The sequence below is a fragment of the Tasmannia lanceolata genome, unplaced genomic scaffold (assembly GCF_043159265.1).
Source record: "Tasmannia lanceolata isolate RefF3 unplaced genomic scaffold, GAP_Taslan_0.1 ptg000025l, whole genome shotgun sequence".
Taxonomy (NCBI): Eukaryota; Viridiplantae; Streptophyta; class Magnoliopsida; order Canellales; family Winteraceae; genus Tasmannia; species Tasmannia lanceolata.
Window position 1 is genome coordinate 4,868,692 of NW_027518702.1, and position 143,851 is coordinate 5,012,542.

Here is a 143,851-nt window from a genome sequence, read left to right on the forward strand (position 1 = left end):
GTTTTGGTATTTGACGTAACGCATAAAATCGCACGCATATACGTAAAAATGGGTTTTGGTGAGGGCAAACACGTAAAAACCTACAGCAAAATAACTCTGTTCAAAACGGCGTTTCAAACGGCGGTTGCGCACCCAAACACTCCCAAACGGTCGTTTGGCCCCAAAACGGTGTTTCAAACTCCAAACGGTGTTTTAAACGGTACGCCAAACACACACTTAATTTGATAATTCCTTACTCAAAAGCCATACGGCATCTACATTATATAGAAATTAGGGAAAGCAAAATATGGAAGTAGAAATCAGCAGAATAGAAAACAGGAAATAAGGAAAGCTAATATAAGATAGCAACAACATAAATAAGGAAAACATCTAAATAAGAAAATTTATTCCTAACATCTTTATCAGGTTTTGGATATTAATTTTCATATAAATGGTTCACTATGGACTAGGCCTCAATGAGCAAAAGTAAGCCTCAACAGGCAAGTCCTCATGGATCGGTTTAATGATCAATCCTGGTGGAAGTCGAAAAACCCTATGGCCATTTGAAATCCAAGGTAGGGCTTTAGATGATTTATCTCTGATGGATATCAATTCTGGACAATGTTAAATTCATGTTGGGGACATCATGTGAAATCCATGGTTGGGCCAACAGATGATTTATCTCCAATGGCTACCTACTTGTGAGCAAAAGTGAAATCCGAGGTGGGCCCATTAGATGATCTATCTACAATGGCTATCAAGAGATCTAAGGAAGGGCCCCACCTTGGATCTTATGTTGTCTAAGATTAGAGTTGATAGCCATTGGAGATAGATCATAACCATTAAAAAGTGTTAAGGGATGAAACACTATAGAAAACTCTTCAGATCGAAGGTCAGGATCATCACATGGGGATTATTTTTTAGCACATCCTATTAGAGGTCCCAACATATGAATGGTTTGGATCTACTTCAGATAGTATCCACCCATGTCTTGGACTACTGGCAACGATCCATTCAGATTACTTATCCATCGGATCCTTTTCGGAGTTCTTTTGAATGCTACTTTCTGAGTGTCGGTGACGATCCTTTTCGGATCCATTTCCAATTGGACCGTCCTATTGAGTGTCCCAGGTCCTGTTTAGGTTGTACAGTTAGAGATTAGTGTTAAGAAAGAGGAGGGACGAATATGGATCCAAATGGATCCAATGGACACATTCAGATCACATTATACCCATAATTTTAACCCTTTGTTTGTCTTTTGCTAAAAGTGCAGCATTTCCACATCTTTTTTTGTTCTTTCCTGAAAATAGTCGTTTTCAGAACTAAGATAGAAATGAGAAGAAAGGGGTGGCAATATCATTTCCCTCTAATTTTTAATATCAGAATTTTTTTATTAATGGGGTTGGAATGGTTAGATGATCAACCCTGGTCCAGGTTTTGGAACATTGGTCAACAATCAAAATGTCGTTTTGCAGACTTTCTTCCACAGGTGAAGGCTTTGGCCCCTTTCTTTGAATGATCTGAGGGGCTTACCTGAATTTTCTATTACTCTAATTTCTTCTCTCCTTTGAAAGATCTGAGGGCTCACCTGAATTTTCTATTACTCCAATTGCTTGTTTCCTTTCTTTGAAATATCTGAGGGCTTACCTGAATTTTCTATTACTCAAAATTTCTAGCCTCCTTTCTTTGAAAGATTTGGGCTGACCTGAATTTGCCACTGCTCAATCTCTACTAATTACAGAGAACTCAATACCAATTTTGTTTGATTGCTCAGCTTAGGCAAACATCTTTCCAAAATACCATCTTTTTTTGGAGTGACACCCCAACAATTACACTATAGGACTGTATCAATCCTACCAACAAGGAATGGATGGCCATTTGAGGAGGTCCTCCATTGGATTGAAACAGGCCCATTTGAAAGAATCTTAATCCAACCAAGACTCTGACCCAACCCTACTTATGTACTTACTAAAAATATTGAGTTTCCTAAAACAGTAAATTCTACATTCTAAAAATAGTAAATCTCAACTCCATAAAAACTCATTAAAAATCATTAATTAAGGCCACGTTTGGATACCTACAAGATTTAGATTGGATTTCTCACATTTGCAGTTGAAATTTGGAACTGGATTGGATCCTTCTATTACCAAATCAGCTACAACAGTGAAAAAAATCTGATATTCAAATCTTTTCTGCGAGACGTTATTTGGAAATCCATATTTGTGGCAATTACCGTCACCCTTGTTGCTCCTCGACCCTGCTGGAGCAACAGCAAGATGTCTCTCTCTCTCTCTCTCTCTCTCTCTCTCTCTCTCTCTCTCTCTCTCTCTCTCAGACACACACACAACATGAGCATGAGGATGATTGATGTATTCTGTGTCCAAAACTCAAATACAAAAACATGAGGTCTCCAAAGGCTAATGGGGCGCTCAGGACGCTCCAAAATGACCTAAAAGTGAAAGACTAAAACTTACTAAAACAGCAATTTTTTACTTCAAACTAAAATTTGACTATAAAAAAAGCCTCTTTCTACTACGCCAAGGGTTGAATCTATAGGAGAGCCCCACCAATGCAATACAACAGGTATGATTGACATGGGCCTTTACTTCCAAAAGGGGGTCTGTAGAAGCTATTCCAAGTAAGCCTCCTGTTTCTGAGAGAAGCATAGAATGATGCTAGCCTGCCATATCATGTAGCCATCCAAGAGTGTCATGCATCCTGTTTGAGCTCCAAAAAATCTTAATTTCTGAGGACCAGTTCCTCTGATCATACTGTGAGGGCTGGGCCATTGACATAATTGATCCACAGTTAAATATAAACCTTTTTGCTAGCAGATGCAGCAAGCGTTAAGTGATTTAGGAATCATAGTCATGTGGAAGCCAGATTAAGAGGAGTCCTGCATACTTTGAACCTTTAGTGACTCCATGACCATCACTAAGACGACTTACCACAGCTACACCTAAATGCATGATTACCCAATGAATAAAATATATACACCAGGAACCTGCTAGACATGTTATTTGAGAATTAAAATGGAGTATTTGCGATGGAAATGTCACTACGGCATTTAGAACCCTGAGACATAAGATGAATACGACATTTTTTTATGTCACGGAAAAATATACCTCAATTTTATCCTGTGGTAGGCTTAAACTCGAATTTTGACTCCAGTAGCATTAAATTTTTCCTGTAAGTTGCCTCCTTGTAGCACTAGAAATATTGTAAATCCATCACTCAGGACTTGGTAGTTCTTATCACCAACAGTAGATTTTACTCGGTTTTTTTATGTTTTAAATGATATGCCAAAATTGATTATATCCACCAACATAGCTGAGAATCCTAACCTTCAAAATTCTAATATTTCTTTCATGCAAAGAACCCAGCAAATGTGTGATGCTCCAAGAGTATCTAAACTCTATTTCCTTGAGGGAACAAAACACACACGCCCCACTTTAAGTCCCCAATTCGGGAGGAACACCCACAACATGCTGGAGCACTCCGAAAAAAATGCCACAAACATTAGGCACCACTTCTTCTTTTTTCCCCGAATAGCACCCCTAGCCACCACCTTAAAATAAATGAATATATGAATCTACTGATTCTTTGGCACCTCGTATGAAACACATTAGCTTCATACATATTGGCGAGATCATCTTTTCTCCTCTAAAGCCTATCAGGACTATTGATACTGTGAACAAAATCCCTATGAAAAGCCAATATGCATGAGGTGGCAAGAACCACTACATAAGCCAAGAGATGGAGAAAGGAGCAAACTTTAAGGTACCATTACCATTAGGATTCCAATTTCGATCCTCCCATCATTCCGATGAGATACATGGAAAAAATCAGGACTAATCAACTCGTGATAATAAATGCCACCCTATCTTCTTCTTTTTTGGGTGAGCAGATAACACTTTATGTATCAAAAGAAAGGATCAAGATTTAAGAAAAATGAAAAACAACAGAAAGCAGCAAATACGACATCACAGTCGCAGTCGCAGAATATTTCCATTTACAAATGATTCAGGCCAACTCCGTCGTTTAAGAGGGAGTCAGCCTCTTCATTTAACTCCAGCAGAACATGAGAGAAACGAATGTCCATCTCGCTGCTAACCTGAAAATTGTTCAGCAGGTGGCCAACTCTCCACAGACCAATACTACACCGCATTGCCCACCTCATCCACAAAATTTCTCCTAAATACCCGCTCTCCCAGTCCACCTCCTCTCCCATCCTCCTATAACAGTCTCAATGATCCTATCCTCCCACCACGATTTTAAATTTCGGTTCCGGCATCCATTTCGGCCTTGGCCGAAACCAAAATTTCAGCCGAAATCCCAAAATTTCGGCTGAAATCCGGTAATAATAAAAAATTTATTAGTTAATTATTTACCAAATTTCTTTGGCTGAAATCTGGTAATAATAAAAAATTATTAGTTAATTACTTACGAAATTTCGGAATATTTCTATATTTAAAAAAAAAAATCAATTTCTCAAAATTTTGGCCGAAATGTAGGAAATTACCGAAATTCGAAATTTCGAAATGTGGTGAAACCCGCTATTTTGGATTTCGGTCTCAACCGCCGGATTTCGTACAAAAATTAAAACCATGCCCCCAACTCACTAATACATATAAATATATAAAATATATATAAAACCTTGGATAGGCGAGGCATACTGGGACTGCTCATAACCAAACATCCTACGAAAATATAATCCTGTCCTTCCTTCCCACACAAAACACAATCCCCTACATGAACACAGGCCTACAAGACTCCAAACCAATAGCTCTCCAAATATATCTGACCTCCATCCAATCCCATGTTTGCCCCAAATAACTTCAATCCATATAACATCTCTCTTAACCTCCGTAACTGTATACCCGAAAGAGCCCACTGTTTCCATTATATGTGTCCAACTCTCAAGCCATCCAACCTCATTAGTTTACACATCTTCTTCCTCTTAATGATACGAATCATCCTCTTCTCTTTATCCCTTCCTTCCCAAAGAAAATCATACGCTGCTTGTCAAGTCTCATGGCAATGGAACATGAAATCGTGAATAAACATAAGTAGATCGAAAGGTATGCAAGCACAATTGTAACAAGCCCTATAACTTCTTGGTGCAAAGCCTCTCTCTCTTCCACAAACATCCATAACCAATTATCCAAAGAGCCCAGATTTCCACTTTATATTTCCAATTCCCAACTTTGATTTACACACCTTCCTCATAATGATATGCATCACTTTCTTAGCTATATCTATGCTTCCCAAACAAACTAATTATGTAGCTTCTTAAAGCCAAGGAATCTTACATAACAACATAAAGTAGAGAAGAAAGTCTAGAAGCAAACATTTGACAAAGAAAGTTGCTAGCCACCTTTCTATCACCAATGGCCAATGTTTTAAATTTCAGTTTCGGTTTTGATTTCGGTCGGCACGGTCCGCACGGAAACGGAAACATTTCAGTTTCGGTTAGAAATTTCAGTAAAATCTTGTAAAGTTAAAGAAACGTATGGTAATATATGCAAATGATGAAATTTTAAGATGGAACTTTGGGAAATGCTAAAATAAGCACAAATTCATACTTGGAAACTATCACATAAACAAGAAAGTGATCCATAATAGCTTTTAATCACATCGAACAACTAGTGACATGAGTTGTTGCACATGTCTGAACAGTGAAGTCAATAAAGAAGTAACGCAGAAGAAAGTACAATCACCAATCTCTCCTTCACGGACTCCAACTCTATATCACTACCACATAGAGTTGTGAGGTATTATTGGCAAGGTTTCAAATTATGGTTTTGGTCGGCATGGAAATGGAAACATTTCAGTTTCTGTGGAAACATTGTAAAATCACGAAAACGTATGGAAACATATGCAAATAATGAACTTGTCATTTAAAAAAAATGCAAATGATGAATTTTTTAAATCTATAAAAAAAACGTATGCAAATGATGAAATTTTAAGATGAAACCTTGGAAAATGCTAGAATAAGCACAAATACATACTTAGAAACCATCACATAAGCAAGAAATCCTTTCATAATGGTTTCATCACATCGAACACCTTGTGACATGCATTGTGACGCATGTCTGGAACAGTAAAGTAAATATAGAAGTACAATATAATGAAGCATAAGAAGTACAAGGACGAGTCTCCACTCTAAGGACCCCAAATATATGTCAACACCACATAGAGTTGTGAGGTATTATTGGTCCATGCCGATCTGACATCTCATGCATAAGATATGGTTACTTTGCTGTGTAGTTCAATGATGTTGCCTACCAAAAATCATTCTCTACATTAATGAAATGCAAATAATAACATCTTCTCATTTTTTGTTGTTCCAACCATTTCGGTTGGGATTTCGGTGGGATTTCAATCGAATTCCGATCAAAATTTTGGGGAAATAATGACGTAAAAGGAAATCATGCAAATTTCATTTTGATGGGGATGGAAATGAAAAAAATTAGGTCATTTCAAGAAAATTTCGAAGAAATTTAAAACCATGCACCAAACCATTTTGGCATCTAGGTGATCACCTAGGCACCTATGCGGTCACCAATGACATAAAGAAGAATTGTAAGCACAATGTTGCATCAGAATTTTTTTTCATAGAATTATTTTACAACAAACAAGCATACATATGTAAATGCTTATTGGGCTAATCATTACACATAAATCTCAAACTAGCATCAACAAATGTTTAAAAGGTTCATTAATATCAATGGCACTGACATTTGGCACGTTCTTCATGACTCATGATTGCTTTTCATAGAAAAAAAAAACTAAAGAGTAATTAAGACTCAGTTTTACTAATTACTCTGCTATAATTTTTTTAACCTAATATTGACTAATCAGAACAATAAAAAAAATTAGTAAGTATATAACTAAAAAATTCGAATTGACGTGTAAATTTGTAAATGAACAGAGATTATTCTAAATACCAGACTGACCAGCTTGGCAATAGAAAATAGGGCAATAGCAAGTTGATGGCCTAAACCCATAGCCAACCATAAAAAACCTAGCAGCTAAACAATAGGTGATGAACCCAGACACAATCACCAATGGAATCGTTTAGGTGACTAGGTGAATCACATCGACTGAAGTGATCATCATGTCTCGAGCCAGAGCCTACACTTGGAAGAAAAACTAGAAAGCACCTTCTCCAATGCATACACCGCCGACACTACAAATGGCATTCTGCTACCAAATAATATGGAATATACATTTGATAGTTCCTAGTCTTCAAGCATGCTAGAATATGCAAAGGACCAAAATATCATTCAAACAGCAAAAAATTACATTGATACACCGTCTCTTGACAAAGTTCAGCTTCAAAATAAAGAGAACATACTGCATTCCAATTAGGAATGCATTCAATCGACATCATATTCTAATGATCCACAAATGACACAGCCCAAAAACTATAGATAAAGCAATCTCTGAACAATTTATTGACAATACTTAAAACTAAACCTATGAATGCAGTTTATGAAATTCACAAACATATTAAAGATACCCATTGTCTGAGTTTCAAAGACCATATTTACCTACCAAGAAAGAACGGCAACAATCGCAAACATACCAATCAAAAACAACAGCAATGTCAAAGAAGAATCACTTTGTCGTCCTTGAGTCGGAGGCTGCATAAACCTATGACCATGGCCACCATAAAATGAATTCGAATACCATGCAGGAAACCCAGCAGCGGGAGGACCATATGCATTAGTGTACGCAGAGCCATGTACACCCAAGCTAAGGAGAGATGGCAGCAGACCACCAAAACCAGCAGATAACGTGAAGTTTCCAACCCTCGTGGTTGCCATTGGCCCAAACCCACCCATGAATCCAAAGCCATGCTGAGGAAAATGGTTGTGCTGAGGAAAATGATTGTGCTGAGGGAAATGATTCGGGTCCGGGGAAGGGGCAGTTTCAGGTCTTTGACCAGAGGGGCGGTTAGGGATATGAACGCCGGGTAACGACTTAGACCTTGGATCCATGGGTGCTTTTCCTCTGCCAAAAAGAGGGACCAATTTCTCCTCTTGTATGATGGCCTTACAGACCGGACATTCCTGTGAATTTGAGTGAAGATGGAGCCATTTGTAAAGACAAGGCCAACAGAAGAGGTGGCCGCAGAGGGTTACAATTGGGTCTTGGGCCAATTCAAAGCAGATATTGCATTCAAAACTAGCTGAATCATTACCACCACTGCCTGAGAAAGACGGGCTTTGGGGCGGTTCAAACTCACTGGCCATCTCCAAATTCGGGATCTCCCAAAGCCTGAAAAACACATAAAACCCTAATTTATAAGGACATCCGACTCGTAACCCTACTGAACAACCAACACATTATGCATCAAATTTCAAAACCCTAATCAGCAAACAAGAGAATCAATTCATAAACAAAAACCAACATATTCAGCATCAAATTTGAGAGTTTTTATACGGTCCCCAACTGTCGAGTCCTGTGTGGGCGGTACTGCCCTTGATAATTGATCTAACAGCAGACCACTTTTTAAGAGGCTGCTGTTGGATCAAATATCAAGGGCGGTACTTTTGACGTACCACCCACATGGGACTTGCAGGTCAGGCACCATATAATTTCTCCAAAATTTCAAAGTGCTAATCAACAAACAAGAAAATCAATACATCAAAACCCTAATCAACCAACAAGAAAATAAATTCATAAAAAAAACCAACACATTCAGCATCAAATTTCAAAAACCTAATCAACAAACAAGAAAGTCAATTCATAAACAAAAACCAAAATGCCAAATTTCAAAATTCATAAAAAAAACCAACGCATTCAACATCAAATTTCAGTAACTTAATCAACAAACAAGAAAGTCAATGCATAAACAAAAACCAAAACGCAAAATTTCAAAACTCTAATCAACAAACAAGAAAGTTAATTCATAAACAAAAACCAACACATTCTGCATCAAATTTCAAAACCCCCTAATCAAAAAACAAGAAAGTCGATTCATAAACAAAAGACAACACATTACCATTAAAAAAAAAAACACGTTCAGCATCAAATTTCAAAACCCTATTCAACAAACAAAAAAATCAATTCATAAACAGAAAAACCAACACATACATCATCAAATTTCAAAACCCTAACCAACAAACAAGAAAATCAATTAGCAAAGGCCAACACATACAGCATCAAATTTCAAAACCCTAACCAACAAACAAGAAAATCATTTTATAAACAGAAAAACCCAACACATTCAGCATCAGATTTCAAAACCCTAACTAACAAAAAAGAAAATCAATTCATAAACAAAAACCCAACACATTCAGCATCAGATTTCAAAACCCTAACCAACAAACAAGAAAATCAATTCATAAACAAAACCCAATTCTTTCAGATCAGATTTCAAGACTGAGGATCCATATCAGCCAACAATCAAAGGAGCCTAATCTCAAGGGAAAACAAGAAATCAGAGAAACACCAACACCACCAGTTTTCGAAACCCAATTTGAATTGAAACTATGACAACAACAAAAAACCCTAATTTGAATTGTAACGATGACCGAAAAAAAAACCCATCTAACACACGCATCGTATCATTTGAGAAAGAACAAGAAAGTCAAAATAGAAAAAAATCAATACAGTTTTTTACCTTCGAACGGTATAAAGCAATCCGCCCAAAAATCAATCTAAGAAATCTAGGGTTTTGCATTAAGAACGGATCCAATCCATAGAACGCAAAAAATCAGAGAAAAATTATATAAAAAAACAATAAAAGAAAAAAAAAACGACTGACCTAGGGTAGAACGGAAATGTATTGAAGAAGAGCAACAAGGCGACGATTTTCTTCAAAAGAGGGGAAAAATCACAGGTAAAATAAGGAAAATTGAACGGAAGGTTCCTGACGGTTTCCGCATGGTTTCCTATGGGCAACACTTTTTTTAGTTTCTAACTTTTAAGTCAATGTTTTTAATTGGCTGCTGATATTTTAACTACTATGTTTTGATAGTGACACGAATTCAACTTGTCTTTTCTTTATTAATTTGCTGCTGAGAGTTTTTTGGGAATTATAGGTGAGTTCGCATCATTATCAAAACAAGGTAGTAGGAATATCAGTGAGAGGGGTGTCAATGGATCCAGGCAATCTAGGGGTGCAACTCGGGTCGGGTTTAGGCCAACCCTAACCCAACCTGAGATAGCATTCCCTCAACCCTAACCCGACCCAACCCAAGCGTCGGGTTGAGAATGGTCAACCCTAACCTAACTCGCCTCCAAATCGTGTCAGGTTGGGTTCGGAATGAATCGGGTTGGATTTGGGTTCATATAGGGCCAAATAGGAAAATACAAGAAAAAAACATAATCCTAAGAAAAAGAGGAGAGAGAAAGACACATGGGGTCGATTTAAGATATTTGGGAGTCGATTTATCACTGCCCTAAGAAAAACATGATAAAATTAGAGGACGGAGGTCAGGTTCGGATCGGGTCGGGTTGCCAAGGCATCAACCCTAACCAATCTGAAATTAACCGGAATGGCTTTTCCCAACCCTAACACAACCCAACCCAAGAAAATGCCAACCCAACCCAAGCCAAAATTGGGTTGAACCCATCGGGTTCGAGTTGAGCCTGACCCAAGTTGCACCCCTAGGCAATCTGATGGACTATCCGAAACCGAAGTTTAGTGGACAGGACCTGGACACACTACTAGGATGCATTAAATGAAAAGGACATAATATGAAGGGACTTACACATAATATGACAAGTGGGGACTTGTTAACCACCTTCCCAAAAAGCAGTTTCGTGGCCATCTAAATGTGATGACAGCCACACATGTTGACCTCCGGCCTAATTCATTTAATAATTCATTTGACATGGCCACAAAGTCTTTCTGCTAAGGTAGCTAGCAAATCCCATCAAGTGCGTGTTTGGCGTACCGTTTAAAACACCGTTTTGAGGCCAAACGGCCGTTTGGGAGTGTTTGGGTGCGCAACCACCGTTTGAAACACCGTTTTGAACCCTCAAAACGGTGTTTTGTAATTGGAGAGGGGAGGTCCATTTGCAAAACGCCGCTTTGAACAGAGTTTTTGGGCTATGAGTTTTTACGTGTTTGCCCTCATCAAAACCCATTTTTACACCTTTTTTTTTGCCCTAACTCTCTCTCTCTCTCTCTCTCTCTCTCTCTCTCTCTCTGCAACTTCCCTAAAACAATGACCTTTTTGGTCATTTTACCACTAAAACTCCATGTTGGGTCATTTGCAACCAAACACACAATACCTCCGTTTGCCGTTTAAAATGCCATTTTGATCTGGCCAACCAAACATGAAAACGTCGTTTTGCAAAACAGCGTTTCAAATGCTATTTCAAACGGTACGCCAAACACAACCAAAAGTGAGCAGCAAAATGGCTTATAAGTAGGGCTGCAACTCGAGCCGGGTTTTACCCGACCCGCATCGACCCGACCCGAAAATAACCTGGGTCGGGTTCAGGTTTCATGGGTTTCGGGTCGAGCCGGGTTGAGCATTCAAAAGCCCGCATGAATCTCGGGTTGAGCCGGGTTTGAAGGGGCCCGACCCGACCCGACCCGAGTTACATAAGTTATAGTATGTACATTTTTTTCTATTGTTAGTTACAAGTTAAAAGTGAAAACCCACGCACCCACTGTTATTGTATGTGAGTGTAATTTTTGCTTCTATGAGTTGAGCTGATTCAAGCGTTTGATTCAGCATTGTTTGATTGTAATTACAACATTGTTTGATTACGGCATTGTTTGATTCAAGTGTAATGTGAGTGTAATTACATCATTGTTTGATTCAAGTGTAATGTGAGTGTAATTTCTACTTCTATGAGTTGAGTTGCCTTGCCAAACAAGAATTTTCCTTAAAAAATTGCGTCAACGTGAAAAAACCCGACCCGACCCGACCCGAGATTTATCATGGGTAGGGCCGGATTTGAGAATCGTGGGTTTTCCGAAAAAAACCCCGACCCGACCCGACCCGACCTGAGATATTTCTCGGGTAGGGTTGGGTTCTCCAAAACTCGACCCGAGTTGCAGCCCTACTTATAAGTAACAGTTGCTCGCTTTTTAACATATTTTGTCTTAATCATTTAAGTCATCTAAGGAGGCTTTTAAAGTGAGGGGCTAAATCGTAGGGGTGCAACTCGGGTCAGGTTGAGGCCAACCCTAACTCAACCCGAGATAGCATTCTCTCAACCCTAACCCAACTTGAGCCTCAGGTTGAGGTTGATCAACACTAACCCAACCCATCTCCAAATCGGGTCAGCTTTAGTCGGGTTGGGTTCGGGTTCACTTAAGGCCAAATAAAAAATACAAGAAAAAATAGCATAATCGTAGAAAATCATGAGAAAATTAGAAAACGGAGGTCGGGTTCGGGTTGGGTCGGGTTGCCAAGGCCTCAACCAGAACTTAACCCGAAATTAAATCGGGTTGGCTTTTCCCAATCCTGACCCAATCCAACCCAAGAAAATGCCAACCTAACCCAAGCCAAGCCAAAATCGGGTTGAGCCGGACCCAAGTTGCACCCTAGCTAAATCTTTCTGCCATATTACCGAGCAAAGCAACTTCGCATAAAGCTATTTCGCCGCTCACTTTTTAAATATAGAAGATGACAATAGAAAAAGGGCGATGATATTGTCACCCCCCCTGCGTACGCATTCGCCCCCCTTATTAATGCTTTTTGACGTCAAATCAAGCCAAAAGGGGAGCGAATGCGTAATTTAGGGGGGGTGACAATATCATCGCCCTAGAAAAACAGCAAATCCATTGCTTCCTTTTTAAACAAAAGCGACCAAAAAGGGGAATAAGAAAACAAGTTTCCATTGAATTCCTCCTGCTCTGCTCTACAGCTGTTGCATTCCCTATTTACTGCCTCAAATAGAAACTTGTCTTTAGAAAATGGTATTTCTTGGGGCATCCCATTCATTTAACTGGATTGTAAAATCTTGAAAAATTTTATGATTTTAATAGAGATGACTGATGAAGTTGATGCTTCTAAGTTATTTTACTGACAAAGTGTGGGGGTGTTCTTATAACAAGGGTGGGTGCTTAAATTAGCATTCACTTAACCGTTAAGGCAACTGGAATGGAAATTGAGATCCATCTCAATTTTTGAAATTTTAATTTTTTAACACTATTATTTTTCTCATATTTTCTTATCTCTACTTTACTCACAAAGTTTAGATCTTCCATTATTCAATAAACTCGGGACTAATAGCCGTGAAAAGCTTAATTTTAAGTGTAAAAAACTAATAGCCGTGAATAGCTATTTTTAAGTGTAAAACAAAGTGGATGTGCCATTATCAAAATATGAGAATTAAGCGAATGAGAGAGAGAGAGATTTGAAAAATTTTGGATCTAATTCAAAAGTATTCAAGGGTATTTCCGTAACTTTACCCAAAAAGAAAGAAATAAAAAAACGAGGAAAAAAAGTGAAAACAAGTAATATCAAGGGACGAGGCCAAAATTCCTGTATCATTTACAACTCCAAAAAATAAAATAAATTCCAGCTGTTATTTTCTATTCCTGAATTGCACTCAACTTTGCCTTACAATTACGCCCATTGCGATTCCTCACTCTATCCCTCCTCTCCTCCTCTAATCCATCACTAATACCACTATGGCCCACATCTCGCCGGACCCCAGCTTCCCTCCGGCCACCCATCGCCGGAAAAACCACCCTATTCCGGCGACACCCACCAAAAAACTCTATACCACTCTCTCTCAAAGCCCTATTCGCTTTCACAGCCAATGAGGCAATCTCTTCTGCTTGGACCGGATACTTTAATCTACTCAATGGTAATACAAAATATAACTGACCCAGTTGTAACTCGTCCGAGTCATTGATCGCAGTTACGAAGCTTTCAAATTCTAACTCGTCCGAGTTACAAATAAAGCAACTCGGATTCTTTTCTAAAATGTATGAGACCTTGACTGGATACGAGAACTCTTCTAACTTTCCATCTTGTAGTATGACCTTTGCTGTTGGGACTGAGGCCACGTCAGACGAGTGGCAGACACCCATTTGGGAAAACTCGTCCGAGTCGAATCGGTTGGAATGAAGGAAATGACTCGGTGATTCTTTTTTCATTTTTTCTTTGAAGGGGGCGACATGGGTATTTATATGAGGTGGGTTTTCTCGTGGTCATTAGTTTTTGTCGCTCATAGGACTTAGAGAGGAGGCCAACCTGTACAACATTGGTGACAGGCTGTATAGACGGTGGTGAGAGGAAGGTTAGTGTTGGGAAATGGGGCCCTTATTTTGGGAGAAATTACAAGGAGGGGTTAGGGTTAGGGTTAGGGTTGGGCTTAGGCTTAGGCTTAGGGTTAGGGTTAGGGTTAGGGTGTTTAATGGAGATTGTGGCCACCATATAGTAGATAATTAAGTGGGTGAATAAATTTTGAAGTGAAAGAGGATTAATTAGTGAAGCATTTGTGCCATAATACTTGCTAAGTGAAACTCCCAAAATCATATTATAACTAGGGGTATTTTTTTGTCAAAATTTAAAGGGGTAATTTCGTAAGTATCTTGATGATCAATCTGAACCGTTTCTTTCTCAGCATTAGCTAGCATGAGTTATTAAGGAACGGACAGGGAGAAACAGACAAACGTATAGATAGATGACGGTCAGATAATTGTGATCGATAATTGATCGCTCTCTAGTAAGGGTGCACCTTGGGCCGGTCTGGTTGGGTCGGGTTCAGGCCAACCCAAACCCAACTCGGGTTACCAATTGTCTAACCCTAACCTGTCCCGTACCCACTCGAGCTATCCCGAATATAACTATCGCAACCCGAACCTAACATAAGAAGAGGAAAACCCTAATGACCTATCTTGGAAAGGTGGGCACTGACCAAAATAGATAGAGATCAAACCCAAAAAACAAAAAAAAAACAAAAAAAAGAAAGGAAAAAGATGTTTGTTTTGCTTATTACTAGTCATTCTTACCATACTATCACTATAGGGTCTCTATCCGAGTGACCGAGATAAAGTCACCCTACTACATGTGTAGAAGCAAGACTGGATGACGATGTTCGAATCCCACCGAGGCGTTGGCTCTTCGGCCTAAAGTCACGGGTTTGCTCCATGTTGATGAGTGTTCGAATCCTGCCCCCGACTTACTTGATACACATGGTGAGTGGGTCGTTGCGTGTATCTGTAGGGATTAGTCCTACTCCCGAAGGGGGTGGGGACATCCTACGTCATAAAAAAAAAAAAAAAAGAGACTTGATGACGATGTGTACATAAAGATCTGAAAATCCATGGGCATGATATTCCTGCACTGTTATCTAGGGAAGACATTTGTTCAATAGAAATAAGCTTCGATATACTTTCCTTTTAGTTACTTAACATTAGTCATGAAATCAATATATGATAAAACTTTTATTGCAAAACACTGGCTTTTTGGGCATATACTCAAACATGAGTTTGAATAGAACTCTTGAGGTCGAAAAGGGTGAGCTCCGGTCCTTCATACTATTATAAGGTGTAAAATAGTGGGGGCCATACTAGGTGGAGATGGCGGCCCCACTACATCAAAATATGAGGCATAAATTGGTTTGCCCCACTAATGCTATGCTTGGGTATAAAATGGTGGGCCCCTCTCCATCAAAACATGAGAGGTAGCGTCTTTACCCATATGCTATGCATAAGGTGTAAAAAAATTCATTGAAAATAACATTACTTAGAAAAAAAATCCAAGGTCTAGTATAGGTTTTCAATTGTCCTTTAAAATAGGGAAAATTTTGTATTTTGGGAAATAAATTTCATGGAAAGTGAGTTTAGAAAATGCTAAAAGGTTATTTTCCATGAAAAATTTTCATTAGAAAAACACGAGCTGTAAAGTGATGGGCCCCACCCAATGCACAGGGTTTGGTTGGACATGGAGCACCTCGCCCCAAATGTGTGTTTTTGCCCTCCCCATCAAACCATGAGCTGTAATATGGTGGATCCCACCTTATGCATGGGTTAGGTGGATATGGTGCACCTCGTGCCATCAAAAGATTCAAAACACGAGGTGTAGAATGGTGGCCCCACACCATCAATATAGTCAAATGTCGCCATCTAGATGGTGTGAAACTAGTGCAATGACAATTATTAATCACTAGAAACGAGTTTTCTAGAAAAGTTTGGCAAAGAAAAGACTTTTCCAAAATTTCATTCTTTTCCATTGTTTGATTACAAATTAAAAAACTGACTTGAACTGCAACAGTTGAAGTTCAAGTGAGTTTAATTAATGATATACGGAATTTGCTAGAGTCCATCGCAAAAGTAATTTCGCGGATGGTCCGTTGCATGTGAGAGCAGCCACCTAATTGAAGGTCCTGCATCATCGTGAGATCCTTCTGAATAGATCTATGTCATTACGTGCAACCGAATTCGGTTTCTCAACTACTTTAAAAATGGCGTGGATCTATTCAAGGGCCCTTCTCCGGCCCTTGTATAAAGAGGCCCTTGCATCTGTTATTTCTCAAAAATAAGAAAAAAAAAGAGAATATAAACTAGCTAATAAATGATAGATTCATCCCTTTTCTTCCCTTGGCCACACCCTTGTAGTAGTGTACAAAGAGCAAATCCCATAAATATAAAGCTACTAAAATGCCTTATAAATTGAATTTTCTTTGTACCTATTAAATATAGGGAGCTGATATACACCCCCCCAGTTGTAAAGTAGTTCATTTTACTACACACCTTACATTTTTAAGCTCAAGCTTTACTTTTACTGCATAAAATTTTAGTCATAACAAATGTATATTCCAAATGTGCAGTGTTCTTATATATATTACAAACAAATAAGAAATAACGCCAATGTAAACGCTGAGAAAGTTGCCTTATTCCCCACAACTCTTGGTGAGAAGGCAGAAACAAAATAGAAGGTTGCTTTTAATTGGGTATTAGGGAAACCTAGGTATCTATAGCAGTACGTGTTCATCATACGATCACATTATGGGAGGCTCTTTGTGTGTGTCTGTAGACACCCGTCGGCTACACAAAGGTGGGCGGTAAGAGGTGTGTCGGCTACCTGTTTGGTGGGTGAGAGAGAAGTTTCTTCTTGGGTCTTTTCTCGGGGTTCCTCTTGGGTTTTTTCTCGGATTAGTCTCTTGTATGATCTTAGGTGAGAGGGCAAGGAAAGGGTTGTGAGTTTTGAGTTAATTCATTGTAATCCTTGTATATTGTTTTTCACATAGTGGAAGATGGTATTCTCACCCGTGGATGTAGGCTTGGCCGAACCACATAAATCTTGGTGTTCATCTTGTGACTTGTGTTCTTTTTACTTTTCCGTTTATCTGTGCACGATCAGATCGGATTTGGCCAGTGGATTTCTCAACAATAAAGGGGAAAGAAGCAAACGTATCAGGAGACTACCTTTCAAAAGTAGATTGCCCATGTGAAGGGGAAACTATTCCTCTTCCCATTGTACCTCCCGCCCTTCTCAATACTGTATTAATGGATAGCTCAAGGAGAAGCTATGAAAGATTGTAATTCTTATTCTTATTACTGAACTGGTAGGGGTCCACAGTCCACTAGTGTTGAAATTAGTTTACCTACTAAAAAAAGAAATAGAAGAAAATAAATAGTCTAACCTAGCTAGTGTTGAAATTTGTTAGACCTAACATGACTCACATGTAGCATATATACACGATGAAAATAGCAAACAAACTATAACCCATACACAATGGGCCGGGGACACATGTTTACGTGGGCCAGCAAGATTTCCTACTTATACGTGCGAGTTGAAGAGAAATCCACTATAAGCAAGAATAAAATATTATTGTAATTTTTTTTTTTTTTTGATGGGGACCCCTACCGATTTATTAGATAAAGAAAAAGATAGAACAATAAGATCACAAACCAACCCTAAGTCGGAACAAGCGAGAAGGGGGAACCAAGGCTCTACAAATAAGAGCGACAAGCACTAAGCCTAAGAGAACAAAATGATCAATACTTCTGAATTACATAATCATCTAATTTTGAGGGGGTGAGATGGGCTCTTTGTGAGCGCTTTGGCCAGGTTCTCTTGGGAACTTCCTGCCAGTTTGATTGTCCAACATCCAGGGTCTCCTCTTCACCGTTATCCTCATGATCGGCTTGAATCAAGTGGACTTTATTGAGTTCTTCCGCCCAGGATACATTCTTTTTTGGAGAGACTCCAGGGCTTTTTATGCTTGTTTGAAGTGAGGGAGTCTCTTCAGGTTCCTCTGATCCAGAGTCGTCTTCACACTCTTCGTCTTCACTCTCTTCGTCTGAACTAGAGTATTCGTTAAAGCTTTTGGGTTGGCCCTCTTCTTCTTCATGCTCTTCTAACAAGTTGAAACTATTGTGGGTCTGATTGCTATTCTCTGTAATCCCTTTTGCTTTGAGTGCTCCTTTTAATGATGAAGAAGATTCTCCCACAAGGACAATCTCCAGACAAGGGACCAAGATTGGCTCTTCATTCAAGTCTTTTTTGTCAGAATTCTTCACAGGCTCAATGGGCATTTCTTTCCATTCCTGATTTGGTTTTTTTGTTTGCTGAGTGTTGCTTTTCGGACAGTTTGCATTTGTATGGCTGAAATCTCTACAGCACAAACAAGCTGAAGGGCTCCAATCATACTCAATCTGCTAATTGTTTTAATTTAGCCAAGTGCAACGATGGGCATTGGTTTGGTATGCTTTCTCTATTATTCTTTTGCTTCTTTACATACTACCCTGTCCCTTGTTGGGGAAAAAATAAAGTCTGAATTTTCCACAGAAGCCGCCTCAAAGTATTTGATCTTAGGTGCATTTTACTATGGGGCGATGATATTTTCACGCCATACCTCAGCAGAACGCATTCGCCCCCCTTTTAACGTGAGTTGCCCACTATTCACGTTATAAGGGGGGCGAATGCGTACTGCAGACGGGGTGAAAATATCATCTCCCTTACTCTGGAATCATATTATAGACTCCATTCTCCCCTTTAAATCATGGAAATTACCCACATATGGAGAGAAGCCAATACCGACACGGATTGCATATCCAAAGTCGACTGCCCTTGTAAAAAGATAAGACATTCATGTTCCCACATCTCCTCTCCCTCTCCTAAATTTTGTATTTGTGGAAATTCGGGTCGGGTCAAACCCGAAAAATCACAGGTCGGGTTATATTTGAGTCGGGTCCGGGTTTGGGTTTAGGTTGAGGTTTCGGGTTGACTCGACCCGCATCAAAACCCGACATTTAAAAAAATTACCATTTTTCTATTTTGTTTTTTAGAACATAAAAACCTAAAGGGGAAAGATATCACCATAATCGGGTCAACCCGACGCAACCCGAATTGAGAAATCAGGTCGGGTTCGGGTTGAAATATATATTTTTCTTGTCGGGTCGGGTTCGGGTTGACAGTTTAGAGCTTTGGGTTGGCTTCAACCCGACCCAACCCGACCTAAGTTGCACCGCTAGTGAAACTCAATTTGTCCGATTGTAACTTGAATCTACGTGCCTATGATCTCGTTTCCCGAGAAATCCGTGCAACGGAAGATCCTGAATTTGAGACTTGATTTGGTAGGAGTCTGCTAAACCCCAGATTTGCCTACAAAAAAAAAAGAAGGGAAAATTACATTTACACCCTTCTAGTTTTTGACACATACACTTCTACCCCTGTGGTTCTAAACGTGACAACTACACCCCCAAGGTTTCAAAACGTGACAAGTACACCCCCTCCATCAACGGTCCGTTGGATTAACCTGCCGGAAAGGCTGAAACTAACTATGCTTAATATTTTGATGACAGAAATACCCTCATTTGCAGAGGGATTAGGGTTACGCCATTTCCCACCGCCGCCGTCGCACCTCCAGCCACCGCCACCGTCGCCACTTTGGCCATTTCTCCACCTTTTCTTTGGAAGAGAAGAAAACAAAACATGAGTAGAAGCTGCTCTCTGCGGATTAGATAGTGATGGCCTCTGATAAAATCCACTTCGACGTGCTCTCTGATGCCCGAAACTCCTGCTACAAGGTATCCATCCCTCTCTTCTCTCCCTTTCTCCACCTTTTCTTTGGAAATAATAATTCATCATTTTTCTCCCGAGAAAGAGAGAAATGTTTTTGCCCTAATGACTAACCATATTCCATTTCATTAGGCACGAGACTCTTTTTATGCTTGTATGGAAAAAGAAGCCTGAAAGAAACCCACAGAAATTGCTACCATGGGTCTTCTCTACCCTGCCGAATGCAAGCAATTTCGGGATGAATTTGTGAAACAGTGCCGACCCACATGGGTAATTTAATTCTTTCATCACTCTAAATTCATCTATAAAGAAAAGAAGAAAAGGGTGTTTCATTTTTCTTGATTGGGATTGTGAGTTTGGAATTCTGTGTTTGTTCAATCTAGGTCAAGCATTTCGATCGTTAGTATTGTGCTAAGAATCGAGGAGAGGACCAATATCTCTCCCACAGCCTTATACTTTCAAGCCCTAGATGCTGGAATTTCAAATTTGTGTCCTTCTATTCATGTGGTAATTTTTTGTTCGTGGTAGTATGTGGTTGAAATGTGGAACTATAACCTTAATCTTTAGTTTTCAGGTTTGAAAACCCTAATTTTCAGTTGGGGAAGACGAGGGCATTTTGGTCATTTCCACCTCGCTATCCGGTCCATCCAGTTAAAAAAACCCAATGAAACCACAGGGGGTGTAGTTGTCACATTTAGAACCACAGGGTAGAAGTGTACGTGTCAGAAACTAGAGGGGGTGTAAATGTAATTTTTCCAAAAGACTGCCCTACATAGATAAATAGATACTAGTATTGAGGCGCAATGCTAAGAATGGATGTAAAATAGTGGCCAGACCTTATCAAAACATGAGCTGCAAAATGGTGGGCCCAATCCAAATACATAGGTCCCCATCCCGTTCTCAGAAATCAACAATGAAAAGGGAAAACCCAAACCCAAACCCAAACCGAATTGAGGTTGAGAAGAAATCTAGTATGACTATTATATTCTTGTATTATTATTTTGAGGTAGCACTCTCTCAAGCACCCCTTGCTGCGTACTTCAGATACGATCCAGAAACCAACAACCACCAATGCAGGCAGAACACCATGACTCTTACGGATTATACCTTGCTACTTGTTTAGGAAAATTTCCCAGCTGCCTTTGCCGAAGCACATGCAGGCAGAACACCATGACCAAGCAAGAAAACTTGTAAATCTCAAAGAATATATCAATTAAAAAAGTGGGTGTCAAAGAGAACTTAAATGGCATTTCAGAAAGAATATATCAATTAAAAAGAATTCATTGAAAAAATACAAATTAAGTCAAATTAATTCTATGTCATTTAAGTATTTCATGGAACACATTAATTCAAAAAGAATATATTGGAAAAATACAAATTAATTCCAAAGCAACATAATATGACATAAGTAATGAAGTAATATACAAAACCAAGTTCAGATCCACCAATAAATGAGAAATAAAAATACACACTCAATCTTGGAGGCAAACTTGTATATTTCCACGTTCGGGAGGTCCATTTGTGCAGCTCCTCTGTGCCAGATCTTTAATATGGTTCTTATTCATGTGATGCAGGAGGGAAGTGTAACAGGAAGATTTGGGAGGATACAACCAAATGGAATGGACGATATTAAGAAAGGGGTTGAAGAATATTAAGAGGGGAAACGAATTTGTTGCTAAAGTTTTGGGAAAACAATTGTTTTTAATGGATTTTGATTGCGAAACGGAGGGTTTTCTTTAGAAATAAATTCATTAGTCATTTTTACTTGATATAGGGATATTTCAGTAATTTTCCATAATCTTGGGGTATTTTAGTCATTTTACTCTATATGAGGTTATTTTGATCATTTTTATGTCATAAGGGTATTTTAGTCATTTTGCACGACTTGGGGTATTTTTTCCATTTTTACTTGGTATAGGGGTATTTCGGTCATTTTGCCTGACCCAGGGGTTTTGTAGTCATTTTACCTAATACGACGTATTTTGATCATTTTTAATGTCATGTGGGTACTTTAGTCATTTAACACTTCTTTAGTATATTTTGGTCATTTTAACCCCTTACGGGTCACATTTAGGTTTATAAATAACCTCTCGTAGAAAGGATTTATAAATCCAAAAAATTACACTAAAATGAGGAATTTGTAAATCTTGTGGATTTCATTCAAATCCAAATCCAGATGTCATAAAGGCTTGCCAAACGCCGAATTTGGATTAAAAATCCAAATTCACCTCCAAATCCAAATCCAAGGGGTATCCAAACGGGCCCTAATGGTGCCGAATTTGGAATTTACCAAGTTTCTATTCATATGTTGAAGGGATTTTAGGTAGTATTTGACGTGATCCTTATTGGCAACCATATTCAATTTTAAAATTACAACCACCAATTTAGTAGGTTATCTCGATTATCCAACAACTGATTTAGCAGAAAATTGAATTTTGAAAGTGAAATTTGATTAAGTGGGATCTAAACTAATAGTGGCAAGGTGGCAAATTCAATTTTATAGATGACAGTAAACTCAAATTAACTGAGGGAATCTTGATTTCTTTGCGGAAAAACTTTTCCAAAAAAATTTTCCTGGAAAAAAGACGAATGAGAACATAAAAAAACATGCATAATTAGGGGGGAAAAACATGCTTACGGGGATAATTTTTTATACCTATAAGAATTTTACAGTGATAAATAGGATAAAAATACTCATGTTTTTACATAGATAGTTTTAAAAAACTTACTTTTTTTACATCAATAGGAATTTTATGCAATTAGATTTTTACTTCAATAGGATTAAAAACTCATAGGGGAAAACATACTAGAAGAGAATTAAAATACTAGAAGAGAAAAAATAAAAAATAAAAAATAAAGGAGCACAAGTGGAAGAAAATTAAGAAACATAGGGGAAAACATAAAACACAAGATAGATGATGATGGTGAAGAAGAAAATAAATAAAACTGAAAAGGGTTAAATACAGAATTGCCCCTAAAATTAGGGCAAGATAAAGTAGAAGTAGAAGACTATGATTAAAACAAAACAAAAATCCTGAAATATTTGCAAAGAGAATAAACCCTTCGATTTGAGGAGTTTTCATTAAAGTGATGTTCAAACTGAGGCCACAAATCAAAGGATTATTTTGATAACGACACTACTCACTTTGTTTTACACACTTAAGCCCTCTTTTTGGATTGCAAGAATTTTTTTGAAAAGTTCGTAAAAGAAAAATATTTCTAAAATTTCCTACTTTTTTTCACTCACAAAAAAAAGATAAATTGAGCCAACCCTATTCAATTTTTATTTAGAGTGACCTTTAATTTAGGGAAGTGATGTATCTGGCCCTTTTGATTACTTGGGACACCCGGTAGCAGTGAACGTAGCAATCAGCCCTATTGAATCCTTCTGACATGAAGTACGTCAGCCCCTCTGCAGTCATTGATACACTGTTGCCCTGTCTTTCATTACAAATGAAACTAGAAATATAAGTGTCACCGTAATTGTCGCTACTACTTGAAATATAACTCTCAATAGTGATTTCAGAATGAATATAAGCATCAATGCAACTATTAATGTGATTATTCCAACTATATTTAATATCATACATGTAACGATCATAATAGCGATCGTCTCTCTTAGATCCGTTATTCGGATAATTAGAAAAAGAACCTTCTAGTTCACTTAGAAAAGAACTATCATTGTTAATCTCAAAAATCTAATTTTCAATATCAAAATAAACGGAATAAATGTCATTTCCCAAAAAGGGGCGGATATATCACTTCCCTTAATTTATGATGATTTCTGTTGGGGATAAAATCCGACCTCCAATGGGAAACTGACACATGGCGCTAAGAGGTTTAAAGGTTGTCCGATCACAGAATACTCCAAGAAAGGCAGGTTTCCATAACCGCCTAGGACTTCAGTCTATAAAGGGGAGACTAAACTTTGAGCCTTCGAGGTATGCATTTCATCTCACAATCAGCTCTCACTTCCTCTCTAGCTCAGTTTCTATTATTGTTGCCCGATTTAACCTAAGCATGAGTGTACCTTTGGAGTCCAACTTCAACCCTCCTTTCCGCCGTGTTTTCTCTTACCACAAGTCGTCTTCGAGAGCTAGCTTGGAAGACCACGTACTTCCGAGATTTAGTTCGGATTCCAGCGGAAACAATATCCCTCTAAATTAACTAGAATTATATCATTTAGCTCTGAATCGTGGAAAGAAAAAATTTTCCATCAAAAATGTTTTTCTTGCGAATCAAATAAGGCCTTATTTAATTAGCTTTCCAACGTCAACATCCTATTAAAAAAATACACAATAAAGTTCCATTATTAGTAGTGTGAATATCTGTCCCCTTGACGAATTGTGTGATTTTTGGGCCAAGATCAAAGCAAGGAACATGGGACCCACTGTTGGTAGACCCATCTCAGTGTGGTAAAATATCCAAGAGCAAAGCTAATAACGTGGGTCGAGAAAAGAAACAGCAGTAATTATGGGAGACCCACAAAAACATAAATCCCAGTTTGAAAGTTTTCTTCTCAATCCCAAATCAGACAAGATGATACAAATTACAGACGACCTTATACTCCATGTATCATATTCATGCAAATAACATATCTTGTGTCCTCATCTTGGGATGAACGATCCGATGACGCCGGCGATTATAGCCGTTGGATCTCCGAGAACGGCCGAGATGATGATCTGAACAGCCATCCCTGCAATCTCACAACACTTCTTAACTCTCCCTCTACGACGATGGTGATTAGCAAGTGTTCCTCTCAGACTAGGAATTCTAGTCTCTAGCTTCCTATTGCTAGTACCACCCGCCTTCTTTATATATATCTCATGCCAACTATCCACCAACATCTCCCTAGCACAAGCAACATGTAAATTATACTTCTTACATTCAGACCTATAACTCCAACTCCTCCCCTTCCTTCCACACTTATGACAAGAAGCACAAACCTTCCTATATAGAAAGAGCTTCATCTCGCCGTCTTCGAGCACACGTGGGAGGTTGGCACAACACGGGTGCAAATCGAACCCGCACGACTTACAATGGTAGACGAACCCGTTCACGTCCTTCTCGCATGCGTTGCAAAAACGAGGGATTTCGCCTGGAGGGCGGGCGAGGAATTGGAAGGAGCACTTGGTGTAGAAAGGGTGGTAGATTACGGGGGAGGGGATGGCACAGTGGCGGTGGAGGTCAAAATCGCAGAAGTCACACTTGTACCTAGAGCCTATTCCCACTTCTTTGCACCCATCACACTTGAAGGGTGCTTCTATGTACTCAAACTTGAGCTTATGTTGAGGGTGGCTAAAATGTGTAATCTCCCCATATTTCCCCATGCAAGTACAGAGGTATGTGGATATGAACAGCAATGCTATTTATAGGGGAAAGAGCGAAGGATTTGATACAAGGTTTTTTTTAAGTTAATCTTTTTTGCAAATGGGAGATTATATCTATTTGGAAGCCATTAATTATGTCATTTCTAAAGCACGTGTGGGCTGGACTTTTGGTCGTCGGTGGGATCAACAGACCAGATCATTTCCATGTTGCACATGTGGGCCCAACAAGTGACTGTTAGGAAAGAGCCTAACAGTCGCTATCTTTTTAACATTTCTCTAAAACTATTACAATCACTATTTGCAGATTATCTACCTTCAATACCATTTGCTTGTAAAATTATAAGCAAATAAGTTTTAGTGCTCTCTCTCTTACAAGGATAAGGGTATAGAAGGGTAGATGGCTTGAGGCTGAAGGATATTTGGCATTTATGCTTGTGGATGGTGGCACTATATGAGATGGATTTTGTCCTTGTATATGGTAGCATCCAAGTCCACAAACAAAATAAGGGGAGACAAACAGAATCGAATTAGTTCATGTCCCACATGAGAATTCGAATTTTTCACTTTCCTTGAGATGATAATGTGTTAAACTGACTACAGATATAGGTCCCACATATATAAAATTGATATCAACACTCAGCGCACGTGTGCAAGCGCACACAGAGTTGATAAATTATATTGTATTTGGCACCCTTGCAACCTCTTATATTTCACCAAAAGGAAAAATCATTTCAAAATATATATTTGATTGTTGGGAGAAGACCAACAAAATCCACTTAAAATAATATATCTAGAAAATTTTATTGTAGAATGTGAATATTATTATCAAAGATATTATTGAACAAGTTTTCTGTCCAATCTTGAACAAATTCTAACTCAAGAATCTAACAACTTGATTCTCCAGGATCTACAAAATTGATATACACTGTCACCACACATGTGCGGGTGCGGGTGCGTGCGCGGGCACACACGAAGTCGATAAACTAAGTGTGTTCGCATGCTCACCCATTCAAACGTGCAACCACTGGCTTCCTTTCTGACCTAGCATGAGGGTAAAACAAAATTTAATCCCATTTTTAATTAAGACAAAATATGGGCATAAAATTTGTTTTTTGCCCATTTTACATCAAAAGAAACAGAGCCGAAACGGAGCCTATTAGGAAAAGGAAAATGATACGGGAACCGAGAATAAGACCGAGGAAGAAATCAACAATCAGCATACACCACATAGTTCGGTGAAATCAGCTTCCTGATTTTAAATCCGAATTCAAAAAAAAAAAAAAAAACGAGGCACTTTTGTAAAGTATAAAAGATTAAATTACGCTTTCTCCAACAGCTGAGTAACTGGTAGTTTCACATGGTATCAGAGCAAAGGTCCTGGGTTCAAACCTTCTTGATGTCAAAAATCCACATGCAATGGTCAACCCAAAAGTGGGGCCACATGTGCCCCGTGTAGGCCAACCCAGAGAAAGAGGGGTCACATGTAAGGGGGAGAGTATTAAAGTATAAAAGATTAAATAACGTCTTTTCCAACAACTTAAACTTTTGGAGTAACTGGTTGTTTTACAGGTTTTACATGGCCAGGTGGTGAATGGGGATTGTAGGGTTCTCAACTTGGTCATAATCTCAGTTTCCCTAGCAGAACTTGTATGGAAAATTATTTTTAAAAAATATATCTGGTTCTTGGGAGAATACCCACAAAATTCACTTGATAAAAAATAATATCTAGAAAATTCATTCATGGAATGCGAATATTATATCTTACTGGAAAGTGATTTAAGAGATAGGAGATGATTAGATTGATAAATACTTCTTAGCTTTAATACTCTCTCAATAATCTTACTAGTTTCTGTCCTTGAAACAAATTCTCTCTTTCTTTGTTCTCCTTTTCATTTAATTTCCCCTTAAGGCAGTCAAACCTTCCTATAAGCATGTGTTGGGTGACATTGCAAGGAGATGAATATCAATAGAAGATCCACCAAACAAGTGAGTCGTCCACCACCCATAGATTTTATTTTCTAGCAAAAGTAGAAATGATGGGGAGGAACAAATTCCTATAGATATGTACTTATTTTAGTACAGATTTCGATCTTCAAGAAACCAAAAGAAGAGTACGTATCTATTGAGAATACATTATAGAAGTTGGCATAGACATGACATGGAGGTGTTATTCTTTTTGTACAAAAATACAGGACAAGGAAAGCTTAATGGAATATGATTCCCGCATGTGGTTTCCTATAATATAATCTGGTCTAAGTAAAGGGGCATGGAATTTATTACTAAAAGGCATTTTCAATGTATGAGAGACCAAATTGGAGGCAAAATCTCATCTAACCATATATTTTATTTTATTTTGGCTTCTGTTTAGAAGACAATGAGATGGGCAAAATCTAAGAATTTCAGTCCTAAATTTTGGAATTTCTGGAATTTCGGTTAATTGTAATTTAAAAAAAAAATATATATATATATATATATATATATATATATATGAGAGAAGTGTTTCTGCGCAGCTGCGTAGAGAGATATCTGCGCACTATCCATCGCTTGTAATTGTCATATGTCAGTAGTATTTTCTTTGTAATTGTCATACTTTGTCACCCTTTTTCAGTAATTTTTCATTTAAAACTTACCATCTTTATCACAAATCTAATACACCGTAATGATTACTATTTTTTTTTTCTACTTTTGCTAGCAACATTTGCACCCATTTACTTCTTCCAATCTTTGCATCCGGACGGGCCACAAGCCGAGCAAGTGGAATCGGCGAAGGTGGCTAGCAAATTCCTGTAAAAGAAAAAAGGGAAATGTTATCAGCACTACTTATTTTGATGAGGGCACTCTTACTTTATTAAAAGTACGGTATGGACCGCAACATTGGATGATCCAAACCGTCCATTAGATGGGGCACAACCTTTTATTAAAAGTACGGTATGGACCGCAACATAGGATGATCCAAACCGTCCATTAGATGGGCCACAACCCATATAGGTTGTGCCCCAAAAATCATTTCCGTAAGTTAATCCTAACCCTCCGATCTGAATGTTAGAGGGTTGATCCAACCACCTAACAATATTGAGGGTACCACCTTTCACTGTGAGATTGTCCATTTCTCTTCTTCTTGGCAGTTATATAGATGACTCAAAAAGTTAGCTATATATTGAACTCATATCTAAAGGTTTGAGTTGTGATAGGAGACAAAAAACTCTGATAGGAGACAAAAAAATTATTTCGCTGCTCTCTCAAAACTCTCCCTTAAATTGGAATATTGATGAAATCTTGCCCGGCTTTCATAACAACTTGTAGTTCAATAAGTGACCGCCTAGCAGCTACACCAAGTTCAACATTACAGACTTCGCCTTCATTTCATTTTGTTCACTAAGAACTAGTACATACAAGCAGTTCTTTTCAGTTCATACAACTCAAGATAGAAGTTCAAAAATTTCACATCAGTTCAATTGATTTCTTCAACTTGAAAGTGCTTCAAATAGGCATTGCTTCAAAAAACACTTGTCGCGATCCCTGGACATATAATACAAGCAAAGGTAAGACCGGGAATGGAATAGGTAGAAAACTCACCTTCTAAAGGAAGAAAATAAAAATAGATGGAAGTATAAGATGAAATAAGGATAAAACATAGTCATGCTCTGCTACATAGCAAGCTTTCGGTCACAAAAGAGATATATAATCGCTCAAAAGTCCCATGCGAATCACCCAGTTTAATTAGATTCAGGTATATTTTTCTCCCCCATTTCTCATGAATTTTTTTAGCTGGTGTAAGTGGGTATTTTCAAGCAAAGATCCTGGGAAGTATTAAGCTTCCTTGATGAATTTACATAGGTTTATTGCCTTGTAAAGTGTTGTGCATCATACAAATTGAGTGGTACAGTAACTACAAAATCCTATAATTCATGAGGGGAAAAAAACTATTGCGAGAGTAGAGAAAAAAGTCCTTGTATCCATTTGAGCCTCACAATCCTATAATTCATGAGGAAAAAAAAAAAAAAAAAAAAAACTATTGCGAGAGTAGAGAAAAAAGTCCAGTCAGCAATAACTAATAAAAAAAAATAGCTAACTCTGCTTAAAATAAGCTTTTCAGTCACAAAACACCATGAAAATCAAAACACCATCTTCCAATGTATCCAAAATATCAATGTACAAAACAAAACATTCACAAAGATACTACCACATACTTAGTGAAAGGAGCAACATCACGAAGCGATATCTTCCGCTTCCTCTTCCTCTTCCTCCTCCCCCTCGTGCAGTGTACCCATCTATTAGAACCAATAAAAATTTAGTAATAATCGGAGAGAAAATTGCAACATAGAAAGAACTCAAAGTCAAACCTTGGCTTTCTTTTTACATGTTCTCAGATTATGTCCCAACTCCCCACAACCACTACACTTCCGTTTTCCCATCTTAGATTGGGAGAGCTCTAATGAAGATTTCAAGCGTGATGCTTCCCTCGGCCGGCCCTTGGTTTTCACAACTTCAGGGTTTCGAATACATATCCCAGGTGCTTGAGTGAGAAGAGAGTTAGACTGCACTTGGCTGGTAAATACTGGTACGTGAACTTGCCTGTCTTTCTTTCTCTGCTCAATCTCAACCACCAATCCAGAGTAAAATTCATCCAACTTCTTTAAAATAAAGTCGTCATTATCGAGTTCCTCATCCACTATTCGTCGTTTTGTCATTACGGACCACCTTCTAAATGGGGTTGTGCCTTCGTTACCTACTTGACTTGTAGGAACTCCACCTAACAACTGATATCTAGCGTCAATTGTCCATCTCCTTAGAATGTAACGCTCGGAAATGAAAGTTAATTGCTTATGGTCAAATACGGCCAGAATATGCCTGCATAATATACCTGAAGTCTCAAACATGACGCAATCACAAGTCGCAGTAACACCATCGAAATCGTTGTACACAACCATACGCCCTTTTGACATTTCATTATCCCCACGTTTCCTTCTTACATTGAAGGTAGTCTCGTCGCCAATTTTACTATGTTTCTTGCCCCAATATAATCTACTACCATTAAGCTCAGCCAGAAAAAGGCCAAAAATTGTCCTTGTATAGTATTTCCCAGGATCATCTTCCAATGGACTACCTGTAGTCATTGTCGCCTTTGAATTTTTTGACTTGAAATCCTCTTGTGTTTCTTTCCTACGACGGTCAGCAAGCGCTTTCTCATATTGATCAACAAAATCACGCAGAGAAGTCTTCTGGTTAACAAAACCATCGAAGAAAGCATTCATGCTTTCACTGCGCTGACTAGAAGTCATGCCTGCAGTGAAAGTACCTTTCCAATAGGCCGGGACCCAGTGAATCCTTAGCTCCCACATCTTACTTAGCCAATCATTCTCATCAATTTTATACTTCAAACATAATCTTCCCCATTCCATCTCACATTCATCTATATCACCCGTGTTATACCAACGGTAGTAATCCTTTGGAAAGTCACCATCTGCCTCTCTCATTGCAGGAACATGCTCAACTAGGTGCTTTGTTATGTGCCAGGAACAAAACCGATGACGTGTATTGGGGAAGACATTCTTAATTGCATTTCGCATTGCCACATCCATATCGGTAATAATAGTTCCTGGAACTTTTCCATGCATACATTGCAGCCACTGCTTAAACAACCAAGTGAAGGTCTCCTCAGTCTCATCGGCGAGGAGTTCACATCCAAACAATATAGACTGCCTGTGATGGTTGACCCCTGTAAATGGTGCAAAGGGCATCAAATACATATTGGTCCTATAAGTCACATCGAAGACAATCACATCGCTGAAGGTCATATAAGACTCTCTTGCCCTCGAATCAGCCCAGAACATAGATCTCAATGTGCACTCTGAGTCCAACTCAATAGAAAAAAAGAAGTCCTGCTCTTCAGCTCATTTTCGTTGGAGACGCTCGGCCACTATCCCAGCGTCTAACCCCATATTGTTCTTCTTCTTCAATCTCAAATGGGACTGCACTTGCTGTGGTGAGAGAACACCATCTGCGCCATCGGATTGGACATTAATGACTTTTGCAATTCCAGCAGGCTGCAACCCAATTCCATGGTAACTATCCATCAAATTTTTAACACTCTCCTTCTTATATAGTCGGTTATGTGAACGATGCATGCGTCTTCTAAGTGGAGATGTGAGTTCATGCGAATGTTCGTCTTCAATGACTGACACTATCCACTTCTTGTCTTTCAAGTTAATCGCCATCTTCGCCTGACAATCAAGCCTAGCAGTGCGACGCGGAATCACTTCCCTACCAGCCTGTCTCTTATCATTAGGGTCTTTCTTCCCCTCCTTGTCGCACACATACTTTCTGAATATTACTTGATTTGTCTTGGTCGACTTGTTTGTACTAGATTTGCGCACTCCAAAACCTTTACTCAGGGCATAGGTATTATAATATACGTAGGCACGGTCAAAGGTATCAAACACCTGGCCAACAAACGGCTTCTTCGCTACACTCTCCTCGCCATTCCCATCATCAACATCTTCTACTTGATTACCTTCATTTAATTCTTCCCCTTGATCACCAGAAATTAAGGCGTGTTCATCAATATCATTTATCGATAAGTCGCATGCTTGCGACACAGCGTCCTCAACAAACCTTGAGGATGTGCCACATACTTCGTCGACAGGAAACACAGGAGCGGGAGACAAAGAATCATCCATCAAAGGTTACTCTATAACAACCAGCCATAACCCAACAAACCACCAACCATAAACTAGCAAACAACCACCCAGAAACAACCAAACCACCAGCAATAAACCAACAAACCACCAGCCATTAACCACCAAACCACCACCCATCAACCACCAAACAAATACCCAAGAAACAACCAAACCACCAGCCATAAACCACCAAACCACCACCCATAAACAAACAAACCACCAACAACAAACCACAAATAAAAAAAGATCAAAACAGCATATTTGAAGTAACAAATACCATGCATTTAAAGAACTGATATGATACAATTGATACCCTCAATCAATTTTTACATTTAATTTTGGGTCCAATAATCAGTATTGAACTCAGCTTTGGACTCAGATGAAAAAATGCAAAGAGTGACTTGGCAGAGAGAAAACCCCAACTTACTTAGAGAGTACACAAAATGGAGCCTTATGAATTTTGAGAACCAATTGGGAGTCCATAACTGATTATTGGACTCAAGACTCAGAACCGGTTCTCAAAATCCAAAACCAACAGACCCTTAATTGAAATCATCCTAATTGATTGTGTCGATAAAAAGATATGTAGAACTAGAGATGACTAGAGGGTGTTAAAAGGATTGAAAAACATTCAAAGAGATGACTAGAGGGTTTTAAAAGGATTGCAGGAATCCATACACATAAATCCATAAAAACATCAACCAATGCAAGACTTAGAAATAAGCGATTTCCATTCAAAAGGAATTGCAATTTAAAATTCCATCAAATAGCCATATAGAACCAATTGGGAGTCCATAACTGATTATTGGACTCAAGACTCAGAACCGGTTCTCAAAATCCAAAACCAACCAAAATACATCCTCAACTAAAACCCCTAAAGAACTCACAAAAATTAGAGTTTTGAAGGAAAACAAAAACAAATAGATTAGAAACCCAAGTGAAGAAGAAATATAGATTAAAAGGAAAAATAGATTTAGGAAAAAAATGAAAAAACAATAAATAGCTGAGCTTACCTGGTTTGGATCCTCGTCAGTGGAGAAGACGATTGACGAAGGGAAAGAACCGTGGACGAAGAGGGAAGAGGGAAGCCCAAAGTTGGGTCTCGGCCAAAGCTTTCGTGGTGGAGGAAGATCTTTCCGCCGCGGTGGAGATAGAAATTTCCGTCGAGGGTTATGGGAAACCCTAGTTTTTTGTCCTCTTTGTTTATGTACGATTGAAGAGGAAAGAGGGAAAACGCAGAAACATACAGAAAAAAAAAACCCTAGCTTTTTCTGGTTCGTTTTGGGAGTGGGAGAGAGAGAGAGAGTTACGAATGAAAGGTTTTCTTGTTTATAAAAGAGCATTTACGATACTTTTCTTGTTTATAAAAGAGCATTTACGAATGAAAGGTTTATAAAAGAGCATTTACGAATGACAGGCATTTACGACATAAGGCAAAGCAAATTCGAAATAAGCTGCGCAGATAGATATATGCGCAGCTGCGCAGAAACACTTTTATATATATATATGAGGAAACTGTTAACCTCACCAAACTTATGGTGAGCTAGCTTGCCCAATCACATGGGGGCCCACTTTGTTAGGATGATCCAAACCATTCATTTGAAAGTCCCTTACATAGATGGGGGGTGTACCAAAAATCAGCTCCATAGGATCATCCTAACCCCTCCATTTGTGGAGGACCATTTTTGTCCTCCACAAATGGAGGGGTTAGGATGATCCTATGGAGCTGATTTTTGGTACACACCCTATCTATGATAAGGCCTTGCAAATGAATGGTTTGGATCACTCCCCAAAATGTGGTGAGCTAGCTTGCCCAATCACATGGGGGGCCACTTTGTTAGGATGATCCAAACCATTCATTTGAAAGTCCCTTACATAGATGGGGGGGTGTACCAAAAATTAGCTCCATAGGATCATCCTAACCCCTCCATTTGTGGAGGACAAAAATGGACAGACTTGTGTCTGTCCATTTTTGTCCTCCACAAATGGAGGGGTTAGGATGATCCTATGGAGCTGATTTTTGGTACACACCCTATCTATGATAAGGCCTTGCAAATGAATGGTTTGGATCACTCCCCAAAATGTGGGACCCATGTGATTGGGCAAGCTAGCGCACCAACAGTTTCCTCCATATATATATATATATATATATATATATATATATATATATATATATATATATGTTACAAAATTTTGAAATGAATTAAATATACCAAATTTCGACCGAAATATCAGTTTTCCAAAGGTCCAAAACGGTTACCGAAACCAAAATTTTAAACCATGTTAAGAAGTTTATGAAATTTTGGTGATAAGTTTCTAAATTTTAGGAGTAGATTGATTTCTTTGTATTGGACGCTCAAGGCTATTTTGAAAGCCTTCCTATTTTGGACGTTTTATCTCAGAAGGAACCCATTAAATTTGGGAGCTTATATTGAATTTAGGGGCAATGATAGATAAAACTCATATAAGGGAGCCTTTGCATAAAGAGCTGCAAAAGGGCTTTTCATTGGATCCACGTTAGTTACATTTAAAAATCGGTTGAAAAAGTAAAATCAGTTACATTTGATGATGTGGATCCAATCAAGAGCCCTTTTTTGGATCTTTATGCAAGGGCTCCCTTCTATCTATCATTTCTCTTTTAGAAGTATGTTTACTCTTTTATTAGGATAGTATCTTAGTAATTTTTGGAATTCTATTCACAATAGAAGAGAGAGGGGGTTGGACAGTTTTGCTAGTAAGATAGAAAGGGCTGTTTGGATACGCAAATTTTAGAATCTAGGTTTTAGCTTGAAAATAGTGTAAAAGAGGATTCATGATCAAGCTGTTGTTGTCCTGACAGCATTTCTTGGATTTTAAGTAAGAAATCCATGTTTTAGAAATCTCTCCATATCTTGAGATTCCTAAAACCTGGAAACATGGGACGATCTCCTGCTCTCTTGTAGTCGGAAAGAAGGGCGAGAAATCTGAAAACGGCGGGTCTCTTTCTTCTCTCGGCTCCCATCTACAATTTTGAGGAAATCCAAGATTTTAATATCCGTGTATCCAAACGGCCCCGAAGTGTGTCTGAGAGAGAGAGAGAGAGAGAGAGAGAGAGAGAGAGAGAGAGAGGAATGATGGATTTTTCGACGACAACCTTGTCCAGGTCCTTCTTTTGTTGCCTTTCTCATTTCTTTTGTTCTTCTTATTTTCTCTCCTTTTTTCATTTTTTTTTTTTTTCGCCATATAAGCCTTCTCAACGGTGCTCTCGTTGAACTCTTCACTCAGCTTCTTCAAACATGGGGTTCTTCAATCATCATGCCAAGCGACAATACCATCTTATTAAACTTTGCATTCATAAAACCTAGATGCCTTTATATGTCTCTCACTGTCTCCTCCCAATGATCCATTGTTCCTCCGATTGGCTTCTACTTGAAGCTGCAGGATCGTGTTGCTCTCAAGGTTTAAAATTTCGGTTTCGGTGCTGGTTTCGGACCCTGAAATTTTGAAATTTCGGTCGAAATCTGGTACAAAACCCGAAACCAATATTTTATTTAATATTAAATTTTGGCCGAAATTAATTTTGGTCGAAATTTCGGGGAGTATTAAATTAATATTAAAAAAACAGATTTTTTGGGTCAAATTTCGGAAAAACCGAAATTCCGAAATTTCGACCGAAATAAATGACCATTTTGGTTTTGATCGATTTCGGTGTCGGTCTCCACTGAAATCTGAAATTTCGGTCAAAATTTAAAACCATGGTTGCTCTGATGTGACTTGTTACGTGCCTAATTAGTTGTAACACAAATAAATAATGAAAAAAAAAAGAGAAAAGAGAAAGTGATGGTTGACCCATGGTTTAAAATTTAGGTTTCGGTAACCGTTTTGGGCCCCACCGAAAACCGAAATTTCGGTCTGAAATTTGGTAATTTGGTTCGAAATTCCGGACCGAATTTCGACATTTTGGACCGAAATTTCGGATCGAAATGACCAAACGATGAAAAATGAAATTTCGGTTTCGGTCCCCACTACAATCCGAAATTTCGGATTTCGGTCGAAATTTAAAACCATGGGTTGACCGAGGCAACCAGACCTCCTAGAGGTTCAATTCAAGCGGAAGCATGACTCTCCTAAACAAAGTTTCCTTTGTTGGCTGTAAATATCCCGTCTTATTAATGATAAACATGCATTTTAAATATAGCAACTTCATCTCACGTTTTACAGTTACATGGATAATAGCATGACTAAAATGATAAGTAACAACGAAAAAATTAGGAAAAGTAATAGCAACCATGAGTCCTAATAAAAACCACAACATTAAGGACTCAAAAAATAATTAAAAGCCTAAAACCTAAGAGATTTATTTGTGGTAAGATTTTACAGCCGTTATTGGAGAATCCACATTTCGCACGGATCAGCCAGTCGGCAATTCCCATATAGGTCTTTCGAACAGCATTCCATAAACCCTAAACTCTTGAACCCTAAACCTCAAAAATCCATAAAACTGTAAAACCCAAACTCTAAAACCCCAAACCCCAAACCCCAAACCCCTAAAGCCTAAACCCTAAAACCCCAACCCCCAACCCTAACCTCTAAACCCTAAAACCACAAACCTCAAATCCTGAACCCTAAAACCGTAACACCTAAGCCTTAAATCCTAAACCCTAAACCCTAAATCCCGAAACCCCACACCCTAAACACTAAAATGGCCTAAATCCTAAATCCTAAAAAAAAGCCCAAACCCCAAGCCTCAAACCCTAAACTGCAAACCCTAAACTCCAAACCTCAAAACCGTAAAACCTTAAATCCCAAATCCTAAAACACTAAAACCATAAAACCATAGTATACTTTTCTACCATATTAACGAATGAGAATTACTAGGGTTCATCACCCAAAAGGGATTTCGCGGCTGGTCTGTCGCATGTCAGTAGGTGGCTGGCCTAACATGCGACAGCCCAGCCGTGAAATGCCTTTTGCAATGGACCCTAGCAATTCCCTACGTATAGAGGACAAAAAAAATTTGGTTGTCCGAAAAAGGGAAATGATATATTCTCCCCTTTTTTACTTGGAACAACCCCTCTAGTCTAAAAGAGTTATCATAAATAGACTAAAAGGGTCTGCCCAAGTAAAAAAAGGATGGAATTAAACCGCAAACCCTAAACCCCTAACCCAGAACTCTAGGGATCATCCCGTAAGGCATTTCGGGGCTTTGGCTGTTGCATGAGAGGCACCCACCTCGGATGAATAAATGAATTAAGACAAAATCTGAGCCTGTGTTCAATAGCCCGGCTGTGAAATGCTTTATGCGATTAAGAATTGGAGTCCCATTCTTTTTCGGTAGATTCATGTGTTTGGTAGGAAATTAGGTAAGGAATGGTAGATATTGTTGAATATCGGCAATAATATCACCACTACCGTATTTTGATGACCGCACTCCTCACTTTATTAAAAAGTAAGGTATGATACGCACCATAGGATTATCCAAACCATCCATTAGATCGGCCACAACCTAAATATGTTGTGCCCCAAAAACCATTTCCATAGGTTGGTACTAACCCTCCGATCCATAGAGCGTTACCATCTAATATTCAGTTCCTCTATAGATCGGAGGGTTAGGATCAACGTATGGAAATTATTTTTGGGGGACAACCTATTTAGGCTGTGGCCCATCTAATGGATGGTTTGGATCATCCTATGGTGCTGGCCATACCATAAAGTGAGGAGTGCGGTCATCAAAATACGGGAGTGCTGATAACATTTCCCATCAGCAAAATACCTAGTTTTTTCTTCATTTTTCTTCATGAATCTTTATTTATCCGTCATTTCCCATTTAAGAATATTTTTTACTAGCTTGCTCTTGGTGTGTTTCTAGGGTTTGGAGAGACCCAATTTTAAAAAGAAAAGCAGAAAAAGCTCAAGATTTGTAAAGAAGAAAATAGTCCTGAACAAAAAGACAATTTGAAATCTGATTTGGGATCTTATATACACAAAAGTCATATGGGATTCTTGGTTGGCATCTCGTTCTGCTATAGTGACTTACCCTCTCATGTAAGATGCATCTTTCGAAAGGTTGTATTTACTTAATAATTTTTTTTGTTGTAGAAATGACTGTTCATGCATCACACTTCTTGTTCTATGTTATCTTGGCCATATATTTCAGAATATGAGAAAACTGGAGAAGATCAATCTTATCATTGTTACTTGCATTTTAGGTTTTAGCTTTCTTCTTAGTTTCTTGATTTGATTTTTTTTTTTTGAATGGTCTAATCGGACTGAGATGGTCAAAGATACACAGAATGTACAATAGCACAAATAATTACAATACAATAGGAAAACCAATCAAGGTGGAAGGAAATCATATTGCTCCAAGGCTTCTAGACGAACACCCCTTCTAGCAAGATGGTTAGCCTCCCCATTGGCCAATCTCCTAACATAGCGAAAAGAGACATCCGACTACTCGACAATGTCTCTAATCTCATTGAAATAATCTGCAAAGCGCCAAGAAAATGGGTGTGAGCCAGAAAGCCATCGAATCACATTGATAGAGTCTCCTTCAACCACTATATGATTGAAATTCTCCCCGTCCAATAGTTTAATCCCTTGGTGAACTGCCCTTACTTTTGGGTTCATTTTGTTTTCAGGTTAGATCAACCCAGAGTACACGAGCCTTTGTGAAGAGATTACAAGAGATACTTATGCCTTTTGTGTTGCTGTTTTATCCTATCACTAAGCATAGGAGAATGAGAGTCATTCTTAGATTTTTCAAACTAAGTATCTAATGTGGATATGCTACCTGTTCCCACATTCTCTTCAGGTATAGGAAATTTAACTATTTCAATGCTTTTTTGCATCTGGAATTTCTTGTTTACTTTTAAGCATGTAAGTAATTAAACCAACAAGCAACAACTTGAAGATGATTGCTTCACTAACATGATTTGCATAGGCAATTTAATAGCTAAAAATTAAAATAGTGGCTCGACATTCTTTAATCCACTCTTGCCTGAGGGGATGGTCTCCAGTATTTTCTTCTCAATGTCTAATCCAAGCTTGGCAATCATATCAGATGCAATGAATCCAGGGGCAATATCATTAACCTGAAGCAGATTTAATGCCAATAATAGAATAATTTTAATTCACTAGCATAAGGTTGTATGGGGAAGATTGTTCAATAGATTCGGGATTGCTTGGGTCGTTCTAGAAAAACTCCTGGAACTATTCGAAAGTTGGGTGATGTCTCCATGGAAGGGAAAAGGGAAGATCCTATGGCAGGTGTCCTTCTTAGCTACTATTTGGGTTCTATGGAGAGAGAGAAATGCCAAGATCTTTAAGGGTTTTACTAAGGGAGCTCGGTTTATTCTTAATAAAGTCATTGCTTTAACTATATCTTGGGTAAAAGCATTGCCATGCTTTAGAATTGTATCTCCTTATGATCTATGGCATGGTTGGAGAGAGATATGTTGGGGCGGGACAAAAATGATCCCAATTTGATGGAGGTTTGGACACCTTCTGCTCGTGGAATGCTAAAATTGCATTTTGATGGATCGAGTATGGGAAATCCTAGGCCAGCCGGCGTAGGAGGCTTGTTGAGGAATGAAGAAAGGATGGTGATTTAGGCCTTTAGAGGCCCCATTGGAGTAGCAGATGCGAATGAGGTGGAGGTTCGTGCAATTCATAAGGGCTTTAAGTTCCTCCAGAATGTTGATATGAATAAGGAGGTGGTGGAAGGGGACTCCCTCAATGCCATTAGATGGCTTTGGGGCTCAAAGTCGGTGCCTTGGAGATTCACGGCCTATTTTGATGAAATTCTAGACAGAATTGGGGTGGCATCATTCTCATTTAAGCATGTTAGGCGTTTGGCCAATGGTGAAGTGGATGGCCTAGCCAGAGAAGGGGTCCTCAAAGAAAGTCTCGAGTTGTTTGTTTTTTTTCCCCCTAGCTTTGGTTGTAAAATTTTCTGTCTTATTTCTATCATATCTTGGTTGTAATCTGTTCAGAGCCCTTCTCGGTCTCTGTTTTTTCTAATGAATTCTATTTGTCATTCAAAAGAAAAAAGGTTGTATCATTGATGAGTTTCATTGGAAGAGAAGGGAATATTTTGGAACCTCACAGTGATATTTCTACTTGCATATTCCTTTGCAGCAGTCTTTGTTAAGCTAATAACCCCTGCTTTTGCGGCACTGTAGTTGGCCATCCTATGCTGACAATTCTTCCCTACATAAACCCTAGCAGATCTAACAGATCAGTAGGTTGAGCAGTGAAAGAGAACTAAATGACAAAACTAATCCCTAGATAAAGGGCCACTTGCCACTATTGAAGCAAAATCTAAATTTTGGCATAAAAAACAAAACACTGACTCCCAGAACTTCCCAAAAGCCTAAAATCATTAGCATCAAGAGCTTATCTCCCCTACCTAGCCCAAATACGATGGGTTGAATTCTAACAGATACTTGGGCAATAACTCGTGTTACCTAGACACACACTACTTAGTGAATTGTTGCATATTGGTATATGTGGACATGGATACTGTTGGTAGTCAGATTGTACATGACAGCTCTTTAAGACCCCCATGGTATGGGAGGTTACATATGAACAAATGTTGCATGGATTCGGGTTCGCACGAGGTGTCAGATTCGGCAAACCCCCAGAAATGGATGCTGTTGGTAGTCAGATTGTAGATGACAACTCTTTAAGACCCCCATGGTATGGGAGGTTACATATGAACAATGTTGAATGGATTCGGGTTCGCGCGAGGTGTCAGTTTCGGCAAACCCCCAAAAATAGGATTCGGATTCGGTAATTTTTAAATAAAATAAAATTTTCAAAATTAAAAATTATATATATAGCAGAAGAGAAAAAGGAGAGAATTTTTTTAATTATTTGAAAAATCTTCCAATTTAACACGTCAATGTGCAAGGTTTTTACGCTTTTTTGCCCTCCCACATATCTGTATATACTAGCTATGGGAGGGTGAAAACAACATTTTCTTATTTCCCCCCAAATATCTTCTCCTTTTTTCACCTACTACAGATATTTCTCTGCTCCTTATTTCACCTACTACAGATATCTTCTCCTCTCTCACGATTCTACTACATCAAAAGAAAGAGAGAAAAAGGGTTTGTTTGCTTCTTGCTGGTTCGCTCTCTCAGTTGATGTTCTGGTTTTCTAATTTTCTTCTTCTTAGATTCAGGGTTTTGTAGTTTGATTCTATGTGATGGGTTTTCTTTAATATTTCTCTATTTCTCTGCTTCCTTTATCAAGGTGATGGATGTTCTGTAATATTTCCCTATTTCAAAAACTTTCCTAACAGAGTTATTAAATTTTTTGGTGTCTGACTCTGTTATTTTCGTTGTTCCTGGCTTCCTAATTTTACTCTTACCTTCATGAATTTTTTTAATCCATGCTCTCTACATTTTTGTTGTTGTTTCTGCCTTCTTAATTTTTTGATTTTCCCCTCAAAAACTTTCCTAATAGAGTTATTAAATTTTTTTGTGTATGACTCAAAAACCCTTCACTAATGGCATACCATTTCAAAAGCAAAGAGGAAGATGAGCCACGTATTTGTCTCCAAGATCAATAGGCTCAGCGTCACACACCAAACCATCTTCCTGTTCAAGCGAGGTAGCGAGGCCAAAATTCGTAAAAACATAGCCATTACAAATGGCCAGTTATTGGTGATGTGAAAAGAACTCTAGGTTCATTTGCTAGGGTTTACTACGACGAAACAGAAGAAACAGATAGAGTATGCTATATAAAATATCTCTTCTCTGACGATAGATAGAGAGAGAGGACCCGTATTAGATAGATTTGTAAAATCAAAAGCCATTAAATATCTCTGAGATAGAGACAAAGAAAAGAAGGCACGATTTTACATTTTTTCCCTTGCATAGAGGCAGAGATAGAGACAGCACCTAAGAGGTAAACGGTAAAAAGAGGGGGAGAGGGAGACGTGTTAAATCCATAGAGTTTCAAGATAAATCAAAAAATTCCTTTATATTCTCTTTTTTGTTTCTGGCTTCTTTTTTTAGGTAAAAAAATAATGATTTCTGTTAGGTCTTCTGACCATGTTTGGCTGTTTTCTCTCTTTTAGTATCCACCATGTTTTTTCGAAGTTGAAGAATGCGTAATGCTATATGTGTTAACTTAAATCAGTATACTTTGCTTTCTAATGTGTTTTTTTTTTTTACAGTTTTCAACCGCCGAGTTCAGTTACGAGTTCCTTAAGGTTTGAGTCTTAGGCTTCTTGATCCTCATCAACTTTATAAGTAAAATAATTACATTTGGTTATTTCTTTTTATTGAAATCCTCTTATATCAGATTAAATTGAATTTCATTTCAGATCCTTTTAATGTTTTCCGTTTCTAAGTATTGCCTTATAAATTCTGCCAATGAATTTACAGTTAGTTTTAATATCTTTAGTGTCACTCCCATTTAGTTCGAAATATGCATTTTCATCTTACCGTTATCTTATTTTGTTAACCAACCTACATTTATATTTTCAGGCTCACATATGAGGTATTTAGAGATCCAAATACAAATACAATTGCCACAAATTTTTAACTACTGATCCTAATGTTTGTTTCATTAGATAGTGCTTGATTTTACTGTCACTGTTCAGTGGTTCGGTACCATATAAATTTGTTGTTGCTTACAATGGGAGGGACTTCTTAGCAAACAGTTCTACTATTAACTTACGTATTCGTCTTATCGAACAAAGGTCACGAGATAGTCGACAATATATCCTCCCAACTGTATCTGAAGTTGCTGCACTTATGGTTGGCGATGGATCTGAAAGTGTTGAAAAACGTGACATTATTATTTGCAATAATGAAGGATTTCTTCAAAGGATTAACGAATGGCACCCTGCTTATATGCCTTTACAATATCCTTTATTATTTCCATATGGAGAAGATGGATGGAGGATTAATATACCTATCAGATCAAATATGAGTTGTACTCGCCCAAGTAGAAAGCATGTCAGTATGCGAGAGTTCTATGCTTATAGAATTCAATATCGTCCTACAGAAGGAAGAACACTGATTAATTCTGGACGTCTTTTTCAGCAATTTGTAGTTGATGCTTATGCAGCTATCGAAGAACAGAGATTACTTTGGGTGCGACAAAATCAAGAACAAGTACGCGGAGAAGTTTACCAAGGGTTGCAAGATGCTATAGAAAGTGGTGATCATGATGCTTCAAGTATTGGACAAAGACTTATTTTACCATCATCATTCACAGGAGGTCGTCGATACATGACTCAGGCATTTCAAGATGCAATGGCGATTTGTCAATGGTACAGTCCTCCAGATTTGTTTATAACATTTACTTGCAATTCAAAATGGACAGAAATCACTTCAACTTTAGCATTATTTCTCGGACAAAGAGTTGAAGATAGACCTGATATAGTAGCAAGGGTATTTAACATCAAGAAGAAGCAACTTATAAATGACCTTCGTAAGAAAAAACACTTCGGAAGAGTTGTTGCGGGTAATTACTAATTTATATTGTTGTTATATTGAAATTTTAATTTTTATCCCTATATGGATTTTTAATAGATTTTTAAATTTATATGCAGACATTCATGTTGTAGAATTCCAAAAGAGGGGATTACCACATGTGCATATTTTGTTAACCTTGGCAAATGAAGATCAAATTGTTACAGCAGAATAAATCGATAATTTTATTTCTGCCGAACTTCCAGATAAAGATGTTGAGCCTCAACTATTTGAAATTGTTTCTAAAACAATGATCCATGGGCCTTGCGGTCTTATGAATCCAAAATCACCTTGCATGGTTGGTCGTGCATGCTCTAAGAAATATCCGAAAAAGTTCAATAGTAATACAATCATTGATGATAACGGTTTTCCTGTTTACCGTCGAAGGAATAATGGTCGAAGTGCTATGATTCATGGTCAAGAATTTGATAATCGATGGGTTGTCCATACAATCGTGCTCTATTTGATCAAATATAGCTCACATATAAATGTTGAACTTTGTGCTAAGACAAAAGTTATTAAGTATCTTTTCAAGTATCTTCATAAAGGACCAGATCGAGCTACTGTTGTTATTGAACCTGAATCTTCAACATCTATGCAATCCAATGTCAATTCCCATCAAAATAATGATGAAATTAAGCAATACTTGGATTGTAGATATATATCTGCACCGGAAGCGTGTTGGAGAATTCTAGAGTTTGATTTACATGCACAACAACCATTTGTTGAACGTTTGCAATTTCATTTGCCCAATGAACAATATGTCATATTCAATGACAAGGACAACCTGTATGACATCATGTCAAGGCCAGGTATTCGAACAAGCATGTTTATAAAATGGATGCAAGCTAATAATAAATTCGAAGATGCAAGGAGCCTCAAATACGTAGAATTCCCAACTGCTTGGGTTTGGAACCGAGAAGAAAAATAATGGCATCGAAGAAAGAAGAAAAGAGCCATCGGTAGATTGTATTTCGCACACCCATCATCAGGCGAACACTATTATTTACGGATGCTCTTAAATATTGTACGTGGCAGCTTAAACTATGAGGTAAACTATGAGGACATACGTACTATCAATGGCATTCTTTATCCAGATTTTAAATCTGCATGTAGTGCATTTGGTTTATTAGAAGATGATAGTGAATGGCACGAAGCTCTTGAAGAGGCGTCTGTTTGGGCTACATCTCATCAACTTCTGCATTTATTTGCATCAATTTTGGTATCATGTGCCGTGACAAACCCTTTATCACTATGGGAGGGCCATTATAAAGATCTAGCAGATGACTTACAATCGAGAGCCCAAAAAAATTTACAAAATCCAAATTATTTATTACCCGAGCATGTGTTGCAAGAAGCTGCATTACAAGAAATAGAAAGTATTCTTAATGCTATTGGGAAAAGCCTTTCTGATTATCCTTCTATGCCACAGCCTCAATCAAATGATCAACATGAATTCGAGAACAAATCCATCTTGGAAGAGTTAGGCTATGATCGAGCTGCAGCAAAGATTGAATTTAATCGTTTACATCGTCATTTAACTTCAGAACAATTATCGATCTTCAACACTATTATGGACTCATGTATTAATGATGCAGGTGGTTTTTACTTTGTTTATGGAAGCGGTGGGACAGGTAAAACATTTCTATGGAAGACATTGATTAATAAATTACGAAGTGATGGCAAAATAGTATTGAGCATCGCATCGTCTAGTATTGCTGCTATATTACTTCCAGGAGGTCGTACCTCTCACTCCCGTTTCAAGATTCCGCTCAATCCACCTGATGACTCTACATGCATGATAAAGCCGCGATCAGAATTGGCAGTCTTAATAAAGAAAGCTACACTTATCATTTGGGATGAGGCACCGATGATGCATCGATATGCCATTGAGGCTGTAGACCGCACATTAAAGGATGTACTAAAAGATACTTCTGATGGAGCATCTAAAGTTTTGGGAGGCAAAACTTTTGTACTTGGAGGTGACTTTAGACAAATACTTCCTGTTGTTCCAAAAGCAAGTCGAGAAATTATCGTTGCCTCTTGCTTGCAAAAATCTTATCTGTGGGATTATTGCAAATTATTCCGTCTAACGACGAACATTCAAGTATTGCAACAAGGAATGTCGTCTACAAAACGTAATGAAGTTACTGCATTTGCAAATTGGCTTCTTAATATTGGAAACGGAAGCTTACCTACAATTTCTATTGATAACCATTCAGAAGCTGATTGGATCAGAATTCCAGATGATATGCTCATAGATACTTATGATAATGGAATAATACAACTGATTACAATAATTTATCCTGATTTTCTATCAAGATTGCACGAAGATAACTATCTTGAGCAGCGAGCTATACTAGCACCGAAGAATGATGATGTCGATTATGTTAATTCTTTGATGTTACAAATGTTACCTGGTGATATTAGAACATACTTGAGTGCTGATAGCGCAGTTAATAAGAGTAACGACGTCTCTACTGAATTGCTCACTACGCCTGAATATTTAAATTCCTTAAATTTTTCGGGAATACCAAAGCATTGTTTGGAATTAAAAGTGGGCGTTCCAGTTATACTGTTGCGTAATTTGAATCCAGCTGTAGGACTTTGCAATGGAACTCGATTAATTGTTCTTCGATTAGAGAGGCGTACAATTCAAGCAAGTATTATCACAGGAAATAACAGAAATGATATACACTGCATACCAAGAATTGTTATGTCTCCATCTGATCGTGAATGGCCATTTACATTCAAAAGGAGACAATTTCCTCTAAAAATCGCTTTTGCTATGACTATTAACAAAAGTCAAGGGCAAACTTTATCAAAAGTGGGGGTATATTTGCCAAAGCCAGTTTTTACTCACGGACAACTTTACGTTGCTTTGTCACATGTAACTTCTAGATCAGGTGTTAAAATACTACTAGGTAATAAAGACCATCCAAAGAAAGGCTACACCAAAAATGTTGTTTATAGGGAAGTTTTGCAAGGAATATCATCCATGCTACTAATAATGTTGTAAGGCCTATCTTGATTCTTACATTCGTTCAAATTTTATTGCCTATAACTACTTAGAATAAGAAATATAATTTATAGACAAGATATGACTATACTTAAAAGAATGAATGTTCCTTTTTTATAGGATGCATACACCTTTCGAGCAGATACTTCTAAATAGGCCAAGTTGGAATGTGAAGTGTAGAGTTAAGCAAATCTTTAGTATTCATGAATACAATAGACCTCATGCCACTGGCCGGGTATCAACAATTATTTTAGCTGATGAAAAGGTATGTTTTATTTTATTTACAACGATTACCTTATTTTGGCTTATATCATGAGATAAATATTTACTCCAACTATCCTCAATTTCTATTAATTTTTCTTAACTTTTTTTATTCTTACCAGAAGGATCTTATTCAACTGACACTTTTCAATGAAAATATTCAAAGATATAGAGATTTACTACAGGAAGATGGGTTCTTCTACATTAACAATCTTGCTTCTAAAGCAGTAAATCCCGCTTACAAGATCATCAATCACCGTAGACCTTAAGAAAAAGAAAAACGTCTGGACTCTCTCGATAGAAACCCTCGACAGAAGCCTCTCCTCGTTTCCTCTCTCGATATTTTAGGGTTTTAGAGTTTTAACTCTGCGAAAGAGGCGATTCGCACCAGTGAAAACCCCTGGTTTGGGAAGAACTCTTCGCTCTTCGAATTGCAACCTCTTCTCTTCGATTCTCAACAGCGCGAGGCTTCGGTGCCTTTTCTCTTCGATTCGCAACCACTTTCCCTTCGATTAACAGGTATGATTAGGGTTTTCTTTCAGAGATGTGCTTGGTTCTTTCTGGATTATACAAGCTAAGACCTGGGTTTTCATTCCTAAAAACTGGATTTGCTAGGCTAAAACCTGGATTTTAGAAGCTAAAACAGTTTTACAATCCGTTTCTTTTCCAGTGTTTTTAACACCTAAACCTGGATTTTTTCTGCACGAAAATCTGGATTTTGTAGGCCTTGAATACGGATTTTACAGGCTAAAGCCTGGATTTTACAATCCTGCTTTTCATTTTTCCTAGTTTTAGCTTATAAGAACAGGTTTTTAGCCTCTACATTCCGGGAGGCTATTAAAAACCAGCTTATAAAAACTTCTACATTCCAGGAGGCTATTCATTTTTCCTGGTTTTAGCTTATAAAAACCAGTTTTTCCTGTATTGTTTGTGTGGAGTGAACATAGTTTTGTTTAGGATTAGGGTTTACTTTCAGAGGTATTCTAACAAAAAATATGAAATCTTTTGTTTATTTTTCTTGAATTGTTTACTGGATTTTTTGGTAAATTGTGGTTTACAAGCGGAAAAGATCACCTAAAATCTGATAGGAGTTTCTTTCATGAATTGTTTACTGAGATAATTAGGCTATTGTTAGGTGATGATTGTTTTGATTAGGTTATGAGATTAAGTGGGTGAGGAGCTAATTGATGTATGCCTGCACAAACATTTGACTAGATCCATTTTCTTTTCTTGATTCATGAAATGAAGGTCTATTGAAGTCAATAACCCTTGAAAGATTAAGTTCGGTTTTAAAATTGTTTTTTCTCAGATTCTCAGATGTTAATTCTTTTTGCAGGTAGCGAAAAGAAACTGATGGCTTCATCTAGCAATAGTGCTGGAAGGTCAAATTGGTTCCGACTACCCGCACTAAAATGTTTTTGTGAACATAAAGCTACTTTGAAGATAGCCGAGACGGATAAGAACGGTGACCAAGAGCGGGTCTTCTACTCTTGCACATTCAATGTAAGTAAAGATTCTTTGAGTGTAATTTTGTTTGTAGGCAATTTCAAATTTCTAACATTTCTAAAACATTCATGATGGTTAGACGTGGGAGTGCGAGCATTTCATATGGGTAGACGATGTTTTAGCCAGACACGAATTTGGGCGCCAAAGGGAATCCAATAATCGTCTGCGAAGTTTGGAGGATGAGGTATCTGAGTTGAAGGTGTTGATGCAACACACGAAGGAAGAGGTTTCCAAATTGAAGGTCTTGATCCAATGCCTGAAAGTAGTAGAGAATGAGAATGTTTGGAATAAAGTATTTGGAGTTGGTGGGTTTTTTTTCTTTTTCTTACTTATATTTGGAATAGTTGGGTATTTGGAATGTTTTATATATAAGTAATGGGAATGCTTTCTTTTTTCTTACTTATATATCAAACATTCCAAATACCCAACTGCTCTCACATGTTTTAGGATAGCTGCCGCATAAAATAAAGCCAAACGCGCTAAACAGACCATCAAACATACCGGTGGCACAAAATGCATCGTAATATATCGGGAGGTAGATTCATGAATGTTTTTTTATTAATTTACTTTTCTTGTGACAAGCAATTATATTGTTGATATGAGGACAGACTATAAAGAATGATGGTAAGGTTCCAAGCCGAGGAGATCTTTTCATTTGTCTCCTCAGCAAGAAAAACGGGGATCCTTATGATGATGTCTGCGGAGCTCTTATAATATGTTTCATAACATTCATAGTTAATCTACTGTCTTTTTTATGTTATTAACTTATTAAACTTCATATAAGACTTTATTATATGACACTCTTTTTTTAGGCTCAGATAGCTTCATCAGCATCCCGAGATCAGCCCCACAGTTGCCTCAGATGACACTTGTGGCAAGGTATTTGGCCCGGAGAGACGCGGTAGAGTGCAAAACTGCAAATGATGGGGCCCTACCCGACCTGGCTATTTGGCTTTACGTCCAGTGGTGGGATGTCGCAGAAGAGGGCTGCATCACTTGAAAGGGCCAATGAGCAACTCGTCAGTGAGATAGCAAGTATGAGAGAGAAGCAGGCCGAAATGGAACGACATCAAGCCCATATGGAACGACAGTTGACGGCACTCTTATCTCATTTCCATGGCGTCCAAAGTAGCAATGTATGTCTTTATAAATTTTTTTCATTAAATAGTTCTTTTAGTTCCCTAATACCTTTATGTATCTATCTTGTTATATGTTAGCCACCCGACGATCTTACTTCTTCACAACAACATGCACCCTCCTCGGGCAGCCACGGAGATCTCACTGACGATCAGGTATAAATGTCGTTGACTTTTATTCTAAATCATATGTGAAATTATGAGTTAATAAATAACTGTGTGAATATACTTATGTGAATATACTTCTGATCATTTTGCTTTTGATAAGGTTATCTTACTAAGCATTTGACAAGGGGGGGTTGAAGTGGCGCTTGGTATTCGTAAAAGCGTTGATCCGGCACATGTAGTTGAGGACGAGCCATTGGGAGAGTTTATGACTGAGGTCCAGATCACGGTCGTTGTGGTGCCAGATGAGCCTCTGGTAAGGCCATCCGAATTCTTTACATATATCGCTGACGTTGTAGGAGCACCAATCGCTTGGCTGTCCTACTTGGTAAGTAATTGATATATGAGACCTGTATTTATTGGTTCTTGATGATGATTTTATTGACAAGTGTACTATTTTTTTTTTGTTTACTTTTGGGTTCCCTTTTGTTTTCAGGTTAAATCAACCAGGAGTACTTGAGCTAACTTGTCTTTATGTTTATTACGTTTTCATTTCCGAGTTGATGTAACATGGGCTATGTTGGTGTAATTTTGAGACAGAGTTTTGTTGTGTTTGTGGCTTCTCTTGCCTCTTTTAGTTTTTTGTTGCATTGTATTGGACTTTTTCATCCTTCTAGGATAGAACACATTTACCTTTTTGTCTATATTTGTGTATGCAATTTGATAGTCAAAATTGTTGTGATCGAACATAGTTTTGACGCATGAAATGCCATTATCTGTTTCTCTCTCCATCTTGCGCTCATATCTTCATAGAGAAGAGTCAATTAGTTAGCACCTTCAAAATGTTTCCAAAATTTTCCCATGGAATTGAAATTATGGCTTTTAAAAGGTTGCAGCTTACTTTCTAAAATAGAACATTTCTAATTTATATGTAAGTTTGCATCCGAGTCACATTAGCATGAGTTGGCCTTCTCAGGTTGGAGATTTTGGATTGTCAAGAATTAAACGCAATACCCTGGTTTCGGGTGGTGTAAGAGAAACCCTTCCTTGGATAGCATCAGAGCTATTGAATGGTAGTAGCAACTGGATTTCTGAGAAGTTAAGCTTATTAATGCTTCTACGTGTTTTAGTTATATTGTGGAAGAAATTAACAGGTCCTTTGGGTTGTGATGTTTTCTCATTTGGTAGTGCAATGTGGGAGATCCTTACAGGGGAGGAACCCTCTGCCGATATGCATTGTGGTGCTATCATAGGTAAGCTTGTTATGCTAACGATTAAACAAGGAATATTTGTAAGATGGTGAATTGTATGTTCACAGCTTAAGGTTTTGGAGTACTTGGTTGTTTCACAGTATTTGTCATAATTTCGTATTTTTTTTTTCTAAATACATTTGTACATTTATTCTCCTTGTAAAAAGATGCAGGATGGAGGAAGATTGAAGTAGTTTTGATGGCAGGTTGTTTATGGCAAGCTAACTGGAAGAAGCTGAGGGTTTGGGTTTGTGACAATGTCTACTGCTGAGGAAGTAGAAGCAGCTGCGCAGCAGTTCAATGGTTATGTAAGTTTCTTGGTGCAATGCTATTTTATTCACTCGAATTTGTTTTTTATGCATCCCCTTTTGGTTGATTGTTAAATTTATCGTGTTGTGAGACCTGAATTACCTCTTCCATCTTATGTTTCATGGATACTTGAAATGGCTATTCCACCATTGTTGCCTATGTTATTCATACAATTTTAGTTGTATTTCTTCTTGAACCACATGTATAAAAATCTTCCCTTGTTTAAGTTTTGCATCTAATTCAAGGTTTTAAAAAGCCATCGGATACTGAAAAAACTCACCAAACTGCCTCAACTTGATAACGACTGTGGTCAAATTAAAGGGGGCTCCTTATTTTTCATTTGATTTTAGAAAGTCGAGTTCTTGAACAACCCTATTGAAGCTTGCAAACTCGAAAATTTGACGACCACATAAGCTTTTAAAATTCAATCAAGTACCGGACCACATTTTGAGTGGACACGAACTGAGGCCCTCATTGGGTTTGAGTCAAGTTGCAAACTTTTCACCTTAAGGGCTAATCTAATGTCTGAATTGATTTTCATGCCTATTTGCATCTCATATCCTATTTTTTTATCAGCATGTACTCTGTGTTGCATATTTTTTCTGTTATCTCTGTATTACTATTACTGCCTAAAATTTTGTGTTTAGTGGGTCAACTACATGGTCCGGTGAGAAGAGGCGACTCGTGCCAAATTGATGGAGTAAAAAGAGGTAGGGGCAGACCAAAAACAGCTTGGTAGAAACAGTGAGGAAAGACTTGATAGCTAGGAACATAACAGAGAACATGACCTTGGATAGGATAGAATGGAAGAAAATGATCCACGTAGAAGAACCCAACTTGAACCAGGATTAGAGCCGGGTAGATTCCTTTCACCTTCTTCATGAAATTTTTCTAAAGGATTCATTTAGCTGACCCCAACTAGTTTGGGACAAAGGCTTTGTTGAGTTGAGTTGAGTTGAGTAGTGGGTCAACTACACTTGTATTTAGACTTTAGAGTCTCTTTTGAGTAAGGATTCATGATGATGCAACAGGAACTTGACGGAAGACCATTGAGAGCAGTTTTGACGCTGACAACCGGCTCTATGTGGGTAACCTTTCGTGGGGAGTTGATGATTCAGCTCTTGAGACTCTAATCAGTGGATGTGGGAAAGTGGAAGATCTATATTAAGCATTAGTATGTCTTTTCATCCTTTGGATTCTGTTCCATCTTTGTTTCTGTTTGCTTTATTCATTTGTTTACAGTTCTATAATGGTCTGTTAGAGGCCATTAGAATTCCCAAAAAGGTATCAGAGCAAATATTATGAAGCATGACTTACATTTTTTGGTGCACTAATTTGGGTGTATTTCTTTGGCAACTTTTTCATTTTTCTTTTTTGGTTCTCTTATACCGTGATAATTTGCTGTGTGATTTGCCAGGCAAAACATTAGAAAAATTGTTAAAGACGGGTTCATTATTAAGAAGCCAATGAAGATTCTTTCACGTTCTTGGGCTCGTCGAGCTATGGAGGCCAAGAGAAAGGGAGCCACTCAGGATATGGTAAACGTAAGGGTACTATAGGGTAAACCTGAGAAGAAGGGCCATGTCTTTTTTTTAGGATAATTTGTTTGGATGCCAATAGTGTCATTTAAAGATGGGTTATACAGGTTAATTGTACTCTTGTAACATTAATTTGTTTAGATGCCATTGTAGTGTTAGATAAAGATAGTTTGTGTAATAATTTCTTATATACATACTACATGTTTATACAGGATACAGCTGGCTGTATCCTAATTTTAGGGAGAAATCAAAATTTAGTTACTTTAAAAAAAAAAAAAAAAAACAAGTGCACCGACGGTCATTTAAACGTTGGTGAACCTTTTCTTCAAAACGTATGGATCTTTTATTGACGGTCCTGACCACCGGTGTATGTTCATATACACCAACGGTTTAGTTAAACATCGGTGTATCCCCTAATTCAGGCGCTTGAATTTTATTTTTTTGGGACGTGCATATAAAACATTACACCGACGGTTTATGGAAAATGACGTTAAAATCTTTTAGGGATGCTGGAATTACCAACATTATCTGAAACCGCCGGTGTGAGTTTCACCGATGTTGTTATGTACACCGACGGTGAAAGTCCTTTTTCTTGTAGTTTTCCATAGCCAGGTGGTGAACGGGGATTGTAGGGTCCTCAGCTGGGTTATATAGTCTATAGTCTAGGTTTCCCTAGCGGAACCCATAGGAAAAATTATTTTTAAAAGATATATCTGATTCTTGACATAGTAAAAAATAATATCTAGAAAAATCTATCATGGAATGTGAAGATTATCATCTAAGTGGAAAGTGATTTAAGAGATAGGAGATGATTAGATTGAAAAATGCTTCTTACCTGTGATTCTCTCTCAAGAATCTTAGAAGCGTCCTTTTTTTTTTTTTCTAATGTTGAAATAGTTGTTCTCTCTCTCCTCCTTTTCATTTCCTTTTCCCTCAAGGCAGTAAAACTATCCTATAAGCTTGTGTTGGGTGACATTGCAAAGAGATGAACCTTTCAAACTATACAAAGCCTTAATTCCCCACCACAGATGAGGGAATATCAAAGAAGATCCACTAAACAAGTGAGCAGTCCAGCACCCAGAGATTTTATTTTCTTATAAAAGTAGAAAATGATGGGAGAGGAACAAATTCCTATAGATTTTTAGTACAGATTTCAATCTTCAAGAATTCAAAAAAAGTGTATCAATTGAGAATGCATGAACAGTTAGCACAGGCTTGACATGTGATATTATTCTTTTTGTACAAAAATATAGGGCAACGAAGCTGAATGGAATATTCTACCCACATGTAGTTTCCTATAATACAGTCTGGTCTATGTAAGGGGCATGGAATTTCTTATATAATGAACACTAAAAGGCATTTTCAATGTATGAGAGATGGAGCAAAATCTCATCTAACCACATTTTGTTTTATTTTGGCTTCGGTTTAGAAAACAATGAGATGGGCTCATCTGATGATTAGTACAGATTTCAATCTTCAAAAAATCAAACAAAGAGTATTAATTGAGAAGAGATGATAGCTTGGCACAAAACACTACATGGAGATATTATTATTATTATTGTACTAAAATATAGGGCTAGGAAGCTTCATGGAGAATGCTACCAACATCTAGTTTCCTATAATATAGTCTGGTCTTAAGTAAAAGGGGCATGAAATTTCTTATACAATGAAAACTAAGAGGCAATCTCAAGGTATGTGAGAAAATTGGAGACAAAATCCAGCTAACCATGTATTTTATTTTCTGTTGGCCTGGGTTTAGAAGACAATAACGCTATCTCATCTGCTCATTACTACATAGATGTTGTGATAGGAAGCCCCGTGTTTGGAAGTCCTTTTTTTTTTTTATGGGTGTCTTTGTCAAAACCGGGCATAAGTTATTTTGAAACTTGTATGGGGTGTCGTTATCAAAAATGACTTCAGAAGTATATGAAATATTGGGGATAAGTTTCTAAATTTTCATTGTGTTGGACGCCCAAGGCTATTTTGGAGGCCAACTTATTTTGGATGTTTTAATTGGGAAAGAATCTCATTAAATATGGGAGCTTATATTAAATTTAGGGGATTTGCTAGCGTCCATCGCAAAAGGCATTTCGCGGATGGGCTGTTGCATGTGATAGCAGCCACCTCATGAATGAATCCGTGAAATGCCTTCCGATGGTCGCTAGCAAATCCCTAAATTTAGAAGTCTGTTTCCTCTTTATTAGGATAGTATATTAGTAATTTTTGGAATTCTAATCACAATAGAAGAGAGCGGGTTTGATGGTTTTGCTAATAAGATGGAAGAGTGTTCGTATGAGCGCGCGCGCGCGTGTGTGTGAGAGAGAGAGAGAGATGATTTTTCAACAACAACCTTGTCAAACTCCTTTCTGATGTGGCCTTTTGTCATTTCTTTCGCTCTTCTTATTTTCTCTCAATCTTCACACGAAGCAGCAATGCCATCTTATTAAACTTTGCATTCATAGAAGCTAGATGTCTTTTTATTTCTCTCATTGTCCCTTCCCGTTGATCCATTGTTCCTTCGATTTGCTTCTACTTAAAGTCGTAGGATCGTGATGCTCTGATACCACTTTTTACATGCCTAAGTGGCGGTAACACAAACAATGAAAGAAAAAAAGAGAGATAAGAGAAATGGATGGTAGGTTCGAGATAGCCAGACCTCCTAGAGGTTCAATTCAAGAGGAACCATAACTCTTTGTTTGGCTATAAATATCTCTTCTTTTATTAACGATAAACATACACTTTAAATAGAGCAACTTCATCTCACGTTTTACAGTTACGTGGAAAATAGCATGATTTAGGAGATAAGTAACAACAAGAAAAATCAGGAAAAGTAACAGCAACCATGATTCGTAATAAAAACCACAACTTTAAGGACTCAAAATAAATTATTAAAAGCCTAAAACCTCGGAAACTTATTTGTGGGAAGATTTTGCAGCTATCATTAGAGAATCCACATTACACACGCATCAGCCGGTCGACACTTCTCGTATGGATCTTTTGAACTGCATTCCGTAAACCCTAAACCCCTAAAATCGTAAAATCCCAAATTCCAAACCCGAGAGCCCTAAACCCTATAACCAAAACCCCTAATCCCCTCACCCCTAACCCTTAAACCCTAAACCCTTAAACCCTAAACCCCAAACCTCAAATCCTAAACCCTAAAACAAAGACCTAAACCCTAAATCCCTAAGCCATAAAAAGCCTTGAACCCTAAACCCTAAAAAATCCTAAACCCTAAAATATCCTAAATCCTAAATCCTGAAAAAACCCCTAAACCTCAAATCCTAAACCCTAAACCCCAAAACCGTAAAAACCTTAAACTCTAAAACCCATAGCATACTTTTTTGTCGTATTAATGTATAAAGGAAAAAAGAATGTTGTGTGTCCAAAGAACGGAAATGGTATACTCGCCCCTTGTTTACTTGGAACAATCCCTCACGTGTGAAAGAGTTATCATAAATGGACTAATGGGGGCTGTTCTTGTAAAAAAGGGATGCAATTAAACCCCAAACCCTAAAAGTCTAACCTTAAGAACCATAGCATAAGGGACGTTGCATGAGAGAGCAGCCACCTCAGATGAATAAATGAATAAGACAAAACCTGAGCCTGTGTGGCTGCTCTCACATGCAACAGCCCGGCTGCGAAATGCCTCCTGAGATGGTTCCTAGCAAATCCCTAATTGCAAATGGAGTTTTTACTTTTCATAGGGAAAGTAATATATTAGCCCTGTTTTTATCATCAGCCCGGCCCCAAACTTCGAGTCACGACTATTAGACTACAAGAGGTGGCCCAAATTATAAAGAAGGGGCAAGTATGTCATTTCCCACATATTAATGGTCAGGGACTCACGGGTACTCTTGCTTTATAAATAAGGGGTAGATGAAAACCCTAGCTCCATCTTCTTGGAAAGTTGGAAGAGAGGAAGTGCTTCTCATGGCGTCTGAGTCGAAGGCAGACAAAAGTCATGTGGAAAACTTGGTTGGCATTTCGTTCTGCTATAATGACTTACCCTCTCATGTAAGTAATAGGCTGAGTTGGGGCATATTTCAATGTAGGAGGTAATAATTATCTTTCTTTGCTTTATATTTTTGGGTGGATATCCAAAGACTCGAGTGAAATAGATGTAACTGTTGATTTTCTTGTCCCCTGTCTCTTTTTTGCTTTTGGCTTAATAATATTCATCATCTTTGAAAAAAAATAAAATCTTTCTTTGCTTTATATTGATTTACTTAATATGTTTTTTTTTTGCCGTAGAAATGATTGTTCCAGTATCACACTTCTTGTTCTATGTTACGGGTCATGCTTACCTACCTCAATATGAGTAGGTTACTTACCATCTTGGCAATATATTTCACAATATGATAAAAGTGGAGAAAGAGCAAACTTGCCATTGTACCTTGCATTTTAGGTTCTAGCTTTCTTCTTAGTTTCTTGATATGGATGTTCTACTATTAATTGATGTTCTGAATCTAAGAGAGCTTAGTTTTGAAAACTGGATAGCCAATCTAATGGTAGCATCCGTGCAAGGATGGATTGGACCCAATATTTGGATCATTGTTTCATTGGGATCAAGATAGATGTTGTGACTAAAGGGAACAAGCTTGACTGACTATAGTTAGAGTTTAGTTGTAGTGCAAGTTTTTAATTTTAGAAAATTTGACGTACGGGGGACAAATAATACACATAATACATGGGGGTCAAGGGTTTCTCGTAAATGACACATGGGGGTCAAAACCTAGTTAACGATGATAGCCATGACGAAAATACCCCTCTGGCAAAAAACAAAAGCTTACAAGTGATTTGACTTTGAAACTCTACTTTTCAGTTTTCCCTCTTCTCTTTGTTCTTCTCTGTTTTCTTTTCCTCCTCCCCTTCGGCAACATCATTTTCGCCGGCGATCTCGACGGTGAGCGCGAAGGTGAAGCACAGACACGGTTAGGGTTCAAAAAACGTAAGTTATTTCCTCTCTCTCCCTCTCCGGGGTGGTGGTGGAAATATCACTACCCCACTAACTGCCATGCCATGTTTGTACCACACATGCATGTATCAAATCCCCAAAACACCAAATCCTAAATTCTGATCCTGGTACTTCGTTTCCCTTCCTTAATTTCTATTGGATATCATGTTGTTTTCTTTGAATGAGAAGTTGTTATGTATGAGGTGGGTATGTTAATGAGATTTGCAGGTTTTGTGAGCTTATGATTTATTCAATCTGTTTTTTTTTATAAAAAAAAAAGGAAAATCAGGTTGAGAGAGATGCAAAAGGGGGGGAAATCCTTTCTTCCTTGGCAAATTGTGTTGGGATATGGATCATTTTCCTTCTTGCATTTCGTGTTCTTCGAGAGATTCGCCGGAAGTTAGCTGAACATCAATTGATTCCGGCAACCTTGCCGGAATCCTTCTTTCTTATTTCTGTTCACTGATTTCCCTTAATATTACCATTTTCTTTTTCATGTTGTCATTTGTTAGTCACAACCGAGATTTGATACTTGTTTTTTTTTTTTTTTAATATCCTCTGTATTGAGCATTGGCTAAAACAAATGGCCATGATTTGATCTTGCAACTCATATTAGAAGTCTCATGTGGCGATTTGAAAAGAGGAAAAGAGCAGATTCAATGTGTAGGAGAAACATCACGATTTGAGGTCTGACGGTAATTCAAGTCATTTGAGATTCAGGAAGCCAAGTCTATGGTTCGCTTCTGTCAAAATAGCCAAAGAAAATATCCAGGTGGCTCGTGGCAATGCTCCAATTGGATGAAGAATTTATTGTTGAGAGCTTAATTTTTGAAAACTCTAATTTCAGACCTTATCTACCCACAACCACAAGTTTATACTCCCAAGATCCAATCATTCTTTAGAATTTGAGCATCTCTGACTGGCAGATTCCACCGTGAGCCACTAAAGCGTCATCAAAAAGCTCAAGAGGAAGAAGAAGGTTTGCTGCCCCTTTGATTTCTGCACTCCATCATCAGTTGCATTTGCAATTCTATGGCTTAGAGCAATTCGAGATCTTTCTCATTCAATTTTAGGCTTTCATTATACTATAGTTATTACCTCTATTGGCTTTGATACAAACCTTTTAGCCCTTTAACAATGATCGGGTCTTATTTAGCTCCAATTTCATCAAACTTTAAAACCCTACTCTCTCTCTCTCTGTTCGTTAAAACAGCTGACATTGCCCATTTTCAGAACCTGTTAGAGGAGGATGAAGGAGCTGCATTAGCAGATTTTAGAGAATAAAAAGGAAACAGATTTACAGCCATCATTCCCACCATTTTGTCCGAGCTTAAACCAGGCAAGAAAAAGCAAATAGGGAAAGAGGAGTGAGCAGCCTACCTCTGTTTATGCACAAGATAAACCCATGAATCAGCTCCTGTTTTGCACAAGTTTCGATCTATGATTCAGCCTTTGTTTTGCACAGATTAAGCCTATGTTTAGCCCATAGTTCAGCTCACTGTTTTAGCATAATAAGTTCATGATTTACCCTCTGCTTAGCACAAAATTCATTTCATGATTTACTCTCTGTTTGGTGTAAATTCTGTTCATGATATGCTCTCTGTTTAGTGTAAATTCTATTCATGATATGCTTCCTGTTTGGTGTGAAGTGTGAACAAGTTCACGATTTGCCCTCTGTTTAGCACAAAGTTCAGTTCATGATATGCTCTTCATTTAGTGTAAATATAGCCCATGATTTGGCAGCCCCTCTTTCACTTTTAGAGTGTGCAGTTTATATTTTCACTTTGGCATTTCTTAATCACTTTAACACTTTATAATGTGCTACCATCAACCTTACAGGTTGGGAAGTAGTCTCAATTCAATTTTTTAAAAAGACTTTTGACTAATGATTTTTGTGTACAAATCCCTTTGGCTAACTGTATTGAGAACAAGTGAAATGAATTTCTTGATGGAAGTATAGCTATTGTTATTTGTGTGGGTTGTTTTAGTGGCCAAGTTTTAGATTGATTTTGACTATAGGTTTTTTCCATTATCTGTAAAATAGTGTAAGTTGTAAAAGGATCATCTTCTTGTGTTAGATTTCAAAGTCTTATCCCAGCTAACCAGTTGTAATCGAAGTAGAGTGTATATATTGATTCATTATTTTCATAAGTTCTACCTCCTCACATGCTGATGTTTTGAATAATTGCTTGAATGTGACTGGCTGTGTGTGATTATTCAGTGAACTGAGTGTGAATACCAGAAACAATGGAATGATATTATCTATTTACATTCAGTCTTCTCTAGGCTTGAATATGGCTAGCTTATACTTTATTAATGCATTTGTTTATAGCATGGAAAATATTTTGCCTTATTTTAAGTTGTTGTGGCTGTATATGTTTGAGTATATTGCCTTGTTTCCTCTGTAATACTTATTTCTCATGGGTTTCATGTGGATTGTTACATTTTCATTGGTTTCATGTAAAAATTAGATAGGGTTTGATGTATTTCTTCTTGAGATTGTGTAATGTTTTGTGGGTGGAAGAAATTACACCCTAATTGTGGGCTGATAATCCCTACTTTAAGGGACTTCTTCAACCCCCTTTGGGTACTAGTTACCCAATATCGGTAGCTGAAAACCCCTAAGCGTGAACTTGAAGACCATGATTTGAAGTTGGTGGGTCCTCTATGAGGACTTCTTCTACCCCATTTAAGGGCCCATAATACCTTCTTGAATACCTTGTAGAGCTCCCCTATATTGCCCTTCAGAACCCTCTTTAGGTACTAGTAACCCCACCTAGATAGCTGAAAACCCCTTTGTGTGAACTTGAGGACGATGGTGGGCAGTTGATGGGCCCTCTATGGGGACTTCTTCTACCCCATGTAAGGGCCCATAATACCTTCTTTAATACCATTTGGAGACCTATATAATGCCCTACAGAATCCTCCTTTACCTACTAGGAACCCAATATAGGTAGCTGGAAACTCCTGAGTGTGAACTTCATGACCATGATTTGAAGTTGGTGGGCCCTCTATGGGGACTTCTTCTACCCCATTTAAGGGCCCATAATACCTTCTTGCATACCTTGTAGAGCTCCCCTATATTGCCCTTCAGAACCCTCTTTAGGTAGCTGAAAACCCCTTTATGTGAACTTGAGGACCATGGTGGGCAGTTGATGGGTCCTCTAGGGGGACTTCTTCTACCCCATTTAAGGGCCCATAATTCCTTGTTTAATACCATGTGGAGACCCATGTAATGCCCTACAGAATCCCCTTTACCTACTAGGAACCCAATATAGGTAGCTGGAAACCCCTGAGTGTGAACTTCATGACCATGATTTGAAGTTGGTGGGCCCTCTATGGGGACTTCTTCTACCCCATTTAAGGGCCCATAATTCCTTTTTGAATACCTTGTAGAGCTCCCCTATATTGCCCTTTAGAACCCTCTTTAGGTACTAGTAACCCCACCTAGGTAGCTGAAAACCCCTTTGTGTGAACTTGAGGACTATGGTGGGCAGTTGATGGGCCCTCTATGGGGACTTCTACCCTATTTAAGGGACCATAATACCTTCTTTAATACCATTTGGAGACCCCATGTAATGCCCTACAGAATCCCCCTTTACCTACTAGGAACCCAATATAGGTAGCTGGAAACTCCTGAGTGTGAACTTCATGACCATGATTTGAAGTTGGTGGGCCCTCTATGGGGACTTCTTCTACCCCATTTAAGGGCCCATATTACCTTCTTGCATACCTTGTAGAGCTCCCCTATATTGCCCTTCAGAACCCTCTTTAGGTACTAGTAACCCCACCTAGGTAGCTGAAAACCCCTTTGTGTGAACTTGAGGACCATGGTGGGCAGTTGATGGGCCCTCTATGGGGACTTCTTCTACCCCATTTAAGGGCCCATAATTCCTTCTTTAATACCATGTGGAGACCCATGTAATGCCCTACAGAATTCCCCTTTACCTACTAGGAACCCAATATAGGTAGCTAAAAACCCCTGAGTGTGAACTTCATGACCATGATTTGAAGTTGGTGGGTCCTCTATGGGGACTTCTTTGAGCTACCTTGTAGAGCTCCCCTATATTGCCCTTCAGAACCCTCTTTAGGTACTAGTAACCCCACCTTGGTAGCTGAAAACCCCTTTGTGTGAACTTGAGGACCATGGTGGGCAGTTGATGGGCCCTTGTAGACACCCCATTTTTACCGAACCCTACCCCCCTTTGTTTGAATAAATTTCTCTTTATATAAGTGTAGTGTTCCAGAATCAACCCCTTCTATCCATCAAAACCCTGTACCTAACTCCTCAGCCATACCACCGACCACCATTACCATCATTTCCATCAAACCCATCACCTTGATTTCCACATTTTAAAACCCAATTACCATCCCAATCTCCATTGATTCTGGCGAGAATCTTGCCGGAACCCTTTTCCCCAAAGCATCACCATCGATCGGTGCTCCTGAATAATAGCAGCTTAAAGATCAACAGGTAAGAAATTCAAGTTAATTTCCAGAGGAGAAATTGGAACTGGATTTTGATTAATCTCTCAGGTAATTTTTTTAACCCCAGTTACTTTAGATCCTTACACCATTAGACTTTGATAATTGCACTAAATTCTATCGTTTTTTTATTTTAGACTGATTATGGTCCTTGATGGTTGCTTATTTTTCCCTGGTAAGGAGGGACAAAGAAAGTTTAGTGCAATTATCAGAACATGGTGGTATTCTTGTTAGCACTTTTCTTTGACATTGGCAGTAAGTTTTTTATAAGGGTATCAACCTTACCTGTTCATTGTTGAAGCACTCATGGTTCACTTGTTTTATCTTGGATTTCATTTATTAAATTCTTGCTCCAATGGTGGTCATTGAATTCCAATTGCTAGTGCTAATCTGCTTTCTTTCTCAAAAGGTCATTGGGGGTTTGTCCTTGCTGTTGTGCTTAGAGAAAATTCATATAGAACACTGATCTTTGCACTCATTGGCCAGCTCTTTTGTTTCTTGTTTGGTTTGCTTGATATCTAAGAAGCCAGACCTTAGAGGTTACAGACATGATAGATATTTTCAGCTTAGTATGGGAATTGTAATAATTGTTGGTTTTCTTGCTAGCCTTTCTTGAAAATAGTAGAGATTGGGAATATGAGTTTATGCTATGGCTTGGATTTTATTGATTTTCTTGCTAATTTCATTTAGAGATGATGAGGATCTGAATTTTAATGATGGTGAATATAAAGAGTTTTTGGGTTATGAATTGATCTTGGTGATTTTGATTTGGTTGTTCATTGCCATACAGTTTTTATCCGATCAGGAGCTATGGCAAAGCCTTCAAAGATGTTGATGCGAAAGAGTGATAGACTAAAAGTAAGAAAGGCTCCAAGAAGGTCGGAAAGGGGTTTGGAGGAGGGGAAAACATGAGCTGTGAAGAAGAGACGGACACATGTAAGTGTGTATGTTGTTAATTGTATCAATCATATTAAGTTAATTCATTTACGACATATTTCGACTATGTAATTTGTTTTGCAGGCTCTATACGTCCCAGCACGATGTTCTCCAGCATGTTTCAAATCGGCAATGGACAGGATAAAGTTGAAGAAAGTCCATTCTGATGCCATAGAAAAGACTCATTTTCGACATCTGTTCGGCATTGAGGACATTATCATGCACAAGCCTCTGATAAGAGCTATCCACGATAAGTAGACTCCTGCCACTAAGACGTTTACGTTAGGGAGTATAAATGTCCCATTCCTTCCAAGCGATGTTGCATTGGCATTAGGACTGCCACGTAGTGGAGAGAGAATGGAGGTGGTGAGGGTTCTCTCATTCGACAGGACAAAACCCCAACCTAAAGTGCCTGGCTGGCCATTTGCAGAGGCCAACGTGAAGGCATCGGTTCTCGAGAATGAGATTACAGCAATAGTTAGAGAACGAAATCAACCTTCGATAGAGAAGACCATCAAATGTGTTCTCCTGTATCTTTTTGTGTCTGTCCTTTTCACAAAAAGCGCACATCAAGCTAACGAGTTGGTCTGGCCCTACATCGACGACATATGAAAGATTGGCAAGTATAATTGGGCGATGGCAGTGTATGACTGGCTGGTAGATTACCTAGACAGAGTCAGCAAGGGTGGTAGGTATCTTGGTGGCTGCTCGTTGGTAATTCAGGTAATTTGGACTCATGACGTTTCATATTCTAACTGCACTGTTTATAGTATGATTAACACGGTGTTTCATATGTATGCAGTTATGGTTATACGAGCATACCACATTTTGGATTCCCACCAAATTAAGTACTCGTCCACGTGTGCTTAAATGGGACTGGAAAGCAAAAGAATCAAAGACGTATCGATCAGTCGAGCAGAAGAAGATAAAGAAATTAAAGGTGAGATATAAAAATTGTTAACGTATATATCAATACTAATATCTTGTTAACTGACTATCTTTTCCAAAAATTCAGGTGGTGGTCACATTGAAAGTATCTCTGTTAGAGAAGTCACAGTACCTAAAGGATGAGGTAATGCAGTCGAGCAGGACTATGTTGCCTATGTTATTTTATTTTTCTGGTTGATATTTTAAAATTGATCATTGACTGTCATGTTTAAGCATTAGGATGTTGAGGACACAATGAGAGCCGACAAGGAACAATTGGAATCCGTTTTGGGAGTAGAAAGTGAATTGAAGGAAGTAGAGAAGATGAGTGGAAGCATATAAAAATTTTGGCGAGAGAGAGAGAGACGTAGTGGATAGATAGTGGCAAATGATTAGAGTAGCATGGGAAGAAATAAGAAAAAGAGAGGAAGATGTCGGAAAGAGAGGAGGAATTGAAAAAAGGATGGGAGCGTATGCGGACAGCAACTGAAGGGACAGAGGGAAAAACGGAGGGGGTTGAGGAGGAGACGAAGGGCGAAAATGCGTCTCAAGGTGCACGATTATCTTCGCAGCTGTGCGAGGATTGGACGGATTTACCTGACCTTGGATGTGACATGAATGCAGCCGCCATCCTAATAGATGTTGGGCGGATTTACCTGACCTTGGGTGTGCAATCCTATTGCATTTTGGGTGTAATTTGTGTAAACTTAGCGAGTTTGTGTGCACTTTTTACACCTGACTTGCGCCGAAAATGCGATTGGGTTCGACACTCAATCTGTCACCCACCCTGTTTGTTTTGGATTTTGATAACCTATTGGGAGTCCATAGCTGATTATTGGACTCAAAATTAAATGTCAATTTGAGTTGAATAATCACTTTTGGGCTCTCAACAATTACTATGTCCCCCTGCTTTTTACATGAACTTTCGAAGCTCTGATGACAGTTACTTCATAACTTCAGAATTTTGTGACCTAATTTCATGTAGCAGAACTAAAAGCAAATTGAAGCATGGAGTTAGAATGCAGGAATTGACTTTCATCTACTCTTCATGTACTGTTCTGATCTTTCTCTTCGGGAAATTTACTCTGTTTGAAGACATCAAATATTTTGTTTTAGGATTCTTCCCTGCCAAATAGACTCAAACCCAATATAAACTAGGATTTGAGTACAGTTTTTGAATTAGAGTACACAAAAAAAGATAAATATATGCACACCACTAATTACAGTACACCAAAAAAGGGTTCCCCGTAACAAAAAATAAATACAGTAACTAAGTATTGTGCACACCTTCAATTAATTCACTTGTCCTCCTTCATCCGAGTGGAGCCTCAAATGCATTGTCCCCGGAGTAATTACGTGAAAAAAATAGCTGCACAAGGTACACCCGACCTACAAACACCACCACGACACCGAATAAGTATGGAATCGGGCAAGTTTGATACTACTTAATGACCTCCATAAATTACGTATCACGTACCTATTGAAAACGGGGGCAGAGGGTCCAATGGCAGTTTCATCGGGCAGTTGTCTCTCCATGGGAGGTTCTCTGCAAGTCCTTTTGTTGTGGCCAAGTTTTCCACAGATCGTGCATTTGCGATGCACTCCACTCTGCAATTCGCGGTCAATTCTTCTCGTACGCGGCCGCCCAGGTGGTCTTTTCGCTATTGGAGGTAATACAGTGTTGAGAGGTTCTGGAGGCACTTCCCATTGAGTGCGATCTACTGTAGGGTGGAGCACCTCAGAGTACGTTTCCCGATACATTTTTATACGAAACCATTTCTGGCAATAATCGTACTCAGCAAAATCTGTGATGGCAATGGCTGCCATGGCATGTCCGCACAGCAGGCCAAGCGTTTAGAACTCACGACATGTACAAGTTTGCAGCTGCAAGTCTACGACATCATGATGATCACGGGACCTTCAAATTCGTGCACACCTACTCGATAAGCATCATATCCGCGACCCTGTTCCCTGGCCAGACCCAAACGTTTTTCTGCATAATGAGTGCACTTTGTTTGCCATTCACGGCCCATCGCTTGACGTTTCTGTATGGATTCAGAGCTCTTAAAACGAGTCAGCTCCACCGCAACTGCAATTGGCAATTTTCTCGCATCCTTCAACACTGCATTGTAACACTCCGATCTATTGGTGGTCAACACATCATATCTATCCCCCTTGAAGTAGAAACTAGCCCAGTTTTCCTTTGGAATAGCGGCTATCCAGTTGTGTGCATTTTCACTCATCGCCTTAATTTTTTTCATTGTGTCTATGGAAGCACTCTCTCTCAAAGCTCTAACAGCTCTCCAGAACAATTTCTTAAGTAAAGGGTCTTTGAAGTCGGTGTACAAATTGGCGGCGAGGTGACGCATGCAGTAGCTATGGTTTGCAATAGGCATTACTTTAGGCACTGCTTGCATCAACCCCTTTTGTCGATCGGAGCATAGGGTGAATGCGCCTATCCCCTCCGCCAATACGTGTCGCTTCACCAAATAGAGGAACCAGCACCAGCTATCTTCGTTCTCAGTCTCGACAACTCCAAAAGCTAATGGAACTAATCTGTTGTTCCCGTCTACCCCAACTGCGATCAGTAAGATTTCAAGATACTTTCCACGTAGATGCGTCCCATCGACTAAAACTATCGATCTGAGTATTCGCTGGAAAGAACGTATGCTGGGACGAAATGCCCAGAATAAGCGAGCAAATTTATCATCTCCCCCTGGACGTAAATCTCTCGCTCGAAAAACACGCATGTAGGTGCCTGGGTTTGTTCCGAGTCCTCCACATTTCCACACTTTATTTCAAGGATGATGTTCATCGTAAGGTGTGCTCTCCGGTAGGTCATGGTTATACCCCAGTGCGACTTGATGTACTGTCTTATGATCCTTGTCCCGACATCTTCTGGACATTCAAATAGGGGTAAGCATGTCTTGACAACTTATGGTGATGTAACTAGATGATTATCATTGCCCTTTAAGTGAGAAATACACGTATGGTCGCTGACAAACTTTTTCCCTAACACATAAGTCATACGGTTAATGCCTGATATACGCCACTTGCAACCTGGTTCCTTGCATACAACGGCATACTTCTTGGGAGTTGACTGTGACTTATTGAACATAAATCGCTGTCGAATTGCGTACTCCTTAACGGCCTTCTTGAACTGCTTCATATTTTAGCAAGAAATTCAAATAGAAACAAAATTCCATGTCCATATGGAAAGAACCATGCTGACTGAAACGGGTGAAGCTGTTAAGGGTGGAACCCTCATACAAATAAGCTGTGTATTTTATAGTTTTAGGAAAAATTGAAACTTGTTCTACTAAATTGAACTTTCTTACTATTAAAGCTTTGTAACGAGGCCCATGTGCTTCTTTTTATTCTGTAAGCCTCATGTGAGATGAATAATATGCATTGAACTAGTTTTGCAAAGTCTTTTTCTGTTACCCATCTGAGTAATTTGTTTTGCGTTCTTAAGAGTCTCTTTCTTTTTATTCCGTTGAACTTGTTTCATTTTAAAAGATTCACTTGCTAAAGTCATATGATGCCATAAACTAACTTGTTTCATTTTAAAACTTTTACTAACTAAAGTTGTACAATGCCATGAACTAACTTGTTTCATTTAAAAATTTTCACTAGCTAATGTCATATAATTCTATAAACTAACTTGTTTCGGTTTAAAACTTTCACTAGCTAATGTCATATAATGCCATAAACTACTCACTGAAACAATTTTTGTCAAAGGGAGCCCCTTATTAACTGATTCATGTTTTTCTGTGAGAAAACAGATGGGCTTAGGGTTGCAACTCGGGTCAGGTTTCCCAAACCCTACCCTCCCGAGAAATTATCTCGGGTCGGGTTGGGTCGGGTCTAATTTTTTATAGGAAAACCAGAGATTCGTAAACCCAACCCTACCCAAGATAGTTTCTCGGGTTGGGTCCGGTCAGCTTGGGTTTTTATTTTTTAGCGTAGGATGATGACTAATTTTAAAGAATATATAAAAAAATAATATTAACAACAAAAATCTTTAAATTTATGTCATCAAGTGTATAAATTTAAGAAGGAAATTATATTTTCACATCACAAACAAGATCAACTCATCATCATGGGGTTTTTCTTCAGAGAAGCTCAACGCCATGGATTAGTAGCACAATCAACATCCAAAGGAAAAAGTTCTATTGATTTGCTTCTTCCCTATCGAATAGCAAAGCCGTGAGGGATTCCCTCTTTTGCAACTATCATGAAGGCGTTAGGAGAAGTCCTGGCGCATGGGAGGTGAGGAGCTATTGGAATGCCTCCTTACTCCAGTCAGATTGAAAATGCCCAGGCTGTGGGTATAAGAACTTTGGGAGTCCTAATCTATGCCGGAAATGCCTGGTACCCCATAAGGAAGGATCAAGAGGTATGAGTCTCAAAGGTTCTAAGGAAGAAATGAATGAAAACAACAAATCTTTTAGTGGCCCACCGGAAGTCAGTATTCTGCTGGGACAGGTAGAAGAGCGCAAAACGGCCCTCAGAAGATGTTTGGTGGGATCCTTGAGAATCAGCTCCTGGAAACTTGATGAGGTATGGTCATGGGCAAAAAACTTCTGGCAGATACCTCAGTAAGCCAAACCGTTTCACATCGGCTCATCGTTAATTCTCTTTAATTTTGAGTCGGAAGTACAATCAAAAGAGATTCTTAATAGAGGAAATGGTGCCCTAGGAGGTTTCCTTGCTTCGCTGCAGACTTGGAGTCCAAAGCTAAACACTGGTACAAAAGCTAAATGGATCAGATTTTATGATATCCCTCTACATGCTTGGACCCCCTCAACAATTGAGGCCTTGGGGAAAATTTTTGGGCAAGTGATTGAGGTATAGATTGTGGGGAATCACGACCATTGTATGGCTTTTGCCTCAGCTAAAGTTCTTACCTCGGACTGGAAATATCCGAGTCCATTTATCAACCTTAAGGTAGGAACAAGAGCCTTCTTGATAAGTACTATGGCGGTAGACGAAGAGGCGACCGTCAATGAAAAACAGCCCTTAAGAAAATTATGCAGAGAAGAGGAAATCACTGGCCCTCGAAAGGAGGAAGGTGAACACAACACTGAAATACAATAGCCATAGGAAAAACTAATCCTTGATAGTAAAGGAAAAGCTTTTGCTGCAAAAGAAAATGAAGAGGGAAAAAATCGTTGAACCAAGCTCTTGAATTTGAATTGAGAAGGGTATCCCTGACCGAACCTCAGGTCTCAAGGAATCGAAAGTCGAGCCCTAAAAGAAAAGGAGGAAAACCTGATTTAAAGGGCAAACATAGATCATTAATAGTTAGGACATGTGGCATTCAAAGGAAGCTCAACAGAAATAAAAAAAGTATAAGAAAGGATACGCAATTTCCAGGAAGTTTGATGGGCTCAAGGAAATGTAAAGAGAGCTACAAAAGGGATTTAGGAAAACAAAAGGGGGGTGAGGCTGACAAGTGCATTAACCTAAGGAAGCGTAAAGATAGCTACAAAAGGGATTTAGGTAAACATAAGGGGGGTTGAGGCTGACAAGTGCATTAACCTAAGGAAGCGTATATAGCTACAAAAGGGATTTAGGTTAACATAAGGGGGGTGAGGCTGACAAGTTCATTAACCTAAGGAAGCGTGTCACTTCAATGCAGAAGTCCAGAAGTTGCCGTATTGGAAAAGCTTTCTTCTCTCGTGTTGGTCTCTTTCCCGAAGGAAATAATCATTATTTCAAACAAATGTCGCTTCGGGCTACTAAAGGAGGTCTCTCCCTCTTTAAAAGGAAGCTGCAGGGCGGATTATCTAGGGTCAAGAAGAAAAAAAAAAGTGGGGTCTCTGTAATACGAAAGATAATGGAAAATCTCAATAAGCCTAGTGACGTCTCTGCATCAGGTGAAGGAAATGGGGAGGACCGAAAAGGTAAAAGGAAGGTAGGATGGGAAGATCCGGTCGAGGACAGTAAAAAAGTATCAAAGGTCAAGGAGTAAAGGGCTTATGAAGGACCTCCAACGCCTAGAGAGAGAGAGAGAGAGAGAGAGAGAGAGAGAGAGAGAGAGAGAGATCTTAAAGCAAGAATGGAAAGAGTTCAAAAAATCGGCTAGAGAGAATGCAGAAGAATTTTTCCGTCTTACAAGTAAGAGAGATGTTAAAAAAGCTTGTATTCCAGTTTATAAACTCCCGCACTTTCAAAAGGCTTTAGAAGAAGAAATGAAGGAAAGGAGAATGCGATGGGAGTCTGAGCAGAAGAAAAAATGGGAGACTAGGAGCCTTCGAGCTGTGGAAGATGTTATCTCTACTGAGAAAATTCTGGCTATTGGCGATGTTTTGGGAACTGGAGTTGACAAGCAATCAGAAGAGGAGAAGAGGAGGCTAAAGTCCAGAGTAAGGAAGAGGAAGTTAGTAAGTGTCAGGGTGGGGGCAAGGGAGACCCTTTTGATTTCGCTAATTAAAAAGTTTAATCCCCTTTGTAAATAGTTTTTGTTTAGGGGTCGTTTTGTGCCGGTTTTCTGTGCTTTGCCATGTCTGGGTGGCTGGGATTTGTCTTTGGTGGTAAAGTTAGTTTTTGGTAGGTTGACCTTTACGTGTTTAGGGTTGGAGGGTTTTGGTTTTTTTTTCCTTGGAATTTCAGGTGGAAGGATTAGTAGTTGTCATGTTCTTAAAGTAACAAGTGTCTTGGAGGAGAGGATCGTAGGATGCTGGTACTTGTTGGTGTGTAGTAATATTCTGCTCTGTTTTGGAATCTTGAGGTTGAGAAGTTCTCTTAGGTGGGAAGCCTGTATGTTTAGCGTCACAAAGGTGTAGTCAGTGATCTCCATTGCTTTCCAGGTGGAGTGAGGCATTGTTCCCTAGAAGCATCTTAAGTTTTTTTTGGAATCTGAGATTAAGAAGTTGTTTCTTAGGCGTGATGCCTTTATGTTTCTTCCTTCACATCAGTCTAGTCTGTGAGCTTCAGTGTATTCCAGGTGAGGAGAATCATTTGATAGAGACCCATAATGGTTTGAGAGACCGCGGTTTTTTGCTTTGTGTGGTATTTTTCCTGGAAGCCTTATATAGCTGTTCATTGTGTTCGAAGCCTAGTTTGCCAAGAATAGAAGTGAATTGGCTGATATTAGAAGTAGTCGGTTGTGAAGATTAGTGAAAAGGGGAGTAGAAGTGGGCATAATACTGATTGATGTAAGTGGTGACTTTTGATGAATTCTTCTGCTTATTTGCTATCTTTTATCTTCATGGCTCAGAAGTATGCTTCTGGCCATGCTTTATTGATGTTATGTAATGCTAGATGGGACCATTGGTCCCCAATGTTCCTTTCACAGTATCAATGAAAATTTCTGTTAAGTTAAAAAAAAAAAAACAAGATCAAGTCAATGAAACTAATTATATCATCATATTAGAAAATAATTTGCTATGTTATTCAAGAGATATTTAAGAAAGTCATGGTACACCTATATGAGTCGGGTTTCGTTTTTTTTCCCTTTAAACCTGACCCTACCCAAGATTGAGTCAGGGTTTTCAATCTAAAACCCGACCCTATTTAAGAAAGTCATAGTGCAATACTTCTTCTGATTCCCTTATTGTGTGCTTTCTTGTGTGAAAGTCTGTGCCATTGCCTTGATCCAAGGCTAGGCCGCTTGGATTTGGCTTACTTGGGGCTAACGTTGAGGTGTTGCATGAGTGCCACACAGGTTTTACCCTATGGATGAGCATGTCCATGACACGTATCCTAAGAATGAATCAGTCATTTGGTGTACAAAAATGGAAAACAGAACTGTGTTACAAGTGTTTTAAGCTATTGACTCTTACAATTGAAAGAAGCACCATCAAGAGAATAGGCTCTCCATGGAAATTATAATACATTACAATAACAAATGAAAATGGGCAAAAACTTAAAAAGTTAAAACATATCAAAATAGAATTTATGTCTACCACTTTTTCAAGTAGTGTATTGTCAATTAGGAGTCTAACAAAGTTTTGTAGGTAGAGTGATGCAAGATGCAATTCTCTCAAAATAAGGCAAGGGAAAATAGATGGTTAAAAGTAAACATGATCTAAGTTACAAATACAATCATGAGGATAACTTCGTGAAATGCAGAACAAACATTTGGCAGTTAGTGGAAAGAACGTAACACATGGATGCAATAATTGGGGGAGAGTAAAACATGCAAAGATAAAATACAACTTATTAACAGTAAACCAAAAGGTTGCTATATAGCCTATCCGTGAAAACTATATAACGAAAAAATGATAGGAGGTTATGCATACAAGTATGGAAGCACCAAATCAGTAATATATTCTTGAAACTTACTGCAGGACAGAGTGGGGAATTTTCTGAGAAATACCTGAGATACTAAGTCAGTCTTGAAAAATTTTTGTTAGAAACCCACATGAGAGAGCAGCCACATAGGCTCAATTTTCAACAGATTTTGTCATATGCATGAGAGAGAGAGGGGAATTCTCAGAGATCCCTAAGATACTATGGTTAGCCTGGAAAACTTTATAGTATTCACTTTCAAAAAAACCTTAATGACATATGTAATGTGAAATTAATGAAATGAATTCTAAAAATTATTCGTTTATGAAATCATCAACAGGTAAATTTTTTTTTATAGAATTAACAGATAAAACTTTTATCATTAATGTCCTCAAATTGCTCGTTATATATCCTATTAGTTTGTCACATTAACTGATTCACATGTGGGTCTGAATGAAACATCAGTTGCTAGAAATGTACAAAGAGGCGAGCGCAATTGTGTGTCATATTTATCAAATATAACCCATTTGGAATTTGAAACGACTTCCATCAGGAGAAACATGGGTCTGGTTATTTATAAATGGTCCTTCACAAGAATTTGTACAAGCACCTGTTAGGTTTTCATTCAGATGGAAATATGCAAACAGAACATCATACATTTTCTGATCCGCAAACAGGACACTAAATCTGTCGAAACTCACTGCAGGATAGAGTGGGGAATTTTCAGAGATCCCTAAGATACTATGTCAGCCTGGAAAACAGAAAACATGACACCCAATCTGTTTTATTTCATCAGGTATACTTCAGATTGAATATCAAGGTTCTTGCAGAAGGCTTCTGACTGAAAAATGAATCCTCCAGTTTTATTTCTTTGCTTGTTTTTATAGATGAATCAAGCTCTATATACTAACCATGAGTTGTTTTTGTGTTACCTTTTATCAGATTGAAGCTTTAAAATATGTAGTCATAATTGAAGTTATTTTGGGATTCAATTACCCACCAGACGTTGTTTTGGCCACCAAGAAGGTAAAATATGCTAGGATCCATTTTTTATCCCACCATAGTATCAACACTCTAAAATTGTGTTTATATATATATATATACTAGTAAAAAAACCCGTGCTATGCACGGGCCGACAAAGAACTGTACGGACTACGTCATAGGTTGATCCAAACCGTCCATGTGATGGAACACAACATAAATAGGTTGTGCCCCAAAAATCATTTCCATAGGCTAATCCTAGCCCTCCAATCTATAGAGGTTTACATACTTCCTCTTAAATCGGATGGTTAAGATCACCCTATAGATTTTTTATAAAAAAACCAAAAAGGAGGGGGGTAAGATTGAAATTATGTGGCTTTAATGGGTGCCTTTGTTAAAAAGCATAAAGGAGAGGGTAGGATTGAAAATATGCGAGTTGAATGGGTGCATTTGTTAAAAAAAGTCAAAAAAAGTGATGTGTAATTCCCATAGAATTTTCAAAAAATGCAAAAAATTCTCTTCTTTTCTCTTCTGCTATATATATATATATATATATATATATATATGTGTGTGTGTGTGTGTGTGTGTGTGTGTGTGTGTGTGTGAGAGAGAGAGAGAGAGAGAGAGAGAGAGAGAGAGAGAGAAGAGTTTCTACTCCCTAGAGTAGATAACTTATCTACTCCCTAGGCTTAAAATACAGTAAGGACCACATTGTTTGGGTGATCCAAAGCATTCATTTGATGGGCCCCCACATAGATAGGGTGTGCCCAAAAAATCAGCTCCATAGGATCATCCCAGCCCTTCACCTTCGTCTTCATCTCCTTTTGTACTTCACCTTTTGTAAAAAGATTGTCGACTCCTCTATTCACTCCTCTCAAGAAAAGAGAGAAAAGCTAGGGTTTTTGCTCGTCTCCTTCGCTCCTCACAACATAGAATCCTTAAAGCAAAGGGGAAAATCTTCTTCGCTTCGCCTTCGTCTCCTTTGCTCCTCACCCGACCCGACCACGCCGCTCGGTGAGTATTTCTAGGGCTTTCTCTATTTGATCTTTGTTTTCGGGTTTTTTTTTCACCTCACAGAAGAGAGAAACGAGAGGAAAGGGGGAAAAGCTAAGGTTTTTGGTGAAAAATATGTAAATCTCTCTGAAAAGTGCTTGAAGGATCTACAAATCATGGTGAAAAAATTGTAATTCTCTCCGTAAAATCTTTAAATCTGATCTAATCTTGTAAAGTTCGTCTCTTCTATGCAAATCTGCAGGTTGTTGATTGGTATTTTTTTTGTTGGTTCTTTGTTTTAGGGTTCTTGATTTCAGAAATTGAAATATTATATCTAGAATGATCATATACACTTGTTTTGCTTGATGAATTTCTGCTTATGTGTCATGTATTGGCTTGTTTGCTGAATTTTTCATGCGTTTCCTGGAACCATAGTTTTCATTGTCAACAATTAGTAGCAAAAAACCTACTTTTTCTGTATTAAACACAAAAAAATGCAAAAAAATAATATGATAGATTCAACGAGGCATACTGTTACTAAGCTACCCTTGTCTGGAAACGAAAGGGTCATTTGAATGATTTCGAAAACAACCAACAAAAGGGTCATTTCAAAATGTTCAGATGTCTACATACAAGGAAATGAACCATCGGATCCATTGGAAATTGTTTCTTTATGGTTTATGGTTTGTCTACATACTAAGCTACGCTTGTTTTTTTGTATTTTATATTTTGTTTATGGTTTCTCAAATTAGAACCATTGGATCCATTGGAAATTGTTGCAACTTTAGTGTTTGTAGTGTTTGAACTTTCATTTGGCTTTGCTTGCTCATGATTTCCACTTCAGCTGAACCATTCTTGCTTGTTTTTTCGTATTTTCTAGTTTGTTTATGGTTTCTCAAATTAGAACCATTGGATCCTTTGGAAATTGTTGCAATTTTAGTGTTTGTTGTGTTTGAACTTTCATTTGGCTTTGCTTGCTTATGATTTGTTTTTCATGTTATTAGGAATTTCTATCCTGGAAGACCCTTTTACAAATGCTCCAATTGGAAAGTAAGTGTCGATTTTATATGCGTTGATTGGGTTTATTTCTTATCATATCTAGTGTTAACAAAAATGTAAATGGGTTATATTACAGGGTAAAGATGGATGCGGATATTTCAAATGGGTTGATGAGATGCCTATAGGAGTTGGACCTGAGGACCGAGGCGAATACTATGTGCCAATCGATAGAGCATCAGCATTACATTGAGAAGCATCTTATTAGGATTATATATCTGATCATATTTGTTATGTTCATGGTATTTATTATGGCTTCTATCTTGTATCTTGCTACCATTAAGTGAGCAACTCTAGATTTTTTGTTCTAGTTTTTGTTGTATCTTGCCACCAGTTGTACGCTTTTGAAGGAGGCGAATACGATGTGCGAAGAGGAATGCCAGTGCATCAACATTACATTGAGAAGCATCTTAGTAGGATTATATATCTGATCATATTTGTTATGTTCATGGTATTTGTTATGACTTATGTCTTGTATCTTGCCACCATTAAGTTAGTAGCTCAAGTTTTTTTGTTTTAATTTTTGTTGTATCTTGCCACCAGTTGTAGAAGACTTTTGAAGGAGTTAAGAAGACTTGTTTCTCTATTTTTGTATTTTTTTTCTTGTGTGTGTGTGTGTTTTTTTTTTCTTTCATCACAAGTTTAGTGTTGATCGATCGAAGAGGAAATATATTGCTTGTGTGATTCCCATCAGAAGTTGCGCAATGGCGATGTTTAGTTTACTCCCAATGTTTACTGTTCCAAGAGGAAATATATTGCTTGAGGGAGTTTTTGTTAGTGATTTTGCATTTTCAAAATCATGTATATTACATGTTTTAGTGTTTTGGAAAATGTTTTATCAAAAGCGTTTGGGAAAAAGAAAATGTTTTCTTGGAAATATTTGCTTTTACAAAAGGATGTAGAAGTGTAGTTGAAAAGATAGTTCCACATCGGATGAGAGAAAAGAAAGAGAAGGGATTATAAAGCACTACCTTTTCTAACTCTTGTTGATTGCACATTGGGTTGAACCCATGGTTGGACCCGCGGGACGGTGCAACGCACCGTTCGCACACGCGCACGCGCACGCGCGCGCGCGGCGTGGGCAATGGGCTATAGGGCGCATAGTGGCGCTTTATTGGCGCTTTTTTAGGCGCACTTTGCACTTCGCACGTACGCAACGTCGCGAGGAGCGATTGGAGCCTTTAATTTTTCCAGATTTGATCTGCACCGTTGGATCAAGATGAAGGTGGACCGGTCAAATGGTTCGCAGGCCCATCAAGCCGAATGGTTCAGTTGGGTTGGGTTTCGGTTCGGGCCTAACGGTCGGCCCAACGGGCCCATGACTCCAACGGTCAAAGGGTGTGATCAAATGGGTTGTGTCCCTTCCCCCAATGGTCATGTGCCAAGGGGGTGCGATCCACACCATAGATGGTTGATCTAACGATGACTGGGTTGGAGAGAGGATTTACTCAAACCAACAGTCACCTCTAGAATCGATCAGGACCATTCAATATCAATGGGTGCGATCTAACGGTCAGATTTCAAACATTCTGGAAAGGTGCCCTGTAGAGGTGTTTTTTCACACTGAAAAGACACCAGATGGTCTATAAAAAATTTGCAAACTTCTTATTTCAGTAAGAAATCGAATTGGCAATTCTGACTGATTTTACACTCTCTTCTACACTCCTACAAAAATCCCCAAGTATTTCTACATACTGTTTTTCTTTTGTTTACTGTTCTAGATACTGTTTTTCTGCAGAAACAGAATCTAGAGATTTCTCTAAGGCTTGAAATTTCGGAAGGGCATTTCGGGTTTGATTCCGCTAGTGCTACGCGTCATCAAACATTAGTAGGGCTTCCCTACTAGGCTTCATTGTATCTTGGAGGCAATTCGCGGATCCCCTTTGCACACTACTAGTGGGGGCGAATCTTGTCTTAAGGAAAGTGATATCACGCCTTGAAGCAACAAGTTTCTGTTTTCTATCATCAACAGTACCCTCAACAACTTTTCCAACAATCTTAAGACAAGATTTTCTACTGTTGTTTCAATGGCACTTTATTCAGTTCGTCAAATGACCCAAGACTTTGTCAAACTCGAACGTTTCGACAAAGGAAATTTCAAGCGCTGGCAGAAGAAGTTGCACTTCATTTTGACATCACTCAAAGTGGTCCATGTTCTCACCACTCTAAAGCCGTCAGCAAATGAAAATGAAACTTTGGCGGAGGCTCGTGCAAGGATAAAGTGGGAACAGGATGACTACATTTGCAAAGGGCACATCCTAAATGCTATGTCAGATACACTATTTGACATATATCAAGGCATGGGATCAGCAAGTGAAATCTGGAATGCACTTGAAGCCAAATACTTGGCGGAAGACGCCAGTAGCAAGAAATTCACTGTGAGTCAATTTTTAAATTTTAAAATGGTAGATGATAAGTCTGTTATTGATCAATTACATGAAATACAACATGTAATTAATCAAATTCATTTGCAAGGCATCCTTCTTGATGATTCCTTCATTGTCCCGTCAATTATTGACAAACTTCCACCAAATTGGAAAGACTTTAGAAAAAGTCTAAAACACAAGAAAGAGGAAATGTCTATTGAAGACTTGGCTCAATGCTTCATGATTGAGGAAGAGTCAAGAATCAGAGACAAGAAAGAAAATGAAACTGTATCCTCTAAGATCCATTTGGTGGAAAATGTCAAGAATTCGAACCAACAAAGAAAAGGCAATTGGAAGAGAAACAAACACCCTGAAAAGAATACTAATAAGAATAAGAAAAGAAAGGGTGCTTGTTTCAACTGTGGCAAACCAGGCCATTACAAGAGTGAGTGCCGACTTCTTAAGGATAAGAAGTCGGGTGCACCAACAGACAAAGAAAAGTTTGTCGCCATGATTTCAGAGGCAAATATGCTTGAAGATGGCAATGATTGGTGGATTGACTCTGGTGCGACGATGCATGTCTGTAAAGACAGGAACCTGTTTTCAACTTATGAAACAGTTGAAGATGGAAGCGTGTTATACATGGGAAATTCGTCGACAGCAGAAGTCAAAGGGAAGGGCAAGGTGGAACTTGAGTTCACATCCGGCAAGCGACTCACTCTAACCGGTGTCTACCATGTACCAGAAGATAGAAAGAACTTAGTGTCTGGAAGCATTCTCAACAAGAATGGCTTCAAACTTGTATTTGAATCTGACAAGTTCATTCTTTCTAAAGGGGGTACTTTTGTTGGGAAGGGATATATGTATGAAGGGATGTTCAAACTTAATATCAATAAAGTGAATGTCTTTGCTTATGTTTTGGATTCTTCTTTATCTTTATGGCATAATCGTTTAGGACATGTAAATACTAGGAAAATGAATGATATGGTTAAGTTAACCTTAATTCCTAAATATGAAAATGACTTAGTAGATAGATGTAAAACATGCATGCAAACCAAGATAATCACTAAGTCATTTCCTAAAGTAGATAGAACTTCTAACTTGTTAGATTTAATTCATAGTGATGTATGTGACATACATAGTGTTCCCACAAAGGGAGGTAAAAAGTACTTTGTTACATTTATTGATGATTATTCTAAGTACTGTTATGTTTATCTACTTAGTCATAAAGATGAGGTTTTAGAAAAATTTAAGATTTATAAAACTGAAGTAGAAAACCAATGTATAACAAGCATTAAATGTCTCAGATCAGATAGAGGTGGTGAATATCACTTTCCTCATTTCTGTGAATCAGTAGGCATAGTCCATGAAACTTCTGCCCCTTATACACCACAACAAAATGGTGTAGCAGAAAGGAAGAATAGGACACTTACTGAAATGATTAATGCTATGCTTGTTAATTCTGGTTTAAATAAAAGTTTTTGGGGTGAAGCCTTACTTACAGCTTGTCACATTTTGAATAGGGTACCAAGTAAGAAATCTAATATAACCCCTTATGAATTGTGGAAGAAAAGGAAACCAAACTTAAGTTACCTTAAAGTTTGGGGTTGTAGATCTATAGTTAAAGTCCCTAAACCTAAGTTAAGAAAATTAGGTGAAAAGGGTATTGAGTGTATCTTTTTAGGATATGCTAGTCACAGTAAGGCCTATAGGTTCTTAGTTATAGAACCTAATGATTTCATAGATGTCAATACCATAATTGAATCTAGAGATGCATTTTTCTATGAAAATAGGTTCACTTCAATTCCTAAAGAAATTGAACCTACAACTTCTGTAGATCATCCTTTAGAATCACAAACAGAAGTTGGTGAACCTAGTGTACAACCTAGTAAAATAAGAAAAAGTTCAAGAGATAGAAGGGATAGGAGTTTTGGCCCTGACTTTGTAACCTACCTGGTAGAAGGGACAAGGGAAAAACTCCAAGGTTCTGTCTTGTTAAACTTAAGCATAGAAAGTGACCCTCAAACCTATGGAGAAGCCATAAAGTCACAAGATGTTGCTTTTTGGAAAGAAGCAATTAATGACGAAATGGATTCTATCATGGGTAATAAAACTTGGATTTTGGTTGATCTACCACCTGGGTCTAAACCTATAGGATGTAAATGGATCTTCAAGAAGAAGATCAAAGTAGATGGGACCATAGAAAAGTTTAAGGCAAGGTTAGTTGCCAAAGGGTTTACTCAAAAACCCGGTATTGATTTCTTTGACACATATGCACCTGTTGCTAGGATTTCTACCATTAGAGTGTTGATTGCCCTTGCTTCCATATACAAACTTCACATTCACCAGATGGATGTTAAAACCGCATTCTTAAATGGTGAACTTGATGAAGAAGTGTATATGGAACAACCTGAGGGATTTATTCTGCCAGGCCAAGAGCATAAAGTATGTAAGCTTATCAAATCTTTGTATGGGCTTAAGCAAGCCCCTAAACAATGGCATGAAAGATTTGATAAAGTCTTAGTGTCAAATGGTTATAAGATACATGAATCAGATAAATGTATATACAGTAAATTTAAGGGCAGCAAAGGTGTTGTTATTTGTTTATATGTTGATGACATGTTAATTTTTGGTACTGATATTGAAAGCATTCAATGTACTAAATCATATCTTTCTCAAAACTTTGATATGAAAGATATGGGTGAAGCTGATGTGATTTTGGGTATTAGAATCATAAGACAGAATAATGGTCTTATTCTAACACAATCACATTATATTGAGAAAGTTCTCAAAAAGTTTAACCATTTTGAATGTTCACCCATTTCAACACCTTTTGACCCAAATATAAAGTTGTATCTTAATACTGGTAGGACTATCTCTCAACTAGGGTATGCTAGTGTAATTGGTAGTCTTATGTATGCTATGACTTGTACTAGGCCAGACATAGCATATGCTGTAGGTAAACTTAGTAGGTTTACCAGTAATCCTAGTTTTTCTCATTGGAATGCAGTCTATAGAGTTTTAAAATATTTAAAGAAAACTATAGACTATGGTTTATGTTATAGTGGGTATCCAACTGTAATAGAAGGATACTCTGATGCTAGTTGGATAACTGAGCGTATAGACTATTTATCAACCAGTGGGTGGATTTTCACCCTTGGTGGGGGAGCAGTCTCCTGGGCCTCTAAGAAACAGACATGCATAACAACTTCAACTATGGAAGCAGAGTTTATAGCTCTGGCGGCATGCTGTAAAGAGGCGGAATGGCTTCGGAATTTGTTATTGGAAATTCCGTTATGGTCTAAACCAATGCCATCGATTTATGTCCATTGTGATAGTCAGGCCACACTATCAAGGGCATATAATCATGTTTATAATGGTAAGTCCAGACATATAGGACTTAGACATAGTGCTATAAGAGAGTTACTTACTAATGGAGTAGTAACTATTGATTTTGTGAGATCGAGCCAAAACTTGGCCGATCCATTCACTAAAGCTCTTGCAAGAGATCTGGTGTGTAAAACATCATTAGGGATGGGGTTAAAGCCATTAACCAATAGTCACCAATGATGGAACATCAACTCAACACTTGAATAAACATCAAGTCTTGAGTTCAATGAGTCCAAGTACATCATATGGAGTGATTGCAAGCACTATAATCTGTATTATTTGCCATCCCAAGGTAAAGTGCTTGGTACCTGTAATGTTTAAAAGGAGAAGGCTGAGTATTTAAACTCTTAATAGGCTTATAACATAGTGTTGGAGTGTTTTAGTTACAGGGGCACTCTTGATAAGCCTACCTATGTGAGTGTGGAAGTGGTGCCGCTTCCTAGAGCGCTCACGAAACCAAGATATAGACACAAGGCCAGTACATGTGTCGGTTTTAGAAATTGCCCAAAGAGGTGAAATCTTGTGTGTGAGACGTATCCGGTTAACCAAATAGAATAGCTAGTTCAAAGATACGTCTACTATGCAATTCTGGTTAACTTTGATATGTCCTCACTAAGTGAAGGTTCAAATCGAGAGATACCTTCATCTATGCATAAGATTTCCAAGCCTGATGAGAAAATTTTCTTTGATTTTGAAAATGGTGGGGGATTGTTAGTGATTTTGCATTTTCAAAATCATGTATATTACATGTTTTAGTGTTTTGGAAAATGTTTTATCAAAAGCGTTTGGGAAAAAGAAAATGTTTTCTTGGAAATATTTGCTTTTACAAAAGGATGTAGAAGTGTAGTTGAAAAGATAGTTCCACATCGGATGAGAGAAAAGAAAGAGAAGGGATTATAAAGCACTACCTTTTCTAACTCTTGTTGATTGCACATTGGGTTGAACCCATGGTTGGACCCGCGGGACGGTGCAACGCACCGTTCGCACACGCGCACGCGCGCGCGCGGCGTGGGCAATGGGCTATAGGGCGCATAGTGGCGCTTTATTGGCGCTTTTTTAGGCGCACTTTGCACTTCGCACGTACGCAACGTCGCGAGGAGCGATTGGAGCCTTTAATTTTTCCAGATTTGATCTGCACCGTTGGATCAAGATGAAGGTGGACCGGTCAAATGGTTCGCAGGCCCATCAAGCCGAATGGTTCAGTTGGGTTGGGCTTCGGTTCGGGCCTAACGGTCGGCCCAACGGGCCCATGACTCCAACGGTCAAAGGGTGTGATCAAATGGGTTGTGTCCCTTCCTCCAATGGTCATGTGCCAAGGGGGTGCGATCCACACCATAGATGGTTGATCTAACGATGACTGGGTTGGAGAGAGGATTTACTCAAACCAACAGTCACCTCTAGAATCGATCAGGACCATTCAATATCAATGGGTGCGATCTAACGGTCAGATTTCAAACATTCTGGAAAGGTGCCCTGTAGAGGTGTTTTTTCACACTGAAAAGACACCAGATGGTCTATAAAAAATTTGCAAACTTCTTATTTCAGTAAGAAATCGAATTGGCAATTCTGACTGATTTTACACTCTCTTCTACACTCCTACAAAAATCCCCAAGTATTTCTACATACTGTTTTTCTTTTGTTTACTGTTCTAGATACTGTTTTTCTGCAGAAACAGAATCTAGAGATTTCTCTAAGGCTTGAAATTTCGGAAGGGCATTTCGGGTTTGATTCCGCTAGTGCTACGCGTCATCAAACATTAGTAGGGCTTCCCTACTAGGCTTCATTGTATCTTGGAGGCAATTCGCGGATCCCCTTTGCACACTACTAGTGGGGGCGAATCTTGTCTTAAGGAAAGTGATATCACGCCTTGAAGCAACAAGTTTCTGTTTTCTATCATCAACAGTACCCTCAACAACTTTTCCAACAGTTTTCACTATGAAAACAACATAGAACTGTTCATGGTCCAAGATTTTAAAACCACTACCATTAGACATTCCTATCCTCTAACTTAGAAGAAATAAATAGAAATCTTTGTTCTATTTTCTTAGTTCCTTTAGGATTTTGAGCAACTGTTTAAAAAAATATATATTTGTGATCTTGTTTGCAGCAAAACTGGAACCGTTTTTTCAGTAGAATTTCTGTTAAAAAGTTTCTACAAATATCAGAATATCTAAAAACTTGCATGTCTATTTTTTTAAATGCAGCAGATTTGGGTGGGGCACATTAGTTGGATGATCCAAACCACTCATCTGTTATGATGAGATATATCCAAAAAAATCCCCCTATGTTGCCTCTCCATCGACCAATACGAATTTCTGGTTCGCCAACTTATAGCCCTAAAATAGATGGTTCAAACTGGTAAGGCAGCCATCTAAAGATCTCTACTAATCAGAGTTAGGATCGTCCAATATGGGAGATTTTTGTGGTATGCTCCTGCAGATTGATTCATATTTTGGCTACTGGCATGCTTTTCAAATTAAAATGGCAGCTCTCATTTTATTTAGGATTGTACTTTTTATTTGTTTTATTTTGTGATGCACTCCCAACATCTGTATATACTACAAAATCAAGGCCTAAATCTATGTATCACACATCTTTCGTTTCCTCTGTACAGCTGACTTCCCTACGCATGTTCTCATAATCTCGTCTCTTTTAGCAATACAAACAAGGCCTTTCGTTAAGGCCATGTTTGGCAACCATATTTTTTTCTTGGAACAACATAGGTCAGGGTCTGGTTGTGTTTTTTGCTAAAAATCAATTGAAATCAACCATTGGCTGATGAAAAATGGCACTCCCTAATTCCTGATTTTATGTATTGAACTGGAGTCAAATTCCAATTTTTAGCATCCAAAGCCCCCCTTTTCTGCACCTGTAATTTTCATAAGCCAACCAACACAGGATAAAGACTATACCATAGAATATTATTATTGAGGCATATATTGAGATATAGATTCAGGCACCCACAAATTAATGTCTTCTTCTACCATTCATCCACTACAGTACACTCCCTCTGTCCTCCACAACAACTCACCTGAACATTACAGATAAAACCAACACCCAGCAAACTCACAGCACACAACAACTCACCTGAACATCACATATAACAGAAACAAAGAACTAGAAAAAAACAATTTTTAGATTACACTTCATTTTAAGTTTTTAACATGTTTCGAACAAGTTTACATAACCATCACCCTTCCTGAACACTTCAGTTCACATAACCATCACCCTTCTTGAACAAGTTTCGAACAAGTTCAAATAATACTTCAGTTGAGTTCAATTCTTCAACTTGAAAGTGCTTCAAATTGCCAATTAATGCGCTTCCTGCACATAGAATAAAAGCAAAAATAAGATCTTTTTTATCTCTTTAATCCACTGCACTAACATTAAGCAATTCACCTTCTACCTAGTTCTTGTTGTTCCTTGGCGATTTGCATCCCTATTTGATGAGATTCAAGATAGATTTGGGATGGCTTCAATTTCGTTTAATCATGTGAGGCAGTCAGCAAATGGTGAGGCGGATAAATTGGCAAGAGATGGTGTATCTGGGGAGAGTATTGAGTTTTTTTATTATCTTCCTCTCTAGTTCTTGTTGTATTTTCAGTCTTATGATTTTTAGTGTCCATTGTTTCCTATCTGATGTATCTGATTGTCTTGATCCTCCTCTTTTCAATATTATTATCGTTACCATTCAAAAATAAATAAAAAATCCACTGCACTATAGACATAAAGTACTTGCATGACTCCTTTCTTTTTTAAGAAGACAGTAAGGTTATTACAATACCATAAAAGCTCTCAAATGACAATTAAAAAAGAAAAGACAAATTGAGTAAGTGCAACTACCACATACCTAGTTAAAGGAGCAATATGACAGAGTAAAATCTTCCTCTTCCTCTTCTTTCTCATTCTCCTCCATTGTAGTCATCTCGTAGCACAAATAAATATTTACTCATAATTGGGAAAAAATTGCAACATCGAAAAAGAAAATATGTGCACATAGAAAATAACGCAAAGTCAAACCTTATTCTTCTTTTTACAGGTTGTTCGATAATGTCCTAACTCCCCACAAAGTTTGCATTTCTGTTTCCCCAAATTTGATTGGGACAGCTCTAACGAAGATTTCATGCGTGAAGCTTCCCTCGGCCAGGCCTTGGTCCTTACAACTTCAGGGTCTCAAATAGATATCCCAGAAATTTGAATGGGAACGGAGTTAGGCTGCACTTGGCTTTTAATGATTAGTAAGTGACTCTGCTTATCTTTCTTCTTTTGCTCAACTTCAACCAACAATACATCATAAATTTCATCCAACTTGTTAAAAAGATCCTCATCATTACTAGATTCCTTGTCCAGTTTTTGTCGTTTCACCTTTAGGCACCACCTCCTAAACAGAGTTATGACCTCTTTACCTTCTTTGCTTAATGAACTCTATCCAACACTTGATATCTTGCTTCAATTGTCAATCTCCTTAGGATGTAACACTCGAGAATAGCAGTTATATGCTTCTTGTCAAATATGTTAATGGTATGTCTGCATAATACGCCTGAAGTCTCAAACATCACGCAATCACATGTCGCACGTACACCTTTGGCATCGCTATACACAACCTTTGGCATCACCCTTATGTACCACATTGTAGGTTGTCACGTTGCCACTTTTACTACACTTCTTATTCCAATAATCAGTACTACCCTTAAGCTCAGCCTGAAATAGGCTAAAAATTGTTCTCGTATAGTATTTTCCAGCCTACTTTTCCAATGGGATACTTGTAGTGACTGTAGCCTCTAAATTTTTGACTCGAAATCTTCTTCTATTTCCTTCTTATGACGCTCAATAAGTGCTTTCTCATATTGATCTAAGAAATCATGCAGAGAAGTCTTCTTGTTAACAAAACTATCGTAAGCGTTCATGCTTTCACTGTGCTGACTAGACATGCCAGCAGTGAAAGTATCTCTCCAGTATGCCGGCACCCAGTGATTCCTTAGCTCTCACATTTAAGCTAGCCAATACTTCTCATCAATCTTATGCTTCTCCACCAATTTTCTCAATTCCATCTCATATTCATTTATTTCACTCGTGTAAAACCAACGCCTGCAATCGTTCGGAAACTCACCATCTGCCTTCTCATGGCTGCAATATTCTCAACTAAGTGCTTACTAATGTGCTAGGAGCTGAACCGATGACGGGTATTTGGGAAGACAATCTTAATTGCATTTCGCATTGCCCCTTCCTTATCGGTTATGATACTTCTTAGAGCTTTCCTATACATACATGCCAGCCACTGCTCAAATAACCAAGCGAAGGTCTTTTCGGTCTCATCGGCTAGGAATGCACATCCGAAGAGGGTAGACTGTCTGTGATGATTGACTCTTGTAAATGGTGTAAAGGGCATTAAATACCTTTTTGTCTTATAGGTGCCATAAAAAACAATCATATCACTGAAGGTTATGTAAGCATCTCTAGCCCTTGAATCAACCCAAAACATGGATCTCAATGTCCCCTCCATATCCAACTCAATATAAAAAAAAGAAGTCCTGGTCTTCAGCTCGTTTCCGTTGGAGGTCGGCCACTATGACAGCGTCTTGGCCCATATTGTTCTTCCACTTTAATCTCGAATGGGACTGCACTTTGGTTTGAAGAAAGCACACCAGATGCTCCATTAGATGTAGCATTAATGGCCCCTGTAATACCAGAAGGCCGTATCCCTATGCCATGGAAAGTATCCATCAAATTTCTACACCTTTCCGTCTTATGGAGTTAATTATGCGAACGATGCATGCGTCTTCTAAGTGGAGGCTGTAACCCGTTTGCATCAATATCCATCAAATTCCCATTATCATCAACATGTACCAGATTACCTTCATTTATATCTTCCCCCTTATCAACGGACCCGTTTGCATCAATATCATTGATTAACAAGCCGCAAGCTTGTGACACAGCTTCCTCAACAAACCTTGAGGGTGTAGCACAAACTTCGTCGATAGGAAACCCACAACCTTGTGACGAAGACTCGACCATTTTAAGTACCTTAACAAAACATAATGGAAAAGATTTCAATAATTGACTTAATTGATAAACACAACCCATATGGTTCTTAATTGATTTCCGCAGCCCAAATGGCACAAAACACTGAAAAACAACACCTTAAAGACAAAAAACACTAAAAAACTGCACTAAAAACACAACACTACCTAGTGCTAGAACTAGAAAGCCTTTTGTAAGAGTTGCTGGTTGTTTTTATTGACATTTCCCATCAAACCTTGGTTTTCAAACACAAATATGAACACAGGAAATTGTTTAATCACAATAATCAACTTAAGCTATGGTGCTTGACTAGGAAATGTAAAGCTTGATTTCTCTCAGCTTATTGCTAATGAATAGGAATATTGTGCTTGATGGATACTGTGTAATGGAATACAATTCCTTAATTTATTGAGCTTATAACTACTAGAACCAAATGAAAAAAAAATAGAGAGTAGTCGAACAAATCAAAAAATAAGGCTCTCGATTTGGTTCTAGATTAACAAAAAAATAAGAACAAATCGCAACACCCTAACTTTTAGCCCAAATTAGGGTTTCTGATGAATAAAACCCGAACCAAATAAAAAAACCCGAACCAAATAAGAAAACCCTAACCAAATAATGAACTAGAATACTGTGCTCGAAGGATATTGTGTAATGGAATACAATTCATTAATTTATTGAGCTTATAACTACTAGAACCAAATGAAAAAAATAGAGAGAGAGAGAGGAGTAGAACGAATAAAAAAATAAGGGTTCAATTTGGTTTGAGATTACAGAAAAATAAGAACAAATCGCACCACCCAAATTAGGGTTTCTGATGTAAAAAATTGAAACCCTAATTTGGGGATAAACCAGAACCAAATAAAAATATATATATATAGAGAGAGAGAGTATAACAAATAAATAAAAATAAGGCTTTCAAATTGGTTCACAGAACAATAAGAATGTTGCGTACCCAGATTTTTAGGGATTTCAATAATCAGCTTTTGACGCTGACTTGCTTTATGATTGGTTTATCTAATCTTGCAGTTAGCTAATTGTTAAGAGTCCTAGTATATTAGGGAGTTTTCTTATTGGTTATTGAGTCTCAGAGTCCTGGTTGTGTTGAAACTTGAGAATATTGTAGATCTTTATATAATCTTATCGCTTAATGAAAAAGGCAGAGAAGATTTCAACCTAATTTCGTGCTCTTGTACGAGGGACTGGTTTTCCAAACGAACCGTATTTTCTTGCTTTATCTTTCAGGTAACTATCATTGGTATCAAAGCTGGTTGATCTTGGCATGACAAAAAGGAGTCAACTCAAGAACAAGTCAGCCATGGAAGAGAGAGTGGAGAAGTTGGAAGAGACCGTTAACAATCTGGCAGAGATGTTTTCCAAGTTTATGGAAAGTCAAAACCAAAAATCCATTGAGGATAAGGTTTCCTGTGGCAAGGCTACCTCTTCCAACTTGGAATTAGGAGGAAACGACGCATCAGGGTCTGGATTAAAGGGAGGATCTGTCCAAACGAGGCACACTCGGTTGGATTTCCCTAAATACGATGGATCATAAGAACCGACAGGATGGACATATGGCGCTGAGCAAGTTTTCTGATTCCATCAAACTAATGAAGAAATGAAGATCCCACTATCTTCATTCCATATGGAAGGAGAAGCCCTCCAGTGGTTCCAATGGTATAAGAAGACTCATAAGAATATGGTGTGGAATGATTTTAAATTAGCCTTGTGTGTTAGATTTGGCCCTACGGACTTTGAAGACTCTGATTTGGTACTCAGCAAACTTCAGAAAACAGCTTCCGTACGGGAATATCAAAAACAATTCGAGAGGCTATCTAACATGGTTGAAGGATGGACTGAGAAGGCCTTGGTTGGGACTTTTGTGGGAGGCCTAAATGATAAATTGGTGGGCGAAGTTCAAGTCTTCCGTCCAAAGACATTGAATGACGCTATTGGCTTAGCACGCATGATGGAAGAAAAAATCCAATATAGCAAGGCCACGATTGAGCCCGATGTGAGCACCTTTACATCAGATTCAAAGGTTCCTCGAAAGCTTACGATAGGTGAGATGAAGGAGAGACGTTCTAAAGGATTGTGCTATAATTGTGACAAACGCTTTGTTCCCGGCCACAAGTGCAAGTTGCCCCAATTTGAGTTGATCGAAGTTCTTGATAGTGATAAGGAAGGAGAAGACGAAGAAGAGCATCCGCCTTGAGGACAAGGCAATTTTCAAGGGGAAGGGAGTGTTGCGTAACCAGATATTTAGGGATTTCAATAATCAACTTTTGACGCTGACTTGCTTTATGCTTGGTTTATCTAATCTTGTAGTTAGCTAATTGTTAAGAGTCCTAGTATATTAGGGAGTTTTTTTTTTTGAAATAATATATTAGGGAGTTTTCTTATTGGTTATTGAGTCTTAGAGTCCTGGTTGTGTTGAAACTTGAGAATATTGTAGATCTTTATATGCTCTTATCACTTAATGAAAAAGGCAGAGAAGATTTCAACCTTTCGTGATCTTGTACTAGGGACTGGTTTCCCAAACGATGGTTTCCCAAACGAACCGTATTTTCTTGCTTTATCTTTCAGGTACCTATCGGAGGGTTCGGATCAACCTATGAAAATTATTTTTGGGACACAACCTATGTAGGCAGTGTCCCATCTAATGGACGGTTTGGATCATCCTATCGTACATTTTAATAAAGTGAGGAGTGCGATCATCAAAATACGGTGAGTAGTGCCATTATAAAATATGATAGTGAGGACATTAGCACTATATATAATTTGAAACCATCGTTGTTACTTCAATGTTCCCATGCGGGTCGGGTTAAGCTTTTTCGCAAATCGGGTCGGGTTGGGTTGGGAAAAATCAACCCGAATTGGAAATCAGGTCAAGTCGGGTTGGGCTGTCGGGCAACCCGACCCGACTCAAAACCCGAATTTGGGTTCCATCTGAAGAAGTTCTGTATATGTGTTTTTCTTTTTCAACATTGAAATAGTCTCCACAGTCCACAATGGACGGTTTGGATAATCCTATGGTGCGGGCCATACTGTACTTTAATAAAGTGAGGAGCGTGATCATTTAAAATATAGTAGTGTGGATAACATTTTCCTTTGTTAATTGTTAGTCCCTGTTTGGTTTGGATTTTGAGAACCGATTGTGAGTTAAAAACTGATTATTGGTGACTCACTATTGGTTCTCAAAATCCAAAACAACCCTGCTTGAGTTGAGGTGGTCAACAATTGGTACAATATCAAATCGGGTCAACCCGACCCAACCCAACCCGAATTGGAAATCAAGTTGGGTCGGGATGAGGAAATTGCATATCGGGTTGGGTCGGGTTGGAAATCGAGAACTACTTTTCCTTATTCACTATGTGCGGGTCAAATTACGGAAAGTTTGATATTACAAATGCAGGACAACTGTAAAAATATTTACGAATTCTGGGCACCTTAAGAGGAACAACAATTATCAAAACCTCTATAGATTGGAGGGCTAGGATCAACTTATGGACATTATGTTACGGGCACAACCTATATTTATGTTGTGTTCCATCACATGGACGGTTTAGATCAACCTATGAAGAGAAAATGAATGGATTTTTTGAATTATTTGAAAATTCTATGAGAATTAACATCACTTTTTTGATTTTTTTTAACAAAAGCACCCATTCAACCCACATATTTTCAATCCTACCCCCTCCTTTATACTTTTTAAAAGAGGCACCCAATAAAGCCACATAATTTCAATCTTACCCCTCTCCTTTATGCTTTTTTTAATAAAAAATATATAGGAGAAGAGAAAATGAAAGGATTTTTTGAATTATTTGAAAATTCTATGAGAATTACACATCATTTTTTTTTACTTTTTTAACAAAGGCACTCATTCAACCCACATATTTTTAATCCTACCCCATACTTTATACTTTTTTAAAAAGGCACCCATTAAAGCCACATAATTTCAATCTTTACCCCCCTCCTTTATGCTTTTTTAATAAAAAATCTATAGGGTGACCTTAACCATCCGATTTAAGAGGAACAACATATTATGGAAACCTCTATAGATTGGAGGGCTAGGATCAGCCTATGGAAATGATTTTTGGGGCACGACCTATTCCTGTTGTGTTCCATCACATGGACGGTTTTGGATCAACCGATGATGTGGTATATATATACACCCGTGCATCGCACGGGGATTTTTACTAGTATGATGTATATGAACAGGTTTTCTAATTTTGCTCAGTGAAGTCACATATGAAATGACTTGAGGCATGCAACGACGTCTATGCTCTTGAATGTAATGAAGAGGCTGTACATTGTAATGAAAAGGTTGTAATGCAAGAATAATAAAGGCTCATTGTTTTTTTTTTTTTTTTTTGAAAATTGACAATTTCATTGATACTATGAAGATAACATTGGGGACCAGCAGTCCCTACTTGCATTACATAGAATCAATTAAGGGTGGCTAGAAGCATGCTCCTAGACTAGTAAAAAGCAAAAAAATGATCTTCTGGGTCAACCACTACAACGAGTTCTACACTTCCATGCGCTGCCACCCTGCCGAATACCTATTTCATTTCCCTTTTGAATTCTGCTTTCGCAGCTGAAAATGCCTTCACCATTCTCCCTTCCTTTCTTGTGCCATTTTTGTGGACCCCATCAAATCATAGCTGTGACCTGCCACGACACTCAGACTGCTCCACCACTTTCTAGCCGGCTAATTCAAATTTTAAAAATTCCACTCAAAAGCCTAAAGCTATTGTGCGCCTCTAACCGTGCATGATAGCCAATCCATTGAATACGATCATCGGCGGCCTCCACTTTGCGCCACCGCCCATTCTGAGGATCCCCATTAAACCACCAAGCCAAAAACCCTAGCCTAACCCTAGAGGCCACCATTTTTACCCTAACTTCTTCCCCTTCAGCTTCACCAGAACCTAAAATCCTAAACCTGCTCTTATTTTCACCTAATCCTATAGCCCACCATTGTTCATCTTAATCCTACCCTTCTAGCCCCAACATTGCACATCGATCAAACCCCATCTTTACCATCCACATCCAACCTCTTCATTTTTTCCTTGAATCCGGCCACCCTTTTTCGCACTCTTGCCATGTCCACTACTTCCGACAACTCATCAACCCACTTTATCCATCCACCCAACTCAGATCTGATCCTTTCCCCAATAAATATGGCCATTTCGCACCTCCAGCCACCATTGTTGCATCCCCTGCGAGGTCTGCCCAACTCCAAGCATCATCCGGCCACTAACACCTCCCTTGCCCATCAAAGGAGAGAAAGGGAAAGATAGAAAAAAATAGAAAAGATAGATCTAAGAGAAAGAGAGACCAGAGAGGAAGAAAGAGGGAGGCAGTAGAAAAAGCAGAAAGAGAGAGAATAGGAAGAGATCAGAAAAGTGAAAGAAAAGAAGATAGGGGGAGAAAGGGATATCAGGAAAGGAGAGAGGGAGATCGATCGAAGAGAGAAAGATCAGCGAGAGATGGGGGAGAAAAAGAAGAGAAGGGAGAGAGAGAGAGAGAGAGAGAGAGAGAGAGAGAGAGAGAGAGAAAATAGGGAAGAAAACGCCTCCCTCCCTAGGGTTTCCATCGACCTAGGGAGGGAGCTCCAAAATCGCCTCTTTTTGTCCGCTTATCTTTTACTTTTTCCTACCTCTTCCATAGCTTCAAGTTTCTCGAATTCCCCCCAATAAAGTCTCATTGTTATACATTGTAATGAGATTTTTTTTATATAAAAAACATTTGGGTTTATTGGTAGGTATTTTGATACCTTTAAAAAAAAAAAATAATGAGAAATTTTCACTAGAATTATTAAAGCTTTCCCAGCCATAATTCTCCCTCGGAGAAGCTCTTGACTTCGACTCGAGACCAAAGGATGCAGGTGCTTTACGAATTTCAGTGTTAATAGGAGTGTGACCATAATTTTTTTTTTTTTTTTTTTTTTGTAAAATGACAATTTATTAACATAGAAACGATTACAAAACAGGGGACAAGTTGTCCCCAATGTAATCAAGTATAAACCCCATCAGAGTTACAACAAATCATGCGAAACCAATTACAAAGGCCGCCACAAATCTGGGCTAGACAATCCTTTCAATCTCGCATAATTGAAACAGGCAGAATTGTTACACATAGGCCCTGTTCGTTTGAGATTGTAGCAGCCAATTGTGATTATTGGACTCAAAATTACATCAATTTTGAGTCCAATAATCAGATTGGGGGGTCACAATCGGTTGTAATAATCCCAAACGAACAGGGCATTAGGCTCTGTTCATTTAAGATTATGAAAAATGATTGTGAGTGCTACACCCATTATTGGACTCAAATTAAATTGTAATTTTGAGTCTAATAATTGGTTTGGCACTCACAATTGGTTGTCATAATCTTAAATCAGGGGTTTAGCACTCACAATCTGTTGTCACAATCTTAAACGAACAGGGCCTTAATATTTGTGCACGTGTACATTGATGCTGATTGCTTGTTTGTGGAAGATAATTTCATTCTCAAGGGATTTTGGCATCAGAATTTATGCTACTAAATGAATGGTTTTAAGCTGATGTCCTAGTTTTTGTTTGAGTGGAAGCATTAAGGAGTTTTGAAATGGAACTTCCTGCATGATCTCGGCTTGACCTTCTAATTGATATTGCACATCTAAAAATCCACATTAAAATTCAACTACATGCATCTCCTCACTGTTTGAGCATTGATTTTGCCTAGGAATGAACTGTTTTACCTAGCTTCAGGTAAAACAAAAACTGGTAGAAATTGAACAATTCATAAGCAGAACAGCATATTGTAGATAGTTTACCAGAAATGTGAACAACATGCTGAGCTTACTCGAAATTTGAGTGCTATTTGCTACTATTTGGAGCTTCAATGAGTTGAGATTTTATACGGTGTAAGCCCTTATAGTCCCTTATTTTTCTTAAAGTACTGTACTGCCTGCATCATAGGATGATCCGAACCGTCCACTTGATGGGCCGTGAGGTTGTGCCCAAAAATTTATGGGAGATGATATTTTCACTCCCCCTACATTACCATGCACCCCCTTATAACGTGATTTGACGTCAAAAAACATTGTTCATGTCAAATTACGTTATAAGTGGGGCGCATGGGACAAAAAATGTTGGCAAATGATATCGGCACAACCATATTTTGATAATTGTGCTAACACATCTTGCCTTTTATTATTAAACGGCTGTCAGTACACTAGTTATTACTCATTACAGTTCCCAAAAAGCTTCCACAAGCCCATTAAAAAACAAAAGACAAGGTGAGTTCGTGCAATTATTAAAACATGCCGGTACCAATATGAGCAGCCAAAATGGTTGGATACTTAGATGGCTAAAAACAGGGAAATTATATATTCGCCCCTTTTTTACTACGAACAGCCCCTCTGGTGTAAAAGAGTTCTCATAAATAGACTAAATGGGGCTGTCCAAGTAAAATGGGGGTGAAATTAAACCCCGGACCCTTAAAAGCCCTAAACCCCTAACCCATAACCCCTAACCCCTAACCCTAGGGACCATCGTAGAAGGCATTTCTCCGCTGGACTGTCGCAAGAGAGAGCAGCAAGCTGAATTAAATCAATAAGACAAAATGTGAGCCTGTGTGGCTGCTCTCACATGCAACCGTCCGGCCGCAAAATGCCTTCTGCGATGGTTCTTAGCAAATCCCTAATTGCAAGTACTGTTTTCCGGGAAAGTGAAATATTAGCCCCGTTTTATCTCTAGTCCAGGCCCAGGGTGGCCCACCGTAAAACTGGGGTCAATATGTCATTTGCCATATATTAAGGGAGATGATTTTTTCACCCCTTGTAGGATTATGTGCCCCACTCTTAACGTGATTTGACGTGAAAAAGCGTTTAAAATCGGGCACAATTCACTTTAAAAGTTGGGGCGCATAATCCTACGTGGGGTGAAAAAATATCTCCCTCTATTAATAGTCACGGAGTCGTCCTTTCTCAGCCTTTACCCTTTCTTTACTCTTAATCCTTTTCATCCTGATTTTTCTAGTAGATGAAAACCCTAGCTCCATCTTCTCGCATGGAAGGGAGGAAGTCCTTTCCATCGCCTCTGCGTCGAAGGCATCAAATCACTTCGGCCAAACTTTCATTTGAGGCAACACGGTATATTGTCCCTTTCTTCTTGCGAAGGCATCGTTTCCTAAATCAAGAACTGCTTACAAGGCTACTTAAGGGATCTTATATAGACCAAAGTCTCATGAAATTCTTGGTTTGCGTCTCGTTCTGCTATAATGACTTACCCTCTCATATAACTAAGAACATGGATGCCCAAAGCTTGCAATTTTGGAGGTAATTATCTCTCTTTACTTTATATTAATCTATTTCCTATGTTTTTTTGCCTTAGAAATGTTTGTTCTAGTATTACACTTCTTGTTCTATGTTACGGGTCATGCTTTCCTACCTCAATCTAATTAGGTTACTTACCGTCATGGCCATATTTCACAATATGATAAAACTGGAGAAAGACCAATCTTGTCATTGTTACTTGCATTTTAGGTTTTCTTAGTTTCTTTATATGAATATTCTACTATTAATTGATGTTATGAATCTAAGAGAGCTTAGTTTTAGAAAACGGACAGCCAATCTACTGGTAGCATCTGTGCAAGGATGGATTGGACCCAATCTTTGGATCATTGTTTCATTGGGATCATGATAGATGTGGTGACTAAAGGGAACAAGGTTGACTGAATATAGTTCGAGTTTAGTTTTAGTACAAGTTTTCAATTTGATAGGGAAAAATTGAATAGAAATTTTGTCACTAAAAAGTGAGTCTAGTTCTATGAACTTCGCCTCAATCAAAGTGATTTTGGCCGTGTCAAGGACCACCCGCGTCAAGTACTCAGTTGATGCAGCCAAAGCAAATTCTTGTTGACTCAGCACAACACGGTCAAGTACTTAGTTGACGTGGCCGAGTACTTGGTTGATGCGGCAATAACTCAGGAGAGTAAAAGGTGTTTTGACCGACTTTCTAGGGCAAAATGCCGACTCAGACCAGAATGCAGTCAAAGTAAAAGGGAGTCGACTTGGGGGAGTCCAAGACGACGCAGGGGAGTTTCGACACTATGGGTTAGTAAGACCTTGTTATTCACATTTGGCACATTTTTTTACGTATAGGTAGCCTGTACAATGCGATTCTAGATCTATGTTGTCATTTGGACCTTCTACTTCTTAGTGAACTGTGAGATGGAAGATGACATATATATATATATTCATACTATGAATATTACATTGGGTACAAGTAGTCCCACCCGGTTTACATAGCATGAAGGACCAAGATCATACGTCTTGGCCAAAAACATAAAAATCAACTCAGCTACACCCATATCCGTCCACCATCATAACCCCCACAGAAACAAATCATAATACTTCCAGTTCCCCATATAAACATTAGACCACTTTCATAAGCTCAAAGAGCATACAGAATCCACTGAGAGAAAGTACTTATCCACCTTTTGTCCATACCACCACTAGTCAATTGGACACTTCATCCAGAAGCATGAAACAACATTTCTTTATCAAAACATTTCATGTACCTTCAACCCTAGGTAAAGTAGAGATTAAAAGGAGGAAAATTCCTTAAGCAGCGAAGGACCCAAGGTCCCTCAAGCACACTCAAATAATCTCTTTTAGCGTCCTCCACCTCAATAAGGGCTAAGGTTCTTATCTCCAGGCCCTTAATGGCATTCATCTTCAACATTCAAGAAAAAACCTACACCACCCTTCAAAGAAAACATAAGAATTACAAGAAACAACATTTCTTTATGAAAACATTTCATGTATCTTCAGCCCTAGGTAAACTAGAGATTGAAAGCAGGAAAATTCCTCAAGCAACGAAGGACCCAAGGTCCCTCAAGCACACTCAAATAATCTCTGTTAGCATCCTCCACCTCAATAAGGGCTAAGGTTCTCATCTCAAGGCCATTACCAGCATTCATCTTCAACCTTCAAGGAAAAACAAGAAAAACCCTACACCACCCTTCAAAGAAAAGATAAGAACTACAAGAACGAAAACATCAAAAACCCAAGAAGGCATTTACAACAGAGAAGTAGAAAAACGGCCTTATTTCTTGAGAGCCTTAAGCTCCCTGCTCCCCTTGGCCAGTGTCTTCCCCTTCTCCATTACGTACCGCTTCTCAATTTCTAGAAGCATCTCCTTTGTCTTTGTCACATTTTCCTCAAATCCAATCCCCAGGTTCGTACCCATTTTCTCCATTTCTTCAAATTCTTCCTGAAAATCTTGGTTTTCCTCATTCAATGTTTCCACATTCTCATTCTCCACTCCCTGATCAGCCCTTTTCATACAACTCTCGATCTTCCCGCTAATGTCTGCATCCATGGAGTCTCTGGATTGAGCGGTCTTATGGCTAACAACAATATCCCACTCTTGCTCTCCAGGGTCTGTCTCCACTTTCAAAGCCTTTTTTTTTCTTAAGCCAAGGCTTTTTGAAGTGAGGGAGTTCATAGATAGGGATACAGACCTCCTCCATTGATCTTTTGCCAATAAGGGCCTCGATTTCATCCTCATTCCCCGTAGCTTCCTCTAAGAGCTTTTTCCATTGATGCTCCAAATAGACTTGTTGGATTTCACCTCGTGAGGCAGAATGTTGGAGCCTTGATCGCTTGGTATGGCCATGTTTTTTGAAATACGTTGTTCCCTCAACTCCTAACCCTTCTTCCTTTGCCATTTTCTGTTTCCCAGTTCGATCTAGTCTTCTGTCTTCGTCAGAAGAGTTGCAGGTCCCATCCATATTGCCCCCATCCATATTGAAGGACTCCAAGAGATCCAAGAGGGCACAGACAAGTTTTCTCTTTTTTGGTTCGTCTCTGCCATAACCCGTATCGTCCCTTTTCTTATATTGTATCGAACAAACTCTTGAGTTCCTGAAATGATTTTTCTCGATTCCATAACCACGATGCATGACGGAATGAGGTTTACAGGATTAGCACAAAATCCTTTCACGTACCTTTTTTAGGATTTTCCTCAATACTTGAGACCGGGACACGATGTAGTGAATATGTGGTTAGCCTTTTTAAGATTCAAATGATATTTATCATTTCCGGTGAAATGACATCTCTCTCCATCTTCGGGACTCGACGAGATTTAATACCTTGATTCGTCGACCTTTGGTTTCGACTCCTCATTTTCTCCTCACCCCAAGCAAGGCCATTAAATGCCCTAGGCTTAGTCTTTTCCGAGAGTTAAACATATGCTGCTGCATGATGCTGAGGTTTCAGCGTCCCGGCCAGTGGGGGCATAACCTCCTCGGATCCGAAATCAAATTCAAAATTGGGATGCAACGTTCCAATGGCCTTTTCTCAATGACAAGCACTTTTATCACTGCCAGCTTTTGTATTCCTCATCATTCCGGCCAGTGAGGTTTCCACCCAATTAGACCCCAATTCAAATTTGAATTCCGGGTTCGTCAACGATCCGCAAGTCTGGACCGAGGTAGGTTTTCCTTTCCACGTCTCGCCGGAGATTATCTTTTCCTCCAGTATCAGTGAACCAGAGGTGGATTTACCCCTTTTTACTTGGTCGGACATTTCTTTCAAGAAGAGGGTATAATTCATCTTCAAATCACCATTAATAACCTCATCATCCAAGCTGCTTTTGACATTTATTAAATAACTTCTTTTCTCAATCCTCAAGTTAATAAATGGATTTAAGCATTTCCATTGTGGAGTAAGAACTTTTGCAGAAGCGAAAGCCATACAATGATCATGGTGTCCATGCATTTTAATTTGCAAGACTTGACCAAACAACATACCAAGAGACTCAATAGTCGATGGTGTCCACGCATGAAGTTGAATGCCATAGAATCTAATCCAAATGGATTTAGCCCCAGTATTAAAAGCCGGGTGCCATGGTTGCAGAGATGTAAGGCAACTTCCCATGGCCTCACCTCCCTGATATAGCAATTCACTTGCTTGTTTTTCCGATTCAAATCGAAATAGAATTTCACTGGTGCTAATTGACATAGGTTGTTGGAGGTTGGGCATTCCCCATGATTTCTTGGCCCATTCCCAAACCTCTTTTAGTCTTCCAGCTTCTAGTTTTCAAGCGCCCCATCAAACACGACCTGAGAAACCTCTTGCGTTCCTCAATCTCTTTGCCAGAGACCTTTAGCTCCGAGAGTCTGTCATGAATGCCAATGACATCGTGAGTTACATTCAAACATTTAGGGGGATCTCCTCCATCAAGCTCCGCCATGGTGGTGCCTACCATGATCTTCACAAAGCATCTTCTGCATCGACTCCGTCCTTCGAAATTGTAGTAGCCACTGCTAGAGCATTCCCAGTCCCCCATGGGATACTTTGGCATTCGCTTTTGAGGCTTAAAGCCAGACACACCACTAGCATTTTTTCCCCTCGCCAAGCTCCTTTGTTCAAAAGCATGACAATCACCTTCACTACTGGATCCATAATACAACTGGATATCATCAAGATCGTAGCCCTCGCCTCTTTGACCATCTCGCCTCCCATTCTGCAAAGTCCTTTGACCAAAAGATTGCCACTCACTTTCACTTCTAGACCCATGAGAGTAATCATGATTGCTTGTAGGAGATGAGTGAGTCGACTTACTGATCTTTTTCACATTTCCAATTAGGATGAGGTTTTTCCTACATCAGTCTCTATTAATCTCCAAGGGTTGAAGCGCCTCGTATACGGAATAGCCTGCCTCTATGATATCAAAATAGGTTTCTTTCGTGCTATCAATGTTGTATCCACAACTACAGACTCCCCTTCCTATCGAGTTACCCAAACAGAGCACACCCGGGGATCTATCCAGCTTCTGTGCAAAGAAGTTACGCACCGTCATTCTATCCTCTATTTTATAATGTGATGGTGTGTATTTAACAACTCACCATAGAAATTCAATAAAAATAAAATAAAGATGATTGGTCTGGCTGGATTTCAATTAGACAAACATCCAATTCAAGAAATAGCTCAATCCACCCCCCCCCCCCCCCCCCCCCCCCCACACACACACACACCCCACACACATACTGCAACAAGTACCCACCTCCACCACCACCCACACACTACACATACTACAAGTCCCCACGCCCAACACACTACTACAGGCCCCCCCGAACACACACATACTACTAAAATGTACCCACCTCCACCACTACTCCCAACACACTACACATACTACTACAAGTACCCACCTCCATCACCACGCCCAATACACACACATACCACTACAAGTCCCCACCTCGACGACCACCCCCAACACACTACACATACTACTACAGGTTTCCACCTCCACCATGACCCCCAACACACCCATACTACTACAAGCCCCCCCCAACCAAAAAAAAAAAAAACACTAATCATGCAACTACAAGTCCCCGCCTCCACCAACACACATACTACTACAAGTCCCCACCTCCACCCCCTCTAGCACGACCCCCAACACACATACTACTACAACTCCCCACCTCCACGCCAACACACTACACATATGACTACAAGTACTCACCTCCACCACCACACAACCATCCCCAACACACATATACTACTACATATACTACACACACTGCACATGCTACTACAAGTCCCCGCCTCCACCATCTCTACGACGACCCCCAACACACATATTACTACAAGTCCCCACCTCCACCACCACGCCTAACACACTACACATACTACTACAAGTACCCACCTCGAGCACCACCCACCAACTCCTACAAGTACCCACCTACACTACGACCCCTAACACACTACACTTACTACAAGTCCTCACCTCCAGCGACACCCCCAACACACTACACATACTACTACAAGTCCCCACCTGCAGCACCACTCCCAACACACTACACTTACTACTACAAGTCCCCACCCCCAACACACTACACATACTACTACAAGTCCCCACCTCCACCACCACCCCCAACACACTACACATACAACTACAAGTACCAACTTCCACTACGACCCCCAACACACACATACTAACATCCTACTGCAAGTACCCACTTCCACCACCCCGCAGAACATACACATACTAAAAAGAAAGACTTCTATCATTAACCAAAACAGGAAAACAAACACTCTTAATGATTTAAAAATCACATCTAATCATTTACCAATAAACAGCATTTGTCATTAATTTACCAAGTAGAAAGGCCATGCGACAGATGATCCAATGGCATCCATGTTAGTGACTTGTCCGTATGGCCTCAACAACGCATGATCAATCACGAATGGAGATCATTACTTCTCCTAGGACTCAAAGAGCCTTCCCCATGAAAATAATATGTAGAGTATCCTCTAAGCATCCCATTCCATAATAAATGTTCCTCCGCCTCTTTCTGACCAACCACCCTAACATGGACACATTTATTGCACGGGAATAATACCTTGTTCCTACGTGATGTATTTGCAAATGCGAACTTTATAAACTCTTTTAACCCTTTCCTCATACGCTGGTCATTCTTATTGGATTCAAGTTGAACACGCGTGAGACATCTTAAAATAGTGCATGAATTAAAAGCACATTTACGAACACATGTGTACAGAGAGTCGTATCTGCCCAGTTGAATCCAACTTTTATCCATCACTACTTTGCTAATTTTCTTGAGATCGAACTGATAACGAGTGGAAGAAACATGTACAACTAAACGAACCCACATGAGAGAGATTAGTTGTAAAGATAGGAGTATATCCATGCACCAAACTCGAGCAAACATGTTTGCATACAGAATGCCGAGTTCCTTGTATTAACTAAATTATACACAATCATGTTCGGAGTCCACAGTTGCCGGAAACTCCTTGGGCGGGTGGGAAACTCGTTTCCCCTAAAATGTGTTTCCCGCGTTTCAGAAACGTTTCCGAAACATGATAAAAAAAATTGGAGAAATGTTTCCGAAACTCATGGAAAACATACGATAAACTTATTTAAATCATGTGTGAAACAAATGATAAACGTATGCAACACTCGTAGAAAACAAATGTGAAACGTGTAGGAAACATGTGTGGGGAACTTAGGAAAATCATTTTGGAAAAAACACAGAAAAAATTGTGGAATAGATATTAAAAAAAAACAATAGCATATATTGTAGCCCACACCATAGGGCTACATGTGCCTTTTAAGCCCGTATTTTTTTTCCAAAAAGTACAGTATGGCCCACACCATAGGATGATCCAAAATGTCCATTTGATGGGCCACAATGTAAATAGGTTGTTCCCCAAAAATCATTTCCATAGGATGATCGTAGCCCTCTGATTTATAGAATTTTCCATAATGTGACGGTTAGGATCATCCTATGGAAATAATTTTTGAGGCACAACTTATTTACATTCTGGCCCATCAAATGGACGGTTTGGATCATTCTATGGTGTGGTCCGTACCGTACCTTTTGAAAAATATGGGTTTATGAGATTGGCTATCCTAATTGGATTTCACATCGGGGTGTAAGATTTCACATTGGGGTTAGAAATCATTGGATAAGTTTTACCTGTGATTGGCTATCCTACTTGGATCACTTCATCTTAAAATTATCCTGTCTGCTATTTTCTAATTTTGCTATGGTAATACTTTATCCAAGAAAAAAAGTCTACCAAAGGATTGTATGTATCTTATTGAGTGTCTTTATATACATAACTGAATAGCATTACATGATGGGAATATTGAATTTTAGAAACTGTCACCTATTATCATGGTACTAATGCTGAGTGTTTTTTTAATTTTTGTTAGGCATAATTAAGAACGGGTTTATGGCACGATATATAATGTTTGAGAACATGGCATGGCCAAAAAACGGGCAAACAGTTGCACTGATGAGTCACTTTGACTTATCTGTGTTTTACAGATGCAGTTTTTCAGGCTACCAGGCTACCCTATATGTTTAGAGATAAAACTCAGTTTTATCAAGAATGCGATATTTACGGTACCATTGACTTCATATTTGGTGATGCCACCGTGGTGTTTCAAAAATGTAACATTTACGTTCGGACGCCGCTTCCTGGTAGTGGAAATACAATTACAGCTCAAGGAAGAGAAGACCCAGGAAAAATGAGTGGTATCTCAATACAAAACTGCAACATAACAAAGGCAAGGGATTTTATGCCTACCATTAAAACGTACTTGGGACGTCCATGGAAGACGTATGCGGTAACGGTCATCCTGCAATCGTTTTTGGCTAGCATAATTGATCCTGCTGGATGGTTGGAGTGGAATGCTCCACTAGATAAAATACAATATGTTGAGTATGCAAATATGGGACCCGGAGCAGGAACGCAAAACAGAGTCAAGTGGCTCGGATTTAAAGTGATAAGCAACAAATCTGAGGTTGCTCAATTCAGCGTAGAAGCCTTTATCATTGGTGGAAGCTGGCTGCCGCAAAGAAAGGTCCCGTTTGAGCTTGGATTGTAATGGTTGTACTGCTAATTGCCAAATTCTACGGTAATTTCATTGGTTAAGTTAATTTATTTATAGTTGAGAGCCTTTATCATTGCATGTTTTAGCTGTATTATTTCCATCATATCTCATTACATAAAACTGCATATAGGGCTGCAAATGAATCGAGCCGGCTAGCGAACATGTTTGGGTTCGGCTCGTTAAAAGCTCATCTCGGGCTCGTTCGTTTACTAAACGAGCCAAACTCGAGCGCAAAAATTAGGCTCGCCAAATAAACGAGCCGAACTTGAGCTTTGTATAGTTCGGCTCGGAAAAGCTCGCGAGCTTTTTAGGCTCGGTTAATAAACGAGCCGAGCTTTAAAGCTTGGATTATGTTTGATTTTTATATATAAAATAAAAGAATATGGGTTGTTTATCACAAATGAAAGTTTGGCCGAGTGGTTAAGGCACTGGATTTAGAGGGGGCTTGGGTTCAAATCCCACATATGTATGTTTTTATCATTTTGAGACGAGCCGAGCCGAGCTTTAGCTCGGTTCGTTCCACTTAATGAGCCCAGCCGAGCCCGAGCCGAGCTTTCTCGAATATTTCACAAGCCGAGCCGAGCTTTTCTGAAAACTAAACGAGCCGAGCCCGAACACTCCAAAGCTCAGCTCGGCTCGGCTCATTTGTAGCCCTAACTGCATATGAAGCTTACAAAATGATCAACAAAAGAAACGATACAGGAATTGCAAAGTATCTTAGTGTCTAATTGTCTATAGAGTCAACCATCACTAATTGCACATGGAAGAAAAATATTTGGAAACATGCTTTAATAATTAATTTGTTAGAAGCATACCTAGTGACCAAATATTACCAGGAGCCACAGTTTGTGGTAGCTTTCAGTAAGGGTCTGTTCAGTTGTGCTAGGGAAATGGAAACGAAAAGGAAAATGGGTACATTTTCAGCGGAAATGCACTAAAAACGTTGTTCTGTTGCTCGGATCGGGAAAGCGCGAAGTTGACGTGGAATCCTTTTTATCCTTCATGTTGGCCCCATTCCCGCGGTTGTAAATCCGAGCTTTTAGCACGGAATCGAATTATTTTCCGAGGAGAACGTGTAAGTCGCGTGTCGAAAAAAGAACAGAAAAAACGAGGGACGTTGCCAACAGAAGCCCTAAAATAGAAGTTGATACTTCCTCTTCTTGCTCTCCTCTACTCGAATAGGAGGTCGTGGCTGCGATCTCGATGGCACAAGCACGCTGTGATCTCCAATCGTCACACTCCTTTGCTTCCCTACAATAGGTATTCCCCGTCCCTCTCTTTCCCTCTTTTTTTTTCATATTTTTTATGTATTTCTTCTTGAATATATGTTATTATGCTTGAATCTTTGTTTTTTGGGATTTTGGCTTGGATCTATCTATTTTTGGGGGCGTGGATCATTTTTTTGGTTAGGACTTCGATTTTTGTTATGTTGGGGCTTCGATCTATGTTTGGGGTTTCAGATTTTGTATTATCGTCCCATTTTTTAACCCAAAATTTGTGTTTCTTCTGGTTTTTTAACCTAAAAACCATGGTTATCCTTTCATGGTTTCAGATTTTTTTAATAAGTTAGGCTTTTTTATTGTCTCAGATTTTTTTATTTTTCTGTTGGGCATTAGATTTATGTATCGTTGGGGTTTAGATCCTTGTATTGTTGGGGTTTCAGGTTTTGTGTTATCCTCCCTTGTTTTTCTTATTTTTTTATTCCAAAACTAGGGTTTTTCTTCATGGTTTTACCGCATTTGTTTGGGGCTTCAAACTGTCTTTGGGGCTTTGATCAGTATATTTTGGGTGCTTTGATCTCTAGTCTTTGGGGCTTCAAACTGTCTATATTTTGAACTAGCTTATGGTAGCATTTCCTCTTGGGATATGGGTTTTGGCAGAAGGTTTTGGATTTAGGAGATGATACATGTAGCCTCTTTGTTTTGAGATTCACTGTTCTCTTTGTTCTAATCATTTACCTTCATCCTTTCATTTATTTTTGTTTATTGCATTTGATTTTTTAGATCGAACACTATCTAGGGTGAATGTTGTATTTGATTGTTTTCAATTTTGATGGTGAATGTTGGTGAATGTTCTGATGGCTTGGATCTAAATTTTTAGGATCTTATTTGTTTAGGCTTTTGAATCGGGTTTGCTATCATTTCTTTTGCAGGTGGTCACCCTCTCATTTGATTTTCATTGTCAAGATCCGTTCCATCATTTCCAGGTAATCAATACTCACAGTTATTTTTTTTTCTAGTTATAGATGTGGTTGTGTTGTTTGGATGTGCTTGGATGGATGGATGGATGGTTTATTGAGGGGTTGTTTATGGAGGGATAGGTTATGGATGGATGGTTTATGGAGTGGTTGTTTATGGAAGGATGTGTAATTTGTGGAGAGTTTTATGGAGGGAGGGGGTTTATGGATGGTTTTATGGAGGGAGGGTTTATGGTTGTGTGATTGTTTGTGGTTGTGTTTAAGATGCCTTGTTTTTTATTGTGTTGTCATTTCCATTGAGTTATTAACTTCTTCTTTAGAGTAAGATGCCCCGTCGTCCTACAAGGAGGAGGAAGAAATAGTTGATGCGAAGAGATGAGTTGAAGCGTAGGAATGAGCTAGTTGGGCAAGCAGTCGCACTACTAATGGCTGGTGCTGCTGCTATGTTAGTACTTTGGAAAGAGTACTACGAAAAGTATCTTCTCAGAGCTCCCTATGAAAGCAATTACTTAACGCGTCGTACGTTCATTTCTTTTGTCATCGATTCAGATGAACATTGTCATAACTTGCTACGGATGAACGTCAGCTGCTTTTGTCAATTTGTTGAAATATTTAAACGGGCGGGAACCCTACAAGATACAATCCATTGTAAGGTGGAGGAGCAAGTTGCCATCTTCTTGCATATTGTGGCACATAATCAGAGGGTTAAGACTATTAGAGCATGTGCTAGACGTTCAGGGGCAACTGTTTCGACGTATTTCAATAAAATACTAAAGGCAATTTTGGGTATGCAAGATTTCTTCATCAAACCACCGACAAGTGAGACACCATCGCAGATTGAGGGGAATCCAAGGTGGATGCCATATTTCAAGGATTGCATCGGTGCAATAGACGGGACATACATACGTGCTAAAGTACGTATTGAAGACAAACCTGCCTACTTTTGTCGTAAGCATTTTATAGCTCAAAATGTTTTGGCGGCCTGTGACTTCGACTTAAAATTCACGTATATCCTAGCCGAATGAGAGGGTTCGGCTTCCGACTCGAGAGTGTTAGCGGATGCATTAACAAGGGACAAGATTCCACTTATTCCAGGTACATTGTATATGATATAGTTACATTCTCGTAAACAAGTTCCCACTTATTACTAGTTGCTGATATAGAATCTTTTTTTATTTGTAGGAAAGTTCTACCTCGCCGATGGCGGGTACCCTCTCTTACGACATTTCATTACCCCGCATCGTAAGACCGCATACCACCTAAGTGAGTGGAGTGGGCGGCGTCCACGGACTAGTAATGAGTTGTTCAATCATAGACACTCGTCCTGTCGAAGTGTCATTGAGCGCACATTTGGCGTCTTGAAGAAGCGTTTCAATATTCTTAATGAAGAACCAATGTACAATATCGAGAAGCAGATTGACATCTTCTTAGCATGTTGTTGCATCCATAATCATATTCGGCATTTCATGCTTAATGATTCAATACTAGAAAGATGTGGACAACTTTCTAGCTAGACAACTCTTGCTACAAACTGTGGTAGATGAGGACATACCACGAGATCCTCCTCAATCAAGGGATGATGACAAAAGAGCAGGAGAGGAAATTAGAAACACGCTTACCACACAGATGTGGAATGATTTCAGTAGACGTCATTGACGTTAGGGGATTATAGTTTCACTCCATATATGGTTGGAGTAAATTTGTTATGTTTTCATGGTTATATGACTCTTTTACTGTTTCGAGTAACTTTATTATGTTCTGATAGTTGTATGTGTGTTTATTCAAGTAACTCTGTTGTTATTAGTGTGATGGATTAAAATTTTGAAGGAAGATAGTAGCTAGTTGTTTTGGATGATGTATACTGTATCTTTTGATGGTTGTATGTGTATTTATTCAAGTTGTTATACATCTCAGGTTGTTATATGGATGTATGACTCCTAAAGAACATATATGTGTATATTGAATCAGAATGACAACTGCGCCACAAACCTCGCAGAAGAGGGGGAAGAATGTCATTTGGAATGACCAAATGGACAAGGTGCTGGTAGATACCCTTCTAGTTCAAATCGCAGAGGGGTACAAAATCCCAAATGGTTTTAATGATCATGCTTATGTAGCTGCGACCACTGCAATGAATGCCTTTTTCAACTTCCAACTCAATAAGGAGCACATAAAAAACCGTATCAAGACTATGAAAGAAACATACAAGAGTGTTTGCATCATCCTCAGTAGAAGCGGTTTTGGTTGGGACAATGACACCAAAATGGTCACCTGCGAGAAAGAGGTCTACGATGACTACGTCGCTGTAAGAAACACTTCCTCTCAAGATATAATCTTCTTATAGTAATACCATATCCAATATCTTCTTATTTTTTATGCTCCTTCTCACAGGCTCATCCAAAACATAAGAAACACTTCACTACCCATCATGTTTTGCATGACGATAGGTGCAAAATCTTTGGAGATGAGTTTGCGAAAGGGGCCGGGTCTAGGACGCGTGAGAATCCAAGCATAGCAAGTTCGCAGGCAGTCAGTCTTGATGACATTGGGGATGACTTCGCAGATGACCATACCCCCATGTCTCACCACCCACCATCTCCTGAAGCAGATCCTACTAATGGTGGTAGTGAGACATCTCCCTTAAGACGGAATGGTACCAGACGACAGAGGACTCGCCAGGGTGGGGCACATTTGGATAGTATGTCGCGTCTCTCAACAAGCATGGACAAGGTTGCCGATGCCCTCACAGGTGATCGTGCCTCTGCTTACCTTGCACAGCTTCACGAAGCTGTTAGAGGGGTTGGGGGTTTTTCGCAGGATATCTTGTTGAGGACCACGGAGTACCTCACAATAAATCCATCTCAGGCGCATCTTTTCATCATGTGCGAGGAGGATGAGAGGAGGTCGTACATCCGAAGGAAGATGGCTCGTTTCATCAGGCAACAGATGGATGATTGAGGATGGTTATGGTGGTAGTTACTGTTATATGAACAATGCTTTTATGACACTTTTTGAGTGATGGTTATGGTGGTAGTTATTGTTATATGAACTTTACAGTCTTTGTTTTATTTTGGATGGTGGTTATTTATTTTGGATGTTGGTAGCTATGGTGGTAGCTTTTATTTTGGATGTTAGTAGTTATGGAGGTAGTTATTTTTATCTGTGTGGGATCTTTGACATTTGGATGGCGGTTAATGGCAGACGGTGCATATTTTTTATTTTGACATTTGGATGATGCTTTGATATCTTTTCATCGAAAATATGTTGTCTTTTTGTTAGGTGAGTATGGGGAAGCAGAAGTACTATGTTGTCTTTAATGGCAAGAGGCATGGGATTTACTACACTTGGCCAGAGTGCTATGAGCAAGTTGACAAATTTAGCGGAGCATACTACCGCTCATTTGGGACGTTGGCGGAGGCTCAGTCACAGCTAGACGCATATTTGGAGAGAGCCAGGTATCGGAGGAGCGAAAGGGTTGAGGGGGTAGAGGAGTTGCGAAATGAAAGGGCAGAGGTGGTGCCACAGAGGGTGTTACCATGGGTTTCCCTCTTTCTTGTTGGTTCCATTATATTGCTTTTAAAATCTGCTTCTTAAGTTTTTTTGAGTATTTTTTTGTATTAGTGGACTATTTGGTAGGCTTAGGGGGCATAACTTGCTTAATATGTGGTAAAGAACATATTCTGTGATGTTTATTTTCCGTTTCCCTGGCAACTGAATGCACATTCCTGTTGTTTCTTTACTGTTCTTTTCCGTTACCTGGCAACTGAATGCGCACTCTTACTGCTTTTTTAGCAGTTTCTTTTTCTTTCCGTTTCCTTTCCGTTTTCTTCTGCCACGTCATTTCCTTTTCCTTTCCGTTTCCTGCACGCAACTGAACAGGCCCTAAGACTTTCCCTTGTCGATTTAGAAACAGAAAACCAACAAACACATTGTCACACAAGAAAAAGCTTGTGTTATTACACTACATGGTGCGGGTGGCTTCAAGATCAAATAGAATAACTCTCAACTGCTGCCACTTCCTTCCAGATCTTTAGCAGTTGAGAATCTTAAAGTTTGGCCAGAATTCAGTTTAGTCATTAGATGAACAGAGAAAAACGTAATGCTTAATTCCAGAGAATATTGAGAAGGATCAAACAACTGGAAAGAAAATAAAAGAACTGCTACTACACCGAGACAGAATTGATTACAAAAGTTGGATTTACAATGGTAGAACAGCAAAGAATAAAAGAAAAGGACTTCAATATACTGTAAAGGAGCTCATATACTTACCAACAACACAATAGCGATAGAGGATATACTTGGGCTATAGAGGCTGATCTTGTCCATCGATGGAAAGGCAAAATAAGCATCACTGAGAATCCCTGGATCAAAGACAAAACTCTCTCAGTAGGAAGTCCAAGAGTCCGTGGTTGAAAAGAGCTCTCTTTGCCCTCTACTTCCAGCCTAACCTTCTGTTTCCATTTTGTGCTCCGTTGCCTCCACTTGCTTCTTGAAAATCCCATGCTCAATCCTTTCCTTTGTGTCTCCTCTAACTGCTCTGTCAAGATCTCATGTGGCTCTACAAGTGTATCTTCCATGATGGTAGGAGTATCAATCTCTTCATCTACCTCACCATCTGCCTCGCCATCTGTAACATGGGCCTCGTGAATGGAAAGTTCACACACTGGAGTTGAGTGCCTCTTCAAATGATCCATGAGAGAGTTAATCCTATCCTGCCTCGCATAAAGCCTGACTTCCCGTTCATGAGCCGCTGCCTCACGGATTATCTGTTGTTGATGCTAATGATAAGCCACTGGTGCAAACATCCTCATAAACTCAACACGGACATCTTCCCATCTGTGGAATGGAGGCTCATTCGAGTTACGTTGCTCTCTCTCTCTCTCTCTCTCTCTCTCTATGGAATGCTGCATGGACTCAGCACTCATAGCGACGGTGTCTCTGGCGCACTTAATGGTCTCGTGATAGCTCAGATCATAATATGCCCGATGCGCCTCTATGGAACGAATCCAATGCATACAACCCAACTCGTCTCTACCATAGCCATAGAACCAAGGGATGGAGAAGTGGCTCCATCAGTAGAAGTGTATAAGACAGGCCTCAATGAATGTGTGGGAATCAACAAAGAATCAATCAATCCAAGACCCGAGTGTATATAGGAATGGTTCGGGCAACCTGCAACTGAATTTTCCTGCCACTATCAACAGCAGAAGCAACCCTGACAGTGTGGGGCACATAGGAATCAAACACCCCTCATCACAAATTGGCTACTGAAGCTCCCCAACTCTATGGCTATTAGAACCAGATCAAAAACAGGTCTTGATGACTCCTCCAATTCTTCCTTTCAGTTTGTTTTTCATCAGCTGACAGAACTGAAAATAGCTTGTAATTGATAGAGTTGGGGAACTTTCTATTCTATGTTGAATTCGGTTGGCTGTTTTCAGCTTTCGTGTGCTCAGTTCTAACTGGTTTTGTGAAGGAAAGAGTTGAACTTGTCGATTTCATTTTAAAACAGTTGTCATGCTATTGAATAGACGTGGTAAACGGTCATCTGTTTAATTAAAACTGACAAGTTGAGGAATTCAGATCTGAATAATAACTAATACCTCTATGTAAATTGCATTTAGAAAACCTGAGACCTATGCCGGATTTTCACTAAAATTTCAACTGCTGAGATGAGTGTTTTCCAGCTTATTTCAGCTACTTTAAAAGTTCGAAAATTATCAAGTTTCAGCTGAAACTTGTTACTCTCGTTTGGCTTAGTTCAGCTTGCTCAAATCCTGCTACAAGAATTCAATATGCCTGGTTAAACTGCTACTGCTAATGGATCTAGTTTTGTTTCAGTTTGAGTTGAACTGTGACCTCTAGCTGTTACAGAAGAATTAGAATCTCTTGATTGAATTCCAAGTGACACAAGTCATTAAGATTTATCTCATAATCCGTCAGTTCACTAGTACTAGAAGAATTTGTTGTTGAAGCACTGTTGAAAAACATTCTCAGCTGCTAATCATTTCTCAAACCTGACAACATGTGAACTTTGGTTCACATTAGCATCAAATTCATTCTCAGCAGAGAGCTATTTCTTAGCCTGAAAATTAGTCGATTTCACACACAACCATGGTATATGAGCTTCCGCACGGGCCCACTTGAGCATCGAATTGGTATCAAAGCCTCTCTGAATTCCAGGTCATTTTGCTTCCGCTACGTCCCCAGCATCAGTGTTGGCCCACTTTGAATGGATCGATAATGCCGTGTTGCACAAGACTCTTAAGAGACCTCATGCCAACACCTTGATCTCCCCTGAACTCTCTAAGACTCTAATGCTGTGTTCTTTTGATAGTAGAAACACCGGTTTTCCGCGGAAACACTAGTTTTTTTCCCCGGAAACCTCGCTTTTGTGTGTTCTTTTAGTTTCCGTGGAAACTTTTTTTATATTACGTGGAAAAGAAAAATAAATACGTGGAAAATACCTTTCTCCGACTATGCTCGAGGTTCGTTTCCGAGCCGTAATGTCGGAAACCCCTCTTTTCCTTCTCTTTTCCCCGACTCTTGCTGTGCCAAAAAAAGAAGAAGGTGACTTCGTCTTCAACCTCCCAACGCTTGTCTCCATGCATCCTCGTCATCTCCATCCTCTCCAAGCTTCTTACCAGGTACGAATCTCTCTCTCTATTTCTCTTCTTTCTTCTCAATGTTTTTTTTTCTTCCTTTTTTCATGTTCTAAAATCTCAGAAAATAGGGTTTATAAAGCCTGAACTAGGGTTTTTGTGGTTCTATGTTTGTTTTGGGGTTTGTGTAGTACGCATTTTTTGTTGTTCTTGTGTCTGTGTAGTACGCATTTTTTGTTGTTCTTGTGTTTTTTATTGGGTTGATTTTGTGGTTCTCATGCTCTGATGGGTTTTTATATAACTCTTTGATTCGATCGGTTTCTTCAATACCCATTTGTGGATTGTTGCTGTTTGTGATGGATTGTTGTTGTTTGTGGATTGTAGGGTTTATCATTTTCGTTTTTAGGGTTAGGGTTTCGGGTATCATTTTCGTTTTTAGGGTTGGGGTTTCTGTCAACAGAGTAGTGGGTTTTTATGGGTGAGATTCTAGGGTTGGGGTTTCTATTTGTTCAGCTTCTGGTTTCGAAACCTAGGTTTTCATTTTTTTAGAAACCCTATTTCGGGTTTCAGAAAACACGAAATAGGGTTTCATTTGTCTCTCATTGTCTAGTAAATTTCACTCTAGAGATTAGGATTTTTAATTTTCAATATTTTGGGGGTTCTTGGGTTTTTGTTATTGTTATTGTTAACTCATGATTAATGTTTTAATTGGGTTTTGACTGTTCATGTTTAAATTGTTATTGTTAACTCATGATTTGTTTCAGTACTATTCACTTGTTGTTAGATGGACGATAGGAGACTTAGAACCGAGGATGGTCGCCCCACAAAGCGGGCAAAGTTGATTGTGAGTGCTGTTGCGACAATAGTGAGCGCAACAGCCACTGCACTCGTATTCTTCCAACAATATTACGACGAATACCTACGAAGAGCTCCATACGAAAGCAACTACTTCACAGATCGGGAATTTATTAGGCGTGCCGTGAAGTCAGACGAACACTGCAAGCACTTACTTAGGATGAACACCAGGTGCTTCGAACGATTTGTTCGATTGCTTAGAAGCATTGGCGAACTTCAAGATACAATACATTGCAACATTGACGAGCAGGTTGCAATATTCTTACATATTGTATCTCACAATCAACGGAACCGGTCAATTAGAGCCTTGACACAACGATCAGGTTCCACGGTTTCTCGTTATTTCAACAAGGTCTTGAAAACTATTCTTAGCTTGAAATCCGAGTTTATAAAACCTCCGACGAGTGAGATACTAGAAGTCATTCGCACTAATCCAAGATTCTGGCTTATTTCAAGGTAACCTCAAATACCTATATATGTCATGCGAAACAACTATGTTGAAGCCTTTGAATGATATATTTTAACCCTTCTATGTCATAGGATTGCATTAATGCAATTGATGGAACTCATATTCCTGCTAAAGTGAGAGCCGAATATAAACCTCGGTTTATTAATCGAAAATGTTATCCTTCTCAAAATGTGTTGGCAGTTTGTGACTTCAGTTTAAAGTTCAATTACATTTTGGCTGGGTGGGAAGGATCGGCATCCGACTCAAGGATATTAGGAAATGCAACATCACGACCTAATGAGCTTCCTTGCCTTCCAGGTATCCTCTACCTTTCCTTCTACTTATTATGTCGGTTATGAATAGACAATGGCGATACTGAGACAATACTTTCTTCGTTGTAGGGAAGTTTTATCTCGGCGATGGTGGCTATCCTTTACTTCGTAGTTTTATAACACCGCACTGAGGCATAGCGTATCATTTAAATGAAAACAGGGGTCGAAGACTACGAACGCCAGAGGAACTCTTTAATCACAGACATTCATTGCTCCGGAATGTAGTGGAACGTGCATTCAGCGTCCTCAAGAAGCGCTTTAGAATTTTAAACGAGGAACCGATGTACCCATACGAAAAACAGATTGATATTGTTCTAGCTTGTTGTTGTGTCCACAATTTCATTCGGAGGGAGATGGCAGATGATGATCTTCTTGATGACGTAGATCTAGAGTTACGAGCAGTGGTCCCGCCTGAGGAAGAAGAGCCTGTCCCATATGTTCCACGTAGTAGGGCCGATGATGCACGACAGGGGACTAGGATTAGAAATGAATTGACCACGAATATGTGGAATGACTTTCAACGTTGATTTATGTTTAAGGTGTTTGGTTTTGTTGGTTGTTTATGGCTTGATCTCATATGTATCGCCTTTTTTTTATGTTTATGGCATGTTTGTAGCTTGTTTTTAAAAGACAATAAACTCGTATTGTATGGTCTCATATTATGTACGGTCTCATCAGTTTTATGTATGGTCTCATGAGTTTCTCGTTATTGTATGGTCTCATATTTTTAAATAATTGTATCTCATGTGTTTCAATTCATATAGGTTGGCTGCAAGTCGCGTGGGTAGGAGCCATTACTGGAATACTTAGATGGATAAGGTGTTGGTGTATGCGTTATTGGAACAAGTATCAGAAGGGCAGAAAATACCCAATGGCTTTTAAGATGTCGCATACATGGCAGCAAGTAGAGCAATGAATAGTCGATATGGGAAAGATATGACGAAAGAGCATATCAAAAATCGAGTCAAGATTCTAAAAAAAAAATTCGTGTCAGTCAACACAATAATAAACACAAGTGGATTTGGCTGGGATGACGTCAATAAGAAGATTGAAGTGACGGAAGATGTCTACAATGCTTGGGTCGCTGTGAGTACAAAGTGACATCTTTGTTTCATTTGTTAATTACTCTGGCTCGTAATATTTATGACTATTTTTCCGAATTTGTTGTAGGTTCACCCTTAACATAAGAAATATTTTGCAGAGAAACATGTGTTGATAGATGATTTTCGTCACATTTTTGGCGAAGACTATGCCACGGGTGGGTGGAGTAGGGATGACGTTGCCCCTAGTCAGGAGGTGCAGAGTTCAGCTCCGCATATAGATGACTTGGGGATTGATGATACCCCTGAGACTGAAACAATTCCAGAGTCTCCTATGGTGGGTGAGAGCAGTAGGGGACCTTGGCCTAGAACGTCATCTCCGGTTAGAGATTTTGCAAGAAACGATGAAGGTCAGAGGAGGATGAAGCGTAGTGCAGCAAAATAAATGAATTTGATGGAAGGGTTTACTTCAACTTTGGAGAAGGTTGCAGATGCAATCAAGGATTTATTGAAGGAAACCTTTTGACAATGACGAGCTTCATGAGCCGTGTTTGGGTTACAAGGATTCGAGGAGGAAATCTTGGAGAGGGCTTATGCGTATCTCAACCATAACCCTACGGAGGTTCGTGCTTTTATGAAGTTCACCGTAGAAAGGAGAGAGCGCTACATGTGGAGGAAGATGGAATACTAGAGCACATTTTTTTTTGGAATGGCAATATGTCAATTGTTTGCATTTTCTTTTCCCTTTTTTTTTTGATGGGTAAAAAAAAAAAAAGAAAAAAAAAGGGAAAAGAAAATGCAGTTTTGCTTAACTTTTGATACAGATTTCCACGTCTGAATCCTGGCCAATTACATTGACAAAAATAATCAATGAGGAACGAGGCATTTCCTATCCCCATCCACAGTTTCTGGAAGTGATTTAATGGCCATATGCATGTGAGAGCAGCAACCGCAATTAGGGATTTGCTAGGGACCATCACAGAGGGCATTTCGTGGCTGGGCTGCTGCATGTGAGAACAGCCACCTCAGGTTAATTAAATGAATACGACAAAATCTGTGCTTGTGTGGCTGCTCTCACATGCATTAGCCAGCCGCAAAATGGCCTCTGCGATGATCCCTAGCAAATCCCATTCCATGTTTTTTAAACTGCTTTTATTAATATAAATACTTTTGGAATTCATCCTGATTCTAATTTATCCTCCCTGATTCTAATGCTACTAAATTTTGGAATTCATTACTAAGAATAGAGTTTAATGAGGTATGTGGTTTCTATGTTGTCTGTGATATTTATTTTTATATTCTTCGTGATGTGCTATTCTGAGATTGGAAAGACTTGGCGTACTTGGTAGGGAGGGTGTTGATAAGAGTGTAGGTATGTATGTGTTTTAATGCATTTTCTTCGTCTTTATTTTCGTTATTGGCTGCCTCAGCCTCCATACAAACTCAGCTGTACATGGCTACATCTATATTATATACTCAGCTGATATGCCTCTTAGATTTTATTGTTTCTGTAATTATTGGAATGGGGACTGGTTTTCAGATGGGTCTCCTAGATTAAATTGTTTCTGTAGTTATTGTAGTGGGGACTTTTTTGGTTGATCATGGGCACTTACATGCCCAATGGTTTATGCCCCAAAAATTACCATCAGATAATGGTAACTATTCGGTTGGTTGTCTGCGAACAGAAAGTTAAAATAAGAAGCCAGATTTCATTTTCATGGCATCTATTTGCATGCTCGATTTACGTATTCCCCTGTTCTTGAAAACATGCATGTGTTACTAAATTTGATGTTTTGCTTTAATTTCTCTGTTTTATATTTCAGATGTGTGGCCCAAATGGTTCTTTTCTCTTATTTCTTATTTGTGCAAGATGCCCCTTTCTTTCGCAATTGTTATTACATTTATGGATTTATGTGAACGATGTGAATTTCTTTGTTGTTGAATTTTTAGCCCATTCTATCCAAGGGTGTAAAATAGTGGACTCCACCCCAAAAACACGAGGTGTAAAATTGTTACCCCCGAACCCCCCCCCCCCCCCCCCCAACAACAAACAGTTTAGGGAGAAGAGGACCATATTGGATGATCCCAACCTTTTGATTTGTGGCCCTCATTTGATTTTGTTTGGATCATTCAACGGGCCCCATTTTTTGAGGTACGGACGATCACGATGGCCCCACAAAATGGAGTGTGGTGCACTATTTTTGCAACTCATGTTTTAATGCGGTGGGGCCCTACTTTTCACCTATGCATAGTGTTAACTTGCCAACTTCTCCAAAAGCTTAAGCTGTTGGAGAAAGGCATTATTTATCTTTTTATAGTTTTAACCATCCCCCGCACGTGTGGCCCACTTGGCAAACACGTGGCACATGTGGTCCCACTTTGGGCCGACCATCGCATGTGTATTTTTGCTATCTGGGAGGTTTGAACTCGAGACCTTTGGCTCTGATACCATGTTAACTTACCAACTTCTCCAAAAGCTTAAGCTGTTGGTGAAAGGCATTATTAATCTTTTTATACTTTTAACACATTGCATGGGTCCAAAATAGTGTCTAAAATGTATGGGAACTTCCAATCATGAAAATGGAGCAAATTGGATCATTGCTCTTTCATCTCTGATGTTTGGGCCTACATGTTCATCTATGATGCTTATGACATGTTTGTCTTAATGCCCATTGACTAATTTGGTCTTGTATCTGCTAGTGATGATTGGCACAAATTGCTCTAAGTGATATTGTCACTTGCATACATGCCTAAGAATGTGCAAGTCGTTGCTGACATTTGATTAATTTTTTATAGTTCTGTTGGCTGAAAGCTTCATATGATATTACATGGGATAAGAATCTGTCATTTGTTGAGAGTTCTAATGTAGCTTGGTTTGTGAAGTATTAGCTAATCTCACTTGGAAGCACATGATGTCTACACAATTTCATGAATTCTCCAAGTGACCTAATCACCTACATAGAGCAAAACAAAGAGCAAAGTTATTAATGATTAATAAGTTTGATGTATTTAAATCACAGACAAATCATTCACTTGTTTGAAGACCACGTTAGAAAATTCATTGGCCCACGTTTTCCATGGCAGTTGACTTGTGTTATGTGTCTAGTATTTTTGTCATCCATACTTGCACATACATTTCTATTTCTTGTTAATAATCTATCTATTGTATCATTTGTTACTTGTCTTTGGGAAGTTTGCATAAAGGCATCTCACAGCTTACTTCTGCTTTAGGGACTTGCTGGGGACCATCGCGTAAGGCATTTCGCAGACGGTCGGTTGCATGAGAGAGCAGCCACATAGGCTCACTTTTTATCCAGATTTTGTCATTATTCATGATGTAGCTGCTCTCACATGCAACAGCCAACCGCGAAACGACCATATTTTGATATTTTCCCTAAGAAATCTTGTCTTTTAGTATTTAAAGAGCTGTGAAAAGATTATTATATTTTTCCCTAACCATTATCTGTTTTAATGATTTTTGTCCACTACAGCTTCACACTATGAAAAGAGCCAGGGAGTTAGATATGTCGCAGGCTAAAGAAACAAATGATCAGCTCGCACCCCAACCCCAAGAGGAGACCTCATCCAAAAATAAGACAGAGAGGACCTACAGGATTGGACCAATTATACAAGATGGAAGGTCGTGTACTTGTGAAACAAAATGAATATAAACAAGTGATACGTAAAAATGCTTGCAAATGTGCAAAGTTACTGGGTATTATTACTAAGGTTGGCACTTTACTACCAATTGATGTGTTTACTTGGAAAAAGATGTCGGAATCAGATAAGGAGGATGCCTGGAGTACATTGCTGGTACGTATAAGGAAATAAAGTTGATTATCTTATTGTTTTATCTTATGATGTAACTACATCTTAACAATTTTTTATTTTGACATACGTAGGAAAAGTTTGACTTTCCAATAGATGGAAAAGATTGGTTGATGAGCCAACTAAATGAAAAATGGAAGTACCACAAGTACAAACGAAGAAGAAAATACTTCAATGAAACAAGTGATGAAGTAATTTTTCCACCTCAGCCTAATGAAATTGTTGAGCCTCAATACATTAATTTGTGGAACTGTTGGAAGACTGATGAGTTCCAGGTATTTATATAGTTCTTAATTAACTATTGGAAAGATGATTTTTTTTCTTTTGAATGATATTGGAAGGGTGATCTTCCCAACTAATTATACTATAAACTCAATATTGCAGACTAAAAGCACAAGAAATGCTGCAAATCGCAGTTAGAATTGGACACCACATACTGGGGGATCTAAGGCGTCCACTGTTATTACCGACAAAATGGTAACTTTTAATTTGACTTTTTGATCTTTGTTTGAATTTGCAATTGATATTAATTAATGAATCTTAATTTTTCATTTATGATGATGATAGGAGGAAAATACGAGGAAACCACTTGGGCGGGATGAATTATGGATCATGACCCGTACCCACAGTGATCGGAGCCTTGTGAAAGATTCATCAGATGCTATTGTATGTTTATAATGTGCATACCATCTGCTTATGATATGATAAAAATTCCAAGGTTCACTTTCATTAATCACTTGTTGATAAGATGCTCTTTAAGAATTTATTTGTATTCTTATTGTAGACCAAAATACGCGAGCTTCAGAAAACACAACCAATGGAGAGCTCACAGTGTAGCCTGACTTCTAAGGACGACATCCTCACCAAAGCTTTGGGTCCGTATAAACATGGTCGTGTGCGTTGTTTAGGGCCGGACCCAACCCCATCTTACCTATGGGGGAAAAACCTCGTCGTGAGACAAATAAGTCTCAGTGTGAGGCATTAGAAAAGGAATTAGCTACGGTGAGAGAGATGTGGCAGATGAAAGACTTGTTCATGCAAAATTTAAGTACTCTTAGTTCTATTATGGTTAATTTTTGTATATATATGAAGCATATATATTTATTTGTTTTGGGTATATGACATGCATACATGCATGACTTTTTTTATTAATTAATAGTAGGCTATTACTAGAGGCAACTCGGTATGCTGTCCCTTTCTTCTTGCAAAGGCGTCGTTTCCTAAATCAATAACTAGTTACAAGGCTACTTATAAGATCTTATATACACAAAATTCGCATGGAATTCTTGGTTGGCTTCTCGTTCTGCTACAATGACTTACCCTCTCATGTAACTAAGAAGATGGATGCATCTTGCGAAAGCTTGCAATTTTGGAGGTAATTATCTCTCTTTACTTTATATTAACTTCATATGTTTTTGCCTTAGAATACACTTCTTGTTCTATGTTACGGGTCATGCTGTCCTACCTCAATCAATTAGGTTACTGTCTTGGGTCTTGGCCATAGGCCACAATATGATAAAACTGGAGAAAGATCAATCTTGTCAGTTACTTTCATTTTAGGTTCTAGCTTTCTTCCTAGTTTCCTGATATGCATATTTTACTATTAATTGATGTTATGAATCTAAGAGAGCTTAGTTTTAGAAAATGGATAGCCAATCTACTGGTAGCATCCGTGCAAGGATGGATTGGACCCAATCTTTGGATCATTGTTTCATTGGGATCATGATAGATGTGGTGACCAAAGGGAACAAGGTTTACTGAATATAGTTCGAGTTTAGTTGTAGTACAAGTTTTCAATTTGATAGAGAAAAATTGAATAAAAATGTTGTCACTAAATAGGGAGTCTAGTTCTATTAACTTCGCCTCGATCAAAGTGATTTTGGCCGTGTCGAAGACTACTCGCTTCAAGGACCACCCGCGTCAAGTACGCGGTTGATGCAGCCAAAGCAAATCCTTGTTGACTCGGCCCAACACGGTCAAGTACTTAGTTGACGTGGCCGGGTACTCGGTTGATGTGGCCATAACTCAGGAGATTTAAAGGTGTATTGACCCACTTTCTAGGGCAAATTGCGGACTCAGACCAGAACGCGGCCAAAGTAAAAGGGAGTCGACTTGGGGGAGTCCAAGCAGGGGAGTTTTGACACTATGGGTTAGTAAGACGTTATTCACCTCCTTCAATTTAGAAGACCTTGTTATTTTTCACCTGGATGGGAGAAAAGCAAGAAGTATCAGGTGAACTGTGGTCTCAGGCAATTTGAGTCGTTAGGGTTTCAACCTATGAAGTACGGGTACTCTCCGGAGGCCCACGCACCCTTGTCGGGTGCGTATTGGGTGCGGGTGCGTCCGGGTACTCCCTGGGTGTGTACCGAGTACTCACCCAAACATCAAAGGGAGGATGAGGGCACGGGCGCACCTGCACTCTCCGGAGGCCCAACGTACCCGTATCCTATTTTTATAAATCCTCACTGTTGATCATCTTCAACATGGAGATAAGATCATTTAAGGGCCTTTTGGATACTCGGATTTTAGAATCTTGGATTTCCTCAAAATTGTAGTTGGGAGACGAGAGGAGACCGACCGTATCGCTTCTCTGTAGGAGACAGACAAAATCGTAGTTGGGAGACAAGAGAAGGAGAACGACAATTAAAGTTCACTATTTAAATTTTTAATTTTTATAAATATATAATAAAATATAAAAATATATTATATTCAGCGTACCCCCATACCCGTATCCTATTTTTTTTTAAAATCATGTATCAACGTACCGTATCGTGTCGTACCTGCACCCCATCCCATACCCATATCCAAGCTTCATAGGTTTCAACAAGCAGATAAACAGAACAAGAGAGGGAGGGAGGGATGCCTTGTTGCTTGTCGTCGAGTGGAGAGGGGGCAATAGGGCTTTAACGAGATTTTTGGCAACGCAAAGTGGGAGAGGGAAAAGTAGGAAAACCTTGTCTAGAGAGAGGATGGAGGAGAGAGGGACCTTTTCAGTTGAGTGTCCGATCTTCTCGTGGAGACTGTGGTGACAAATATCTGCCTGTGGGAGAAGCGAGAGAGAGAAAATATGATCGATGATGCGAGGAATTTTTTAAGTTCAACCCGTTTTAGGTGAACTTAAGATCGGCTGTTTTAAACTAAATGCTTGACTTTAAGTCCTGATTAACAGAAAGTCCTCGATTTTTCCGAACTTGCCACTAACGGCCCATTCCAAAGTTTTCGAAAAAAGGTGCGTGCGACCAACGACTCACCCATCAAGTCTGCCAAAGGTCAAAAGTTAATCTCTTAAAACTCGACTTAATACTCTTTTTTTAGAAAGAGACTTGTTATTCTTAAATTCTCATAATTAATAGTTCTAATGCTTGGGGTGTACTTTCTCAGTCGCCTTTCATTAATGAAATCTGCTACCGTTCAAAAGGAAAAAGTTTTAATGCTTTCTCATAGTCTCTCTCTTTCTCTCATCTTCTTGTTTTTCCTTTTCAATTCTCGATAATTGATTGGATTTATAATTTACAAATTATGGACTTTTGTATAAAAAACCTAATAATAAAAAAGGTTATGCGTGTGGCATGCGATGATTGAATAAAATTTAGTTATCTTTAAAAAAAAAAAGTTATGTGTGGCATCGACTTTCTTACCTTTTGAGTTTGGTTTTCCAATATTGAAGTCAGTATCTTATTCCCTTTTCTCTGTAAACAGAAAAAGGAAAAAATTAGAAAAAATTAAAATTAATTTTTTTTTCTTTTTTGAAAAATCCAGCATAAAATTCATTTCAGCGGGTGCAGAATGAAAATACTACCTCTTGCTCTTGGGACATGAAACAGATTTCGTTTTTTTCTGCCTTCAATTTCGTCATATTGTCATTTACGCACTCTTGATCTGTTCCATTTTTAGAACCAAATACCTTCGAAGTAGTAAAGTTTTCGAAAAAAGGTGCGTGCGACCAACGACTCACTCATCAAGTCTGGCAAAGGTCAAAAGTTAATCTCTTAAAACTCGACTTCATACTCTTTTGTTAGAAAGAAACTTCTTATTATTAAATTCTCATAATTAATAGTTCTAATGCTTAGGGTGTACTTTCTCAGTCGCCTTTTATTAATGAAATCTGCTACCGTTCAAAAAAAAAGTTCTAATACTTTCTCATAGTCTCTCTCTCTCTCTCTCCCTCTCTCCCTCTCTCTTTCTCTCTCATTTTCTTGGTTTTTCTTTTCAATTCTTGATAGTTGATTGGGTTTATAATTTAGAAATTAGGGACTTTTGTTTAAAAACCTAATAATAAAAGTCAAAAGTTTTGTGTGGCATCAACTTTCTTACCTTTTGAGTTTGGTTTTCCATTATCGAAGTTGGTATCTTATTCTCTTTTCCGTGTAAACAGAATGAGGAAAAAAATTAAAATTAATTTTTTTTTTGAAAAATCTAGCATAAAATTCATTTCAGCGGGTGCAGAATGAAAATACTACCTCTTGCTCTTGGGACATGAAACCGATTCCATTATTTCTGGCTTCAATTCCGTCACAATGTCATTTACGCACTCTTGATTCCGTTCCATTTTTTGAACCAAACACCTTCGAAGTAAGTACTAGTGTTCTATACTCCAGCATTTCAAATCTTCTAATCTTCAATTCACATAATATTTCAGAAACCCTTCTGAAATATATTTCAGAAACCATTATGAAATATATATATATATATATATATATATATTTACTTAATTAATATCAACATTGATCCATTTCAAAAAAATATCGACATTGATCTAACGAATCGTATCCGTCCGTGCAATTACATAAAATGCAGAACCCTGATCTGTTTGGTTGTCACCGGGTCATTCGAGTTATGAGTGGGATCGTCGCAGGGACCGGACGGTCGATCCTGCAAAACCCTATGGTAGGCCCCACTGATCTTGCTCTGTAGTTAAACTACATTCACATTAGGTGAAAATCGAAGGTTGTAAAAAAACACAACCGAAACCGAACTGAAGTAATTGAATGAATTCGGTTTGGTCGGTTATTTCAGTTAATACCGAATAATGAACACCCCTAGGTACAAAAGTCATTTGCATAGACAATGTTCACTCAACTATGGGCAATATAGATTCAGAAATCTACAGTAAATAAATCAGGGTGCACAATTGATTCCAATAAAAAGATGAAGTTTTATCTATGATTTGTGGATATGGACAGGAGTGTCACATTTCGACACAGAAGCATAATGTCGGATACGACAAACCCCAAAAATTTAGAAACGGGGACACGGCTAAAATAGAAAGTATATATAATCCGTATCCACAAATTATGATTTTTTTTGAAGAGGATACGAGTTGCCTGAAATGGCAACGTCTAAAAATCTAGAAATGGTGACACGTACATAGATATAAAATTGCCGATTGCTATCATAATTTGTAACAATATAAATATAGTATTCATTTAACAAACCAATAAATCTTAAAATTAATCAACTATAATCTAAAACAAACATGAGATAATTAAATAACAACACATTCATCAATTTAATCTAGTTCTCTTCCGTCTCCAATATACAACAGGAAACATAGACTGCTATGATACAATGAATATAGTATTAGAATAAGAGTTTATTTAGGGTTTTAGGTTTATGGGAGGGCACATAACGACAAATATTAGTTAAAGAAGAGCTAAAAGAAGAGTTTATAGTAAAAGAAGAGTAAATAATTAAAGAGGTAAACAGAATATTCTAAAATAAAATAGAATGTCAACATTGTGCAACAACGTGTTCACACACCCACATTAAGCCTAAAAGTGTCCAAAGGAGTGTCGACATGCATGTCGTGTCGGACACGGCACGCCACGTGTCGGCAATAAATTCAAAGTGTTGGCTAAATCATAGAGTTTTATGCTCTCGATAGTAAATATTTGAGTATGACATGTGAAAGAAAAGAAAAACAAGTGTGGGTGTTAGCACCAGGAACTGCTTCACTTGATTACAATTGTTGGTAATATTCCACGCCAAACATGAGACTCTTTAAGTACCACTATATATTTTTTTTTTGGAATGATAAAGTACCACGATTTTTTAGCAAGAAATTCAAATAGAAACAAAACTCCATGTCCATATGGAAAGAAACATGCTGACTGAAATAAGTAAAGCTGTTGAGGGTGGAACCCTCATACAAATAAGCTGTGTATTATATAGTTTGAGGAAAAACTGAAACTTTTTCTACTAAATTTCCAATGTATGAATATAACAGTAAAAACAGGAAACCAAGAGACTGAAATTCTCAAGAAAAAAAAAGAAACCAAGAGGCTGAATGCATTGAATAGAGCAAATTAATATTATTTAACATAAAAGCAAAGTCTCACTTTGAAGTGAATGTGTTGGGCTTCTTCTTCTTCTTTCCACTCTCACCGAAACCGTTTCTAACATATATTAATTAATTCTTTTTCACTTTGGCTGTAAAAATGGGGAAAAAAACAGGTTGCACGAGCACGAGCACAAACCTCGGAAATGAAGCGTTTGCGAGCAAGTGATAATGGAGAATGTCAAATTGTTGAACACCTTAACGAATGTGTAGGAAAGTGAAACAAAGAAGCTGCTGCTGCAGTTAAAGCTGCCAGAAGAGCAGCAGAAAATGCAGCTGAAGTTGAGGTGGACATTGCTCTTGCAACCGCCGCGGTTGCACGATGCCATCGCCGTAATCACAAAAATTAGGTTGTTCTCCGTCTTGAGTAGGTTCTAATAAGAAAATGGTATTTGATCACCTGTTTTCTGCAACAATCATATTGGTACTGACCGTCCTGCATCTTGGTATCTGACTGGCATGTATGATGATCTTAATGATACCTTACATTTCAATTTACATATAAAACAGTTGAAATATGACATTCCTGAAGAGCATAAGCTGTATGTTATGTCAGACCTTGGCAAGAAATGGAGGGAATGGAAGTCGACCCTGAGAACTAAATACTTCCTCCTAAATAAACCACCACTAGAGGGTAGCGTGGTCGAGGAACAATATCGAATCCTCTGCGACTATTGGAGATCTCCTGAAGGGCAGGTAATATACAATATTATCTCCATTTATTATTCTTCCCTTTAAAATATTGCAAGCTTTATATATATGTTTATTGTTTTCACACCGCAGGAACGCTACGCAACAAATAAGGCCAACCGTGCACAGCAAACGATCGTACACAGTGCTGGCACACAGAGCTATGCAAGAGTGATTGAGGACGAGGTAATTTCATCAACCTTTTACGTTGATTTACTTTCTTAGTATTGATAGTGACTTGCTGGCATTATTGATGTGAGTACAGTTGAAAATCAAGGGGAAAATGCCGAGCCATGTGGACCTCTTCTTGCGTACCCATACGAGTATGAAGAAAGGCAGGGAGACTGCAGATCCTAGATCTTGTGAGCTTATAGTATGTTTTACATAATTTGTTACTTATGTCAACAAACTTTATACAAGTTCGAATTATTTTTCCTCTTCTTTTTCTAGGATATACTGCACCAGACACAGAATCCCAAGCCTGAATCGAGCGGGATGCCTTCCAGAGTTGACCTTTTCGCCCAGTTAGTGGGAGAAGAGAGACATTGTAGGGTGTGTATGGTTGGGTTTGGCATTACTCCGACTTTGACATTGGGCATCACAGCCAGTCCTCCTCAGCCACGAGGAAATAATGTGCAACTTGCCAGATAAGTGGCCTAGTTAGAACAGGGGGATGCAATTATGACGGAGGAGCTCACACAAATGAAACAACAGATGGCGGATATCTTGAGCCACTTCTAGGGCGTCAGGCCTAACTAAACTACGTAAGTTTTTCATTATGTTTGTTAGGATTAATAAGTAATTCTTTCATTTCATACATTTATTAAAATATTTTAATATGTTTATTAGCAGACTCCATACGATTTTTTTCAGTCGTGAGCACATGCACCTTCCTCTTCTGGCAGTCAGATTACGATCACCCTCTTCTGAGGTATAAATGTCGTTGTGTAAATTCTGACTTTATATTTCTATCTGGTGTTACGTCATTAATTTTGCTTTTTATATTGTTGATAAGGTTGTTTCATTGAGCAAAATGCGAAAGGGAGTTCATGTTGCACAGGGCATTCTGTTGAGCTAAGATCCGACGGAAGTGGTTGATGATGTGCCGGTATCGAATCCTCTGCGACTATTGGAGATCTCCTGAAGGGCATGTAATATACAATAGGGAGTTTTCTCCATTTATTATTCTTTCCTTTAAAATATTGCACACTTTATATATGTTAATTGTTTTCACACCGTAGGAACGCTGCGCAAAAAAAATAAAAATAAAAATAAGGCTAATCGAGCATAACAAATGATCATACACACTGCTGGCACTCAGACCTATGCAAGAGTGACTGAGGACGGGGTAATTTCATCAACCTTTTACGTTGACTTACTTTCTTAGTATTGATAGTGACTTGCTAGCATTATTGATATGAGTACAGTTGAAAACCAAGGGGAAAATGTCGAGCCATGCAGACCACTTCGTGCGTACCCCTACGAGTAGGAAGAAAGGCGGGGAGGCTGCAGATCCTAGATCCCTCGAGCTTATAGAATGTTTTACATAATTTGTTATTTATTTATTTTTTTGAATGGCAAAAGAATCTCATTGACATAATTTGTTATTTATGTGAACAAACTTTATACAAGTTCAAATTATTTTCCCTCTTCTTTTTTGAGGAAAATATTATAGAGCACCAGACACAGAATCCCGAACGTGAATCAAGTGGGATGCCTCCCAATCGAGTTGGAAAATTGATTTTGCTTTGGTGAGGCTCTTGACGAGTCTTGGTTTTGGACCAAAATTTAAAGCTGGTCCGGGTTATCACTGTCTAGATTCTCCCCATGTGTTTGAGCAGGATCTATGCGAATTTCTCCATCTTCATCTCCCCACTTCTCCTTCTGACTCTTGGGCTTCCATGTTCTGATGTCTGGTGTGCTTTTTGCCTCCCTTGATTTACCCCCTTGACTTCTTCTTCCTTAGCAATCTCAACTGGCTGAATCTCAGCTGGTTCATTTTCTTGCAGGTTCTCAGCATTTGAGCTATCCAAAATGCTAAACATATTACCAGTGGCAATTTTATCCTTTTTTTCTGCTTGAGGAGAAGTTATGGTGCTACTTCCTCTATTCTCCAGGTTTGTTGGGGCCTGATTGAATTTGGTCTGCTCCTCTGAGACTTTTGATTTGGGCCCTAAGTCTTCAGCTTGAGCATTGGCGTTGGCATCAATTCTCTTATGATTTGGAGAAAGGTGTTATTTATCTTTTATAACACTCCCCCGCACGTGTGGCTCACTTGGCAAATGCGTGGCACATGTGGTGCCAATTTGGGCCGATCATCGCAGGTGGATTTTTGCTATCCGGGAAGTTTGAACTCGAGACCTTTGGCTTTGGTACCATGTTAACTTACCAGGATTTCTATGTGGATTACATCTGGGAAGTAGCTGTCAGTATTTATTTCAACACATACTCTGGCAAAGTTCATCCTCGATCCTTCTGCCGTTGGGGTATCCATAAAGAGACGATGACCAATAATGCTTGCTAGTTTCTCCAAACCTTTTGGAGTCCAAAACTTTAAGTAGAGACCTGGAAATCTTATCCAGATGGGAATAGCACTGAGTTTTTTGCGTTCTATTCGGAGTCCATCGTTGCAGGATACAGTCTTCCTCCAAAAGTAGTTGTTGGAGCTTCTAGAAGTTTTATACAATCTTCTTCAGAGGTGAAGTTAAAGAGAAAAAAACCATTTTGAAGGGCAATGAGATGAAATTCTCCTTTGATTTTCCATTTCCTTAGTAGGTGCTCCCTCAAAGCTATGCAATAAGGTCTTTGCCCAAGAAAATACCCACGCAAACAGTTTTTCAATTTCATTTCTGCATCTTCATATTCTCCACTTCCAAAGAAGGCTTTGAGACCCTCCTCTGTTTCTTTGGTTGATGGAATTCCAGGTTAGTGTCTACCCTGCACTGAGTAGCAGAATCAAAGAGATGATTCCACGATGGAGAGAAAGCTGTTTCCCTGAAGCTTGCTTTGTGGCTTGCTAGGAGAGCCAACTGCAGGGGGGGTTAGTTGGGGAAAATCCTCAACAATCTTTGCCACAACCTTTGCTCGGTATCATCTCCACCTCTGCGTCTCCTCAAACAGTCTCATTGAACCCTTCCAATCACAACCCTCAAAATCTTCCTAAATTTTAGCTTTTTGTTTTTAAGATACAGGAGACATTTCACATTCGATCGGGGAAAAAGAGAGCACTCAGACCCTATCTTTGAGTCTGTGTACAAAGTCTCTTCAGTCCTTTCCACAATCCAATTAAAAAAAAAAACTCCTAATCGGCCCATCCAATCTAATTCACAACTAAGTTAGTAGACACTAAACTAATAAGATAAGTCTGTTAATCAGAACATAGGATTATCAAATTGAACCTTGAATCTGCAAGACTGTAATAGGCTTGGATAGGTCTGTACCTATGTTGCATGGATTATTTGCCCCCCTCTGCCGAATCCGTGTCGACACGTCTCCGCATCTGAATCGGACATGGATTCACGTGGGACACACCCGGATTCTTGTTGTAGCCGTGTCCAGCACGAATCCTGTTTTTTTATGTGAATCCGATTCATCGTTGTCTCTTTTGAAATGCGAATCCTTTATATTTCCCCTCTAAACATATTTTCTTCTTAACTATTGTATATGAAAGCACAACCTGTACTCTTTTAATAAAAAAATCCAGTGCCTCGACCCTCGAACATTGACTCCCTTCCTCCTTAAACTCTCTTAATACAAAACTCGCATCAATCCTCAATTTTTTCATGAATATATATATATATATATATATATATATATATATATATATATATATATATATATATATATATATATGAGAAAACTGTTGGTGCGCTTAAGCTCACCAGTTTTTTGGTGCGTTTAAATTGTTATAACGCTTTCCATTCGTTTAAATGTTTGGGTCCCACTTAAGCGCACCAATGGGAGGCGTTATAACAACTTAAGCGCATCTCTCTCTCTCTCTCTCTCTATATATATATATATATATATATATGAGAAAAGTGTTTCTACGCACGTGCGCAGGGAGCTCCCTGCGCACAAGTGGCTTAAAAAGCCACCGATTGGTCGCTTTTTGTGGACCCCGAATCCATGCAACATTGGTCTGTACAAATAGGGAGTAGGCTTTAGGTAAGAAATCTGGATCATGGAAAGGATTAGAGATAGATGGACAAATGTTTTGGGTTCAATTTATATATGTTGCAGCATTTAAAGTGAACCTGCATGTGTAAGCAGTTTGTACTTTTATTAGGGTCACTTGGAATTAAATGATCTTGGTTTATACAATAGAGAGAGGGCGTTTAACAGGTATAAGATGAAAATAGGCGACTGGATGTGAGGTTAAAGAAGTAAACAGTTCACAAATGTGGACTGCTTATGCGTAGGGGTTTTATATTTGCGGTCTCCTCACTATCTTTATTGAAATAGTGAAGATTAGGAGTGCCTCTTTGGTATAAACTGCTTTTTTTTCCCTCTTGTATTCTTAACCAAATGGTTGTAAGAGCTACCCTTGTTTCTGTCTATTGTTATGAGCCTTCATGCTTGAGCCAAGTCACCTTTTATGAATCTATGCTCTGAGAAGAAAACTAGCACATTTTGTTTACTATCACTGTAATCTGCAATGCTAATGCATAATCTTCCACTCCCAATAGCATTTTTCCTTTGTTGCCTGGTTCTTACTAGTATAACAGAAATCACAGTCATAACAAATTATTTATATTGTTTTTAACAGAAAAGAAGGTACAGCAGTCCACCTGAAGCAAAATCCCCAAAAAGAGAGAGAGAGAGACCGAGAATTATACAAACGAAAAAAGCCTAGGAATCGAGCTGTGCATACCAAATCCCTTGGATCTTCACATCCTTAGGAACCTTAGCTCCCAAATCCGTATCAGACGGCTGAAGGCTTTCAAAATCTCCAACCACCTCACCGGACTCCGGCTTGCTCTTTGTCACACTCAATGTAATCGTCCCCTTCGAAGATGCTGTGTTCTTGAAATTCTCCTTGAGCAGTTCCTCCTCATCTCCTCTCCCTCCGGCTCGTAATGCCACAGCATTATCGTACCCAAGGTTTTAAATTTTGACCGAAATCCAAAATTTCGGGTTTCAGTAAATTGGGTTAAGTCGAAATGTTACAAAATTTCGTTATCCCGCCGAAATTTAAGGAATATCCCTGTTCGGTTGTGATTATTCACTATCGATTAATCTACATAACCGATTGTATAATCGGTTTTGCCTAAAACTGTGTTCGGTCTGGTGAAATGATAATCACTTATTTTACATAATCCGATTGTGGGATTGTAACATTTTATACGTACACCCACAATCACAGAAATCGGTGATGGTAGCCGATTGAGCGCGTTTTGGGAGGCGGAGTTTTCTCAAATTTCGAACTTGTTTCCAATATTGCCCTATATGTTTTTCACAAAGACAAGATTATCCACGATCTAACCCCACCTCTCTTATGTGAAAATGAAACGCTAACACCACCTCTCTTTCTCTCGGAAAATCCATGGCGAAACCCTAGGAGGCGAAACCATCTCTGTCTCTCCACAAACCCTAGAGTGAAAATCCCCCTTTTCACTACCAGATGAAGAAGAAGAAAAAACCCTAATCTTTTCAAGTATATACTCATTTTTGAAACCCTAATCTCCTCTCAAACCCTAAAATTTTCATTCTAGATCATTAATCCTTCGTTTCTTTTTGTGAATTCTTCGATCTAGATCATTGTCTTTGTTTTCTGTCTTTACTTATGAATGAATCTACCATTTCAGTGGTGATTTTTTAGTTATTGCTGAAAATCTGCTATTAGTGTCGGAAATTCATACTGAAATTGATTGTAAAGTAGTCTTTTTTCTCCATTTTCTCTAAAATACTCAAGCATTGTTTTTAGGGAAAATGACCAAAAAAATGGGCTTTCTACTGACTATGACGTGTCAAGAGGGGTGTTTTCTAAATCACCAATCAAGAGTGCATATGACTAAAATGCCCTTGATTCTCTCTCTCTCAAATCACCTTTCTTGCGATGATTACCTTTACAACACAAATCCCAAAACCCACCTTTTTCCCTCTTCTTTTTCTTCCTCCCACCTACCCATAAGAAAAGTACGTCTGAAAAACCCAAAAACCTCCATTTTTGAAACCCAAAAACCTCCATTGTTAGATGCCAAAAGCTCTATTCTATTGCACAAAACCTCATTTTTAGATGCCAAACCCTTCCTTGCATTGCACAACGCCTCCATTTGCAACAACTGTTGCAAAAAAACGTTATTGGATTCTGAAATTGCAAAAAGCTTCACTACAAACCACTATTCCATTGCACAAAGCTTCGATTCGATGGAAAGATGTGTATTTCTAGCTCTCTCCCTTCTCTTTCCATTATAAGGCATATTTACAAACTTGAATGAAAGTTCTCCACGTTAAATTATTGTCTTCCATTGCACAAAGCCTTCAATCACTATTTAATCACATTTAAATTACTTTAAACACTTTATAATCATTGTTATTTTACTGTAAACCACTAATTTCTTAAGTTAAACCACTATTTCACTACGATAAACCACTATTGAAGGCCACTAAGTGGGTATTTATAAGTGGTTTATATAGCTTCTTTGGTTAAGAATCCTCAGTAGTGGTTTATAATCCTAAGTAGTGGTTTATTTAGGCTTACCAGTGGTTTAGAGTGTTTATAATTGGTTTATATGGCTTAACAATGGTTTAGAGTATTTATAATTGGTTTATATGGCTTAACAATGGTTTAGAGTGTTTATAAGTGATTTATATAGGGTAAGCAGCAGTTTATAGTGTTGATAAGTAGTTTATATAGGGTAAGCAATGATTTATAGTGTTTACAACTGGTTTATATAGGGTAAACAGTGGTTTATCTAAGCCTGTCAGTGGTTAGAGTGTTTATAAGTGATTTATATAGGCTTATCAGTGGTTTAAAGTGTTTATAAATAGTTTATACACGATAAGAAGTAGTTTTTAGTTTTTATAAGTGGTTTATATAGGGTAAGCAGTGGTTTACAGTAGGGGTGGACATGGTTCCGGTTCGAACCGAACCGGCACATATGGTTCGGTTCGGTCCGGTTCCAGCTATATATGGTTCGGTTCCGGTTCTAAAAATTTGGAACCGGTGGATATTTGGTTCGGTTCTGGGTTTGGGATCCCGGAACCGAGAACCGAACCGAGAACCGACACTACTTACTTAGGGATTTGATAAAATCAGTCCTCCCCCATTTAATTCACCCCTCTGTAACGTTTTCCTTTGCCTTTAAAATTTTAACTCACCCCCTTTTACCGATTTGTAGTTCATAACTTCATATATAATTTGATAGGGCCTATTTGTAGTCCACATATATAAATGTTATCCCAACTTTGATATGCATTGGATATTGTATGTTAGGAATTGCCCAAAACTTTGATACGAATGGTATATACCTGTTTGTAGTCCATATATACTGTTCACATATAATTTGATAGGGCATGTTTGATAGGGATATATACCTGTTTGGCTGTTTGTAGTTTGGTTGGGTAAACCCAGAACCGAACCGAACCGATTATATATGGTTCTGGTTCGGTTCGGTTCCACACATATATGGTTCGGTTCTGGTTCCAATTCCAGGGAATCGATTATACATGGTTCGGTTCTGGGTTTAGCCCAAAACCGAACCGAACCGAACCCTGTCCACCCCTAGTTTACAGTGTTTACAAGTGATTTATATATGGTAAACATTGGTTTATACAAACCTAGCAGTGGTTTAGAGCGTTTATAAGTGGTTTATATAGGCTTATAAGTTATTTAAAGTGTTTATAAGTGGTTTATACAGGATAAACAGTAGTTTATATGTTTATAAGTGGTTTATATAGTGTAAGCAGTGATTTAGAGTGTTTACAAGTGGTTTATATAGGGTAAACAATGGTTTAGGGTGTTCATAAGTGTTTTATATAAGCCTAGTAGTGGTTTAGAGGGTTTTTCAGTGTATAATATATGGTAAACAATGGTTTGGACAATGGTTTAGAGTATTTATAAGTTGTTTATATAAGCTTAACAGTGGTTTAGATTGTTTATAACTGGTTTATATAGGATTAACAGTAGTTTAGAGTGTTTATAAGTTATTTATACAGTGTTTGTAAGTGGTTTATATAGAGGTAAGCAGTGGTTTAGAGTATTTACAAGTGGTTTATATAGGGTAAACAGTGGTTTATCGTGTTTATATAGTGTAAGCAGTGTTTTATAGTGTTTGTAAGTGGTTTATATAGGGGTAAGCAGTGGTTTAGAGTTTTTACAAGTGGTTTATATAGGGTAAACAGTGGTTTATATAAGCCTAGAGTGGTTTAGAGTATTTATAATTGGTTTATATAGGCTTGTCAGTGGTTTAGAGTCTTTATAAGTGGTTTATACAGGGTAAGCAGTAGTTTATAGTGTTTATAAGTGGTTTATATAGGGTAAGCAATGGTTTAGAGTGTTTACAAGTGGTTTATATAGGGTAAACAATAGTTTAGAGTGTTTATAAGTAGTTCATATAAGCGTAGCAGTAGTTTAGAGGGTTTATAAGTGTATAATATATGGTAAACAATGGTTTAGACTGTTTATAAGTGGTTTATATAAGACTAACAGTGATTTAGAGTGTTTATAAGTGATTTATATAGGCTTAGCAGTGGTTTAGAGTGTTTATAAGTTATTGACACAGTGTAAGCAGTGGTTTATAGTGTTTGTAAGTGGTTTATATAGGTGTAAGCAGTGATTTAAAGTATTTATAAGTGATTTATATAAGCTAAACAGTGGTTTAGAGTGTTTGTAAGTGGTTTATAGTGTTTATAAGTTGTTTATACAGTGTAAGCAGTGGTTTATAGTGTTTGTAAGTGATTTATATAGGGGTAAGCAGTGGTTTAGAGTATTTACAAGTGGTTTATATAGCGTAAATAGTGGTTTAGAGTGTCTGTAAGTGGTTTATATAGGAATAGCAGTGGTTTTAGAGTGTTTATAAGTTGTTTATTTAGGATTACCAATGATTTTTGGGTAAAAAAGAGGATTTTGGAGGAAGAAGATGATGGATTAGGGTTAGATTTTGAGGAATTTTGAGGAAAAATGGTTAATGGAGTTAGGGTTTGGAAAGAGTTTGAGAGAGAAGGGAAAAAGAATGAAAAATAGAAGGGGCAATTGAAAAAAAATCGCACTTTCCAGGGCTTTAAATGTGCCTGGAACAGTTCTCGGAATTCCGAGAACTTTTTTTTTCTCTAACTGTGATGTTTGCTGCGGAATTCCGAGAGGAAAACTCGGACTTCCGAGCAAAAATTTTTTTTTTTTACTGTGTTGTTTACTGGGGAATTCCCAGAGGAAATCTCAGAGTTCAGAGAAATTTTTTTTTCACGGAGATTTGCAGAGGGAGAGAGAGGGAGAGAGAGAAAGAGAGGGAGAGAGAGAAAGAGACGGAGAGAGTTGCCGGAAAATTTCCGCCGGCAAGGGGTATTTGCAGCGAGAGAGAGAGAGAGAGTTGCCGGAAAATTTTTGCCGGCAAGGGGTATTTGCAGAGAGAGAGAATGTAAAAAAAGAGAGTAAAACTAACGTTTTTTTTTTTTACAATGAGGGCATTTTTATTCCAAACCCATCCAAACTAGTCAACATCACTTCAAATTTGTAATTTAGAAAACACCCCCCTTGTCACGTCATAATCGGTAGAAAGCTCTCTTTTTTAGTCATTTTTCCTTGTTTTTATATGCAAATGGTTTTGAAGTTAAATATGATTCTTTTCAAATAATGTTTTGAATAGTTTTATAAAAGATATAGATTAAAGGCTTCCATAGTTTAATGTTGTAAGATCTGGGAGTTTAGACAAATGCAGTTTGTAGATCTCTGAAGTTCAGTTTAGCGGAAGATCTGGGAGTAAAATTCCCCTTCCCATCTGTATTTTCATATGAAGATTTGACGTAGGGGGGTCAAATAAATCGTATAATGACACAGGGGTCTAGCTATAGCCAAAATGACATAAGGGGGTCAAAATTTGGTTTTCAAAATTTTCAATGACGAGAATGCCCTTGTGGCAGAAATAGGTGATATGACTTAAAAGTATTTCAGTTTCCCTCTCTTTCTCTTCCCTCTTCTCTCCTCCCGTCTGTGTTATTTTTTTTTCCGTCCTCTTCTCCGGCGATCTCTACGGCTCTGTTTGGTTCGTGAATCTCGGCGGGAAGGGGAAGGGGAAGTGAAAGGGGATTTGTGCAGAATGGCAATGAAAGGACCTTATGGGGGTGGGGTTTTGAAATAACTTTTGGTTGTAGGGATGCTTACTAGGATTTTGTTGGAACTAAATTCCCAAATGCCATTTGATTACAAGAATTTAGCGGAAGATATGCGACGAAGCAGTGCGTGGAGCCTCATCCGTCGTTTGAGAAGGCCATTCCTGTTGAAATTCTAATACAGAAACTCGGTTTTGGGGGTTTGCCATTCGGTTCTCATTGGAGAGCCACGTGGGCCGACCGTATCCCGACATTGTTGTGGGTGTTTTGACCATCGGGTTTGAAAAACACAACCAAACGACGTGCCGGCATCTAAAATTCCCACGAAATTCTAATGAGATGCCTGATTTTTGACAACCAAACAGAGCCGTAGGCAATCTCTCCGGCGATCTCGACGAAGGTGAAGCACGTATGAAACCTGGAAAACAGTAAACCCTACCTGGTCTCAGTTTATTTTTCATGATTTGTCTTCGATGTGAGTACGAAGTAGAGATGTAGTTTGTAGTCAGTTGAGAAATTTGTATTCTCACCTGTCATAGTAGAGATGTAGATGTAGTTTGTAGTCTCACCTCTCATACTAAAAGCTTTTGAACTACATTTATGCTTTTGAACTTTCCATGAATAAAAGCTTTCTTAACATCCATTTATTTTGAGCAACAAATTGTTGAAAAGATAAACATTAAAGAAATTGATGCTTTAACAATAGGAGTTGAGTGTATATTTAGAGAAAAAATAAATCATTTGTGGCAAACACACCGTTCTTACAGTTGGGGTACATGTTTCCAGATGGCATTCTTATACAATCACATATCTTTCTCCGTTGCCTTCACCCCCTTGTTATCTTTCATATTATTTTCTTTACTATCTGAAAGAAATAATTTGCAAAGATTTTATTTAAGAGAAATGTGGCAGTGTGATATGATAATACGCAAAGGGTGGTTGTGCTCCATAAGATATTGCTATTATTAGTATTTCAAAACTCATGCTATCCCATTTAGCTTTGGTGTTAAATGTGAAAGTGCTTGCGAAAAGAAGACAGACATGAGTTTGAAGAGTGTAGGGATTGAATTTTTGAGGGCCCATAATCCCTTCTCTAATACCATGCATAGCTCCCCTTTATTGCCCTTGAGAAGCCCCCCTTAGGTACTAATAACCTCTTCTTTGTAGCTGAAAACCCATGCCTTTCAACTTGAGCACCATCTTTGGATTTGCTGCACCCTCCAAGGGTACTTCTCCTACCCCATTTGAGGGCCCATAATCCCTTCTCTAATACCATGCATAGCTCCCCTCTATTGCCCTTGAGAAGCCCCCCTTAGGTACTAATAACCCCTTTTTTGTAGCTGAAAACCCATGACTTTCAACTTGACGACCATCTTCTGGATTTGATGGACCCTCCAAGGGTACTTCTTCTACCCCATTTGAGGGCCCATAATCCCTTCTCTAATACCATGCATAGCTCCCCTCTATTGCCCTTGAGAAGCCCCCCTTAGGTACTAATAACCTAATAACCCCCTTTTTTGTAGCTGAAAACCCATGACTTTCAACTTCAGGACTTTCTTCTGGATTTGATGGACCCTCCAAGGGTACTTCTTCTACCCCATTTGAGTGCCCATAATCCCTTCTCTAATACCATGCATAGCTCCCATCGGTTGCCCTTGAGAAGCCCCCCTTAGGTACTAATAACCCCTTCGTTGTAGCTGAAAACCCATGCCTTTCACCTTGAGGACCTTCTTCTGGATTTGATGGACCCTCTGAGGGTACTTCTCCTACCCCATTTGAGTGCCCATAATCCCTTCTCTAATACCATCCATAGGTCCCCTCTATTGCTCTTGAGAAGCCCCCCTTACGTACTAATAACCCCTTTTTTGTAGCTGAAAACCCATGACTTTCATGGACCCCCAAGGGTACTTCTTCTACCCCATTTGAGGGCCCATAATCCCTTCTCTAATACCATGCATAGCTCCCCTCTATTGCCCTTGAGAAGCCCCCCTTACGTACTAATAACCCCTTTTTGTAGCTGAAAACCCATGACTTTCAACTTCAGGACTATCTTCTGGATTTGATGGACCCTCCAAGGGTACTTCTTCTACCCCATTTGAGTGCCCATAATCCCTTCTCTAATACCATGCATAGCTCCCCTCGGTTGCCCTTGAGAAGCCCTCCTTAGGTACTAATAACCCCTTTTTTGTAGCTGAAAACCCATGACTTTCAACTTCAGGACTTTCTTCTGGATTTGATGGACCCTCCAAGGGTACTTCTTCTACCCTATTTGAGTGCCCATAATCCCTTCTCTAATACCATGCATAGCTCCCCTCGGTTGCCCTTGAGAAGCCCCCCTTAGGTACTAATAACCCCTTCTTTGTAGCTGAAAACCCATGCCTTTCACCTTGAGGACCTTCTTCTGGATTTGATGGACCCTCTGAGGGTACTGCTCCTACCCCATTTGAGTGCCCATAATCCCTTCTCTAATACCATCCATAGGTCTCCTCTATTGCCCTTGAGAAGCCCCCCTTACGTACTAATAACCCCTTTTTTGTAGCTGAAAACCCATGACTTTCAACTTCAGGACCATCTTATGGATTTGATGGACCCTCCAAGGGTACTTCTTCTACCCCATTTGAGGGCCCATAATCCCTTCTCTAATACCATGCATAGCTCCCCTCTATTGCCCTTGAGAAGCCCCCCTTAGGTACTAATAACCCCCTTTTTTGTAGCTGAAAACCCATGACTTTCAACTTCAGGACTTTCTTCTGGATTTGATAGACCCTCCAAGGGTACTTCTTCTACCCCATTTGAGTGCCCATAATCCCTTCTCTAATACCATGCATAGCTCCCCTCGGTTGCCCTTGAGAAGCCCCCCTTAGGTATTAATAACCCCTTCTTTGTAGCTGAAAACCCATGCCTTTCACCTTGAGGACCTTCTTCTGGATTTGATGGGCCCTCTGAGGGTACTTCTCCTACCCCATTTGAGTGCCCATAATCCCTTCTCTAATACCATCCATAGGTCTCCTCTATTGCCCTTGAGAAGCCCCCCTTACGTACTAATAACCCCTTTTTTGTAGCTGAAAACCCATGACTTTCAACTTCAGGACCATCTTATGGATTTGATGGACCCTCCAAGGGTACTTCTTCTACCCCATTTGAGGGCCCATAATCTCTTCTCTAATACCATGCATAGCTCCCCTCTATTGCCCTTGAGAAGCCCCCCTTAGGTACTAATAACCCCCTTTTTTGTAGCTGAAAACCCATGACTTTCAACTTCAGGACTTTCTTCTGGATTTGATGGACCCTCCAAGGGTACTTCTTCTACCCCATTTGAGTGCCCATAATCCCTTCTCTAATACCATGCATAGCTCCCCTCGGTTGCCCTTGAGAAGCCCCCCTTAGGTACTAATAACCCCTTCTTTATAGCTGAAAACCCATGCCTTTCACCTTGAGGACCTTCTTCTGGATTTGATGGACCCTCTGAGGGTACTTCTCCTACCCCATTTGAGTGCCCATAATCCCTTCTCTAATACCATCCATAGGTCCCCTCTATTGCCCTTGAGAAGCCCCCCTTACGTACTAATAACCCCTTTTTTGTAGCTGAAAACCCATGACTTTCAACTTCAGGACCATCTTATGGATTTGATGGACCCTCCAAGGGTACTTCTTCTACCCCATTTGAGGGCCCATAATCCCTTCTCTAATACCATGCATAGCTCCCCTCTATTGCCCTTGAGAAGCCCCCCTTAGGTACTAATAACCCCTTCTTTGTAGCTTAAAACCCATGCCTTTCACCTTGAGGACCTTCTTCTGGATTTGATGGACCCTCCGAGGGTACTTCTCCTACCCCATTTGAGGGCCCATAATCCCTTTTGCCGTAATTTAATTAAGAAAATATTATATCCTTGCCAGATGTAACATGTTAAACTAATTTCTCATAGATTTCGTCTTTAAACTAGATTTCGTACTGTGACCTGTGTACTTGAAATGCAATGTTCACTTATGTTAAATTATTTCCATGCTTCAGTCTGGTATTAAATGTACTGAGAATCAAAATATGTTATCATCTTCTTCTCATGTTTAAGTCTTAACCATATCATATACTCCTTTTGCAGACAAGTTTTCAATCAGGAAGGTCATATTTTCTTCTTTCAACGTGTGCCTCCGAAGGTTTTGCTTATGTCGGCCTCTACTTATTCGCCTTGAGAAGCCCTCTTTACGTACTGCTTCTTATCATATCTTGTCTGCCCTTTGCAGGTCTTCGTAAACTGGCACGCACAATGCTTTCTCTGCTGTTACACTATGATGGCATACTGAAGGATGAAGTTAATTGGGAATATGTTGGTGGGAGTAAGAAATTGTTATTGGTAAGTCCCCGAATGAATCTTAAAGAATTGGAGGCTCTAATCCACAGTCGAATTGGGAGTATTGGAGGAGGGGTGTCACTATCCATCAAATGTCGATATGTTGTTGATCCATATATAAGCACTCTAATCGACGTCGATAGCGATGAAATCTTCCAATCGTTGGTTAAGGTGCTTGAGAAAGATAATTTCAACTCTGTGATGCTATACATAACAAAAATTGACAATGGCCTAAATTCATCTTATTCTTCAATTCTGCCCACAAACAATGTCATACCTTCTACTTCCTTTTCACCTCGAAATCCCTCTCATAACCTGCCCATACGTTTGAATTCTGTACCATCGATTCCCTCTCAAAATCCCTCTCATAATGCATGCATACCTCCTACTTCCGTTCCACCGATTTCACACCTAAGATATCCATCGGAACGAGTAACTGTCACTCCCGACTCTCGTTTTGAAGTAGACTTAGAAAGAGAATATGAAACAGAATTGGGTAATACAAGCATAGGAGGTGACTCGGCACAATTTAGTTCAAGGTATGTCTTGTACAATTTTATTTATATTGAAGTACTCAATCTACTATCCTAATTTTATATTGTTGAACTGTGTAGGGTACGAGTTGGCCTAAATGAAAACTTCTCGGACGATATGTATGAGAACCCTACCTCCGAAGATATCATTGTCCCCGGGAATGATGCAGATGTGCCGTTGGAGCATATTAACGTTTTGGAGGATGATTTTCATGTCTTCGGTTGTGATTTCGAAGAATTTAGAACTGAAGATGACAATGATGATGATCCTGCAGAGGATGATGATGAGGATGATGACGAGGCTGAGGTTCAGGATGAAGAGGGTGATGAGGCCGCCCATGATCCTGAAAATTATAATGGAAATGAAAATCAGAACGAAGATTCTGGTGAAAATCGTAGGCCAACAGAAGTGGCTCCCCCTACCGCCAATGGTTGGCCATTTCTACCTGCTGGCACAAGTCGGCCACTGGAAGTAGACGACTTGTATGTTGGGGCTGATGAGGTAGATGCAGATAATCTTCAGTTCGATGAGTTAATTGTTGGGGCTATGTATCCAAATATGAAGTAGTTCAAGAAGGCCGTTAAGGAGTATGCAATTCGGCAGAGATTCATGTTCAAGAAGTCACTGTCAACTCCCAAGAAGTATGCCGTTGTATGCAAAGAACCAGGTTGCAAGTGGCGTATATCAGGCATTAGCCGTATGACTTATGTGTTAGTGAAGAAGTTTGTGAGCGACCATACGTGTACATCTCACTTAAAGGGCAATGATAATCATCTAGCTACATCCCCATGGGTTGCCGAGACATGCTTACACCTATTTGACCGTCCAGAAGATGTGGGGACAAGGATCATAAGACATTACATGAAGTCGCACTGGGGTATAACCATGACCTACCGTAGAGCACACCTTGCGATGAACATCATCCTTGAAATAAAGTGTGGAAATGTGGAGGACTCGTACCGCTTGCTCCCTGCACTGATAGTTGAGATGATGAGAACAAACCCGGGCACCTACATGCGTGTTTTTCGAGCGAGAGATCTACGTCCAGGGGGAGATGATAAATTTGCTCGCTTATTCTGGGCATTTGGTCCCAGCATACGTTCTTTCCAACGAACACTCAGATCGATAGTTTTGGTCGATGGGACGCATCTACGTGGAAAGTATCTTGGAATCTTACTGATCGCAGTTGGGGTAGACGGGAACAACGGCTTAGTTCCATTAGCTTTTGGTGTTGTCGAGACTGAGAACGAAGATAGCTGGTGCTGGTTCCTCTATTTGGTGAAGCGGCACGTATTGCCTGAGGGGATAGGCGCATTGACCCTGTGCTCCGATCGACAAAAGGGGTTGATGCAAGCAGTGCCTAAAGTAATGCCTATTGCAAACCATAGCTACTGCATGCGTCACCTCGCCGCCAATCTGTACACCGACTTCAAAGACCCTTTACTTAAGAAATTGTTCTGGAGAGCTGCTAGGGCTTTGAGAGAGAGTGTTTTCATAGACACAATGGAAAAAATTAAGGCGAGGAATGAAAATGCACACAACTGGATAGCCGCTATTCAGAAGGAAAACTGGGCTAGTTTCTACTTCAAGGGGGAAAGATATGATGTGTTGACCACCAATAGATCGGAGTGTTACAATACAGTGCTAAAGGATGCCAGAAAATTGCCGATTGCAGCTGCGGTGGAGCTGACTCGTTTTAAGAGCTCCGAATACATACAGAAACGTCAAGCGATGGGCCTTCAATGGGAAACAAAGTGCACGCATTATGCAGAAAAACATTTGGGACTGGCCAGAGAACAGGGTCGCGGATATACTGCTTATCGAGTAGGTGTGCACGAATTTGAAGTAAGGTCCCGTGATCATCATGATGTCGTAAACTTGCTGCAACAAACCTGTACATGTCGTGAGTTCCAAACGCTTGGGCTTCCGTGCGGACATGCCATGGCAGCCATTGCCATCACAGATTTTGATGAGTACGATTATTGCCATAAATGGTTTCGTATACAGATGTATCGGGAAACGTACTGTGAGGTGCTTCACCCTACAGTAGATCGCACTCAATGGGAACTGCCTCCAGAACCTCTGCAGACTGTATTACCTCCAATAGCGAAAAGACCACCTGGACGGCCGCGAACGAGAAGATCTGACCGCGAATTGCAGAGTGGAGTGCATCGCAAATGTACGATCTGTGGAAAACTAGGCCACAACAAAAGGACTTGCAGAGAACCTCCCATGGAGAGACAACTCCCTGATGAATCTTCCATTGGACCCTCTGCCCCCGTTTTCAATAGGTACATGATACGTAATATATTGAGGTCAATAAGTAGTATAGAACATCCCCGATTCCATACTTATTCGGTGTGGTGGTGGTGTTGTAGGTCGGGTGTACCTTGTGCAGCTCCTTTTTTCACGTAATTATTCCGCGGAGAATGCATTGGAGGCTCCAGTTGGATGAAGGAGGAGAAGTGGATTAATTGAAAGTGTGGACAGTAATTAGTTGCTGTATATAATAATTTTTTGAGGTATAGTGGTGTGCATAGTTGAAGGCTGGCAAGTTTTCTGAGGAGAACCCAATTTTTTGAAGGTGGAATATTCTATTTTTTGGACCCTACTGTAATTAATGGTATACTGTAATTAGTGGTGTGCATAGTTGAAGGCTGCCCAGTTTTATGAGGGAAACCCAATTTTCTGAAGGTGGAATACTCAATTTTTTGTTATACTGTAATTAATGGTATACTGTAATTAGTGGTGTGCATAGTTGAAGGCTGCCCAGTTTTATGAGGGAAATCCAATTTTTTGAAGGTGGAATACTGTATTCTTTGTTATACTGTAATTAATGGTATACTGTAATTTTTGGAGGGAAACCCTGTTTTCTTAAGGTGGAATGGGTTGTCATAGTTGAAGGCTGCCCAGTTTTCTGAAGCTCGAATGAGTTCTACCTTGCAAGCATTGTTAAAATAAGCTTTTCCCTGCTGGTAAGAAAATTCAAGAACTGGAAAATTAAATTGGTTGTATATATATGACCTTTTTGTTCATTTTGCAAAAAGTTTGTCATTTTGCAAA

The 143,851-nt window shown here is 38.9% G+C and overlaps 9 protein-coding genes and 1 long non-coding RNA gene across 45 annotated transcripts; 7 read left to right on the forward strand and 3 right to left on the reverse strand.

Moving 5' to 3' along the window:
• Window positions 1-7,245: 7,245 nt before the first annotated feature.
• LOC143858114 (uncharacterized) lies at window positions 7,246-9,922 on the reverse strand. The gene is made up of 2 exons (XM_077368739.1): window positions 9,758-9,922; window positions 7,246-8,265 (listed from the first exon to the last, which is right to left on the reverse strand). The coding sequence occupies exon 2, from the start codon at window positions 8,238-8,240 to the stop codon at window positions 7,536-7,538; it is 705 nt and encodes a 234-aa protein (XP_077224854.1). The 5' UTR covers window positions 8,241-8,265; window positions 9,758-9,922; the 3' UTR covers window positions 7,246-7,535.
• Window positions 9,923-13,492: 3,570 nt separating this feature from the next.
• LOC143857565 (uncharacterized) lies at window positions 13,493-13,996 on the reverse strand. The gene has a single exon (XM_077368039.1). The coding sequence runs from the start codon at window positions 13,994-13,996 to the stop codon at window positions 13,493-13,495; it is 504 nt and encodes a 167-aa protein (XP_077224154.1).
• Window positions 13,997-17,779: 3,783 nt separating this feature from the next.
• LOC143858210 (uncharacterized) lies at window positions 17,780-20,274 on the forward strand. The gene is made up of 3 exons (XR_013238888.1): window positions 17,780-18,619; window positions 19,721-19,945; window positions 20,070-20,274. It is a non-coding gene; the product is annotated as an uncharacterized LOC143858210 (long non-coding RNA).
• Window positions 20,275-24,424: 4,150 nt separating this feature from the next.
• Window positions 24,425-25,360, reverse strand: LOC143857991 (Cysteine/Histidine-rich C1 domain family protein). The gene has a single exon (XM_077368568.1). The coding sequence runs from the start codon at window positions 25,265-25,267 to the stop codon at window positions 24,545-24,547; it is 723 nt and encodes a 240-aa protein (XP_077224683.1). The 5' UTR covers window positions 25,268-25,360; the 3' UTR covers window positions 24,425-24,544.
• Window positions 25,361-37,427: 12,067 nt separating this feature from the next.
• Window positions 37,428-52,753, forward strand: LOC143857543 (uncharacterized). 20 transcript variants are annotated; one of them, XR_013238713.1, is made up of 15 exons: window positions 37,438-37,971; window positions 38,565-38,737; window positions 42,110-42,145; window positions 46,555-46,699; window positions 46,818-47,214; window positions 48,032-48,198; window positions 48,281-48,506; window positions 49,014-49,337; window positions 49,419-49,493; window positions 49,606-49,830; window positions 50,419-50,515; window positions 50,631-50,695; window positions 50,860-51,000; window positions 52,033-52,175; window positions 52,419-52,753. XR_013238713.1 is itself a non-coding variant. In XM_077368011.1 (3 exons), the coding sequence occupies exon 3, from the start codon at window positions 44,428-44,430 to the stop codon at window positions 46,432-46,434; it is 2,007 nt and encodes a 668-aa protein (XP_077224126.1). In that variant the 5' UTR covers window positions 42,158-42,896; window positions 42,984-43,407; window positions 43,496-44,427; the 3' UTR covers window positions 46,435-46,530. The 20 variants fall into 20 exon arrangements, 2 of the variants coding, with proteins under 2 accessions (XP_077224126.1, XP_077224125.1); XR_013238716.1 differs by lacking the exon at window positions 38,565-38,737 and having other exon boundaries at window positions 37,428-37,971; window positions 49,020-49,337; XR_013238712.1 differs by lacking the exon at window positions 38,565-38,737.
• A 3,647-nt stretch (window positions 52,754-56,400) lies between these two features.
• LOC143857533 (uncharacterized) lies at window positions 56,401-75,698 on the forward strand. Of its 4 annotated transcripts, none has more exons than XM_077367991.1 (9): window positions 56,402-56,556; window positions 62,772-62,917; window positions 63,002-63,640; window positions 63,720-63,857; window positions 63,933-63,989; window positions 72,789-72,878; window positions 73,025-73,108; window positions 75,061-75,106; window positions 75,192-75,698. In XM_077367991.1, the coding sequence occupies exons 3-9, from the start codon at window positions 63,554-63,556 to the stop codon at window positions 75,194-75,196; spliced, it is 507 nt and encodes a 168-aa protein (XP_077224106.1). In that variant the 5' UTR covers window positions 56,402-56,556; window positions 62,772-62,917; window positions 63,002-63,553; the 3' UTR covers window positions 75,197-75,698. The 4 variants fall into 4 exon arrangements, with proteins under 4 accessions (XP_077224109.1, XP_077224106.1, XP_077224108.1 ...); XM_077367992.1 differs by having other exon boundaries at window positions 56,448-56,597; XM_077367994.1 differs by lacking the exon at window positions 73,025-73,108 and having other exon boundaries at window positions 56,401-56,556.
• A 19,187-nt stretch (window positions 75,699-94,885) lies between these two features.
• LOC143857765 (uncharacterized) lies at window positions 94,886-118,414 on the forward strand. Of its 12 annotated transcripts, none has more exons than XR_013238753.1 (7): window positions 94,886-95,212; window positions 102,627-103,334; window positions 104,188-104,570; window positions 105,463-105,516; window positions 114,509-114,830; window positions 114,915-115,406; window positions 118,276-118,413. XR_013238753.1 is itself a non-coding variant. In XM_077368232.1 (5 exons), exons 1-4 carry the CDS (start codon window positions 94,917-94,919, stop codon window positions 108,463-108,465), a joined length of 1,254 nt encoding a protein of 417 aa, XP_077224347.1. In that variant the 5' UTR covers window positions 94,886-94,916; the 3' UTR covers window positions 108,466-108,476; window positions 118,276-118,409. The 12 variants fall into 12 exon arrangements, 2 of the variants coding, with proteins under 2 accessions (XP_077224347.1, XP_077224348.1); XR_013238754.1 differs by having other exon boundaries at window positions 114,946-115,406; XR_013238756.1 differs by lacking the exon at window positions 114,915-115,406 and having other exon boundaries at window positions 118,276-118,414.
• Window positions 118,415-118,417: 3 nt separating this feature from the next.
• On the forward strand, window positions 118,418-119,597 carry LOC143857566 (uncharacterized). Its single transcript, XM_077368040.1, has 4 exons — window positions 118,418-118,597; window positions 118,687-118,887; window positions 119,180-119,278; window positions 119,397-119,597. The coding sequence occupies exons 1-4, from the start codon at window positions 118,418-118,420 to the stop codon at window positions 119,595-119,597; spliced, it is 681 nt and encodes a 226-aa protein (XP_077224155.1).
• On the forward strand, window positions 118,455-127,285 carry LOC143857766 (uncharacterized). 3 transcript variants are annotated; one of them, XM_077368237.1, is made up of 14 exons: window positions 118,455-118,597; window positions 118,687-118,887; window positions 118,997-119,089; window positions 119,180-119,278; window positions 119,397-119,987; window positions 125,066-125,299; window positions 125,460-125,645; window positions 125,733-125,825; window positions 125,905-126,012; window positions 126,090-126,403; window positions 126,492-126,570; window positions 126,655-126,790; window positions 126,881-126,987; window positions 127,067-127,285. In XM_077368237.1, exons 7-10 carry the CDS (start codon window positions 125,499-125,501, stop codon window positions 126,288-126,290), a joined length of 549 nt encoding a protein of 182 aa, XP_077224352.1. In that variant the 5' UTR covers window positions 118,455-118,597; window positions 118,687-118,887; window positions 118,997-119,089; window positions 119,180-119,278; window positions 119,397-119,987; window positions 125,066-125,299; window positions 125,460-125,498; the 3' UTR covers window positions 126,291-126,403; window positions 126,492-126,570; window positions 126,655-126,790; window positions 126,881-126,987; window positions 127,067-127,285. The 3 variants fall into 3 exon arrangements, with proteins under 3 accessions (XP_077224352.1, XP_077224351.1, XP_077224350.1); XM_077368236.1 differs by lacking the exon at window positions 125,066-125,299 and having other exon boundaries at window positions 125,506-125,645; window positions 126,489-126,570; XM_077368235.1 differs by lacking the exon at window positions 125,066-125,299 and having other exon boundaries at window positions 125,506-125,645.
• Window positions 127,286-140,905: 13,620 nt separating this feature from the next.
• Window positions 140,906-143,203, forward strand: LOC143857568 (uncharacterized). Its single transcript, XM_077368041.1, has 4 exons — window positions 140,906-141,008; window positions 141,063-141,289; window positions 141,356-142,153; window positions 142,307-143,203. The coding sequence occupies exons 1-4, from the start codon at window positions 140,906-140,908 to the stop codon at window positions 143,201-143,203; spliced, it is 2,025 nt and encodes a 674-aa protein (XP_077224156.1).
• The last annotated feature ends 648 nt before the right edge of the window (window positions 143,204-143,851 follow it).

Excerpts from the sequence above, each read along its gene's own strand:
- LOC143857765 (XM_077368232.1), top strand. The coding sequence starts at position 94,917 with ATGAAAACCCTAGCTCCATCTTCTCGCATGGAAGGGAGGAAGTCCTTT. Across the intron at positions 95,213-105,462 it reads CAAAGCTTGCAATTTTGGAG|GTGGTCACCCTCTCATTTGA; the intron begins GTAATTATCTCT and ends TTTCTTTTGCAG. Across the intron at positions 107,813-107,898 it reads TCTACGATGACTACGTCGCT|GCTCATCCAAAACATAAGAA; the intron begins GTAAGAAACACT and ends TCCTTCTCACAG.
- LOC143857568 (XM_077368041.1), top strand. The coding sequence starts at position 140,906 with ATGTATGAGAACCCTACCTCCGAAGATATCATTGTCCCCGGGAATGAT. Across the intron at positions 141,009-141,062 it reads GGATGATTTTCATGTCTTCG|AGGATGATGATGAGGATGAT; the intron begins GTTGTGATTTCG and ends ATGATCCTGCAG. Across the intron at positions 142,154-142,306 it reads TGATGCAAGCAGTGCCTAAA|GCGAGGAATGAAAATGCACA; the intron begins GTAATGCCTATT and ends GAAAAAATTAAG.
- LOC143857565 (XM_077368039.1), bottom strand. The coding sequence starts at position 13,996 with ATGGGTGTCTGCCACTCGTCTGACGTGGCCTCAGTCCCAACAGCAAAG.
- LOC143857991 (XM_077368568.1), bottom strand. The coding sequence starts at position 25,267 with ATGGGGAAATATGGGGAGATTACACATTTTAGCCACCCTCAACATAAG.
- LOC143857543 (XM_077368010.1), top strand. The coding sequence starts at position 44,428 with ATGCTCTTAAATATTGTACGTGGCAGCTTAAACTATGAGGTAAACTAT.
- LOC143857766 (XM_077368236.1), top strand. The coding sequence starts at position 119,957 with ATGCATCTTGCGAAAGCTTGCAATTTTGGAG. Across the intron at positions 125,646-125,732 it reads GGAGATCTCCTGAAGGGCAG|GAACGCTACGCAACAAATAA; the intron begins GTAATATACAAT and ends TTCACACCGCAG. Across the intron at positions 126,013-126,089 it reads CTAGATCTTGTGAGCTTATA|GATATACTGCACCAGACACA; the intron begins GTATGTTTTACA and ends TTCTTTTTCTAG.
- LOC143857533 (XM_077367991.1), top strand. The coding sequence starts at position 63,554 with ATGGCAGTGTATGACTGGCTGGTAGATTACCTAGACAGAGTCAGCAAG. Across the intron at positions 63,641-63,719 it reads GCTGCTCGTTGGTAATTCAG|TTATGGTTATACGAGCATAC; the intron begins GTAATTTGGACT and ends ATATGTATGCAG. Across the intron at positions 63,858-63,932 it reads AGAAGATAAAGAAATTAAAG|GTGGTGGTCACATTGAAAGT; the intron begins GTGAGATATAAA and ends CCAAAAATTCAG.
- LOC143858114 (XM_077368739.1), bottom strand. The coding sequence starts at position 8,240 with ATGGCCAGTGAGTTTGAACCGCCCCAAAGCCCGTCTTTCTCAGGCAGT.
- LOC143857566 (XM_077368040.1), top strand. The coding sequence starts at position 118,418 with ATGGAAGGTCGTGTACTTGTGAAACAAAATGAATATAAACAAGTGATA. Across the intron at positions 118,598-118,686 it reads ATGCCTGGAGTACATTGCTG|GAAAAGTTTGACTTTCCAAT; the intron begins GTACGTATAAGG and ends TGACATACGTAG. Across the intron at positions 119,279-119,396 it reads AAGATTCATCAGATGCTATT|ACCAAAATACGCGAGCTTCA; the intron begins GTATGTTTATAA and ends TTCTTATTGTAG.